Source organism: Coloeus monedula (assembly GCF_965178545.1).
Source record: "Coloeus monedula genome assembly, chromosome: 22".
NCBI classification, from domain to species: Eukaryota; Metazoa; Chordata; class Aves; order Passeriformes; family Corvidae; genus Coloeus; species Coloeus monedula.
This window is the reverse complement of record NC_138802.1, coordinates 1,191,710-1,330,849: the sequence shown is the minus strand read 5'-3', so window position 1 is coordinate 1,330,849 and position 139,140 is coordinate 1,191,710. Positions and strand designations below refer to the sequence as shown.

The 139,140-nt window shown below is 56.0% G+C and overlaps 3 protein-coding genes across 4 annotated transcripts; 1 reads left to right on the top strand and 2 right to left on the bottom strand.

The window, feature by feature from the left end:
* Window positions 1-3,760: 3,760 nt before the first annotated feature.
* Window positions 3,761-10,571, bottom strand: KLHL17 (kelch like family member 17; the record flags this gene model as incomplete). The annotated part of the gene is made up of 11 exons (XM_082295632.1): window positions 10,355-10,571; window positions 9,725-9,846; window positions 9,085-9,306; window positions 8,110-8,226; window positions 7,493-7,706; window positions 7,257-7,401; window positions 6,713-6,880; window positions 6,323-6,411; window positions 5,436-5,509; window positions 4,512-4,693; window positions 3,761-3,989 (listed from the first exon to the last, which is right to left on the bottom strand). The coding sequence occupies exons 1-11, from the start codon at window positions 10,563-10,565 to the stop codon at window positions 3,761-3,763; spliced, it is 1,773 nt and encodes a 590-aa protein (XP_082151758.1). The 5' UTR covers window positions 10,566-10,571.
* A 9,282-nt stretch (window positions 10,572-19,853) lies between these two features.
* On the top strand, window positions 19,854-48,899 carry NOC2L (NOC2 like nucleolar associated transcriptional repressor). Of its 2 annotated transcripts, none has more exons than XM_082295530.1 (19): window positions 19,854-19,885; window positions 19,962-20,132; window positions 20,566-20,734; window positions 21,657-21,776; window positions 22,331-22,448; window positions 22,792-22,882; window positions 23,317-23,395; window positions 24,916-25,026; window positions 26,027-26,140; window positions 26,746-26,934; window positions 28,984-29,123; window positions 32,351-32,462; window positions 36,642-36,755; window positions 36,952-37,053; window positions 41,086-41,229; window positions 43,240-43,353; window positions 46,253-46,388; window positions 47,441-47,581; window positions 48,170-48,899. In XM_082295530.1, the coding sequence occupies exons 1-19, from the start codon at window positions 19,866-19,868 to the stop codon at window positions 48,313-48,315; spliced, it is 2,331 nt and encodes a 776-aa protein (XP_082151656.1). In that variant the 5' UTR covers window positions 19,854-19,865; the 3' UTR covers window positions 48,316-48,899. The 2 variants fall into 2 exon arrangements, with proteins under 2 accessions (XP_082151656.1, XP_082151655.1); XM_082295529.1 differs by having other exon boundaries at window positions 20,563-20,734.
* A 1,475-nt stretch (window positions 48,900-50,374) lies between these two features.
* SAMD11 (sterile alpha motif domain containing 11) lies at window positions 50,375-134,314 on the bottom strand (the record flags this gene model as incomplete). The annotated part of the gene is made up of 14 exons (XM_082295514.1): window positions 50,375-50,611; window positions 52,166-52,276; window positions 53,676-53,800; window positions 58,065-58,774; window positions 58,971-59,049; window positions 59,401-59,516; window positions 67,274-67,424; window positions 71,603-71,767; window positions 77,940-78,032; window positions 91,286-91,410; window positions 104,996-105,046; window positions 110,633-110,811; window positions 132,116-132,207; window positions 133,519-134,314. 14 exons carry the CDS (start codon window positions 134,312-134,314, stop codon window positions 50,375-50,377), a joined length of 3,030 nt encoding a protein of 1,009 aa, XP_082151640.1.
* Between the last annotated feature and the right edge of the window lie 4,826 nt (window positions 134,315-139,140).

The window sequence follows — 139,140 nt, the reverse complement described above, 5'->3', positions numbered from 1 at the left end:
AAGGCTTTCAGAGCTCAGCAGTTATTTATAGAAGCCGGAGCAGAAGCAGGAGAGCAGCAGGAAAGGGGACACGAGGGGCTGCAGCCGGGCCAGGCATTCCGGCTCCCCCTCGGGCCCCAGGGCTGGTGCCAGGCAGCTCCCGCTGCTCCTTCCACCCCTGCACCCTGGAATGGGCTCAGTGCTCCCCTCTGTGGGCAGCAGCCCTGGCACCAGTTTGGGCAGCAGGATGGGCTCAGTGCTCCCCTCCGTGGGCAGCAGCCCTGGCACCAGTTTGGGCAGCAGGATGGGGCCAGCTCCGCACGTCCCCGGGCACAGGGGCGGCTGCGGGTGGCAGCTGGAGGGCAGGGCCAGGCTCCTCATCTGCTTCTCATTCCCACTGCAGGGAACGCACCAGGAGGCCTGGGGAGGCCAAACTGGGGTTTCGTGGCAGGAGAGGTGTAAATCAGCCTGGCTCTGAAGCCTCCGGAGCTGCTCCTTGGGCTTTTCCCAGGGGTGTCCAGCACCTGGGGCAGGGTGTCAGAGTGGGACACTGCCAGCACCAAATCCTCACTGGGAATACAAAGCCCCTTGTCCCCAGGACAGCTCCCCCACACCCACCAGGCACCCAACAGCCTCAGCTGAGCCTGGGGCTGGGACTGGGCAAAAAGGAGCGAGCCAGGGAAGGGAGAGGGAAGGAGGCACGAGGCAGGATCCGGTATCCAAGAAAACGTCTTTATTGTACACGTTGGCTTCTATTGCTTGTATCCCCTCCCCGGTCCCACGTAGTGCAAAAAATTCAGAGAAACAGAGTTCCACATAAATAAAGTCGGATAAGTTACAGAGAAATCAAAGTGACAACGCTCGGACGTGGATCTGGAGCAGGTGCACCCAGCAGGGAGGCCAAGGGAACCTCTGCCCCCCTCAGGGCAGGGGCTCCTGCTGGAGAAACACCCAGAGCCCGGAGCCCCCGGCTCAGGGCCACCCCTCTGCTGGGAATTCACACAAGGAATATCTTGGGTGAGACACCACGGACTAACACTGGCAGGGAAGCCACACAGAGTTGTTCTCCTCCCCTCAGACAGGGTTGCTACGCACAGACAGACAGACACAGACACACGTCCCCTCCGAGCTCTCCTCCTCCTCGGCAGGGGACGTGCAGCACCAGGAGCAATCCCACCCTGGCACCTGCCAGGGCAGATGCTGACACCTCGTGTCCACACAGTGTGGGTCAGGGGGCTCGGGACCCCCAGAAGGTGCTGGGGAATTGTTTTGCCCTTTCCTTCCTCCTCCCTCCGGCACGGGGAAGCAGTGAGCACCTGCATAGTTTGGGCAGCAGAGACGAGAGGCTCCCTGCTCCCCGGGTTTCCATGGATCAGGCTCAGTGGGATATTGCTCAGGACCCAGGCAGGGGGCACAGGAGTCACTCTGGCCCTTCCCTGCTCCTCAGGAGGCAGCACGGCATCACCCACGATTTGCAGCGTGACTGCTGAAGGTTCCGGTGGAGGCCGAGGGCTCGTGGCACCAAAGTTCTCCTCAGCTGCTGCATTTCTCACTTCCCTCAGGCTTTGCTCCCGAGGCACAGCCCTCCCCTTCACTCCACAGCAGCCCCAGCTGGAGCAGAGGCTGAGCCACTGCTCCAACACCTCATTCCCTGTTTGAAAGCAGCCCTGCTTCCTCCTCAGCAGTTCCTGCACTGCCCCTCCTCGCTGGGCTCCATCTCCCTTCATTCCTGACTCCTCCCGAGCTGCTCAGCACCTCGGGCCAAGCCCAGCACCAGCACCTTCCACCTCTCCATGGGGCTTTTGGGCTGATCCTCCTCCAAAAGGGACCTTGGAGCCAGGGACACCTTGACCTGAGCCCAGCAGGAGAGGGAAATCCTGATGTTGGCTACAGGAATGGGATGGGAAGGGTTGAGAGCTCGCTCAGGTGGAGGCACACAAACAAACCAGAGCAGACTTCACTGGTTTTGGAACAAAGCAGATTCCTCTGACCTTCCTGGGGCAGCCCACAGGGACCAGGAGACAAGTGCAGAGCCTGGACACTCTGCAGGCCAGGGAAATGGGAGAGCTGCTGAGCTGGGACAGGCTGGGACAGCGAGAAGGGGACAAAAAGAAGATTTAGAGCCTGTTCCAAAAGCCAGAAAGGCCTCCTCAGGCTGAGAAGCTCAGACTGTCCTTGGGGAGAGGCCGGAGGGGGAAGCAGGCCTGATTTTCAGAAGCTGCTGGGAATTCCAGGTGTCCAACACGAGGCACTGTGAGTGGGCTTGTGAAGGATGCCGGCGGGCTTGGAAAACCTGCAGGCACCTGTCCAGGGGAAATGAACTGCCAAGAAATGGGTCTGAAGTTGGGGGGTCCCTGTCTCACCTCAAACTCTTCACCCCCCCCAAAAAAAGGAGAAATCTCTCGCTACTTGAAAACTCAGGCCTGCAAGTACCACACGAGTGAAACCTGAACTCTGTGAGGGAGAACTGAGGAGTAGGGGGGGAAAAGGAGAAAGGAATGAGTTCCAAACAGCTGGGCCATATTTCCAATGCTACATTTGAACACGATTGAGGTACCAGTGGTTGAGTTGTTCCTCTGTAGTGTGGGGAACACCTGATCTGTGCCTCAGCTCACACCTCACACGCAGCACACCCTGAAAACACCACCCCACAGGGGCCCTGGCTCTAGGACAGGCCTTACAGTACTAATTTATCCAACCTTTAGTTCATTAAAGTGGTTGCTTGACTGGCAGGGAGTCGCTAATTGGAAACAGTCCCTCCCGTGCTGCTTTTGGCACCTCACACATGCACACACCCCACCCATCCAGAGAGAACACCTTGCAGGGCACAGGAATCATCTCCTCAACAAATGAGAAAAGGAACTGCATCCCTTCTGCTGCCTCGAGAGCAGAGGGGATGGGGAATACCAGGGCAGTGTAAAAAATAAAGGGACATGAAGTCATATTAGCGTCCAAATAAAAAAAGGCAAAAAAAATCAATACCCAAAAAAGTAACGCCAGGCAATCCTCCTCGTTCCGAAGGCTGGACTGCTCTTTGTCCAAGAACAGATTCCTTCCCACAAACCCAGAATCTGCTTTGCAGAGAGGGGAACAGCAAACAGGCCGGGCCGTTCCCAGGCTGAGCCAGGCCCACGTGCAGTCCCAGTCCCGGAGCCTGGCACAGCGACGGCAGCGATGCCACCAAGGTCCCCGCTCAGCTGGCATCTCAGCGGCTCAGGGAGCGCTGCAGGGGCCAGGATGCTGCGGCCAGCTTTGCCTCCGACCCTCCCCACCCCGCAGGGCTGCGCCTGGGCTGGGCTCCTTCCCTTGGTGTGTTTTAAGGCATCGATGAGACACCCTCGAGAGCCGGGGGGCGGCCCCGGAGTCTGTAACAGTGCAGGCTTGGCTGAGTTTGGCTACAGTGACATTCAGAGGAGCGGTGGTTGCACATTCGCCGTGACCCCCGGGGCCACCCCAGGGCCGGTGGTGCCCGGTGGCACGGCTGGAGCACGGCAATCCCAGAAGCGGCGATGGTTCGGGTTCCCCTGCCCAAAGGAGCCTTCAGGGGTGCTGGGATGAGTCTGGCCGGAGGGAGAACCCCCTCCACTCGTCCTCCAGGGAAGGGCCAGCCCTGGAAGCACATCTGCAGCTGCTGCAGGTGGCCCTGGTGACGCCGTGGGTGCCCCCAGAGTGGGGAGAGCCCCCCAGGAGGGCCGGGCTGGGGTTCCTGCTCCCCGCTCACAGCGACGCCGGCCGGGGGCCACCGCTGCGGCCCGGCGCTGAGGCACGGCCGGAGCCGGTGTCAAAGGCTCGTCGAGGACACCGAGAGGGTGGGCGAGGAGGGTGGGGGGAAGTTGAGGAGCTCCAGCACGGCCACCCCCACGCTGCTGCGGCGGGTGAACATGCAGGAGGCGGCCACCCACTTGTTGGTGCGGGGGTTGTACTTCTCGATGGAGTTCAGGCTGGAGCTGCCGTCGTTGCCCCCCACGGCATAAAGCCACCCGTCCATGGCCACCAGGTCGTGGGTGCTCCTGGAAGGACCGTGCAGAGACCACGGGGGTGAGGCTGGGAGGTGTGGGGGGAGCTCAGGCACTCCACCAAAGGAGTGCCCAGCCCCACAAACAGCCCGTGAAAATGAACTGCCGGGGCTCAAACGGGCAGAGTGCAGCACAGAGGCACAGATCTCCCCCTTTGCTCTGACACGCTCGTCCAAACCTCATCCAATACCAAACCCTATGAGCCCAAAATCCTCGGACTTGCAAGCCTGAAATCCTCCCACAGCCCAGCAGCAGCTCCGTGGGCTCAGCCAGATGAACCCCCTGGCTCTTTCTGGCCACAGCGAGTGCTGAGGATAAATCCCTCTGCAGAACATCTCTGCTGTGCCCTCCTGGCACACCCCCCAATCCCTCTCAGCACAGCAGGAGCGTGGTGAGCCAGCCACAAACCCTAAAACCCCTGATGTGTCTGTGTTTGATGGTTGGCAAGGCACAGCACGGTGAGATCCCCACCCCTGCTGCAGCAGCCGAGGCTCCAGAGGGGGCACAGCCCCTTACCTGCGGATGTTCATGGGGGCCACGCTCTCCCAGGTGTTGGATTTGGGGTTGTAGCGCTCCACGGAGTTAAGGCAACTGGTGCCATCATTGCCACCAGCCACGTAGAGCATCCCCTCGAGCACGGCCACGCCCGCGCTGCTGCGGCGGCTCAGCATGTTGGCAATGGGGGTCCAGGTGTTGATCTGGGGACAGGGAACCCATCAGCCGCTCCACAGGGCATTTCCCACACACCCCTGCCACATCGGGTCTGGGGGGTCAGTCCTGCTCTGACCACGCAGCTCCTGGTATAAAAACCCCTTTGGGAGGACCCCACTTCTTTTGTCCCCGCTCTCCCAAGTTCCCAGGAGGAATCTCCGCTGCCTGGCTCAGGAGAGCACAGCAGCAGCTGGCAGGAGCCATCCCAGGGGCGCAGAGATGCCCGTGCCAGGCCACCAGTTGTGTCCCAGCTGAATGCCAGCCCCGCCACGGGGGCTGAGCTGTATCTATTTCCAATCTGTGCGAGTGCAGCTGGGGCTTTGCAGCTCATGAAAGGCCTCCAGGACCTTCTCTTTGATCTTTCTGCAGACCTGGCTGGAGCAGAGCTGTGTGCCCCTGGGCACAGCGCATGTCCCCGGCCCACCACACTCCCTGCTCACCACACTGGGTGTGCAGCAGCTCAGCTGGGAGCTGGGAGCAGCTCAGGGCACGGACAGGATCCCTGCAGAACTCCAGGCAGTGGGGACAGAGGGTGCTCTGGTGCTGAAACCTCACAGAGACCTCTCACAGAGGAGCTTGGATCCTTTTTTGTGCTCAGGACTGCACCCTGGATGCTCTGTCCCTGCTGACACCCCCCCCATCTCACCGCCACACACGGTGGGTTAGGGCCTTACAGGCACCCCTAAAGAGGGGAGAAGCAGAAGGGGCACCCAGATCTCCTGTGTTTACCTGGGGCTCGTACTTCTCCACCGTGGCTAAGTGGGATGAGCTGTCGTAGCCCCCGACTGCATAGAGGTTGCCTTCTGCAAAGACACAGAGGCACAGGGATGAGCCACAGACACCTCCCTGCCCCGGCACTGCCTCCCACGATGCCACAGGTGCCACTCCCGAGGTGCCCACACCGGTGCAGGCTGAGCCTGCCCTGCCCCAGGCAGCTCCTCCCAGCAGGGCCAGCCCAGCTCCCTCCCCTTGCAGCAGGAGCGGTGTGAAACATTCAGCAGGCAGAGCTTCCCAGAGAGCTCCTTCTGCTGCTGCTCCTCGAGCTCCTCGTCACAGAGCTCCCCACCAGAGCCACGGGGTGTTTTCAGCAGAGGAGGCTGGAGCAGGGCAATGCCAGGATCGGCTGTGGCAGGCTCAGGAGGAGCTGGGGTTGGGGGGGAGGGAAGCTCTGAGTCAGCAGGGAGAGCTGAAGGCAGGGAGCAGGGCAGGGGACAGGCAGGGGGACACGGGGACAGGGCAGCTCCTGGGAAGGTGGGAAGCATCTCCAGGGAGGTGCAGCTCCTGCTGGGGTGAGCGTGGGGCTGGGATCATCACTGAAAGGACGGTCCTGCTTCCACAGTGAAGGACTCCTCAGGCTGTCCCTTCCTTTCCAGGGATGGTGATCACCCACAGCCAATCCCCTGCTCCAAAGCAGAAGGGAACAAGTTGGGGATCCCCTCAGGAGCTGCCTCCAGGCTGTGATGAACCCCAGCGACTGGGGAGGCTGAGAAGGGCAGAGGCAGGGAGCACCTCAGGATGTGGCAGAGGGGGCAGGAACTGGAGCAGAGCAGCAAAAGGACCCCCCAGCAGTGCAGAGAGCCTGCCCAGGAGCCCCCAGCCCCCGGGCCAGCACCCACCTAGCGTTGCCACGCGGACGTAGCGCCTCCGGGTGCTCATGGCGGCGATGGAAGTCCAGGTGCCCGTCAGGGGGTCGTACCTCTCCGCGCTGCAGCAGGCAGGGACACAGGGAGAAAAGGTGGGACACTGGAAAAGCCCAGGTCAGAGCTCTTGGACACGGGCCCGCAGAGGCAGCTCCAAGGAAATGTTGGGAATAGACAGGGGAAACGGGAGGGAGGAGCTGACACAGGCTGGGTTCTCTTGGGGCACAGGGCTACAAAGTGGGGGTTTTTCCCACTGGAAGGAGCAGTTGGGTTGCAAAACATCTGCTCGAGGGTCAGGAGCAGGGCTCCCAGCTCCCAGGACAGTGCAGGCAGGAGCAGGGAGGGCTGGAGCAAGGCAATCCCTACCTGTTGAGGCACGAGGCCCCATCGTAGCCCCCAGCAGCGTAGAGGAGCCCATGAAGGGCTGCCACACCCAAGCAGCTCCTCCTGGTGCCCATGGACACCTCAGGCTGCCAGGAATTGGTGACAGGGTCGTAGGACTCCACCGTGGCCAGGTCAGAGGTCCCATCGTAGCTGCAGGGAGAGAAGGGGAGAAGAGGCTGCTCAGAGGAGCTGGGGCTGCCCCATCCCTGAAGTGTCCAGGTTGGACCGGGCTTGGAGCAACCTGGGATGGTGGAAGGTGTCCCTGCCCATGGCAGGGGGTGGGACGAGATGAGCTTTAAGGTTCCAGCCCAAACCAGTCTGGGATTCTGAGGGGAAATGGGAAGGAAATGCCCCAGGTCAGGATGCAGCCACCACCAAACTGGGATCTGGAGAATTTGCCGCGCAGGGAAGAGGCTTTTCCGTGGCTACCCCAGACTCCAGCAGGCCCTGCTGGCTATCCCTGCTGCCAGAGCAGCCCCGTGCCCCCCTCCCCAGCTGCTCCCTGCCCCACCCCGTGGCCCCTTACCCGCCCACGGCGTAGAGCTTGTTCCCGATGGCCGCGACGCCCACGCGCGCCCTGCGCGTGGACATGGAGGCCACCATGTGCCAGCGGTCAGTGCGCGTGTCGTAGGCCTCGCAGTCGCCGTGGATGGCAAACAGGCTCCCTCCACCTGCTCGGGGAGGGCAAACAGAGCAAACATAGCCCAAAAAAACCCCGGGATGGGGCTGGGGTTTGGGATGGGGGGAGCGGCAGGGCCTTACCCACAGCGAAGAGCACGGTGCTGGCCCCCTCGCAGCGCCGCGGCCGCGTCCGGCTGTTGCTCAGGACCCCTCTCTGCTCGGGCATCAGGTGGTACTTGAGGGCCTCGATGAGCAGGTCCTTGCACTCCGAGTGGTGCCGCACCAGCAGCTCCGTGTCCACGTTGCTCATGAGGAAATCCCGGCTCAGCAGCGGCAGCCGCACGCACTTCATGAGCTGAGGGGACAGAGAGCAGGCCTTGGCACACGGGCACGGGGACAGGGCTCAACTGAAACGGGAGAGACTGAGCTTAGAGATCGGGGAGAAATTCTTTACTCAGAGGGTGCTGGGGCCCTGGCACAGGTTGCCCTGGGGTTGCCCCATCCCTGGAAGCGTCCAAGGCCAGGCTGGAGCAACCTGAGATAGTGGAAGGTGTCCCTGCCCATGGCAGGGGGTGGAATGGGATGGGATTTAAGGTCCCTTCCAACCCAGACTGGAAGTGGTAGGACAGGGACCTGCTGCTCCTGCCCTCTCCTGCAGCTTCCTCCAGCCGTGTGCCCACCCAGCCCAGGCACTCGGAGCTGGTGGGCAGGACCAGACCCCCTTTCCCAACACTCTCACCCCTTCCCAGCCCTCTCACCCTGGGCACGTGCTGTCTCCTGCTGTCCACGTCGTGTTTGACCCAGCTGAGCACAGCCCTGTACACCTCCTCCTCCGAGGGCACATTGAGGCTGTCACTGGAAATGAGGTCCAGCACCTGCAGGGCGGGGTGGGAGGGCAGTGCTGGTTGGTGTGGGCTGGGAGGAAAGGAGGCATTCCCAGCTGCCAGCCCAGCGGAACGGCAGTGCCAGAGGCAGAGCGCTGCCTCCTGGACATGCTGGGGGTTCCCAACAGCAACGGGGTGCCCCCAAAGCAGCTTTGTGGGGACACCTCTGACCATCCTCCCTGGCTCTGCCCCCGCTGCTGTGGCAGAGGCTGCTGCAATGCCTGACAATTCCAGTCACTGTCAGTGGGACTGGGGGATGACTCCGCTGGCATGTGTCCCTTCAACAGTTCCTGGGGCAGACCCAGGTGCCCTGGCTGCTCCCACAACTCTCCCCTCACCTGCCAGGGGCTGCAGAGGTGGAGCAGAGGGTATGGGTGCCCTGGGAATGGGTGAAGGGAGGTGTCTGACCCTGCTGAGGGATCACACAGGTCGGTGATGCAGAGCAGGGACTGGGAATTGCCAAGGCACAGCAGCTGAGCCAGGGGCCAGACTGGCACCACATGATGACCAGCAAGAAACATTAGCTGAGCTGATTTAAACATCCCAGCCACGTGCCCAGGACTTATTCCCTGGGCTGTGCTCCCAGAGCCAGGGCAGTGTGCTCCGAGCTCACGTGGCAAGCACCAAAATTAACCCGTCCTACCCTCCCATCCTTATTTCCTGTGGAATCCAGCCTGCTGACAGAGCTCTACCCACAGACTGAACAGAGTGGGGCCAAAGCCCAGAACCTGGGTCCAACCCCTGCCAAGCCCTGTCCCCTCCGTGCAGCTCCCTTGGGCTTCTCACTCACAGACAGAGCAGGAAAAGCTTTGCTGCACCCAGACTTCCACACTGCCTGCGGGGCCTCACCTGTTTAAGGGGCAGCAACATGAACTCCTCTGTCTTGGACACCTCCACGAAGTGCTGGAGGACGTACTTGTGGGCAGACTTGAGGAGGTCGCTGCACGAGTGGGTGTCAGCAAAGCCCCGGATGCCCAGGCAGTTGGAGGGGTCGAGCTGGCTGAGCAGGAACTTGCAGCAAGCATCCCGTACACCATTGAGCTGAAGCAGGCTGGCAGCAGGAAGAAGGGTCTGGCACAGTGGAAAAGAACGGGGGAAAAGGGAGTTTCCAGGGCAAGGGAACGATTTTCACCCTCGTCCCGCTGCGAGTCGTGAGCAGAGCAGGTTTAGTGAGCGCCTGCAGGCACGGAAGCACAGAAAGGACAGAGCACTCCTGGTTTCTGAGGTAAAGAAGGGCTGGGAAGGACACCTGTGACACCCCCCAGGGCCAGGAGGACGGCAGGTGCTTGGGAACGAATCTGGGAACTGCGCAGTGCTTTGAGGAGCCACCTCCAGGAAGGGAAGCAGCTGAACTCCCTGACCACTGCCAGACCCAGCTGCCACCACAGAAACAGCTGGCAGTGCTGAGCAGGAGAGAGGCGTCCCCAGGAGGCAAATCTGCTACAGAACAGCTTTGTGGAGAAGGGGGCCTGGGGGGAAAAGCTCCTACCTGCACATTCCCCTCTCCCACCACGATCTCAGCCGTGTAGGCGTACTGCACCAGCTGCTCCAGCGCCTGGGGGTCGATGTCGTGCAGCGTCACATGAGTCTGGCGGCTCTCACTCATCTCATCTGGGGCAAAGGACACCAAAAATGAGCAACAACCCCACAGCAGGGCTGCTTCCCCCCCAGGTGGATGCGTGGAATGAGCTGCATCCACCTCCACATCACAGCCCAGGGAGGTTTTCTGTCCAGCTCTGGGGAATGGGGGCCAGGACTGCAGGAGGGGGGACAGGATCCCTGTGCAGGGGGCTGTGGGCAAAGGAAATCAGGGAAGGGAGTGAAATGGAGGATTTAACCATGCACGGAACAAGTGGTTTGTTTCTGGAAGGTTTCCTGCCGAGCTCTAGGGACTGGGGGCCAGGACTGCAGGAGGGGGACACCAGGATCCTGTGCATGGGCAAAGGGGTTCGGGGAAGGGAGTGGAATGAGGAAAACTCCTGCTCCTGCCCACAGAAACGACACATGAAAGGGCAGAGCAGGGAGAACAGGGAGCAGGGCCCAAGCAGGAAGGGCTTGGGAGAGGGGAGGGCTGAGAGCAGGGCGAGCCTGTCCCTGGGGAAGAGAGGACTCTACTTGCTTGTGAACATGGCGTGGAAGTAGGGGCTGCACGATGCCAGCACCACCTTGTGGGCCTTGATCTCCTTGGTGGCCACGTGCAGGACGATGTCGCAGAGCAGCCCCCGCTGCCGCATGCGGTTCATGCACACGAAGGCGTCGTGGTAGTGGCGCTTGGAGTTGTGCGAGATGCTGTGCCCGTCGCGGTTCAGGAGCTGCACACCCCCCTCCATGGCTGCTGCGGGCAGGGAAGGGGGGTGGCCCTTCCCACCGCCTCTGGGATGGGGGAAAAGCACAGAGTTATCCAAGCAGGAGCTGCTGCAGCCCCTGGGTGATCCCTGGGGAGCCAGCCCTGCTCAAATACCCGGCGCTGGCAGCGACCCTGACAGCTCTGCCCAGGCCCTGCCCTGCCAGGGAAATGTCATTTGGTGCAAACAAAGAGGGGAAATTCAGGTTCAATATAGGGACGGGATTCATCCCCGTGAGGGTGGGGAGGCCCCGGAATGGATTTCCCAGAGCAGCTGCGGCTGCCCCTGCATCCCTGGAAGTGTCCCAGGCCAGGCTGGGTGGAGCTCAGAGCACCCTGGGACGGTGGAAGGCGTCCTTGCCCATGGAACCGGACGGCTTTTACAGCCCCTTGCAGCCCAAACCATTCTGTGATTCTAGGAAAACAAAACCTGCCTGATCAAGGACCATTTATTCACGCAGAGATCTCCTCCCCCGGTGCTGTTTGCATCCAGGCTGCTCACGCTGCTCGCAAAGGCCTTTGGCAGCACCCAGGAGCTGGGACAGCAAGGAGGGGGGCACTGAGCAGCAGGAGGAAGGAGGGGGAGGCAGCAGCAGGGAAAAACTGCTTGAATCAAAACCAAGCCTGCGAGCTGCCCCCGCATCCCCGCGGCGAGAGAATCCCCTCAGCCTCCTGCTCCTCGCACACCTCCACATCAGCCCTGCTGGGCCTAAAAATAGCAACCCAGCGCCCTGTGCCTGCTCAGCCACGAATGCAGCCAGAGATTCCCTTTTTGAAGAGTGGTTGTAGCACGTACGAGAGTCTGGGGGAGGAAAAAAGATGAATAAACATGTTTCCTGAGCGGGGAGAAGCCTGCAATGCCCTTTTCTATTTGCATCACCTCGAGTGCTACGAGATTCCTCCTGTCCCTGGCAGCGGGGAGGGCTCTGGGGCACACAGCAGAGGCAGTGCCTGCTGGTGCTTTCCAGCAGGGCCAGCAGGGTGCCACCGTGCCCTCAGCAGCAAAGGAGAGCCCGGGAGTGTGGTCTTATCCTCCCACATCCCAGTCTCGGAAGCTGCAGCATCCCCGGGACACCCCATCTCCTAATTCACATCTGCTGCATGAGGTGCCCACACAAGGGAGGTTTTTCATTATTAACATCCCCACCTGAGCTCCAGCAGGTCAGGGTTGGGGTTAGGATCAGGGTTAAGCTCCAGAGGTCTTTTCCCAGAGCTGCTTTAGGGCAGGGAGCCGACAGAGCTTCCCCACCTCTATCCCCATCCCAGCCGCAAGCCCAAGGGTTTTCCTGCTCGGCTCAGGCCGGTTTCTCTGTGTCATCCCTGCCAAGCACATTTGTCCCCATCAGTATTTCAGTCATGTCCCTGCTCCAGAGCTCTCTCCTCATCCCTCCAGGGGGCTGGGAATGAGGGACAGGAGCTCCTGGATCCGCAGCAGGGGCAGGGCCCGGCAGGGACAGCGCAGGACAGAGCGGGGGAAAGGTGGCTTTGCTTCTCCTGGGCAATTGGAGAGGAAGGGTTGGCACCCTGGGGGAGCCCCCAGAGGGCCCAGCAGGCTGGGGGTGCTGCTGGAGCCTTTGGGGGGACCACAAGCATTTCCAAAGAGTCCGAAGCGCTGAGCTCCCTCCCAGCCCTGCCACTCGCGTGGCCCTGGGCAAGTGACAAGGGTGACACTGTCCTCCCTCGCAGTGACCCCCACAGCCAGGAGGCAGAGCTCAGTGCCCTCTCCCTGAGGCCACCAGGGCTGGCACAGGGCTGTGCCACCCACCCTGAGTGATACCGCGGCTGTGACACAGCCCAGCAGGGAGCAGGACAAGAGGGAGGTGCCAGCCCAGCCACTGGGCTGCACGAGTGTCCCCAAACCAGGGGACAGTTCTGGCAGCCTGAGCCAGCTCTGCTTGGTGATTTTTGGCTGCAGCCTCCCTGAGGAGCGCTGGCATGGGGCTGGTGAAGCCTTGCAGTGGGTAAAGCCTCTTCAGCCCCACTGTCCCCTCCACCCCACAGTAACTTGTTCCCATCAGAGCTCTTCTGCTTTAACAGATCCAAACAAAACCAGTGTGGGAAAAGGGATGGAGCATCCCAATGCTGCTCCCCGCACCGAACTCCCCGCTTTGCTGGCAGCACTAAATATTCCTCACTTCCCTGCTGAAACTTTCATTCCCAGGAAATGAGGGTCTGTGGGATGTAATTAATGGGGAGCACTGCCTGGACCACAGGAGACAGTGGAGCAGTGTCCAGACTCAGAGGGGGAAGGAAGCACAAGCCCACCTCTGTGGGCAGCAGCAGCCGTGCACGTGGCCCCACGGGCTGGGACGGATGTGCTGCCTCCCTTGGAATAACTCTGAGGTTATGGCACAAAAAAAAAAAAAAAAAAAACCAACAAAAAAGGAGGCATTTGTTTGGCTCCTCTGCGCCAGAGCGTGGCCATGCATAACAGCTCTGTTAATTAATGCAAATGATCCCTGCCCAAAGGGAGGCCTGTCCTCGCCGCACAAAAAAACCATATTTTGCTGGGAGTGAAAAGAAGTGTGCTGAGCAATAAACAGGGAACAGAGGATCCTCCAGGGAGAAGTTCCGAGCCTGCCCTTTCCCCAGGAAGGCCCTGGAGAATGGCTTTTTGTTGACAGCCTGGATGGGGATTTTGTGTCTGGCGGGAGGGCTGGGAGGCAGCAGAGACACATCCTGTGCAGCTGCTCCGATGGTGGGGACAGGGGATGGGGGAACAGCCCCCTGCCCTCGGGCCTGACACGCAGTCAGGCGTAAATCCATCCCCTCCATGTGTCCCCATCCCTTTGTGCCACATCCCTGTGTGCCTCTCTCGCGGAGAATCAGCTGTTTGTGCACAGCTCTGCATCCCCCTCACGAGTGCTGCCTTTGGATAAGGCACAAAGCCTGAGCCCAAGAGTGTCACAGCAGCACAAAGCAGGTCTGGAAGGTGGCACCGTGGTGCCAGGTCCCCTTCCAGGGCTGGAGCCAGAGCAGTGCCCTCCAAAATGGCACAGCCGAAGTCGCCGTGGGATGGAGCAGAAGCTGGGATCCCTGGGGAGGGAGGGGATCACAGTGGAGCAGCATTTTCTTAATCAATAACCAAACGCCAGGGCTGTTTTCACAACCCACACCAGATCTGCACTGCCCTTACCCCTCAGAGCTGGCCATCCCAAATTATTCCTTCCTTCAGAGGGCCCATCACAAAATGCATTGCATCCCCACCTTCCCTGCTCCCTTCCCCACAACTGCCACAAGCAGGGAGGATGGGAACCGTCCAGCTGTGCGTGTCCAGGACCCAGATGCAAAGCAGGCACTAAACCCAGGCAGCTGTCCCCACCAGGATGTGTCACATCGGTGTCACTGACACAGGGAGAAAAGAAAACGCTCTGGGGCTCAGTCCCTTCCCAGGCCTTGCTCTGCCTGCACCCAGGGAGCTCAGACAGGCACTGGCAGCGTGCAGCAGCTCCCGCTCACGTCAGGTTCACTGCGTGCTCAGGCTGGCAGAGGCAGCGCTTGGAAGGAGGCAGAGGGAGGGAGCTGCCTCGGGAGCAGGGGGATGCGCTGCAGATCCTCAGAGCTCCACAGGGCTGAGCTTTCACCTGTGCACAGGTCAGGGCTCAGAACGTGGAGGGAAGGGTGGCAGCAAGGGAGCTGCTCCTCCTGGAACCAGCCCTGCCTTCAGGAGGGACACAGGAATTGGGGAGCTGGCAGTGCCAGGGAAGCTGGACCCCGTCTGCCAGCTCCCGATGGGCACGGGGGGGGTGTGAGCGCACACCAATGGGGTGAGGGGCAGCGACAATGAGCACAGCCCAGCCCTAAAAACCCCTGCAAACCTCCTCTCCTCTGCTCCCTCTGCCCCTGCCTTCCCTTGCCGAGCCGCTGCTGCTCCTGCAGCTGCCTGGAATGAGTCTGCTCGGAGGGAGGGAGCCTCGAGGCAGCGCAGGGCAGCGCAGACAGCGCTGAGTCTGCAGGACTGAGAATCCCCAGCTCCCAGGAGGGTTGGGGCTTTTTTTTTTTCCTTTTTTTTTTTTTTTTTTAATGAATTAGGCATAACTGACACGCACTGAATCCTCCTGTCTAGACATCTGCAGAGAAGTGACAAGCTGCCAGGGAGGATGTGGAGCCTCGGCAAGGGGGTGGGGAGGACAGGGAAAAGCTGTGCTCAGTTGCCAGCTCCAGGCACAGAGACACTGCTGGCTCCAGGCAAGGAGGGCACTCAGCACGCTGACCTCGGCAGAGCCCCGCAGCAGCTCCCTGGGTTGTCATCAGTGGGCTCTGGTGCACACACCAGGCTGGAGGTCTCTCCTAATTAAAGCCTCACTCCTCGTTACTCCTGGGGAGTTTTGTTTGGAAGCTCAAAGTCGCTCTCAGTCACCCCAAAAAGTGAGAGCAAGGAGCGGGAGGCAGAGGCTCGGTGCCCTGGGACATTCTCACACCTGGGAGGGGTGAAGGGCATCCCCACCTCGGTGCCCACAGCCTTCTCCTCACTTCCCACAGGCAGCAGCTCTTCCTTCAGACACCTCCAAACTCAGCTCCAAGCAGGACTCCATGGTTGAGGGATTCCGAGGCATCTGCGCCAACATTTGGGTCATTTTCAAGTAATTGGGTGTGAGGGTCAGGGCTGCAGGAGGTTTGGGGCTGCTGAATTCCCAGGTTAGGGAGAAACAAGGAATGGAAATGGATTCTTGCCTTGAGGTGCTCAGCGAAACCTGCAGGTCTCCAGCTGCGCTGGGGTCAGACTGCAGCTGCCACGCGCCAGCACAAAGCACGCCAAAATCTGAGCAACGTGAGCCCTCTGGCTCTGTCAGGGGCTGGAAATGTGGGTCATGTCCTGATTCCCCTTCCCAGTGTCCCCAGCAGCCACGGCAGAGGAGCCTCTGTCGCACCCAGCGCTGGTTTATGGCACAGGCAGTGCCAAACCCCGTCACACGCAGCAAGTGCCCTGCAGTGCCAGGGCTCAGGCTGCACTGCCCATCCCTGTGGAGCTCCTGCTCTCTCCTGTGACAGACAGCTCTGTCCCCAGCCCATTTTCCACACAGGGAAACACAAAGGGAGAGCGCTCAGGCCGTGGGAGGCAGCCTGGCCAGAGCACAGCCACATTCCTGGCTCCCAGACCTGCCCAGGAGCTCCCTCTCTGCAGCATCCTCGGTCCAAGGAGGGACTGCGCCCTTCACCTCTCTGCTGTGCCAGCTGCTGGTGGCTCCAGGTGACAGGGGGCCAGCTCAGAGTGGGTCACCACTGCCCAGCAATGCCCTGATGTCACAGGACAGTGACGGATTTGGGGAGACTCAGCAGGAGACACCACTTGGCTTCCAAAGGGAAGGGTAACTCCATCACACGAGGCAGGCAGCAGCAGGGGAAGCAGGAAAAAGCACTCGGGTCTGCTGGCTGCAAGCAGGCAAGAAGATCTTTTGCAGATGGACGGGACATGGAATAATTCTGCTGCCCCTCCAAACCAGGAGGTCACCAGCGGGCATCACCCAGCTCAGCCCTCCCACGGCACCCACACCGCGTTTAGGGGTGGTTCACAAAGCCTCCTCCGGCCCCCCTCTGCCAACACAGATCTGCACCTCCTGCTCTGAACAACCCCTGAGCTTCTGGAGCAGTGGGAAAGTCTTTCCAAGCCAGGAAACGAAAGAATTCGAGGGAATTCCAAAGAATTCTGCAGGGCACATCTTCTTGGCAAGCAGCAGCACAGGGCACATCCCTACAAACTGAGCTATGAGGAGCATGTGGCACCACGGCCTTGAGCTCGCTGGCACCCTGGGGGCCTGCCAACGCCAGCAGGTCCCAGACCCTGGGAATTGCAGCTGGAGGAGCTCAGATTCCTGTCCCTGAGGAGCCACATCCTTTAGGGATGGTTTGCAGCAGGCCAGGCAGAGCGGGTGAAGCCTCTCAAGCCTCCCAAGCCCAGCTTGCCCCGGCGTTGGAGGCAGCGCTCCAGCTCCTGAGGAGATCCAGGAGGCAGCACTGGGACTTCAGCGCGGCTGCTCGATTTTTGGAGCTGCTGAGCCTCAAATGCAGCAAAGGAAGGACCCAGAGCAGCCTCCCCAGCAGATCTTCAGCCTTCAGAGGACGCCTGCTTTGATTTCCACTCCATGCACAGAGAGCCGGGCTGGCTGAGGGAGCAGGGGCAGATGGCCGCTGTCTGTGCTGGCAGAACAAAGCCGTCCCACTGCCACCCCCACTGAGCTGACCTCGGCTGACAGGAAGCATCAGGGACCATCCCAGCTCCCCAAGATGCTCAGGAGCAGCTCCATTCGGATGCTGGGCTCCGAAGCCAAGAGAGCAGGTGCCCGTTACGCCTGCCAGCTCCTGGTGTGCTCTGAATTAGCTGCTCTTTGCTGTGATTCATTAATCACTCAGTGCTCAGGAAGGAAACTCAGATCTCTACACCCAACATCTCCCTGAGTCTTACTCACTGCTGTGCTGAATAAAGGATTTCCAGCAGATGTTCACGGGTCGGGAGAGAAGCTCAGGGTGCAGAGGGAAGGGATTGCAGAGAGGGGTTTGCTTGGCTGCAGGGATGAAAACCAGAAGGCCACTGGACACTGAAGGGTCAGTGAACCCCAAAACACTGAACCTGCGACAAAGCAGCACCTCTTGGTGCTAAAGGCACCCAGAAACATCCACGTGTTGCTGAATCACTCCAGGATCACCTCCAGCAGTGCAGAGCCCCCCGGAATAATGCTGTGGGACAGCAGGCATTGAAGTCAAAGGAGAGCTGGCATCCCGCACAGAGACCCAGCAAAGCAAGGCCACTGCCCCTGCAGGCTGGCACAGGAGCCGGGCTGGTGGCCCCCAGCGCAGGGACAGCCACCTTCTCCTTCCCTGCCGAGGTCCCAGGGCTGCCGGTCCCCGCAGAGGGAGGCATTTGCTCAGCCAGCAGAACCAGCCCAGCTGCCAGCCTGGCCTGAGCTCCCGGGACCAGCTCCAGCAGCAGCAGCAGCAGCGACGCTGTGGCTCAAGGAGAGCCCTCTGCCCTGACAGCCACTGCAGAGGCCACGGAAAAGCTGCATCCCGCGTCCCTCACAAGTTTCCAGAAAACCCGAGGCAGCGTTTCTCCCCGTGCCCTTCAGCTCGCCCAGCACCACCAGCCCCGAGCCCCCGTGTGCGGCACCGGGGGCAGGGGGCACGGCCGGGCCAGCCCCTCTCTGCGGCTTTTCCCTTTTCCAGCGGGATCTCCCCAGGACTTGGCAGAGGACGGGAGAGGAGGGCACAGGGATGCTGCCGGCCCCGGAGACGATGCCGCGGTGCAGAGAGCTGGGAAGGACATCGGCTGTTCCAAACCTCTGGAAATATTTGGAAACGACACCAGTTGTGCCAAAACCTTTGGAAACGGCGCCGGTGGTCCCCCCGGACGTGCTGCGTGCTACCCCAAAAGCAAACTTGGTCTCCGAGGAGGGATGCGCAGGAGCAGCGCCGGGAGTGATGGAGAGGCAGCTCCTTCAGGGGTCCCCCCATCACCCCCCGGTGACCCCTCCGGTGTGCCCCCATCCCCTTACCCCTCCGCTCCCCCTCCTCCCGCGGGTCTGAGCGCCCCGGCCCTGCCGGGAAGAGGCACAGGGGGAGAGAGAGAGGAGGAAGAAGAGGGAGAGGCAGAGGGAGACGGAGAGGAAGCGGAGAGGAGGTGCGGGCGGCAGGGCCGTGCCCCGGCGGTACTCACGGCTCCGGGGCGGCCACGGCCCAAGCCGGGGGATGCTGCGGGTGGCCACTACACCCGCGCCGCTACCTCCGGCCCCACGCCGGGGAGACGGGGCGGGCCGGGGGCGGGCAGGTGCGCGGCGGCGGCGGCGGCGGCGGCGGCGGCTCCTCCTCGAGCCGGGGCGGCCCCGCGGCTGCGGCTTCCTCCGTCACCCGGAATAACCCCGAGGCGCGGCACGGGAGGCGCGGCCCGGCCCCGCACGTGTGTCCGTGTGCGGGCCCAGCACCGAACCGAGCGGCACCGGCCCCGCTGCGGGCCCGGCACCGGCACCGGCACCGGGGGCGGGGCCACAGAGCGAGGGGCGGGGCCAAGCGGGAGAAAGGGGCGGGGCGAGCGGAACAGGCCACGCCCCCCGCGCTGCGCGCCGCACAAAGGCGGGGCGGGGTTGATGAGGGGGCGGGGTTAATGAGGGGGCGGGGTTAATGAGGGGGCGTGGTCGTGGTGTTGGGGGCGTGGCCTGAGTGGGGTGTCCCAAAAGCGTTGAGGTTGGAAAAGAGTTTTGGGGTTATGGAGTCCAAGGTGGGAGCTTGTCAGCAGCTCAGAGCACCGAGTGCCGTGTCCAGGCGTTCCTGGGGCACCTCCAGGGGTGGGAACTCCAAACCTCCCTGCGCAGCTCTTTCCATGGAGAAATTCCTCCTGATATCCCGCCTCAAACCACCCTTGACACAGCTCAGAACTCTGTCCTCTGGTCCTGTCGCTTGTTAGTTACGTGGGAGGAGAGCCCTGCTTTTCTACAGCCTCCTGGCAGGGGGTTGTGGGGAGCGAGAAGGTCCCCCCTGAACCTCCTTTTCTCCAGGCTCATCTCCCTGAGCTGCTCGTCACAGGACGTGTGCTGCAGACCCTTCTCCAGACACACCGCAGGACCCCGATGTCCAGCTGGTGGACACACCGCAGCACCCCGATGTCCAGCCAGTGGACACACCGCAGCACCCCGATGTCCAGCTGATGGACACACCGCAGCACCCCGATGTCCAGCTGATGGACACACTGCAGCCCCACAATGCTTTTCCAGTGGACACACCGCAGCACCCCCATGTCTAGCTAGTGGACACACTGCACCACCCCGATGTCCAGCTGATGGACACACCGCAGCACCCCCATGTCCAGCTGGTGGACACACCGCAGCCCCACAATGTTTTTCCGGTGAACACACTGCAGCCCCACAATGTCCAGCCAGTGCACACACTGCAGCACCCCAATGCCCTTCCAGTGGACACACTGCAGCACCCCGATGTCCAGCCAGTGGACACACCGCAGCACCCCGATGTCCTGAGCCGAGCGGCCCAGAACTGGACACAGCACTCGAGGCGCGGCCTCTCCAGGGCCGGGAACGGGGATAATCCCTCCCCTGTCCCTGTCCCTGCCCCTGTCCTTGCCCCTGGCCCTGCCCCTGGCCCTGCCCCTGGCCAGGAATGTCCAGCCCGCAGGGATCGGCCAGCGGGGCGGGGGCGTGGCCAAGGCAGGAGGGGGCGTGGCAAGCGATTTTGTGGGCGTGGCCGAGCATGGAAATGAGCCCACTTTGCATGAATGTGGGCGTGGCTTTCCCGCCGCGCCGCACGCCGGGAGCGGAAGCGGCGGCCGCGTGGCAGAGGCAACATGGCGGCCCCCGGCAGGAGGTGAGCGCCGCGCCGGGGCCGCCGCCGGGACGCGGGGATCAGCTTTCCCCTCACACGCTCCTTTCTTCCCTCGCAGGAAACTGGCGGAGCTGAGCCTGGACGAGTTTCTCGCTGCCGGCTCGGATTCGGAGAATGACGGCGGCTGGGAGGAGGAGGAGGAGAGCGGCGGGGCCCTCAACGGCGCTGCGAGGCGGCGGCGGCGGCCGAGCGGGAAGGCGGCGCAGGGGCTGCCGGCACGGCCGGGCAGGTGAGGGCTGGGCACGGCTTTGGAGGGGCTCAGACTGGACAAAAGGAGGCTCAGGGGGGACCTTGTGGCTCTGCACAAGTCCCTGACAGGAGGGGGCAGCCGGGGGGGTCGGGTTCTGCTCCCAGGGAACAGGGACAGGAGGAGAGGGAACGGCCTCAGGCTGGGCCAGGGGAGGCTCAGGGTGGGCAGCAGCAGGAATTTCCCCATGGAAAGGTGGTCAGGCATTGGAAGGGGCTGCTCAGGGAGATGGTGCAGTCCCCATCCCTGAAGCAGTTGAGAAACAAATTTGTGATGTTTTTTCCGGATGTTTTTATCTCTCCCGGTATAATCTGGTATCGTGCTGTCAAGATTTCATAGTCCTTGATGAAAAGTTGTTCTTTCAGCAGCAGCAGAAGTTTGAGCAGTGAATAAACACTTAATTCTTCCCCAGCAGGAAGAAGGGAAAGGCAGCTGAGCACAAAGATCAGCTCTCCAGGCTGAAGGACAGAGATCCCGAGTTTTATAAGTTTTTGGAGGAGAACGATCGCAAGCTGCTGGATTTTGATGCCTCGGACAGCTCTGAGGAGGAGGAGGCTCTGCACAGACCCCCCGACACACTCGAGGTGATGATGCCTTTTCCTGGTCTTAAAATCAAGAGGCACACACGGTTAGAAGGGGAAAAGGGATTTTACCTTGGTATTTATTTTAAGGATCCTTAGGTGCACACGTCCAGGTCATGTGCATCAAGATGCACCCCACCCAGTCTGTCTCTGTCTGTGTCTCTGTGTCTCCCAACATTGGGTATAACATTATAGGTGTTACTAATTAGCAGATCTATCAAAGATTCCCCAATGAGAGGCTGGAGTGAGCCCCCCTCCCCAAGGAACCTTCCCCTGGATGGTTCTATCTTGGTTTACAGGATGTGTTCTGGAGAGGACCTTGGGCTCTGGGGCACACTGATCCCTGGCTAGGAAGCTTCTAAAATGTTGAGTCTCTGAGCTTGACAAACAAGTCCAAGAATGTAGGGAAAAAAGCACTGGGAATACAGAAGTTGTAAAAAGGTATAACAGGGGTATAAAAGAAAAGGCAAAAGTCTTCATGGCATCAGAGGTACCAGGCCCTGCCTGGGAGTGCTGGGATCACTTGATTCCATGTGCAATATTTGTGTTCCAGTGCCAGCCCCCAGTCATGGAATGGTTTGGGTTGGAAGGGACTTTAAACCTCATCCAGTTCCAATCCCAACACCTCCCACTGTCCCAGGCTGCTCCAAGCCCCAATGTCCAGCCTGGCCTTGGACACTTGCAGGGATCCAGGGGCAGCCCCAGCTGCTCTGGGCACCCTGTGCCAGGGCCTGCCCACCCTCCCAGGGAGGAATTCCTTCCCAGTCTCCCACCTAAACCATTCCTGCTTTCAGCAGAGTGCTGGGAACAGCAGTAATAAAGTCAGCCCTGCCTGCCTCCCTCCTCATCAGCTGCCCAGCAAGGGAGCTGGGGCCAGGAAGGAGTTGTAGAAACCTTTCCTCAGTCCTCCTGCTGATTCCTCTAGGAAGCCAGTGATGAAGATGAAGACGATGAAGACGAAGAGCAAGAAAAAGTCAAAAGGAAGAAAGTTCCCTTCATCCACGTGAGCTTGAAAATGGTGGAAGAATGGAAGAAAGCTGCCCAGGTGAGCAGGGAGCTGGGGCAGAGAGCACTGGAGAGTTCTCCTCACTGCCTGTAAAAGGGCAGCTTGGGATTTGTTAATGTGTCCCAAAATCTGTGTCCTGTGCCCTCAGCAGGACTTTATCGTTTCTCTTGCCTGCAAGATTCAAGGACTTGCACTCCACAGGAGGGGGAAGCTGGAGAAACGTGGCTCAGAAGAGGCCAGAATGATCAAGTTTGCATTTTTCACCCTCTTGCTACGCCTTTGGCAGCTCCAGGAGCTTTCTTAGGCACGTTTTAAGCAGTGATGGGAGAGCTAAGGGGAATGAAGCTCGAGTTGGAAGTTGCTGGAAGGTGATGAATTCCTTCTCAAGCCTCAGCAACTAAAAGCCAGTTTTAGAGCAGGGGAATGAGTCTGTTCACCCTGTCCTGATGCTTTTCCTCCACCTTAGAGGATGGAGCTGTTCTCACCATCAAACTTCCAGTGAGTTCCAATACTCCTGTCCCAGTCGAGAGCTTCGGAGTTCCACAAGGTCCCTTGCTTCTTGTCCTCAGCGACCCCTTTTCTTCTTTCCCCAGAGGAATCTCACCCCAAAACTCTTCCATGAAATCACCCAAGCCTACAAGGCAGCTGTAGCCACCACCAGAGGAGACAGTGGTGGTGACCCCAGCAAGTTCCAGGTGTCTGACACAGCAGGTGAGGGAAGGGAAAGTTCGGGCTGTGGGAGGTGAGCACTGGGAGGAGTTAATTAACCCTTTCACTTGATTAAGTAGCTTACCTTGCTGTGCTGCTCTGTGCACTGGTTGTCTTTTCTCTTGAGGATTCTTGGTGCTGTTTGCCTGCAGAGGTGGCCCCTGTGCCTTCTAATCTTACATAAAACATTGCAGTATAAGGCAGGCTGGGGGGTCTAGAAGGAAATGCAGGAGTTGTGCCATGGAAATTACTGGCCTCAGTTCCTAGGGGACCTCTTTTCACATGAGGAAAACCAGGAATACATGCAAAATCACTCACAAAAGCTTTCCTGGCTTGTTTCACCCAGTGTTCAATGCCCTGGTGTCCTTCTGTATCCGGGACCTCTTCCACCACCTTCACAAGCTGCTGCTCCCCAAAGCCCCCAAGAACAAACTCAAGTAAGTCTGGGGGGATTTGAGACCTTTGGGGAAGCTGGTGGGGATTTTCAGAGCTGGCTTTGAGCCTGGGAAAGAGGTGCCAGCTCTTCCCAAACACTGATGATGCTCACAGGGTTCTTCTTTTCTTCCCCCAAATTGTGTCCTGTGTAGTGTCAAACTCCAGGCATTTGCAGAGGATGTGTGGCTTCAGGAAGGTCTGGAATTGCCTGGGCTTGCACTCAGGACACAGTTCAGGCACTGGAAATTGGTTTTGAGAGGAAGGGACCGACCTTTCTGCTGTGTCCCTGCAGTGTGTGACCCCAGATCATCCAGCAGTTCATGCTTTGCAGGCAGCTCTTGCTGCAAGGAATTGATCTCACTGCTCATTTTGCTGCTGAGATCTGATTGATTTGGGCTTTTTTTAAAAGCTAAACCCAACTCTTGCTCCTTTCCAGAATGGTTCTCCCTTCCACCAGCCCCCTCTGGGGAAAGCTGCGCCTGGACATCAAGGTGTATCTTGGCTGTACCATACAAGTAAGGAATATCATCATTTTCTGGCTGTGGGGTCAGGCTGTGCCTTGCTGGGCTCATTAGGATATTTTGGAGCGAGGCAGATGGGGTTTGCCCCTCTGAGGTTTGTGTTCATCGTTTCCCTGTCTTGTTTTAGAAGTATTTGGGCTAATTAAGAGTTTGGGTGCTTGGGCCAGAATGTGTAAGGCAGTGAAGAAGGGTTGAATTAACATTCCAGCAGCTCTCTCTGTTTTAATTTGTCTGGCAGATTAATATTTAATAGGCTATAAAGTGGTTTGCAGTCTGTGCTCCTGCATTCCGTATCATTAATTCATTCCTTGGTGCTGTGGTCTCTCCACTTGGGGTAAATACTGAGATGTTCTGCTGGTAACCTCACATGTGGCATCTCTGACTGTGATAATGTTCCATCCCATCCATCCAGAATTTCTGGTGTTTCAGAGACACTTTGTGGATTATTTCTGAAGGAAACTTCTGTCCCCACTTAATTGTTTTTGAGATGGCCTCGTTGTGCATGCCCAAATTAGAGCATCAAAACCAAGCCAGCACTGAAACTCTGATTCTCCAGCAGCTGAGGGAAGGGAGACTGGCAGAGACAGCCCAAGTGCTGCTGGCTCTCAGCTGGGAGCTGGCACAATGACTTAGCACAAAGAGCAGTTGGAGCAGGAGAGGTTTTTTTTTTTTCCCCCTCGAGCCGTGGTGCCTCTCTCCAGCAGCACAGGATTGCAGACAAGGAAGAGCTGGGAATGCAGTCCCTGGAAGCAATCCCTGCTCCTGGGCTGACTCCTGACAGCTCGTAGTGCTTCACCACAGTGGCTTTTCTGAACAAAATCTTCTCCTTCTGGTGTGAGAGGGACTTGGCAAAGTCTGCTCAGTCCAGAACCTTTGCAGAGCAAGGAAGAGGGTGAGGAGGCAAATTGAATGTGGATAAAATTCCTGTGCTGCTTCCAGCAGCTGGGGCTGCATCAGGCAGAACCTCTCAGAGCTCACCTGGAGCTCACCTTGTCTGCAGACTGGAAACTGGGGCTGGCTGCAGGGAACTGAGCTGAACAAGCTGCAGACACAAAGATCCTGGTTCTTCCCGTTTTGCCTGAGCCTTTCCTTGAGGCAGAGGTAACCTCTGCTCCCCAGAGCATTCCAGCTTCCCCCTCAGAAGCCCTGGAGAAATGCAGTGTGCCATCAGCTAGCTCAGGAGATGTTTCCTGGTGCAGACTGAGGGTGAATTTGGCCATTTGCAGTGAGGTGACCCTTTGGTCATGGTCACGTCACCTGTCAGGTGTCCCACACTGCAGATAAACTGATTTTGCAGCCTCCACAGGGGAGGTGCTGTGTGATGGCCCAGGGGCCATTAACCCTGCAGGTGCAGCAGCCTGAGCTCCCCTTTTCAGGATGAGGCACCTGCAGGGCAGCTCTTTCCCCTGCCCTGTGCCTGCTCCAGCTCTTGGGGTTTGTCTGAGCTCCTTCCTGACACAGAGGGAGAGCTGATGAGCCCTGCCTGCTAACTGGGCTTGGTTTGTTCTCCACAGCTGCTGTCGTGCCTGACAGAGGCCTCAGTGGGTGCAGCAGTGCTGCAGCACGTGAATTCCATAGTTCCATATTACCTGTCCTTCCCAAAGCAGTGCCGAGCCCTCCTCAAGGTAAGGGGACGTGCTGGGAGGTGCCTTTGGCATCTGAGGTGCTCTTTCCTCCCTTCAACTGAGCCTTTTGTGGTGTATGGGCTGGACCCCCTGGCAGTTCAGCCTCTGGAGTGTTCCCTTGCTTTGCCTTTGTTCCTGGAGACGATTCCTGCCCCTCTCCAGGTGCCACGGGGCGATGCCAGGCTGAGGTGAGTGGGTGGGTGGCTCTGTTTGTAGCTGCTGCTCCCCAGGGAGGTGTTTTGGGAAGCTGCTTCCTCCTCCCAGATGGAGGAATTGCTGCCAGGCCCTGGGAATGTCTGTGCTGCCTCTCCACGCGGGGAGCTGGGGGTGGAATATTTCTGTGGCAGCTCAGTCACAACTGCTGAGCAGTAACAGCAACACAGGAGGCGTGGAGGAGACACGGAGGGCAGCAGGGTGGCATCTGAATGGCAGCTGCAAGGCAGCTCTGGAAGGAGGCAGGGAAGCCTTTGGTGGTGGGGATGATTCATGGCATGGAGTGCAGGGAGGCTGGCACCCCTCACAGCTGAAGGTGGAGGAGCTGCAGGGGGTTCTGGAAGGCTTTTTCCAGGCCTGCAGTGAACCCTTCCTGTGCTGTGCAGTTCCTCAGTGCAGCTGAGGTGACTGGATTTGGGGGCACCAGGTGCTTCCTGACAGAGCCAGGTGAACCTGGGGCGATGGAGTCGCTCAGGAGAGTCCAAATGAGTGTTCAGGCACACAAATTGAAGTTATGTATTTTTTAGAGGTGCTGGTTTTGGACAGGTTCCTTTATTGATCGTGGAAACGTCAGCCTTGCCTGTTGTGTGGTGTCCCAGGGAGAGTGAGGACAGGAGGGCTGCCAGTGACTGACTCTGTGACAGCACACGCTGTCACCTCTGTGTCACCTCTGTGTCACCTGCCTCCTGGCTGCCTGTTTGCTGGGAAGGAGGGGGGTTCAGGCCTGTCTGTGGCCAGCAAGGAGCTCTTTGTCCCTTCACTCACCTGCCTTTCTGCTTTATCCCAGCAAACCATCGCTCTGTGGAGCACAGGGGAGGAGACAGTCAGGGTCCTGGCCTTCCTGGTGCTGAACAAGATCTGTCGGTACAAGAAGGAGGTTTACCTCAGCCCCCTGCTCAAGGTAAGCCTGGCCCTCGCTGTCATCTGCACCTTTTCTTCCTCATGGTGTGTGCAAATACCTCAAAGCCTTGAGCTGCAGGTGGAGCAGGTGCTGGAGCTGATGCTGGCAGCCTCCAGAAAACCAATCAGGGCAGAAATTCTGTCAGGTCAGGGTGATTCCTGCCTCCCACTTCTGCCCTTCCTGCTGGGGGCTCAGAGGCTGAGAGGGGGAGGTCTCTGGTATTTGATGAATATTTATCTCTCTGATTCCTGAGGGCCTTTCCTGAGTGCTGACATCCTCCTGAGCTGCTCTGACCTCCCAGCTGAGCTCCCAAGTGTATTTTGCTGTCCCAGTGGCACCTGAGCAGGAGAGCTGAGCCCAGCCATCCCCACGTGTGGCTCAGACCCTCCTGCAGCGTTGTCCTCTTGCTGACAAGCAGTGGTGGGCACATCTCCAAGCTGAACACACTCCTGTGCCCCTAGAGAAGGAGCAGGCTGGGTTATTCCTTTGTGTGACAAAAGCAGCACTTCAGCCCTGCTTTGAACACACCTGGGAGAGGCAGAAGAGTCCAGGAATGGTTTTTGCTCTGTTTTACATGGTGGCTTCTTGTCCTCTTCCCCTGGCAGCAAATGTACATTGCCTTTGTGAAGAACTCCAGGTTCACCTCTCCCAACGTGCTGCCCATGATCAACTTCATGCAGCGCACGCTGACCGAGATGTTCGCCTTGGACACGCACACCTCTTATCAGCACACCTTTATCTACATCCGCCAGCTGGCCATCCACCTGCGCAGCGCCATGACCGTCAGGAAGAAGGTGAGCACCTGGCCCTGCTGGGGAAGGAGTTTTCCCACCCTCCTTGGGGGAAATGTGTGGAGAGGAGGAGTTGCAGTCACCTTGTTCAGGCTGTGGCGGTGGCTGACCCGTTGCTGGGACTCCTGGGAGTTGTCTGTGCTAAAATTTCAGCCAGGAAGGAGAGAAAATGGAAGCTTGGGGGTGGCTAATTGTGGCCTCCCAGGACCTGAAAGGAGGCTGTGAGAAAGTCTCTGCCCAGCTATTTCCAAGGGCTGGGAGTGGCAGGATGAGGGGGAATGGATTCACACTGACGGAGAGGAGGTTTGGATTGGATCTTGGGAAGGAATTCTTCCTTCTGTGAGGCTGGGCAGGCCCTGGCACAGGTTGCCCAGAGAAGCTGTGGCTGCCCCTGGATCCCTGGAAGTGTCCCAGGCCAGGCTGGGTGGAGCTCTGAGCAGCCTGGGATGGTGGAAGGTGTCCCTGCCCATGGATGATCCCTTTGAACCCAAACCGTCCTGCCGGGTGGGAGTCGCTTTTCTCTCCCCACTTGCAAGAGTTTGTGGTGCACTTTCCATCTTGGACACCCTTCTCAGCTCTGAGGCTGCTGTTTGCAGCCTGTGTCACAGAACCTGAGGGTAAAGCAGCTTAGGAGCCACCCTGGGGTGTTGCATCTCCCCAGCAAAGTCCGTGCTGTTTAAAGGACTTAGGTGGACAAAGCAGCTCAGACCTTTGGGGAGCAGCCCTGGTTTCAGCCACCTCCAGTCTGACCTGGGAAATCTGAGTCAGATTGCTAATCCTGGATTTAGTCCTGTTTAGCAAAACAGACCCCACAGATTAATTGTTCAGCTGCCCCCAAGCAGGGTAGGATTGGTGCCCAGCTAAATCTCCTGGCTGGGCAGACATGGGGATAAATAAGCAGAGATAAATGAAGTCTGGGCTGCAGATCCCCTAATTGGATTGCAGTGGCTCCTTACACCCTCAGTTGTGGCCCAGACAAGGAGCAAATCCACTTGATTTCACAGCTGGGGAGGGCTGTGGAACTTGAGATGGGAATGGCACCACCGAAATGCCCAAATGCAGGCACTAAGCCTGTTTAGATGGAGCAGTGGATGGTGGTGGGAGGTGATTACCAGAGCAGATTGCTCGTCTGTTCCTGTGCAGGAGAAGCTCAGAAAAGCTTTTTGGTACATCTCAGTGACCTGGGGAGAGCTGGCAGAGCTCGGCCATGCCCAGCTGTGGCTTGGCTTTAAGTCCCTGCTGCAAGGTTTGGCCCAGTGACTGCAATTAAAGGATTCTGTCCCTGTCTCAGGACTTGTGCACCCTGCTTTTCCACGCAGAAGAGATGAGCTGGGCCTTGAAAGTCTGGAAAACCCCACAAGTGGGGGCTGAAGCACCTTGTGAGTGCTGACTCCTGTGTTTTGAAGGGGATACCGGCAGAACTTTTTGGGAAGGGTTTCCTTCAGGGACTCGTGCTCTAGCTGGGCTTTTATTGAATCTGGCACCAAGAGCTGCTGCAGCACCTGCCCAGAGTCTTGGAAACAATGTCCTGGCCTGGTGCAAGCCTTGGACCACTCCTGGCTGTGCTGCTGAGCCAGCCTGGAGTCCCTGCTGTCCCTGTGTCCCTGCTGGCACTGTCCCTGCTGGCCTGGTGCAGTGGTTTTGGTGGCAACCAGCAAGGCCAGAGCTGCAGGTTTGCTCTCTGCCCTGCTGCCTGTCACTTTGACCCTGCAGGTGTAAAGAATGAAGCTGTGCTGGGTGGTGTCGTTGCCAAAAGTGCTCCTTGCTCTGCCAGTGATCAGCTCAGCATTTCCTGGGCTTGGCCACATCCCAGTGTCTGTGTGAAGCTGGGAGCTCGTCCTTCTCAAAGCAGCCACTCTTGAGGAACACCAGGCTGGTTTTATTCCCTTCATTTCCTTCAGGCACTGACTGGTACCCAGTGAACTTCAATGGCAGCTCCAGTGTTGCTGTTCCTCCTGGGTAAAATGAGCCTGGAGAGGAAGCACAGTGAGCACCTCTCAAATGCCACGTTTTCAAGCTTCCACCTTTAATTTTTTTCCCCCTTTCCTGCAGGAGAACTTCCAGTCAGTCTATAACTGGCAGTACATCCACTGCCTGTACTTCTGGTGTCGAGTTCTCAGCACCATCCACCCCAGTGAGGTCATGGAGCCCCTGATCTACCCCTTGACACAGGTCATTATTGGCTGCATCAAGTGAGTAGAATTCTTAATTCTTTTTGCTCTGCTTCTGTTTACAAGGTTATTTTACTGTTCTGTGATTTGGATTTAACCCTCAACGGTCTCAAAGCTGCTTTTAATGGAAATTTTCCAGCCCCAGATGTGTGTGAGCACCTGTTTAGGTGGTGCCAAAGTTGTGGTGTGGGTTATTCTTTCCTCTTGGTGTAAGAAGAGTCTCAGTATGAATAACCTGGGCAGATTATCCTTGTAACTGCAAGGACAGTGATCTGCCTTGCTTCAGAAAATCCTCATCTCCAGCTCTGTAAATACATTTAGAAGCTGCATTTTTGGTGCCTGCTGGTTGGGATTTGAAGAAGTGGGACACAGTTGTTATTTTTGGGATGTCTGCTGAGAATTCCCTCCTCCCGTCATTGTGTGTGGATGAACTGTTTGTGCTCTGAGGTGGCTGTCCATAACGAGCCTTGAGGGAATTTTAGGATCTCTGGTGATCTCCCAAATCCTGTTAGCTCTGTTAACCAGAATCTCAGCTTTAAAACCTGGTCTGCAAAAACTCCCCAGTGGTGATGGAGATAAGCAGATTTAAACGATCAGATAAGAGGATGCAAACATCCCTCCTCCCATCCCCCACTGCTCCTGGGGAGCTTCAGTGGGCCTGGAGATGGATCCAGGGGGATGGATCCAGGGGGATGGATCCAGGGGGATGGATCCAGGCAGCTTCCTACCTGTCCAGGCAGATAAATCAGGGATCTGGGGCCAAGGAGAGGGGAGGTGGGGTGAGTCTCAGCTTGGCATGAGCTGCAGGTACCGACTGCCGAGGCTTTGGAGGTTTGGGATGACCTCATTGTGGCCTTCCAGGACCTGAAGGAGCTACAAGAACGATGGGGAGAGAGGATTTCCAAGGGATGGAGTGACAGGATGAGGGGGAATGGCTTCAAACTGAAAGAGGGTGGGTTCAGATGAGATACCAGGAAAAGATTCCTCCTCCTGAGGGTGGGGAGGCCTTGGAATGCGTTTCCCAGAGAAGCTGCCCCATCCCTGGCAGTGTCCAAGGCCAGGCTGGACACTGGGGCTTGGAGCACCCTGGGACAGTGGAAGGTGTCCCTGCCCATGGCAGGGGTGCAATTTGGGTGAGCTTTAAGTCCCTTCCAACCCAAACCATTCCAGGACTCTGAGATTCCAGGGCTGGGGAAGCAGAACCAGCTCCCAGCTGCATTCCTTGGCGAGCCAGGCCGGTGTCTGGGATATGAAGGAGGCAGGTTGGTGGATGTGGGGCTGCTGTGGGACAGGACTCTGCGTGACCTCTGCAGTCCCTTCTTTGCCCTGCTGCTGGTGTGCATCCCGAGGGATGGATGGGAGCAGAGCCCCGTTCCCGTGCCGGGAGGTGGCGCCTGGCCCCAGCACAAGGACGGTGTCCCCGTGTCCCCGGCACCTGCTGCGTCCTCCCCGGGTTCCTGCTGCTGATCCCCATGCTGGCATCTCTCCACGCTGCTGGTTGTTTTTAGCAGCAGGAGCTCCTGTTCTATCCCTTTTTTTTTTTTTCCACTTTTCCTGGCCTTGCGTGCTCGGGTGTGTGCCCCGCTCGCAGCCTGAGCTGTAACAGTGAGGCTGTTCCCTGGTGTGTGCTTAAAGGAGGAATTGTGGTGCCTGTGGTGTTCCAGCCTCTCAGCACGTGCAGGGAGGAAGGCAGGGACAGCCTGGGTGTCCCTGAGTGATGCCTTTTCCTGGTCTTAAAATCAAGAGGCACACACGGTTAGAAGGGGAAAAGGGATTTTACCTTGGTATTTATTTTTAAGGATCCTTAGGTGCACACGTCCAGGTCATGTGCATCGAGATGCACCCCACCCAGTCTGTCTCTGTCTGTGTCTCTGTGTCTCCCAACATTGGGTATAACATTCTAGGTGTTACTAATTAGCAGATCTATCAAAGATTCCCCAGTGAGAGGCTGGAGTGAGCCCCCCTCCCCAAGGAACCTTCCCCTGGATGGTTCTATCTTGGTTTACAGGATGTGTTCTGGAGAGGACCTTGGGCTCTGGGGCACACTGATCCCTGGCTAGGAAGCTTCTAAAATGTTGAGTCTCTGAGCTTGACAAACGAGTCCAAGAATGTAGGCAAAAAGCACTGAGAATACAGAAGTTGTAAAAAGGTATAACAGGGGTATAAAAGAAAAGGCAAAAGTCTTCATGGCATCATGAGCAGGGACCTGGCTGCCCTGGAGCAGGGGCTGATGCTGAGAGGAGTTTTCTCTGTCCTCTCTGGTCACCAGGGCTGTGACAGGATGAGCTGTACCAAGTCAAACCAAGCCTTGGTGCTGTTCCCAACCCCACAGCCTAGGAAGAGGACTGGGGCCATTCCAAGTGATAGAGGGGCACTGGGGACTCTGCTCTGAGGTGAAAGGAGTCTCTTTGGAGGGACTGGGCAGCTGCTCCCAGCTGTGTTTGGCATTCCCAGTGCATCCAGCCCCGGGATGTGGAGCAGGCTGTGGCATGGCCACGCACTCTGAAATGAATGGCCTTGGTTTACAGTAAATCCATACACTTAACAGCTTTATTCCTCGATCAATTAATTCCTGAGAATGGCTTTCGTCATCTCCAGAGGTGCCAGGGCAGGGGTGTGAAGCAGATTTATTTCTGTAATGGATCCAGTGATAATTATTTCACTATTTTGAGGGGGGATGCAGCTGATTTATGGTGCCTGGTCAAACATTTTTATTTTGTGGGCTCTCCTGGATTGCTCAGCAAGTCCTTTGGGGAGGGAGGGGTTCATTTATCAGCTTGGGTCTGTCATCTGTGAGCTGTGGTTTAAAAACATAAAAAATTTAATGCTGGAGGCTTCCATGACTTCGGGTACAGGTCATTGAGTGAGGGGCTTGAGAGTGGCACAGAAATGAGGTGTGGGGGGCTTTAGGTTGCTCTCCATTCTCCCTCTGCTCCTGGGGGAGCTAATCCTGCTCAGTCCCAGCCTGACAGGGAGCTGGCATCAGTGACAAACCTCAGCTGCACAGCTCTGGGAGCCCTTTCTCCCAGCAGAGCTGGAGAGCTGAGCTGTGGCAGGAGGAGTTTCTGTGTCAGTGTTACGGGTTTAACGCAGGGATTTTATTTCCAGCTATGGGGTGGCTTCAGCAGCTGTGCAGATTTCTTCAGCCGAGTAGGGGAGTGCTCTCCTGTGTCACTGAAGGCTGCAGGTGCAGTTCCTGTATAAACCTGGCCTAATAGAATCTGGTTTTATTTACTTTTCCTGCCCAGGCTGGTGCCAACGACTCGGTTCTACCCCCTGCGCATGCACTGCATCCGTGCCCTCACCCTGCTGGCCGAGAGCACCAGGACCTTCATCCCAGTGCTGCCCTTCATCCTCGAGGTTGGTTGGTCCCTGCTGGCACCTTTTCCCTGATAAACACCCTCACTGCACCACCAGCAGCTCCCAAGAGCTCCCACTTTGCTCACTCCCTAAAATCCCTGGCAAACAGCACCAGACTCGGTGAGAAAACAGGATTGAGCTTTCTCTGGGCTGTGAGTCGTACCTGAGCTCAGTGGGGTGTGGAAATGCATCCCCAGGGGCTTGAACTGGTGCACCTGGAGTAGGCAAAGGGGTTGCCAGAGAGATTCAGAGCCTCAGCCTGCTGCAGGAATTGCCCAAGCTCCATCCTGCTGATGTGGTCATCTCTTGGTGAAGGCAGAGTTGTTCCTGACTGCAGACAACGGGAAGTGGAAGAGAAAGAAAAAAACCTGAAAGAATTAAAAAAAAATAGTTAGGAAAGTATCTGTGAGGAATTGAGCTGGCATGGGGCTGGCCACTGAGGAGGAAGGACACACACTGCTGTGGTAAGTGCCTGACTCAGCCAGGCTCACTCCTAATCAAGTTCTGTTGAAGCAAAGGCTTTTGTGGTTTGGGGTTGCTGTAAAGGTCTCTTGCAGACCACATCCTCAGCCTGTGGAAAGTTTATGAACCTCCTGCTCCCTGGCCTGGGTGGCTTTGCCATTCCCCTGCTTCCTTCCTCTTGCTGCTGTGTGTTTGAAATCCTGCCAGCCAGATTTTGGGACAGAGGCATCTCCCCTCTGGGGTCGTGGTGCTCGGGGCAGGGAGGGTGAGGATTCTTTTTGCTTTTTAGAGCTGTCAGAGAGAAAACTCAGAGCCTTCCCCCATTTGCATTCTGGCCCTGGCACCTTGTCCCTAATCTGAGTGTCAGGCCCCAGCCAGGTGTTGTCACTCTGCCCCTGATTGTCCTCAGGTGTTCCCACCCTGCAACCTGATCTCCCTCAATTGTTCCCAGTCTGCCCACTCAGGTGTCCCCATTGTGTTCCTGATTGTCCTCAGGTGACCCCATTGTGTTCCTGATTGTCCTCAGGTGACCCCATTGTGTTCCTGATTGTCCTCAGGTGTTGCCCATTGTGTTCCTGATTGTCCTCAGGTGTCCCCATTGTGTTCCTGATTGTCCTCAGGTGTCCCCATTGTGTTCCTGATTGTCCTCAGGTGTCCCCATTGTGTTCCTGAGTGTCCTCAGGTGTCCCCATTGTGTTCCTGATTGTCCTCAGGTGGTGCCCATTGTGCCCCTGATTGTCCTCAGGTGGTGCCCATTGTGCCCCTGATTGTCCTCAGGTGTCCCCATTGTGTTCCTGATTGTCCTCAGCTGTGCCCATTGTGTTCCTGATTGTCCTCAGGTGGTGCCCATTGTGCCCCTGATTGTCCTCAGGTGTCCTCATTGTGTTCCTGATTGTCCTCAGGTGTCCCCATTGTGTTCCTGAGTGTCCTCAGGTGTTCCCACTCAGCACCCTGGGCTCCCTCAGGTGTTCCTGCCAAAACCTGTCTGAGCTGGAAGGATCTGGGCAGGGTGTTGGTACCGTGATTTGGGGCTGGGAGGTGGAATGAAGGGTCCCAGCATGGGATGTGCTCCATTTGTTAGGAAGGGGAAAAACTACTCTGTTCCAGCTGGATCCGAGGGCAGTGAAGGAGCAGCCGTGGAGTTTGTGACCCTGTTGTGTGCAGGTTTTGGAGAGGGCTCTGCAGGGTCTGCAGTGTGGGTTCTGTTGGAGCTGCCGGTGGAAGGAGTGACCATAACTCTGCATTTCCCTTCTGCACCGAGCAAACCCAGCCCTGGCTGCCTCTCAGCTCAGCCCCGTGGCTGCTGCTGCTCCAGGAGACACAAATTGAGGGTCGGTGCATTCCCAGAGGCACAGGAATTCCCCAGCTGCCAAGGGAAGGGAGAGCTGGCTGCCTGATGTATCCTGACAGGGGCTGCTGCCCCCCAGCATCCAGCCCTGCCCCCTCTCTGACTCTGCTTCCCAGCATGGAGCAAGAGCAGCAGCTTGCACGATTCCATCTTGGACCAGGAGAGGTGGCTTGGGAGAGAGTGCAGAGCAGGCAAGACTTTATTTTTGTCTTGCTGCTCTCCTTGAAGAGTCTGTGAGATCCCAGCCTTCCTTTCCTTCCTCCCTTCCTTCCCTCCCTGCAGTTACTGTGCCAGCAGGGCTGTGGGTAACCACGGTGGGGAGCTGCCCCAGCAGCCTCACCTTTGCTTTTCCTCCTTCTCCTCCCTCCACCAGTGTGCTGCAGCTCTGAAACTGCAGATGAGGTGAAGTGGGGAGCTGCTGGTGCAGCAGATCAGTGTCCTGCAGCACATGGAAAGTGAATGCAGCAGGTCTCACTTCAACACTAGGGGGGAAAAAAAACCACACAGAAACAAAAAATCCAAGAGATTCCCCAGCAATGTGATGTGGGGAGGTTGGAGCAGGTTGCCTGGATAGATAATGGAGGGTCAGTCCTCAGAGATACTCAGAATATTTGAGTGGATGGGGCTGAGGTACCTGCTGGAGGTGACTTGCAGGGCTCCCTTCCAGCCCCAGCAGAAAGTTGAGCAGCTGGGCTGAACTGGGCAGTAAAATGGGAGCAGTTTAATGAGATTTCCTCAGCCCTGCCCTCAGTGAGGGGGGGAGGGAGTGACAGAGCTGGGGGAAGCTGGCCCAGCAATGAGCCTGGCCCAGCTGGGAGCGGCTGTGGGGCTGCCAGCTCAGGATCACAGCAGAGCCAGGGGCTTTTCCCAGAGCCTGAGGGCAGGAAAAGGGGGAATGGATGAGGTGATGCAGTGGGGGTGCTGTGGTGCAAAGCTGCTTTGCACTCTGGCAGTGGGAACTGTGTATCCCAGCTCCCTTCCCGCTCCCCACGTGGAAATTGGGAGCTTGGCAGTGCCAAAAATCCCTCTCCTTCCTGCCTGTGCTGCCCCATCCTTCCCTCTGTCTGCCAGTGGTTATCCCTTCAGCCACACTGTTGGCTTGTGACTGTCCTGTGGCCCTCTGGTCCCTCATTATCCCCCTCCCACCCTGCCCCAGGATTCCTAGACATCAGTCACGCTCTCCCTCAGCCTGGCTGTCAGCCCTTCGATGGGAACCACACTTCCTGCCCTTCCCAAAGGCCTTGCCCAGCTCCCTGCCACCTCCTGGGCGACTTCCAAAGCCTCTGGCTTGCCTTCCCTGCCTGCCTGGAGGCGTGGGAGGATCTCAGGGAGCCCCGACGCCTTTAATGTGTCTGACCTGGGGAATCAATAGCTCTGTTTGGGCCAAAGAAATAACTGTGCATAACGAGGTTTATGGCATCGATTCCCCAGGCAAGGGCTCTTTGTTTGCACAAGCCCCCACGCTCATCCCTCCGTTCCAAATAACCTGGATTGACAAATAAAATGTCAGAAATCAATAACAGTCTCCGTGCTCCTGTGGCCTGGGGGCACTGCTGTGACCTGAGCAGCCTCCCCCTCCTGCTCCCCTCAGCCTGGAGCAGCCCCTGCACTGCATCCCCACCTTGCTGGGCTGCTGGGGGCTGGTGATGGATGTGCTGCTGCTGCACAGAGGGAAGAGAAATGATTTCCTGCTCGGGAGGGCGATTTCAAGGCGTTTGGGCACAGGCAGAGAGGAGCTGGGGCTGCTCTCGAGGTGCTCCAGGGTGGGGAGGGGGCAGGACACGCTCCTCACCCCTCTGTGGGTGTGCCAGGTGTGCAAATGTTACCAACTGGTGGCTTGGGTTTTGGTTAAATGAGCTCCTGTTGCCACTGCAGCCTCCCTCGACTGCCACGTGGGATCCTGTGGTGGGGATCTCTGGGAATCTGCCTCATACCCAGTGGTTTGGACAGGTCTCCCTGGGACAGTTATTTCAGTGACTGTGAATTTGGTGTAAGCACCATTTAGTCTTGCTTTGAAACCCTTCTCACCTCCAGGGACAGCTCCAAAACCCGCTCCAGCTTTGGGGTACAACCTCTGACTGTGAGAAGGGTGGGGCTGAGGAACAAACCTGAGTTTCTCATGCTCTTGCTTGGGTTGGTTTCCTCTTCACACCTCAGCACCTTTCACACCCAGGTCTCCACAGCTTCAGGTGTGGTCGGTGTTTGCTCCCTCCCTGTGTCCCTGGCTGGGATTTTTAGGAAAGCTGTGATCAGGAATTGGGGTTTCTGGATTGTCTTCTTGGCTCTGCCACCGCTGTATGCTCTTAGCTGAGTCTTTTGGTGGTTGCTTTGTGCTGGGATCACCTTAACACTCATTTTTTCTTTTCCAGGTTTTCCAGCAAGTGGATTTCAACAAGAAGCCAGGCCGGATGAGTTCCAAGCCCATCAACTTTGCCGTGATCCTGAAGCTCTCCAATGCCAACCTGCAGGAAAAGGCCTTCAGAGTAAGTGGGACCTCAGCCTCCAGCAGTGCCCGGGTTCCCTGTGACCAGCAGAGCACAAGGAATGTGCTCCATGTCCTGTCCCCAAAGGCTGGGGACACCTTTCCCAGCCTGGGAAATCCGTAGGGTTTGGTTGCTGTAGGAGATCTGTAGGGTTTAGGTCGTATCCAGTCGCTTGATTTGTGTTTCTCCTGCTCAGGATGGACTCATTGACCAGCTCTATGACCTGATGCTGGAGTATCTCCATGGCCAAGCCCACAGCATTGGCTTCCCAGAGCTGGTTCTCCCCACTGTCATCCAGGTAAGGGGCAGACACTTCTGGTGCCATGAACGTGCACAGAGTGGGATAAAGTCATTTAAACTAACAGTGAGCTCAGGGTCGCCTCAAAATGAGGGGAGAGCCATTTACCTTTCCTTTGTTTTAGTTTTTATTTGTGCTTTGGGGAGTTGTTGGGGGAGGAACAGAGGCACAGCACCTAATGAGGAGGCTGGAGGTAGGGGAGAGTGGCTCTGGAGTTTGCCACTCTGTTGGGAGCCAGAGTGGAGCAGAGGCTGCAGAACTGCTCCAGGATGGGGTTGGGATGGTGAGCTCAGGTGAGTTCTTGGCTCTTTGGAGCTGTCCCAGTTGCTGCAGGGTCTCAGAGCAGAACCTGTGCTCCGAGCCCCGGCTTTTCCTTGTCCTTGGCCTCCCGAGGTGCTCTCCACAAGATGGCAATCTTCCCTCCCAGTCTTCCCCAATCTTCCCTCCTCAGGCTCCTTCTCCCCAGGTCCCTGCACACGAGCCAGTGCAGTTCCTGTGTCCATCCCTCCTCCCTGGCGAGCCTGGTCAGTGCCCCACCACCCTCTGGGGGAAGAGCCTTTCCTGATACCCACCCTGACCCTCCCTGGTCCAGCTCCAGCCGTTCCCTGGCTCTGTCCTGGTGACAGGAGCAGAGGCTGGAGCTGCCCCTGGGGAGGAGCTGCAGACAGCTCTGCTCAGTGCTGGAATGTGTTCCCTCATTCCCAGCCCTCTGTTTAACTCAGGACTGGCTGCTGTCCCATCCTCCGTGGGGCCACGAACCTCTGCTTGTCCTGGTGTGTGCCACGAGCCCCTGCACACCTTGGGAAGCCTCTGGCTGCTGGGGGAGCATTGGCTGTGCCCCACAGGCTGTTTGGGAAGCAGAGCTCCGTGTCCCTGCCGGGGCTGGCATCTGCTGGGGCTGGCATCTGCCAGGCACACGGCTCTTGGCTGTGCCCCCAGCCTGGCACAGGGGCTGCCTTGGCTAATGGGAGCTGACAGCCCCTGTGTGTGCAGGCAGAGCAGCTCCTGGTGCTGTGCCTGTCCCTGCTCCCCCCTCTTGGCAGCACAGGGGCCCTGTGCTCTCAGCCAGCAGCTGTCGGAGCAGCGGAGCTGTCGGAGCCGATGTTTGGCTGGAATGAGGAGCGGCTGACGGCCCTGTGGCTTCCAAACACAGCCTGGGAGCAGCCTGGAATTCTGCAGAGGATTGATGCTCTCGGATTCCTGCTTGGCTGCCACTGCCCGCAGCCTTGTGGCGTCTGCTGGGCTGGGGGCTGGCGTTGGCTTCCCAAAATCTCCGGGCCTTCGGGAAGGCGTGTGGGGAGAGGCTTTTCTCCTGGAGCACTTCCAGCTGACTGCAGGGATCCATCTGTGCCGATCCCCCCTCCCTGGTGAGCTCACGCCTCTCCCAGCGCCGTGGCAGGGCTGTTCCAGCTGGCAGGGGCTGTGGCCCTCCTCCTCCTGCCACACTGGTCAGCGGCTCTGGGGGAAGCTGGGCTGAGCTTTCCAGCCTCGGCTTCCCAAGCTCCCTGCCTGGAAGGCAGGAAGCAGCCGGCAGATGAAAGGAGAGGAGAGCCAGTGGGGACGGGAGGCACTTCAAAGCTGCTGCTCCTGCCCCAGGGCTGACCCCGTGGTGGTCACTGCAGCAGGGGCTGGGAGGGAAGAGCCTTCTCCCTCCCCCAGACCCCTGGCAGGCAGCACAGAGCAGGAGTGGGAGGCTGGAGGGGAAAAGCTGGCACTGGTCAGGGGAGGCAGGAGGTGGCAGGAGCCAGGCTTGGCTTGCAGCAAGGCAGAAGGGCAGGAGGTGCTGCCCTGCCCTGCCCTGCCCTGCCCTGCCCTGCCCTGCCCTGCCCTGCCTTGCCCGCACCACTCCTGCTGCTGCCACCTCTGCCCCAGGGAAATTCCCTCTGCCCGCTCTGAGTGGGGGACTGGGCAGGGTTCGGGTTCCCTGCAGCACTTCCAGTAAGAGGAGCTGGGGTTTTGCCCTGTGGGCTCTGCTGGGAGAAACCTTTGGTGCTGCAGGCTGGCTGTGGGACAGAATCAATGCCAGGAATGATGGGGCTGGGGTGTGAGACCTTAATGCCACATCCACGCACACATCGGGGTTCTGGCTGCTTTCATTGTGCAGAGAGAGGATTGTTCCATTTGGCAGGGTAGGAAAAGGCACACACAGACCGTTTTTTCTTTCCCTTTCTGTCCTTTATCTTCTTTTACCTCCCTGGTTGTGTCCCTGCCTCTCCACACAGGGCTGAGATCTCATTAGGTTTCATTAATATCTGGCAGATAGAGGTGGGACCATGAGGGATTGCAAGGGTGGGAGACAGGAGGGGGAGAGCAGGAATGGAGCAGGGGCTGTGTGAGGGAACACAGAGCTCCAAACTGCGCTGATAGAGCCCGAGATTTTGCAGGATTTCTGGTGACACTTCTGCGAGGGAAGAAAAATGATAATGTGTGTGGCAGCGGATGGAATGGATCTGGGGCTGCAGCTGGGGGGATCAAGTGAGATAAATCGGATGACAAATGCATGTCTCAGTGGAGATAAATATGCAGCACCTATAAAAAATAAATATTTTAGGACGGGGGGGTGAGGGTGGGACAGGCTTCAGCAGCAGGAGAATAGTCGTGCTGATGGTTTCTTTGTGCTTTGGGGGAAGCAGGGAAGGTCTGTGTCCAAATTCCCATTTTTCTGAGCTGGTGCTGTGGTGGCAGCTGGGGTGTGCTGGAGGGAAGGGGACAAGGGAAGCCCCTGCTGCTCCTGAATGGGGAGATCCTGCAGCCAACACCCCTCAGAGAGCAGTGTCCTGGCAGGGAGGGGCTGGCTGGCACTGTCACCTCCTGACTAACAGGAACACCTCCCCACCTGGCATTTCAGATGGAGCTTGACAGGAGGGAAACATCTCCTTCCTTTGCCCAGCTCTGTCTTCGAGGCAGAACCTTGGAAGCCGTGGGTGGGGAAGGCAGCAATGGATTTGCTGCCTGGAAATCCTTTCTCTCCCTCCCAGTAGCATCTCCAGGTCCCGGGTGAGGGGAGGATTGCACCGTGGTTAACCATCCTCTCCTGCCTTATTGGGTCTCTTTCTCTAAATCAAATGTCTGTGCAGTGTTTGTGTGTGTGTGTGTGTGTGTGTGTTTATTTATGGCTCCAGCAAAGAGCTTGGCCTGCAGGATTTAGACAGCACTCCTGGAGCTGGGGAGAACTGTTAGCAGGCAGTGGAGCCCGCTGGAATTCAAGCCATGAATCAGCCTGGACACCCCCCATCCTTCTTTGTGTCCCCAAGAGCGTCCACTGGTGCCTCAGTTCTTGGTTTGGAGGTGTCACAGCAGGGTGGTGGTGCTGGAGAGCTTCATTTTGTCATTTTGGGTGTGGATTTGAGCCCTGGGAAGGTCGGGGGTGCCAGCTGGAGTTGGGTTGGTGCAGCCAGACCTGGAGCAAACCTCACCCCGCTGGCTCCATCCCAACCCTGGAGCAGCACCAGGTTTTCCCACTGAGCCAAAGCCCCTCATTCCCAGTCCACAGACTCCTTCACCCCAGTTTGAAATCTCTTCTCAACGCCTGCCTTCAGTCCTGGCCATCACTGCCACCCACAGCCCCTGTTTGGGGTATTCCCACCCCAATGGCAGCTGAGGTTCCACAGCCTTAACTCCTTCCCTCATTCCAGTCCTTGTCTGTGGCTCTGGCCATGGAGCATCCACACGTACCCACTGTTATTCCTGGGCTCCATGCAGCTCCACAATCCTCTTTTTTCTCTGCTGAGCAGGAGCCAGAGCAATTGTGAGTGCACTGGCAGTGGAGGCCCCCAGAGGAGCTCAGAGCTTTTCCTCCACTGATCCGTCTTTCCCAGTGTCAAAGAGCTGGTTTGGAGCAAAGTGCAGCTCTGTGCATCCTCCCAGCCCAGGCCTGACTGTGGGTGATAAATCCCACGGGAGTTTGGGCTGAGTTGAAGGGAACAGGCAGTGCTGTGGGTCTCTGAGGGTGGGAGATGCTTCTTCACCGAGGGGATGTTCATGGAAACCATCGCATTGCTTTCACTCTTCCTCTCCTTTTCCTCCTCCCAGCTGAAATCCTTCCTGAAGGAGTGCAAGGTTGCCAACTACTGCAAGCCCGTGCGGCAGCTGCTGGAGAAGGTGCAGGAGAACTCGGCCCACATCTGCAGCAGGCGGCAGCGAGCGGCCTTCGGCGTGGCCAGCACCGAGGCCGTGGTGAGCCCGCGGCTCCTCTGGCCACCTGGGCACTCAGGAGGCTCTGGGGACTGGGCTGGGCTGGCAGGGAGCAGGAGGAGCTGATGGAAAGGGGATGTGAGGTGGGGCAGATGTTGCCAAACGGCTGAGCTGGGGCTCCAGGGCGCTGCAGCCAAGAACCTCTGGAAAACAGCCCCTAAATCGTGTCCTGCTGCTGTTTCTGGTGCACACACGTGCATGGAAGGGCCTTGCCTCTGCTGGGAATTGCTTTCATCCTCCCATTCCTGGTAGTGCCCACTGTGCCTGGCATGATTTAGAGCAGGTGAGCTGTGGGTGTGAGATCTGAGAGGGACCCAGCGCTTCCCTGCCCGCTGAAAATCTGCCTGCAGCAGGGTGGTTGGTGGGTCCAGGCAGCCTCTGTGCCCACAGGGTTTATTGGAAGGCCTGCATTTCTGCACCCCTGGCAGCAGCTGCACCCCTTGGCAGCGAGCTGGGCCCCGAGGGCAGGGGCTGCAGGGATGGCTCGGGCTGGTTGGTGCCTGTCTGGAGCGAGGCACTGGGCTGGTTTGGGGGCATTTGTTGGGTTGTGTTTTTGTGGGCACTGCTGTGGCCGCCAGAGGCAGAGATCCCGAGCCCCCGGGCTCTCCCTGAGGCAGAGGAGCTGGGGAAGGTCTGCAGCTGAATAAAGAGGGGTTTCAACAACCCTGCCACTGGCTGTCCTTCCCAGCAGCTCTGGGGTAAGAACCTGAGGATTATTTTAACTTCTTGCTGCCTGCGTGTCTCCTGTGGTGGCTGAGCAGCAGGAATTTGGGAGCTGCCTCCTTTTGGGGCTCAGCTCCCCAGGAGCACCTGAGTTGAGATCTGCTGAAGAATATCTGAGCTGCTGCTGTGTTTTGTGGGCTCATGCAAAGCTTTCTGGGCTCTGTGGTGATGCAGGGAAACAGGTACAGCTCTGGGAGGGAGTTTTTAGCTAAAGGGATGTTTGCAGGTGGAGAATTAAGTTTAATCTGGCATCCCACCACCCCTTTTCAGGCCTTGGATGCCAAAAGATTGAAGGGTAAAAGGGTTTTTAACCACCTAATTTGCTTCCCCCCATTTAGGGTGTTTGCACCTCCTCGTTCCCTCTGCCTGGGCAGCAGAAATGGGCTCTGCACTCCCTCACTCTGCTCTCCCCAGGCTGGGCCCAGTCCAAGACCCTGCAGCAGTGTTTGTTTCAAAAATAAACACTTGGCTGCAGGACAGGAGAAAGGCACTCAGACAGCTCTGGGTGGTTCTCAGGGCCTGGAAGTGCTCAAGGGAGCTCTGCCTGAACTGAAACCAAGGGCTCAGCAGGTGATCAGAAACCTCCACTGGAGGGGCAGGGGACAGATTTTTGTCCTGCTGGATTCCCTGATCTGTCCCTTTCTGGTTCCTGCCTTCAGCTGTCATTTGAAGTGGTTTTTTTTCCCTTACAGCATCATCTGCCTTGACTCCTGTGTTGTCTTCTCCCTTCAGCTGGAGCAGAAGGGAACTCAGGGCTGGGATAGTAACAGCGGGTCCCAGAGGGCACTGAGCTCGTTTTGGGAGAGCCCCTTGTGGGTTCCCAGCAGCTCTGAGACTCAACACCTCTTCCAGCAGGCAGAAATTGGAATTTGGGAACTCACATTTCAGGCCACCATGCTGAGATAATTTGGGGGTCTGCCATGAGCTGAAGCATCCCATAAACCCCCAGAGATGCTCCTTTGTGGGGGCTTTGTGCTGTCCCTCGGTGCCTTTGGCACCCCAGGATTGCAGTTCCCAACTCTCCACTTCAGCTTTTGGCTCCCTCTGTTCTCCCTGCAGGGCTCAGGCATTGCCTGGCCTGAGGAGAGCTCTCAGTTCCCACCACTCCTGCCTCAGCAGCTGCTTAAATCCACCGAGTCCTTCTCCAGTGTGGCTGCCAATTGCTGCCCAGGAGTTGGGAAAATGTGGTTTGGGGAAGGATCTTCACCTTGTGCCTCCTATTGGAAAACTGCTTGGAAAACCTTGAAATGTGTGCCCCTCTCTCCCCAGGAGCAGTGGGAGAAGCAGGTGAAGGAGGAGGGGACGCCCCTGACCAAATACTACACCCAGTGGAAGAAGCTGAGGGAGAAGGAGATCCAGCTGGAAATCAGTGGCAAGGAAAGAGTGAGTACCAAACCCTGGATTTCTGGGCATCGTGGGACACCCAGGATGGTGTTGGGACTTTCTGTCTGGACATAAATGCCCAGGCTGTCGTTTCCCACATCTCCTGCCCCAGGAAATGCTCCTTGGCCACTCTGGGAGCTGCATCAGGAGTCTTGAGGGAGAACTGCTCATGCAGTGAGGGTGGCCAGGCCCAGGAACAGAGCTGGCTGGGGTCTGCAGCAGGGCAGGGCAGCAATCAAACAGTGCATCCCCAGGAGCAGGGCCCAGAGCTCAGGGAGGGACTGGGATTGCCCAGGGCAGCCCTGCAGAGGGCACAGACAGCAGAGAGTGCACAAAGCACGGGGCCTGTGCAGCCAGGGAATGGGGACAGGGGCTGGGGGACAGCACAGAGCGGGGCCGAGCTCCTGCCCTGAACTGGCCCTGCTGCTGGGATGGGACATTGATTGTCCTGCTGCTGGAGCAGCTCTCAGGACAGAGGGGCAGCTTTGGGGTTTGCTCTCAGGACAGAGGGAAAGATTTGGGGTTTGCTCTGGAGAGGGGCAGCTTTGGGGTTTGCTCTGGAGAGGGCCAGATTTGGGGTTTGCCCGCAGTACAGAGAGGCAGCTTTGGGGTTTGCTCTCAGTACAGAGGCAGGTTTGGGGTTTGCTCTCAGTACAGAGGCAAGTTTGGGGTTTGCTCTCAGTACAGAGGCAGCTTGGGGTTTGCTCTGGAGAGGGGCAGCTTTGGGGTTTGCTCTCAGTACAGAGCTTTGGGATTTGCTCTCCAAGAGGCTGCCTGGCAGCTCTGCTGGTGAATGGGGCTGTTGTGTGGCTCTGTGGGGACTGGTGGCTTAATGATGCAGCTTTGTGAGCCCCAGCAGGAGAGGGAACACCATGAGGCCCATTAGGGCTGGGAAAATCCATGTCCCATTAGCAGCCATTGGGGGGAAAAAAGGTAATAACAGGGGAAAAAAAAAAAAAACCCAGCCTGGCTGGGAGCTGCAGCTTGCCTTGTGTAACAGCTCTGACCCTTTCTGCTCGTTCCATTTGCTTTTCCCATGGTTTTTAATGGGATCTGGACTAATCAGCTCGGGGAGACTCGGTAGATGGGAAGCCTCTAGCTGGGGATTAAAAGGCTGGCCCCCGAATTAGCTAATTAGTGCTTGTGTGTGATGAACACAGGGTCTGTGGGCTGTGTCAGTACAGGGCTCAGCCCTTTGCTTTGGGGTCACTCCACAGCAGGTTTGGGGTTTATTTTGAGGTGCCCATCCTGAGGATCCCGTGGGGTCTCAGAAGGGTGGGGGTGGCACAGCTCATCCAGCACCAGCTCCTGTTTGCTGTGCTCAGGCTGTGCTGATTTCCAAAACCGCCTGTGGAAATGGGGATTTTTCCTGGGAAACGTAGAAGCCCAGCCCCCCTGCTGCCAGGACAGGAGCCTGTCCTGTTCCCCAGAAATGATGGGAATTATGGAAAACGTTTTCACCCCCCTGCTCACCCCGTGGTGGGGCTGGAGCAGAACCAGGCTGTGGCTGCCCCATCCCTGGAACTGCTCAAGGCCAAGTCCCTGCCCATGGAACTGGAGAAGGTTTAGGGTCCCTTCCTACCCACACCATTCTGGCATCCTATAACCCAGCCTTGGATGGGGTCAGCTGAGGGCAGCAGCCTGGCATTGCTTCTGACCACTGCCCCGGCTGCATTTGGCTTCCCAAATCTCTTCCCTGGCATCTCTGGGCTGGTTTTTCCAGCCAGCCCTGTGCTGCTCCCTTCACACACCTTCCCAGCGGGGCTGGGAGGAGCAGAGGCCTCTCAGTGTGGCAGAAGGAGCAGGGGGGGGGAGGATGATGACTTCAAATGAGCCCCTGCAAATGGTGCTGGGTGATTTGCTCCCTCTGCCCTTCCCTGCCTGGTGCTGCAGGTGATTGCTGGGAAGTGCTCAGCTCCAGGATCAATATGGCCCAGCTGGGGACCATAATCCCGGAACAGGCTGGGAGAAATTGCTGGAATTGGCCGCGGGAGCAAATGCACAGCTCCATCTCCTGCTCCTCATCCCCATCCTGCGTCTGCTGGGAGCTGCCTCTCCACACAGCCTGTTCCTGGCTGCTGCTGCACGGGGAGGGTGGCTGTGGTCAGACAGGAGAGCGTTCCGGGGTGCTCTGAGGGGTGGCAGGGACAGCAGATGAGTTATGACCCGCGGGCTGAGTGTTTCCAAGCCAGCCCTAATGTATGCTAATGCCTGAGTGCTTCCCAGGAGGGGTGTGCAGCCAGGCAGGGCAGGGCAGCTGATGCTCAGAGAGCACTTGGGATTTCATTTGCATTCTGATTATCTTTGCCCTGCTGGCCTGAGCCCTTGCAAGTAAATCCTCGCCCTAATTCCCCTCCGGAGAGGTGTAAAGAGCACTGAGGTGGTGTCAATTGAGAGGACTTAATGGCATTGATATTGGCTGCCTGCTCCGGGGGCTCCTGGCCCATTGATCTCCATCAGGGCAGAGATGCAGACAGACCTTGAGCATCCTCAGCACCTGAAATCCCGAAATCTGCACCCAAAACCAGAGAGGGGCTCGGGGAACTGCTGCTGCAGACATGCCCAGCACAGTCTGGCTTGCCTGGCTGTCACTGCAGGGCTCCCACAGCCGGCCCCTCGCTGACACCCTGCATCCTTATCCCTGCTGAGGCACCAGCAGTGGATGTTCCATTAGCAAAAGCAGTTTATTAGGGGAAGATCAAGGGAGCAGCAGAGCTCTGTGTGCCTCACCCACCCCTGTGACCCCTCACAAACCTGTGGCTGCCCCAGCTGGCAGCAGACAGACCCAGCTGCTCTGGGCAGGCTGGGCAGAGCCCAGTTCCTGGCTTTAAACACAGCTTGTGACATTGGGAAGGACAGATGAGGGCTGTTCTTACTGCTGGGTTTGTTTTCTTTCTAGCTTGAAGACTTGAACTTCCCAGAAATCAAGCGCAGGAAGCAGGATGAGAGAAAGGAGGAGGATAAGAAGGAATTCAAGGATCTCTTCGAGCTGGACAGTGACTCTGAGGAGGAGAATGGAGGCTTCTCTGTGAAAGGTGCAGGGCTGGGGCTGGGCTTGCCTTCTCCTTGTCCACAATTCCATTTTCTTGTCCACAATTCCATGTGGTGGGGGTCAGTCTGGCCCTGCCCTTGAGGGGGTTTCATGCTGGTCATGTTGGGTTCAAAAGAGTCACTGACAAGGAGGGAGAGCACAGGATGAAGTGGCACTGAAGGTGTTTGGGAGGCTTTTGTCCCTCTCTCCCTCTCCTGCCTTTTAAAGCCTCAGACTTGTGTTTCTTTTCCTGGGCATGACCCACACTCTCTCCTGCCCTTGGCACCTTCCTTCTGTCACCCACAAGGTCAGAGCCCAAAGCCCAGGGGCTGTCACCAGCACGGGGATCTTTGATCCTGTCCTTGCTGCACTTCTGATTGATTTGTTTTATCCTGACTGACGTTCCAAGCGTTCCCAACAAGGAAAACCTGGCGAGCAGGGGCTGCTGTCACCTGGGCTGTGACCACGAGAGGGCCACAGTAAATTCTGGAACCTGCCTGGGAACTTCACAGAGTTTGGGGACAAACCTGGGCATTCCTTCTGTGATTTGGAATGTTTGGGATGTCCCAGGTGTGGCTCCAAGGGGAGAGGAAGGGAAGGGAGTCTGCAGTCACTTCTTGGCGCTCCTGGTGCGGGTGGAGCTGGGAGCTGCCTGCCCATCCCAGCAGGATCACACCCCAGCACCCTCCCAGGGCAGCAGGGAAGGTGGGGATGCAGAGAATTCCATCACAGCAGGATGAGCTTTCCCCTGGAATGGGAAATACTTGTCAGGCAGGAAAAAATCCCTGGCTGGGATCTCTGCAAGGGCTGAAGAGGGGAGGGAATCCAGTTTGGGAAGCCCTGAGCAGGAAAAACCCAGCAGCTGGGGAGGTACCTGCACTCCTGTGTGTTCCAGCTGGCTCTGGGGCAGGAAAGGAAGGCTGGGAGTTATGAATGGCTCAGGAGGAGGTGCTGGGCTTTGTGACAAACGAGGAGAACTCTCCCCTTCAGTGTGTTTGGCACTCCTGAGCTCTCTGCCCTTGGCGTGTTCCACTCACACACTGAAACCTCCTCCAGGGAAAGGCAGGGCCGGGCAGGCCTCAGATGAGAGCTCAGAAGCCAGCAGCAAGGAGTTTGGGGAGGAGGACGACGATGAAGAAGGAAATTACGAAGTCGAGGAGGACGAGGAAGAATTGGAAGAGGACAGCGAGTCAGAGGGTGAGTGGGGAAGGGGATCCTTTGAGCTGAGGGGGTCAGGAGGGGCTTCACCCACCCTGGAGGGGAGACCTGGCGGCTCTGAGGTGCAGAGAGCAAAGGGTTAAGGTGTTCCCAGGCTCTCCCAGCCCCTTTCATCTCTTCTCACTCAGACTCCTCCAGCCCAGCCCAGCCCGGTGGGGTTCAGGAGCCTTCCCTGGGGCACACAGGCCTTGCTGGAGGCTCCCTGCAGGTGCCACTCAGGGGGTGCCTCAGCTTTCATCTGAGCCCTACAGGGGCACAGGGGGCACAGGGTCACCCTTTCCTTGCTGCTGGCAGGAGGGCCCTGCATTCCCTGGGGTTTCTGCAGTGGGGAATGTGTGCCCAGACCCTGCTCCAGGCACTGCCCAGCTCGTGCCCCCCACTCTCCCTTCATGTTCCAGCCTCAGCTGGGGCCGTTTGGGCTCCCCCAGGCACCTCAGGCCGCTGCCGTGCCCGTCCCTGCGGGGCTCTCCGGACAATTAATGAGTGGCTGGCATTAATTAGTAGCGAGCTGCCATGACTGTGCCCTGGAAGGGAGGCAGGGTTATTGACACCTCTCCTTTCCCGCAGAGGAGGGCAGGGAAGCAGCCCAGGATTCCCAGGAAGGGCGGCACAGGAGGAGCTGCCCCCGGGGGCTGTCCCGCTCCGACCTGGAGCAGCTGGCACGGGGCAGGGACGACGTCGTGCAGGACCTGGAGTTCTCTGACGAGGACTGAGCACCCCCAGCAGCCTGAGCCCTCTCCCAGCACACCTGCAGCACCTGCAGCTGCTGCCAGAGCCAGGGACACAGGTGGGAGCAGCCCCAGGTGCCACCTCGGTGACACAACTTGGACTTTTCACCTCGACTTGGACTTTGCCAGCTTTTTCCACCAGTTCTGGTTTTGGTACCAATAAAACTGTGGCCAACTCAAGGCCAGTAAAAGCTGCTCAGCAGAGGGGGGAAAAAGCCCTCATTAAAATCTGCTGCTTTCAATAGCACCGGGTTCACTTCCAGCTCCTGCTGAGTGAGCTGAGCAAGGGCAGGACGAGGTTCTTGTCCTCTGTGTCCCACCACCCACCCCATCACCCCACATTTAGCTCTGGGGCCCTCAACAAACCATTCCTGGTGCCCAGCAGGCCTTAAGGACTGCACAGAGAGTTTTGGAGCTTCCATGGAAGCCTTGAACAGTTCAAGCTGGCCTCTAAGTGTGCTGCAGAAGGAAACTTTAAATTAAAGTTCCTTGGGTTGGGGAGGTTGTGCAGCCATGAAGGAATAAGGAAAAGCCAAACAAGTAATGTAGGAAACACTGCCCAGGTGAGGACTGCACCACCCTAACTGGAAAGAAAAGATTATCACTTTGTAGAAGATTTGAACTTACCTGTTCTTCCCAAAGAGAAGGGAATTCCCTTTTGCTTCTGGCTCTAACTTAGCTGGGCAAGGTGCTGGCTGCCTTCTGTGCACCCATGGAAAGGAAGGACAGAGACTGCTTGGGTAAAGCCAGGTACCTTTTGTAAATTAAGTGTTTTTCTTTTTTATTTAAATTGATTGCTGGAAAGCATTTTTATCGTGATGTGATGGCTAATGAATTTTTTTTTTCCTTTTTTTACAATATAAAGAAGCTAAAGTACCACCAAAGCTATTCTGTAAGAAAAACGGCAGCACGTGCAACGTTTAAACAAAAACAAACCCAAAAAAAAAAGGGGTGGGGAGAGAGAGAGAGAGAGAGAGAGAAAAGTACCACATGTGATTGTTGTTCACAACTGTACAAGTCACAGGAGGTCACCCCCAGGAGTTCCCAGCTCATTCACAGTAGTAAAAACTCTGCCCATTGTTTTCAGCCTGACCCCCCAATCCCTCCCCTGCTCCCGGGGCTCTGGGCGGGCCCAGGGCTCTGTCTCGTGTCCACAGCACCCAGAATGTGCAACTACATCCACCTCTGGAACAAGGCTTTAACATAAAACCAGCCCGGGCGAGGCCCCCGGCTGCAGGAGCGAGGGGGGCAGGGACCCCTCCTCCCCCGAGCTTCACTGCTGCTGCTGCTCCTGGAAACCAAACATCCCACGGAAAAAGCCACCTCTGCAGGGCTGGAGCACGGCCACAGTCCCTGCTGCTGGGTGCTGCCAGGCCCCTGTGCCAGGGCAGGGTGGCTCTGTACCATCCGCACAAAGTAAACATGGACGGGAACTTGCCTTTTTTTTTTTTTTTTTTTTTTGTCTTTTTATCCTTTTTGTCTGTCTTTGGTATTGTTTTCAAAGTTGCTAGAGATGCATAGACACCTGAATGAGGAACTGAGCCCAGTTTCCAGGGAGGAGGAGAGGTCTGGGAGGGTGGCTGGGGTGGGTGTGGATGGGGTTTTTTTGCTCGAAGTACCGATGGGAGAAGCAGAGCCCCTTCCCTTCCCTGTGGAGTCACACCCAGGAGTTCCTGAAGGCAGAGAACAGCCTGTCCATGGTCCCTGTGCAGGGCTCTCCAGCTCCAGTGGAGTGTGGAAGGGAACGGGAATGCTGCCTCCATCCTCCAGCATCCTTCTCTTCACTTGGCGTCGTCCCAGGACAACATCTTTGGATAATTTTCCTTCCTTCCCTTTTTTTTTTTTTTTTCCTTTTTTTGACAGTTCTAAAATCTTCTGTGTGGTTCTTTTGTTTTGATTTTTTCCCCAAAAAAAAAAAAAAAAAAAAAAGCAAATGCATCCAAAAAAAAACGAAAAAAAACCTCCCTTTCCTCCCGTGCCGGGCGCTGCTGCAGGGGAGGCTCCGCCGCCCCTTCCTCCTGGCGTTCCCTGGATCTGCCGCAGTTTAGGACGGAGGTTTGGTGGTGTCGCTGAGCAGGGACGGGTTCCCGTTCTCCTGCTTGGGGGAGCCCCGGCTGGGCGGGACGGCGCTGCCGAAGGGCGAGGCCACGCTGCCGGTGGAGGCCGGGCGGAGCTCGCCCGGGGCCAGCTCCCGCTCCGGGGGCCGCAGCCCCGGTGGCTGCAGCGGCAGCGCCACCGGGAAGCCGGCCATGCACAGCACCCGGCCCAGCCTCTTGGCCACCTGCGGAGGAAGCGGGAGAAAAGAGCCGTGGGATAAAGGCAGGAGGAGGGGGGATGTGAGCAAAGGAGCGGCATTGTGCGGAATCCTCGGACAGAAAAGGTTCTCCAGAGAAGCCCCATCCCTGGGAGTGTCCAAAGCCAGCCTGGACGCAGTTTGGAGCACCCTGGTCCTGTGTCCATGGCTGGAGGTGGAACTGGATGAGGTTCAGGTCCCTCCCAGCCCAATCCATTCTATGATTTTGTGGTCACAGCACTGGAACGAAGCAATCCCATCCCCAATGCTCCCGACAACCAGACCAGGGGAGGTTTCCTCCTCCCTTTTCCTCAGGGACTCTGTCCCCCAGTCCTGGGCACTGCTGGAGCCCCCAGGTCTGCCCTGGATCCCCCTGTCCCAGCTCCAGGGACACCCCAGGTGAGGGGGCTGCTCACCCTGCCCCTTTTATCCACAGACACTTCCACAGGACTCTGCTCTCCCTCTGCCGCTGGCACAGCACTCCCTGGCCACTTTGGAACAGCAGGAATTGCTCTTAAAAAGGCCACGGCAAGGGAGGGAAAATAAAACTCCTGCTGGAGGGAGCCTGGCCCTCTCTCCCTGCAGCAGCTCCTGCCTCCCAGCATGGGCCAAAGGCCCCTCAGCCTCCCAGCACCTCCACAGCTGCTTCCCATTTGAGCTTAACCAAAACCAGGGCTGCTGCTGGACCCAGACAAGTGGGACATTATTCAGGGAGCAGCATCAGGGCTCTGCTCCCGCCCCCACCAACCCCCAGCCCTGCCTTATTACAGAACTTTAAACACCATTGATTAAATTGAAGGAATTTTTCGTGTTCCAGCCTGTATCTCACGTTCCCCCCACCCCAAGCCCCATCTCTGAGCTGCTCAGGGCTCTCTGTTTTTGAAGAAACATAAAGAGTTTTATTTCCTCCTGAATTGACCCACGGGGAACAATTGCCCACAGAACCTTTTTATGAGCCCCCTCATAAACAGGGAGGGCTGCAGGGAAAGCAGTAAAGTCACTCTTGTTGTTCCAACACAACACGAGCAGCGTAGAGCCCGTGGGCTTGGGGACCTGTGCCAGAGAGGGACGTGCAGCAACAGCCACAGCTCCTGCCAGGACACAATTCCCGAGGGAACACAGCACAGCCTGGCCTTTACATCGCCAGGAGAGATTTCCCGAGCACTCAGTGGGGAAAGAATCGAGCAGAGAGTTCTGGGTTTGAGTCCCACTGAGGGGAACTGGAACGGAACTGCTGTGGCTGGAACCAGCCCATTTTAGGAGTTCCCCACTGCACCCCTGTTCTTCCCTCCCACCACTGATCCTGGGCTATTTATTTCTGCCCCTGGGCACTGCATTCTGTCAGTGGTTTCTCCCTGAAACAGCTGTGGCTGGTTTCAGGTGAGGCTATGGAACATTTTCAAGGACAGATCAAGCATTCTTGAAAGAGAATTGCAGAAAAATTATTGCTTAATAAATACTGTTGGATAAACCACGTTTCTGAACAGCCCCAGGGACAGCTGTAAATGGTGGCACTTGCTCCGAGAGAGGAGATTTTCCTACCTGTGACCTGATCTTCAGGGCAGGGCCCAGCTTGAGCCCCATGTTGTTCAGTAAGTGCTCTTCTGTCAGCAGGGGCAGGGTCTCCCCATCGATGGCCTGCTCTCGGAATACCTGAGGGGACACACGCAGGGCCAGGCTCAGTGACACACCTGAGCCACCTGTCCTGCCCTGGCGCAGCAGGGCACCATGGAAAAGGTGAATGCAAAAACCCTCAGCCCTTATTTATCCACCAGGGGTGTTCCCAGTCCTGTATCTACAGCCAGGAGCCAGCCGGGAAAAGGAGACACACGTGGGAATGGGAATTGGGGCTGGATGCTCCCCCACAGGATCTGGGGGCTGCTCCTGCCCCCTCCCCGTGCTGGCTCACACTCAGTGCTGTCACCACCAACCACGATGGGAGGGAGGGTTAAATCCACCCCCATGGCTCCTTTTCCAGCAGGAATTCCCACAGCCTGGAGCCAGCCCTTTGGAGAGTGGCAGCGGCTGCTGGAGCCAAATGGATTTTTATTGCTGGACTCCTCCAGCGAGGCTGCCCAGGGCCGCAGCACGAGCTGCTGCTCTCTGACCCAGCACAGCTCCCTACACCAAATCCTTCCCCTTCCTCTGCAGCCAGTGTGGCCAGGAGCCAAAACCCTCCCTGTGCTCAGCACTAACACACTCCACAGAAAGCCTGAACTTGGGAAAAGCGGCCTCTGGGGTGTCAGAGACAGAGCTGAACACGGGCCAGGCCAGGGCAACTTTTAGTTGTGCTGAAGTTCCCTGGCCTGCCTGAGCTGTGGTTCTGGATGCAGAGCATTCCAGGGAACCTTGCAGGGCTTTCCTGGTTCTGGATGCAGAGCATTCCAGGGAACCTTGCAGGGCTTTCCTGGCAGGAGCAGGAGCTGAGCAGTGCCAGACCTCCCCGGCAGCTGTGGGTTTGGAGCAGGGAACAGGCAGAGCACTGGCATTTTCACACAGTAAAAAACCCTGTTAAACCCCCAGGCAGGGCCTGGAAACCCTCATTCCCTAAAGCCACAGAGCCCCACACGACTGAGCAGGGCCAGGCCACACCAAGGCTGTCTGCAGCAGCTCCATCACCCCAAAAGTGCCTGGGATGCACTGGGAAGAGGGAAGCTCTGTCCCACTGCTGATTCCTGCCCCACTGGAGCACCAGGATGGCGTGGAAGGAGGTGGGAATGGGTGATCCTGCTGCAAAGGGGTTGTGCTAATGATTCCTGCACATTTCAGAAGCTTCCAAGCACTTCCAGTGGTCAATCCCCAGTGCAACCTGAGCTCAGGCTCAGCCCTAACCTTGCCCCCAATTCCATCCTCTCCTGCTGAACTCCCTCCTCATTTCTGTCCAAGACTCATCCCACACCTTTCCTGGCAGCAAGTTCAGCAATCCACGAGGAAAACACCCGAAAAGGCCCTGCAGGGCTCTGAGCTGCCCCTTCCAGGAGGGACAAGCCCAGCTGGGAGGGAGGGAGGGAATGGGATTCCTCCCATGACATCCTGGGGCTGTGGGATTTACCTGAGTGTACTCAGTGCAGCCTGACAAGTTGGACACGAAGCTGCAAACGTCCTCCACCGTCCATTTGCTGATGTCTTCCAGCGCAGGGCTCTCCTCCCCATCCAGAAACAGACCTCCCATGGTGCCTGGATTGTTCGGAGTCGGGGGGGGGGGGGGTGGGAAGGAGGGGAGGAGAAAGGAACATAAATCATTAAAATCCCACACGGACAACAACCAGCCTGCAATCTGAATATTTTTCTCTAGCCACACATTCATCTTTAATGACCTGTCAATTAAAGCACTGGGCAGGGTCAATTCATAGGCCTCTTCCTCCTGGAGGTCCCCAGCTCGGGAAGGGGGGCAGGGGAAGGAAAAATCCGAGCTAATGCATTTCATGTGTTTAATGTTCTTCAGCTGCGGGGGAAGCAGGGGGAGGGGAGGGGAGAGGAGCAGAGCCTGGAGGAGTTTCTCCACACACACCACAGAGCGGAAAACTCTGCCTGCCTTGTGGGCTCCTCTCCCAGCCCCGCTCCCTCCGACGTGCTCGGAATGACAATGGGGACCGGGAACCGCTGGGGAGCTGTTGCTCCTTCCGAGGGGTCATTTTCCATCCTGCCCAGCCTCAAACACCCCCAGGACGGGGCTGGCTGTGCCCTCACAGCCGGGTGTGTGACGGGCGATGCTGTCCCTGCCAGCCCTGACGCTCCAGGGCCGGTGGGGCTGGGATGGAGCCGCTGTCAGCCCCGAAATGCAACAGCAGCTGCGGCCCCAGCCCTGTCACACGCCAAGGTGATGGCTCCGAGGGGCTGCGGGAGCCCCCCCGGCCCTGCAGCAGCGGGGCCTGACAGGACACTCGGAGAAATCCCAACGGGAGCCAAGGAGGAGAGGGAGAGGCACAGGGAGTGACAAAGGAGACAGGAACAGCAGCCGGGTAACTCGGACCTGCTGTGGAGGAAAGGGAGAGCACAGAAAAAATCAAATTCCAGAAAACACCACTTTAGGGTGGGGGAAAGCCATTATTAACCCCTGGAACTCCCTGCTGTGGGGTGTTTAGACCAGGAGAACACAAGGACATTCAAAGGGATGAGAACATGCAGGATTCTTGGGCAGGGAAAGAGTTTATGAGGAGTATGAGCTGTTCTGCTCAGGGCAGGGAGAATGGAATTGCCAAGAGGAAAATATTTCTCCCATGGGGTCTGTCTTGACAAAATTATCTGTCCTGTGGGCTTGGGGCTTTTCCCTGGTGGATCTGATGGATATAACCCTCGCTCCTGCCCACAGCAGCTGGGACAGCACTTCCCCACTGAATGGCAAGGGAAAAATGGCAAAAACAAAACCACGGTGGGGAGCACAGGCCCAGAGGCCAGGGAGCAGCCAATTCCCTGGGGAATAGCCCAGGTCTGAGGGAACAGGCAGGGAAAAGAGCAGAGCCACACAGCAGGGCCCCAGGCACTCCCTGCAAAGCCTCCAGCACGGGCAGAGAGCAGGAAAACTCGGGATCTGCACAGGAAGTTACCGTGCCAATGGGATGCCCGACACCAGCAGAGCCTGCACGGGAAGCAGGCAGAGGCTCTGCCATCATTTCCACACATTTCCCCTCCCATCTTCCTGCTCCCTGCCCGGCTTCTCCCTGGATGTCCCTGCACCCCCTCCTCTTGGGCAGGTGACAGCTCTGGCTGCTCATCCGCACCCACAGCTCCCTGCACAGCTCCAGGCATCCCAGGAGCAACTCCAGGCAGCCCAGGAGCAGCTCCTGGAGAGGGGCCACGGGGAGCAGCCCCGGCTCCAGACCTCGGGATGAGTCCGTGTCCCAGCCGGAGCGAGCCCAGGAGCGGCAGCCCCAGAACCGGCTGCACCCCCCAGTTCCGAGCTCCCCGGAGCAGAGGGGCTCCTGCCCGTCCTCCTGCGCCTCCTTGGGAGGATAAAACCCCGTCCGCCCCCTGCCCGAGGCTGCACCCCCCTCCCCTGCTCTGGCAGCCCGGACAATGAGAACAAATAGGTGCCAAGTGGCTGCAGGGGACACACCTTCGATCCCAATAATGACCTGTCAGCGACTGCTGGGGCTGCGAGGAGCCACAAAGGGCAGCAGCCATTCCCTGCCAGGCCTGCTCTGTCTGGCTCCGTGATAAATGATGGTCCGGGAGGCTGGTAATGGATTAGGGAGCGTTTCACCAGCTGGGGCCCGGCGTGCGGGGACTGAAAGGAATCCATCGTCCCGTCCCGGGCGAGGACAGGTGTCCCCAGCACAGCCCTCGCCACCCAGCCACGATCCATTTATAATTCCCCTCCCTGCTCCTGGTATCCAGCTGCTCCAGAAGGAGAAGCCAAAGGCTGGAGGGGCCATGGCGAGCAGAGCTGCTGGCCCTGCCGGCGAGGGAACGCAGACCCGGGCTGCGGCAGGAGCGGCTCTGCAGCACGGGCACGGCCCGGCTTGTGCTCCTGGCAGCACAGGGGACAGCTCAGGTGCCAGCTGGGACACAATGCACCCCCCTGGCAGCCAGCCCGCCTCTGGCTTTCATCCGCTGTGCCCCCCTTCCCCGTGCACCCCTTCCCTCCCCCGGCGAGGGCTGGGGTCAGGAGCAGCACAAGGCTGGCGTTAATTGCTCTCCAGACTACAGATCAATAGAAGGATTTTAGCCTCCTGCACACTCCATCCTTCACCTTTTCCAAAGGACGGGGCTGCGGGAGGGCGGTGGGAGGAGGAGGAGGGAGTGAGGCTGCTGAAACCTTGAGGAGATGAGGTCATCGAGCCACAGCCCCAGAAGGCAGCTCAGGGAATCGACCCGGCCCGGCTGCCTCATCGATAACGCCCCCCGGCAGGGATGGAGCAGCTCCTGCCTCCAGAGCAGCCTCCCTGCGCTGGCACAACCAACTCAAACTTCGGAGCGTTCTCAGCCAGGTGCTTCTCCCCTCTCCTCTCCTCCCTACAGCTCTTCCACTCGCTCACCTGCCTTGGCTGGGTGGGTATTTTAGAATCCCAGACTCCAGGAACATCCCCTCCCTCCTGAGAGAGCAGTCCCTGTGCAAAAAGGGGGTACAGGAATTGTCTGGCATGGGGGGGGGAGAGGCGGGTGCAGCTCTGCCTGCCTGCCCTCAGGTGGTTTGTGTTCCCCAGACCCACAGTACACATTTTTCACTCACCCCAGGATGGCTGCAGCCCTTGGATCGATACAACCCTCAATATTTCAGCTCTGAACTCCCAGCTCCCCACTCAAGCCCTGGTGCTGCATCCTACCCGAGTCCCTGTCCTCCCAGGGCTTTCCAGGTGGGAGGATCCGAGCCCAGCGGGGCCCAGACCCGCGGGCAGGCAGGGAGAGCAGCCCCAGCCCTGTGTGAAACCAGCCAGAAGCCAAAGAGCCCTCAGGAAAAGTCCTCCAGCCCCGGCACAGGCTGCACAAACCAGGAGAGGCGGGCAGGGAAACCCAGCCCGGAGCTGTGCCGAGGCCTCGGGATGTGCTGGTGATATAAATCCAAAGTGATAATAATAAATGGGCTATTACAGCAACTCACACATGGCTGGGGGAGGGAGGAGGGAGGGAGGGGAGCCAGCCCCAGCCCAGGCCTCCCTGCAGAGCTTCTCACGAGCCACGAGCACCACGGAGCTGAGCCTGTCCCTCTTTAATGGCAGGGAGGAAAAGGCTCCTGCGAGGAAGCCTCGGCAGCCCAAGGCAGCAGGAATATTTATCATCCTGGCCACCTGCCTGTCACTGAAAAATCGCTTCCTCCTTCCTGGCTGGGAGGCAGCTCTAATGAGGGATGGGCAGCCGTGCTCACAGGCAGCTCCTCGCGGGGAGAACAGGCACAGCGACAGCACAGCCCCCCTTCTGCCTCCCCCCTGCCAGGGGGTCCTGCCTCCTGCTAATTGCTCTGCCACGTAATTAGCTGGGGCAGATCTGGGCTCTTGGCTGGGCAGGTGGGGCTCCCTGGGTCTGAGACCCCATTTGTGCCACCGGTACCCACTGCTCCTGCAGTGAGAACAGAGAGCTGGCAGTGACCTCCCTGCCTACCCGTCCCATCCAGCCCAGCTCTCCCAGTGCCTGTGACACTGAGAGGTGCACCACAGGCCAGGCAAAGAGCCCAGCTGCCTCTGCCCTGGAAGAGCAGCACGTGGGAACCAGCTTGGAAAAGCCCTCCAAGGTCATCGAGTCCAACCTTTGACCAATGCCCACCTTGTCCCCAGCCCAGAGCACTGAGTGCCACACCCATCCTTCCCTTGGACACCTCCAGGGCTGGTGACACCACCACCTCCCCAGGCAGCCCTTCCAATGCCTGACCACCCTTCCCATGCAGAAATTCTTCCTCTCGAAACAAGGAAGAGAAGCTGACAAAGCAACCACAACCACCCTGTGGAACGGGCACGGGGGAAAGCCCCACCTCCACCCCACCACCCCCAGCCGCCCCCAGCCTCACCTGCATGGAAGTAGGGGCTCATGGTGTAGGGGAATCCGAAGGGCAGCGGCTGGGGCGCCGGGAGGGAGGCTGGGGGGAGGTATTTCACCTCGGCCTTGTTGATGCCGGGCCCGAGCAGGTGGCTGGGGGACTCCGCGCTCGAGGAGCTGCAGGGGACGCTGGGGGCCGCGGCCGCCTCGCTCAGCTCCTTGGCCCCCTCGCACGCCTTGCCCGTGCCGTCCTTGCACTCCTTGAGCTCCGCTCCCGAGCCGCCCTCGGCCTTCAGCCCCTCGGCCTTGTCCTCGCCGACCTCGGCGTCGCTCTCCGAGTCCTTCATCTCCTCATCGTTACAGTCCTGGGCCCCGTCCCGCGCGCGTGGCTCCGCGGGCTCCCGCGCCTCCCCGGGGCCCTGCGGCTCCGCGCGGGGCTGCGAGGATTTGCGGCCTCCCCCGGCCCGCCGGGGCTGCTCCTTGGGTGGGGTGGCGGCGCCGGGGCCGCCGGGGGTGAGGGACAGCAGCGGGGCGTTGTTGTGCCGCAGCACCAGCATGGCGTTGCGCCGGGACAGCTCGTCGCGCAGCGCGTGGCCCTCGGGGACGTCGTGCACGCTGCGCAGCGCGGGGTGGTCCGGGGGCAGCCCCGGGTGCAGGCTCAGGGGGTCTCCGGCCAGCAGCCTCTGGCGGTGCAGGTTCTCCAGCTCCTTCTGGCGGATGAGCTCGGCCGACATCTCCAGCCTGCGTCGGGAGAGGGAGTTTGGGTGGGGGGGTCTGGAGGAACGCGCTCCCCCCAGGAGCGAGGGGTCAGCTCCACGCCTGCACAGCCTTTGCACAGGTCTCACTCGGACACTGCGGTGCCTTCTGGGCCCATTTCACCCAACACACCCCTCCACGTGGTGCCACCAGGACGAACCCAGCCCCTTTTCACTCTTACCTGGCCAGGTTTTGCTTCCGTAGCATCTCCTGCTGCCGTGCGAACATCTCCGCCTGTGCTGGCTGCAGGAACCCGTAACCTGGGGCAGGGAGAACAGCACTGGGGGTTATTCATCCCAGCACTGACCCTTGGCTGCCTCAGGGCCAGCTCCCCAGAGGGGCAACTGAGGGAAAAAGGGCACCTGAGCGCTGCCTTTCTGTTCCAGAGCCCAGCTACTCCTCACTGCCACAGCAGCGTGGCCACAACACAGGGCCAGGAAGGCCAAGAGCAGCCAAGGAGCTCCTTTTGCTGCAGAACCAGGGTGAAGTTGGCACAGCAGTCATGGGGAGACACAGAAAATGTGTCCAGGCTGCTTGGCTGAAGGGCAGATTGTCACAGGCTGCACCTCTGCCCTGCCCTGGCTGCCCACAAGCGTCACCCCAGCACTCACCTGGCGTCTGGCACAGCGCCGACGGCACCCCGAGGAAGGGAGGCCTCAGGTGGGGCCCCAGGGCGATGTGGGGAGCGTTCTGGGGTGACAGCAGAGGCGGTGGGTGGGATATCTCCCTGCAGCAATCAGAAAATAAAGCCATGTTGAAAACCTGGAGGCTGCAAAGGGCCCTGGCTCAGGAACAACATCTTGGCTGCAGATGAGCTGCATCCTGACCCAGAGGCTGTTCTCTGCCTGCTCACCCACATGCAGAGCTTCTAAAATGGAGAGAAAAAACCAAAAGCAGCAGAACCAAAGGGGAAGAAAGCAGCCAGGACTCCACAGGTCCCACACATTCCCCACCTTTGCTTCTGTGGCCTTTCAGCTGGGCTGTCCAAAGGGATTTTCCCTGCCCATGGCAGGTTAAAGGGGGCAGCTGAACATGCTGCATCTGCCCCTCCCCTTATCACATTTGGGTTTCTACCTCGACCACCTCACAGCTGATAAAGAATTCTGTGCTTGGGGAGCTGGAGAGCGGTTTGGGAAGATCTGAAGGCATCACTGGCTTGCCTTGCAAAAAATCCCTGTCCTAGCTGGGCTAAGGGATGATCTTTAATTCTGGAGAGAAAAGCTGGAAGTGAGGCAGAAGAAGACACAGACAGGAGAGGGATGTGAGCAGGGCAGAATGGGTAGAGCAGATGCCAGGGGGTGGGAAAGCTGGGAGAGGCAGGATTGGGTGGTGGAAAGGGGACAGTGCCTGGAAAAGAGGCAGGGAGCACTTGCTGGCAGCAGGAGGGAAGGCAAAAAAAAAAAAAAAAAAAAAAAAAAGGAAGGGAATAAGAGCCAAGGTCTCTTCCATTAGTCAAATCTGCCCTGGGAGCCTGCAAGCAAATCTGCTTTCCGGCTGCACGTCTCTTAATTCCTTTTGATGGCCACTTACAACATTATTACCTTCATCAGGGCATCCAGAGGCAGAGCCAAGTGCGGGGCCGTTTATTTTCATTTTCCAGTATCTCCCTGGAAAATCTGCTCCGGGAGAGACTGGAGGGCAAGGGAGAGGGAGCCAGAAGGTGCCTGAGACTTTGCCACAAACCCACCCCGTGCGCAACCACCGCGGTGGGGGGATAACGGGAGCATCCCGGCCGTCCATGCCCCCATCCCGCACAGCCCATGGAAAGCCAGACAGGGACTCTCAGGGGATGAGCTGGGCAAGGCCAGACCTTCCCAGCGCAGCTTTACCCGCATTCCCTGCAGCAGCCACTACAAAACCACTGACCCGCCTGAGCCTCCCCTCCGAAATTCCTCCTCTCCCCTACGCCGTGCCCATCCCGCCCATCCCCCGCGGCCGTCTCCCGGCTCTCCTTTCCCTCCTCCCCGGCTGCCCTGGCTCTCCTCTAAACTAATTGCGGAGCCGGCGGTGTCTGGAGGCGCGGCGCGGATCGATGGGCGCTGTTGAAATGTTAATGCCGCCCGTGCGCCGCGCCGCGCTCCGCTGGCAGCTCCAATTAATCTCAGGTAACGCCGCGCTCGACCTTCGGCTCCGAGCCGGGGCAGCAGCCAAGCGATGCTTATGTAATTACACCGTGAAGTGTGTAATCACCTGCCCTAATCCCCGAGGCCTCACAATTAGCCGGGGCCGCGGTCGCCGGGCTGCCAAGTGCTGCTGCCACCCGCGCCGGCCCGCGGATGAATAAGGGACAATTAAAGCGGCGTGACGGGGGCTCCGAGGTGTCCGCTCGATCGTAATTAGCTGTAATCATGGGGAGACGAGCCTGGCAGACGTGCTGGTCGTTTTATAAGAAGCAATTTAGGAAATCAAGTCGCTGTTAACCATCGCGTGGCCGGGCCCTCCCCGCCTTGGGAATGTGCTTCCTCAGGAGCTCCGGGTTGCCCGTGGAGAGCTCAAAAACAAAGGAGCTCCTTGATTGACGCCAGTCTGTGCCCAGGAAGGAGAGTGCTGGATGGGGATCAGGGCCGGGCGCTGGAAAAGGAAGGGTTCTCCCTTCGGTGGCAGCCCAGCGCTCATCAGAGGTTGTTTTTAGGCTTTCATGTTGTGCTACGGGGCATGACTTTGATCCCTAAGGAATGCACATCTGCTCCAGACTCTGCAGTTCATTCCCTCGGAGCTTCCCTGCCTTCCTGGGCCTGCTCTGGGTGCCTGGCTGGGGAATGGGATGTAGCAAAAGGACAAAGCTCCTGGACCCGATCCCATGAGCACGGCAGCCTGGAAAGCAGCTGCAGGTGGCTGGAAGAGGGGCTGGATGGGCCACATCAGTCCCACACACTCCACCACACGCTGGGGACGAGCCCCAAGGTTTGGGAAATCCGGGAACACGCACTGACACACGCTGTCACCGTGCCTGCCTGGCACAGCGGGACACAGAGACCCCTCAGCTCCCCCAAACACCCACACACGGCTGCTGGTGCGGCCAGGAGCAGCCCAAGGTCCCTCACACGGCACTGTCACACCCTGGGGTCAGAGCAGGGAGGCTGCAGATGACCAAAACAGCCCAAAAAGGCTGCAAATAGCCAAACCCAGAGGTCACTGCACCTCTCCTGCTCAGCACCAGTCCCAGCAGCAGAGACCTTAGAAAGCAGGCAGGCATGCTCATAAATATTTAGGGCAGAGGGGATTTTCCTGCCTGCAGGGAGCCTGATGCTGCCCAGCTTCTGCTCCAGAGCCCTGGGGAACCCCTCAGCTGCGTGGCCACGAGGGACAGATCCTCTGTGCCACCCCAACAGACCCATCCTCCTGGGCACAGAACCTGTCGGAGCCTGCCCTGCTCCCTGCCAGCCCATCTGCCCCGTCCTTGGCACGGGGAGCTGGCACAGGAGGGAGGCAGCAGCACCAGGTCGTGCCCTGGCACGGGGCTGGGCAGCCCTCCCAGCCAGCCAACTGCTTCCCAGCCAGCTTGGAAAGAACTGGCACCCCCCGAGGAAAAACCCCCGAGACCTTAACAAAGGCTGCTGTGTTTTTAACAGCTGTGCACCAAACACCGACCCCTGCACCCTCTCCCAGCCTTGAATCCCCCATGAAGTTCCTTCCTCCTCTTCCTCCACAGCCCAGAGTCAGAATTACAGTCCCCTACTCTGAGGAGGTGAATTTAGCCCCCGGCAATTACATCTGATAAGCCTTGTCCTTACCTTGCAGAGAGCAATTCTGTGTTGCTGCACATTCCTCCCCCAGCCCCCTTTTCCTCTTCCCCCCCTAAAATGCCAGCTGGAGGCTTGTGAGCAGGGTATTAGGGGATTTGCACTGCACGCTGCTAAATTTGATATGTCCTTTAACAGGAGACAAATGGTTCACAAGGCTTAAAAAGTATCGACTTTTCTTTAACAATAAGCACTAATGGCCTTCAAATAATCAATATTTAAAGTCATTATGGGGTTACACATTATACTGTTAAAGCCAAGCCTTTCACTTTAACCCCATCATATCCTCCCAAGTCCCGAGCAGAGCTCCCCCCGGCTCAATCCGAGCTCCCAGGGAAGGCTCGGAGCACAGGCTGTGACTGGAGATGTGAGAGGGTCAGGAAATGCAGATTGAAACCGGCAAGGCATGGAAATAAATTTAGAACGGATGGAAGAAGAGGGGGGGGGGGGGAAAGAATGCATGAAAGCTCTGCTTTCTTCTGCTCTGCATTTGATAGGAAGAGACACTTTAAACCCGAGGTAACAGGCAGGAGGCACAGAGCTCCTCGCTGCTCTGCCATCCCCAGACACTGCCAGGAAGGGAGAATAAATAAAATCAAAGGCCTTGCTAAAAATGGTGTTTGGGATTTCCAGGCAGGAAAAGAACATGTGCTGGCACTGCCCTCCCAGGGCAGCAGCGAGGCCTGGCCACAGAGAGGGGCTGGTTTGTGCTGCCCCTCAAAATCCAAACTGGTGCTGAAACCAAACTGGTTAAATCAGGTCAGGCTCTTTGGCCTTTGCTCTGCAGAACATTCAGCCAGCTGGGATGTGGGGAGGGATCCTGCCAGGGCAAAAATCAGAAGATCAGAGCGTTCAGAGAGGAGTGGGGGACTCAGGGCTGGGGTGGGTAAGAGCAGGAGAGAGATGGTGCCCAGAGAGGGCAGGAGATGTGCCCAAGGAGCCAGCAGGGAAAAGGAAAACCTCCCCAAAGCAGGGGGAGGAATTAGGTGGTGGAAGAACAAACCGTAGCAACAGCAGATGGGAAGACGGGAATCCAAAAATGCTGCCTGGGTATTTTGGGCACATCTCTGCTCAGAGAAAGCCTCTGGCTGGTGCACGGTGTCTGTCAGCTCCTGCAGGGGAGGCAGCGGGGGCCTCTCGCGCACTCGGTGGCTCCCACCCCCAGCTCACTCCTGCCGAGGGGCTGGGCTTCCTGGGACCCCAGGATGGGGGTGCTGATGGCAGCTCAGGCTGGCAGCGTTCCGTGTCCCCTGGCATTCCCTGCCGCCTTCCCCCGGATCCTGGGACATGAACTGTGCCCCCACTGCTTCTTCAGGCCCCTGAGTGCTTGTACCCAACACCTGCCCTGTCTGTGGCCATGCTCTGCCTTCTGCCCCCGAGAGAGGGGCAGGTCCCCCCAGACCCTGCCACACACTGCAGGCACCAGAACGAGCTCCCAGCAACTCCCAGCACTAAACTGGAGCATCACATCCAACCAGGAAGCTTCACCCCACTGCCCACAGAGTCCAGCAGCTCACCCAGCCCTGCCCCAGCTCCTCTCCAACCCCTTCTGTGTGCAGGGCATGGAAGATTTTCCCTCAAGAGGAAATTTTCCCCAGGCTCCACACAGAGAGAAGCAGGGATGAGCACCTCGGGGAGGAACATGCCAGCCTAAAGGACCCAGCGGAACCATTGCCAACAAATCTTGGAGACAGCACCCAAGGAGCAGGATCCAAGCAGCTCTGCGGGGTACAGCCACCTGCCAGCTCTGCAGGAGAGGCAGCAGTTTGGGGATGGGAAGAGCTCCAGGCTGGAGTAGTTACAGTGGCACCTTTCAGCTGTACCCCTTCCTCATCCAAGTCTTTTTATAACACTGAACTCAACCATCTTCCCAAACAAACCACCAGGCCCTGGCACTCCAGCATCCAAGCTGAATCCATCTTGAAAGGATCTAGGGAACCAAAACCAGGAAAGCAAATGAATTCTCCAGCCTGTGGCTTGAGTCTGCTTTTGGCAAGATGTCTCAGTGTCACTGACTCCTTCCAAGAGATGGAGAAGGGAGCAAAGAGGTCAAGGGACCACTATGCCACTATCAGGACCTTGGTCCAAGAAAATCCATATCCACGTGTTTGTGTGTCTCATTCCCACAAAGCCAAACCTCCCAGCCTGTTTCTGACCAGCAAAGATGTAAAAATTAATGAATGAAAAATGTCTGAGCACACCCACCCACCTTCCCAAGTGTCCCCCAGCTCAGCCCCTTCACACCTGGGCAGCGGAAAACTGCGGGCACAGCTCCCATTGCCAGGCACGTTCTCTGCATCGCTGCCTCTGCAGAAACACCAGCACTGCCCTGACCAATGCAACTGGGTCACCAGTGGGGGTTTCCCCCTCTTGCTTTGCCAGCTGAAGGGCTGAAGTCACCGATTATTCCTGCCCACAAAGCTGAGAGCTCACCTGAGCCGCACAGATCTCCCGGTAGGACGTGGAAATGGAATTTTAACACCGCGCCAAGCAGCTCTCATGCCCCTGCACTGTGGTTATTACCTCTGCTCCTGGGAAAGGAGACACCATAAATCCACCTATGTTTGCTGGGAATGTGAGGCAGCTTCCTCCAGTGCCTCCTCCCCTGCCAGTGCCCACCGGGACCCTTGGGAATTTCTGTTCCTGCAGGACAAAGGTGCACGAGGCTGCTCTGATTTACCCCCTTGACAAGGGCCACAGCACTAAGTACAAACCCGAGGCTAACAGGGAATGCAGGGGAGGAATTACCCCCCACAAAACTTTACTGCTCTACAACCCATGGCCACGGCTTCTCCTGGCATTCCAGAAACAGCTGTGGTGCTCCGGAGGAACAGCTGGCACAGGCCAGCTCCAACCAGGCCACTTCTGAGAGGGAGCAGAGGGACACCCCTCGGCGGTGCTCAGGGGGCTGCAGACCTCTGGGGAGAAATACTGGTCCTGTGGACTGATCCCAGCCTGGTTTGGGTTGGAAGTGACCTAAAAACCACCTAGTTCCACCCCTTGCCATGGGCAGGGACACCTTCCACGGTCCCAGGTTGCTCAGAGTCCCATCCACCTGGCCTTGGACACTTGCAGGGATGGGACAGCCACAGACTCACGATGTCAAGCCATGACTGTGGGGCACAGTTCCCACTGCCCAGCAGGATTCCCCGGCTCTGCTAACACGGATTATCACCCCTGAGAGCCTGGCCAACTCAATCAAGATGAGCAGCAGTGGTTTGGTCCAAGAGCCATCTCCCAGTCTTCAGTCCCTGTCCCCTGACCCAGCCAGCAACTTCCCTCCGCTCTTCCCAAACCATGGAACGTTTCCTGGCCTGGCCCAGCTCCATCCCCCCAGCACCTGCCCGCCAGTGGCAAACACCTCTGGGTTTGATCTGGATCTCCCCACTCTCAGTCTGCCCCTCCTGTGAGCAGCCTCCACCCTTCCGTGGATGCTTTTCCAGGCAGCCCTGGGGCTGGCCTGGCTCCTCTCCAGCCCACACAGCGCTGGGGAAGCGTTCCTGAGAGCGGCTGCACGGAGGCTCCTCCATCCCTGCATTCCTCCCTCCCAGGTCTGCTGCGACCCGCACGGAGCGGGCGGATTTACGGGGCGGGTTAGCCAAAGTACGCGCTGTGGGAGAGAGGTTCCAGGGCTGCCCAGCCCCTCCTCAGTGCAAAGGTATTGGTGGGAGAGAAGGAAAACCAGACGGCATCTCCAAGGCTCTAAATGGGGGGAAAGGCTCTGGACTCAACCCATCCATACACACCCTACAGAGCTGACAGGGCAGCCTGCTCCGCCCCCATCCCGACACAAAAGCCAAAAGAAGTGTAAATAGCAGAGCCTTTCAGTGCTCATCCCATGATACCCAAAGCTTTTGCATCCCCACGGCCCTCTCCCATCCCGCTATCCCTGTCAGGAACGCACGCAGCTTTAATTTAATTTCCCTCTGAAGTTCTTGATTGCAGAGGGAATGGCTCGTGGCACAGAGCAAGATAAATGAGCTAGAATTTCCTGGGGGCGGGGGGATATCGGCTTTCCAGCACTCCTAGCAGTGGGAAAGGCAAGCTGAGGCTCTTTTCCCTAACAAAGAAAACTTCTTCTCTTTCCGTTCCATCTCAGAGCATTTCTTCTCTCTCGTTATCTGGGGATGCTACGAAATGCAAACTTAAAACACCTTAACTTGCTCTGTGCCCAAGAGCAGGTGAGAGCGGCATCTGCTCTGGATACCCAGCACAGGTTTGGGATCATTCCAGCCTGGCAGTCGCTCCCCTGGATGTGGATGTGCACAGGCACAGATCCCCCCCTTTCCACACAGACACCCCGGAGTGTGGCAGGAGCACCCCCAGCACCCCTGAACCTGCACAGCCCCCAGAGGAGACGGTCACACCTCGCCCAGGCAAACCAGCTCTGCCCACCCCGGGCACTGCTGCCCTCTCCCATGGAATCACACAACCCTTAAGGTTGGAAAAGCCCTCTAAAACCACCGAGTCCAACCATTACCCTGACAGCGCCGTGGTCACCACCAAACCACGTCCCCAATGCCACATTCACACGCTTTTTGAACGCTTCCAGGCACGGTGACACCCCCACTCCCCTGGCCAGCCCATCGCAATGCCTGACCCAGTCGCTCTCCCCCTCCCACAGCCCACACCACCCGTGCCACCGCTCCAGCCCGGCCCGAGGGTGCCCCGGTGCGAGCCCCCCGCCCCTGCCCAAACCCCGCCCCGGGGCGGGCGAGCGGGCCCGGCCGTGCCTCGGTACCTGTCGGGGAAGTGGCTGTCCCTGTGCTGGGGGAGGCCCTGCTTCCTGCGCTGGCTGGACGAGTTGCTGGCCGAGGGGATGTGCGCTTCCATCGCGCCCGGGGTCCGCGCCGCCGCCGCCGCCGCCACCTCCTGCCGCGCCCGCAGCAGATCTGGGGACAGCGGAGGGAAGGGATGAGGAGCTGCTGCTGCTGCTGCCCGGCACCGCGCCCGCACCCCCCAGCCCCGGCCCCGCTCGGACACACGGACAGACGGACACACGGACACACGGACAGACGGAGGCACCCCCGCCCCGCTCCCGCCCGCCGCCGCTCCCCGGGGCCGCTCCGGGGCTGCTCGCGGCTCCCCGCGGGCGACAGCGCTGCCCCGGGGCTGCTCCCGGCCGTGCCCGCAGCCCCCGGGCGACAGCGGCTCCGCTGTCCCCCCCCCTTCCCCTGGCCACCCCCGCGGCTCGGGGCGGCTCTCGGGCGCCGGGGCGGCGGCGGAGCCCGGCGGGGAGCGGCGGCCCCGGCACTCACCCGGCCGAGCGGCTCCGGGCGCGATCCGCCCCCGCCGCCCAGGGAGTTTGGCAGCGGAGGAAATTGTGCAACTACGGCAGGGGGGTGGATTTGCTCTTTAATTGCCTTCCTGCCGGAGGGAGGGAGGGAAGGAGGGAGGGAAGGAGCGGAAAAAAAGGGAGGGAAGGATGGAAGGAGGGATGGATGGATGCGAGGAGAGCAGAAGGAGAGGGAGGCATTCCCCAAACTCCCTCTCCCGGTCGGTCCCGAGCGGAGCCGCCCTGGCACCTGCCCCGGTCCCGCCGTGTCCCCTCCGCCCCCGCCGAGCTTCTCGGGGCCCTGCCCTGGACCCCCGTCGGGGGCTCTGCAGGGCTGCACCTGCCTGGCACAGCAAGGACAGGGAAGGGCTGGGCCCGGAGCAGCTGAGGATGGGGTACAGCAAGGGGCCCCTGCTCCCGGCCTTAGGCACGGCGCTGCCAGGACACAGCCACAGGTCAGAAGGAAACGCACCCCCTCATTCACCCTGCACTGCGCTGGCACCTGTGACCTGTGTCACCCCAGCCGTGACACCTGGGCAGTGGCACCTGGGCAGTGGCACCTGGGCAGTCCCTTCGGGGCGGTCAGTGCAGACCGGCTGCCCACACAGTGCCCTGGGATGGACAGAGCAGGCAAGGCCGGACCCCACCTCATGCACAGCCAAGGAGGGGAGGTGATGCAGGTACAGCCCGTGTGCCACTTCCCACTCAGGGAACAACAAGTGCCATGGACACCTGTGCCAGGCACGCTGAGGCCTTTCCAGGGAGCTGCTCTCTCCCAGTTAAGCATGAGGAGTCCCTCAGTCCCCGAATCTGTATGAAATCCCCACACACAGAGCTCACATCCCACCCCAGAGCCTCTGCTGCCGTTCATGTGGTGCACAGGAAACATCCCCACAGAGGAAACCTCCCTCACCCTGCACCAACCTGCCAAAGGAAACCAAAACACAGCTGGGGAGAGGAGCAGAGGCAGATTTATCTCAGGCAGCATCACACCTCGAACACTGACCCTGCACAGCCCTCACATCCAGAAGCACATCCACCTCTTCCCACAGCTGATCTGTAAAGCCACATTCCTGTAGGAGCATTGCACAACCCTGTAGGTGCCACGCCTCCCAACTCCTTGTCTCCCTTTTCCCACCAGGCTCCTTTCCCTCGCTTCTGGGAATCCCAGCCACCCCTGTCCCTGCTGGCACCAAGATGTGCCCAGCCCAGCCTGAGCTCCATCAATCACAGCATCAAACACTCTGGTGATGGTCAGGGCTGAAGCCCTGAGGTGGGGTGAGAACATTCCCACAGCTGCTGTTTCTGCTGGCAGGAAGGGGGACAGTGGTGCCCAAATTTCTGGCCACATTCCTTCCCCTGTCCCCACGCCCCCAGCCGAGGGGACAAACACTAAAATGACAATTCTGAACTGCACAAGCCCGTGAGAAACAGCCGAACACCATCAGATCACAGAAAAAGCCCAGAGAATTCACCGAGCCAGGGAGACCGTGCACCTCCAATGTTTATAAATTAATTATCTGAAAAACCCAGGTCACTCCTGATTGCCACGGCGGCTGTAATTTAGAAGCCTGGCGTGCAGCCAGCTCCAGGAGCCGCATTGATCCTGAATGACCGCAACAACCCCCGCACACACCCCCTCTCCTCTCCCCTTCCCCCTCCTCCCCTCCCCTGCGCCCCTTCCCTGCTGCCCAGACCCCCCCGAGGATCTGTTATTTACAATCCTGCACTCTGACAGTTGGGAAATCAGATTGATTGACAGTGGGACGCTGGCGGATGGAGGTTCCAGGCACGGAGACAGACTGAATTCAGAATGTGGGATGAATGCCACTGGGAGAACGGGGGCGGAGGAGGGGGGGCTGAAAAGCAATTAAAAAAAAAAGATTTCTAAATTATTAACATTTTTTAAATTATTAATGTTATTGGTGCCTCCATGTGAGCCCGCAGATAAACTGCGCTTTGTACTGGCACTAATAATTTATAGCCCAACCAGAGCCCTGTGGTGTGGAGACAATCCAAAAATACACCAAGTTTTGTCTTGTCAGTGTTCCCCGAGCGAGTCTGGCTGTGCAGGCGCCTCCTCCCCCCCTGCCCACCCCAAAACCCCAGCGTGACCCCCCCCAACAAATGCTGATGAGACAATTTAATCATCATCATAAAAACACGTCAAGCTCTCAATGCAATGAGCTGTTCTCGTTATTTGGGGGGAAGGGGTGATCCCAGCTGTCCCCCAGCACACCCTGGTGGGATGGACACGTCCCTGTGCCCAGCAGCCACCCAGGGCCAGTGTCTGTCCCAGTGCTGCTCACACCCCACGTTCTGTGCTGTGTCCGAGCTCTGCTGGGCTCCCCACGGGCTGCACAGCCCCCACGTCACGGCTGAGCACTCAGCACGTTCCTGCCTGCGGGTGCCACCCCTTTGTCACACCCTGTCCCTCCCTCTGCGCGTGTTCCCGCACGTCCCTGTACCACCCTAGCCCTGTGGCACACGGCTCTGCCCCTCAGCCATGAGCTGAGTTTGCAGGAGCTCTGCGATGCCTGGCACAGCCCAGCACCACCCAGAGCTGGTGCCACGCTCCCCACGGGGGCTGGGGCAGGTTTGTGCCGGGCCTTTGCTGATAAGCAAATCCTTCCTCCACAGCAATCGCCTTCCTGCCCCCAGAGAAGCCAATCAAATCAAACAGAGTGGAAAAGAAGACAGCCTCTTCATTAACCTAACAAGGAGCCCTGGGGATTTACACTCGAGACCAGAGATTCTCCTCCAGCTCTCGCTGGATGCTCCGCTGAGGCTGCTGGTGCTCCTGCCCTGCCTCAGCCGGGCTGGGATGTGCCAGCCCTGCACACCTCGGGCAGCGAGCAGCAGAGGGACAGATCCTTGCACGGCTCTGCCCTTCAGTGACACTCCAGCCTTCTGGAACAGCACCACCTCTGCCACGTCCCTGGCTTGTGCCTGATCCAGCTGAGTTATTTCACTCCCATGCAGGAGAGGACTCAGGACAGGGCACAGCTTTGCTTGGCATCAAACTGGGCCAGTGCCAGCAGGTTCTGCTCACCCGAGGGCAGCTGGAGTGGGTGAGGAGCCCGTACCTGTGCAGGGATGCTCGTGGATCCTGCATCCAAGTGGATCCAAGGTGATCCCGCAACCGCCTGGTGCCCCCTTTAGGCACAGCCCAGGACGTGCTGGATCCAGCCAGCTCCCTCCAAAACCCTGGGAAAACCTTCCAGCAACCCCTCAATCCGTGTGGGACTCACCAAATCCCAGGACTGCAGGACCTCCAGACACTGCTCCAGCCCCAGGAGAAGGCAGCAACATCATCTCACCATTCCCATCCCTATATGTCAGGACTGTCTGGCACTGCCTCCATCTCATCCCCTTGGCTCCACACCACAACCCAAATCTCTTACTCCAGAGATTCCCAATACTCAGATGGACACAAACTCTTGAAACAAGGGAAGAGAAGGACCCCCCTCACCTCCCCTGCAAAACACAGAGCACTGCTGCTGCTGCATTCCGGGAAGGAAAAGCACATCCCCCTGGATGGCTGCAGAAGGAATCAGCATTTAACAGATGGCCAAGGGAAGATTCCTCCACAGAGATGGACAAAGGCCCCACAGGACCCCCTTCAGCAGGGTACACCACACCACGTGTACCCACGGCACAACAAACAGCCAGCACTGCAGCCCACCAAGCCCTCAGCACACACGGGGCTCAGGGACATCTCCCAGCCTCATCCCAAACGAGCCAAGGGCTCAGGGACATCTCCCAGCCCCATCCCACGTGGAAGCAGAGCCCTACCTCCGTGGCTGGGCACTGCCATGCTGTTGGCCAGCTGGTAGAGCCGCTGCTGCTGCTGCTCCTCGAAGGTGCCGTGCTCGTTCAGGGCTGACATCATGCGCCTGTAGTGCTCCTCCGGGGTCATCTGTGTCACCGCCTCCTCCAGCAGAGGCGTGTGCGAGTTTTCTGAGGAGCACAAAGATTTGGTCTTTTTTTTTTTTTTCAGAGAGAAATACAGTGGAAAATCGAGGTAAGTACAGGGACAGCACAAAAATAGAGAGGAACAGGGGTAAAGGGACATTAGCACCAATTCCCACAGCTCTCTGTTGTCCCCACTGGGCCTGACGTACCCAGCTGCCACATCAGCTGTCCTTGTGCTCGAGATGTACCATCAAATGTGGTCAAGACCACCTGCAACCTACTAAATCTCCATATTTACGTACAGGAAAGTCCACAGCACACAAAAACCCTCACCAACCTTTTTTTTTCCTTCCCCCTGAAGCACCAAGCACTGCATTGCAACAACACAAGATCGCCTGCAAGCTCTGTACCCTCAAAGGGGACAGGGAGGATGGAAGAGTTCACCGAGTTCTCAGCCCTTCATCTTCGGGGATGTGAGTTCTTTGTTCAGCTCATACCTGACCAGACAGGCACCTCTTTCCCCCACCTTTCTGAGCACTCAAAGGACACCACAAAGTGAGAGATGTTCGAGCAATGCTGACACGCACCCAAGGGACAGTGCTGACATCCACCTGCCCAGCTCTCAGAGGGGACATCTCGGGAGCAGGTCGTTTCCCATCTGTACCTGAGGCCATCCAAATCAGCCCCTCCCTCTCCACGTTCCCGGAATGACTGCAGATCCCGGGAGGGAGGTGCTCTGGGGAAAGCCCTGCCTGCTCCGGGGGCAGGAGGGATCCCAGTCTGGCAGTCAGGGAGAGAAAACCACAGGGGTTTTGTGTTTACTGTAAGCACAGCTCACAGTAATTACTGCTCTCCGCCTTGGCTGCTCCAACACTATTTTATCTTGGATCTTTCCCACAGGCAAAGCCTTTTCATTACTCAGAGAGGAACTCCCAGGCACGCTCTGAGCAGGCAGAGGGGAAGGGCGCAGCAGGACGGGCTCCCCCCACGCCGCAGCCAGGGACCACCGTGATGCCCGGCGAGTGGCAGGGCCACCCTCCCGTGTGCCCCGGATTCCTGCTGCTCCTCCAGCCTCCTGCTGTCGCTGGCAGAGCCCCTGGGGGAGCAGGGCAGGTGCTGCTGCTGCAGGGCTGGCACTCGGCACCAGCGCCGTGGCCGATGCACGGGCACTGGAAATGCTGCTGGGAGGGGCCGTGGGTCTGTGCCACAGGTGAGAGAAGGGCTCCTATCAGGAAAGGTGAGTCAGGGGCAGACAGAAACAGCCCAGGAGACAGAGTGGCTGTGAAACGAGGCCCTGCCACAGCAGCTCAGGGACTGGCGCTGCCTTTGTCTGACACCCAAGCCACGGCACAGCCCGGCACAGGGGCTCGGGCTTTGGGGGGATGCAGCTTTCACGGGCTGTAACGAAGCCACCCTCTCCCCAAAACACAGGGGGGAAACATCACCATCACCATCATCACAATAATAATAACAACAGTAATAAAATATAAAAATAAGTAATAATGAATAATGATAATAACAATGATAATTCTAATGATTGATTATGATAAGAACAACAATAATAATAATAGAGTCTGAGCTGCACAGCATTTCAATACCGAAGGGTGGCATCCCTGGCTCCCAAGGCCAGTGCAAAAGGGAAATGATTGCAGCTCAGGCCAGCCCTCAGCACAGCACTGTCTGTCCCTGCAGCCTCAGCTCGGTGCCCCAGTGACACACATCTGCACCCCGGCCCCGCTGGCTCCCTGGGCACATCCCGGCTTCACGGGCTGCTCCCGACCCCGCTGGGATGAGGAGCTGGGTTCCCACACTGTCCTGGGTCCCCCACCCCAAAAACCAGACCCCAAAGGCAGGAGCTGCTCTGGAAACAACTGTGCTGTGCCTGCTCCCTCAATCCCACCCCAAACCTGCAAGACAGCCATGGAAGCAGCAGGGGAGGGAGGAGAGGACAGAATTCCCTTCCAGGTCTCCTTCCCACCAGGGAGGATTCCCTCCTCTTCCTCCTCCACCCCGCCACCTCCCCCAGGGATGCAGAAGCTCACGGTTTCAGTTCCTCCTGATGCTCTTACCCAAAGGTCTAAGGAGCAAAGCCACAGACCTGATTTAGAAAAACACTGATTTTTTTTTTTCCCCCACAGCTGTGTCATTAGAGCAAAAAAGGGAGGGGGGGAGGGGATTTAATAACACTTAATTACCATAAACTCTATCGGATCAGCCGCAGAGCAGATTTCAGGTGCAAGGAGGGGAGGGAGAATGGGGGTGGCGAGGGGAGGCTAAGAGGAAGGAGGAATCCAGGGAAAGGCTGGATTTCCATGCTTAAAACTTGGAAGATTTCACATGACTCAGCCGGCAGTAATTCCAGCTTTGCTGGAGCTTTGCTGTCTGCTTTTGTCATTACCAGGGGTAATGCGGGAGACTGATCTCGCCAAATCTCCTGCAGCCACTAGGTGTGAAATGGACTCTGGCACAGCCCCCGGGAGGCAGAACCAAGCCAGGCATCTGCTGGGCCCTCTGCAGACCCAGCACATCCCCTGTGCACCCCAGCCCAGGGGAGCCCAGCTCTCCCAGCTTCCACCCCTCTGCCAGGGTCCTGCCAGCACAGCCACGGGAGCTCAGGTTCTGCACAGACCCAAGGACATTTCACTGCTGCACAGCCTCTCCACAACATTTGCCAAGGCTCATCCTCCCCAGGCAACGCCACACAGGACAGGAGCACCCAGCCTGTCCATCCCCCCCCTCCTGTCCTACAAGAAACCCGTGGCAGGCCAAGGCTCCCTTTCTTCAACCCCAGTCAGAGCTCAAGGAACCTGCAGCAAACCCATCTCACCCCAGACCCAAGGCTGGGGCTTGGTCAGCAGCTTTCAGGTTTTCTCTTGCCTGTGCCCACTCCCCCATGTTCAGCAGCCTGGGTTTGGGGGGCAGTGGTGCTGTCAGCAAGAACGGGGCCAAACCTCATTTCTTCCCTCGGCCTAATTGGACAGCTGCCAAAGCCACCAGCATATGGATGTCCCCCCCAAAGGAGAGGGACAGACGGACAGAGGCTGGATCTGACTTACTCAGCTGCAGTCCAGCTCCAGTTCTGGGCTCCTTCGTTAACCAGAGACCAGAGAGATTTTGTTTTGGTTTAGAAGGTGCACAATAGCACAGAAAGCAGGATGGCAGCAGGAGCAGCCTGTGAGCCCATCCAGCCCCCAGGGGGTGAGCCCAGTGTCCTTCCCTACGTGTGTTTGCCAGCACTTCATCCAGCCTGCTTTCCAGCCTCCCCAAGGCTCCTACCAGACGCGCTTTTCAGCAGCTCAAGCGGGAACCGAAACGCTCTTCCCCATTTTCCCTTTCCGCCATCCTCCAGCCGCATTTCAGTCTCCAGGCAGTGGGGAAGGAGACCTCCAGCCACGCAGGAGCGAGGGTTTCACCGGGGAATTGTGTCCCCCGTGCCCTGCCAGCACAGCCTTGGCTCCGAGGCGCTCCCGTTTCCACAGGAGACCGGGAGCGTTCTGCTCTGTTTGACAGCGGCAGCGCGGCCCCGTTTCCTCCGAGACACGGCTCCCTTTTGATCTCTGGAGCGAGCTCTGCGGAGGGGGCAGGGAAGGGAAGGAGGCTGCTTCCCTCTGGAAGGGTTTCCAGCCCTACAGGTGTTTTTTCGCTCAGCTCAGGAGCGGCAGTGATTTCCTTGGCCGCCTCTGCTCCCCTCGCCCCATCAGGAGCGGCCACGGCAGCGCGAGCTGAGCCACGGGGTCACTGCTCCTCTTCCAAGGCTCTTCCAGAGCCAGCCCAGCTGTGCCTGAGCCAGAGCTGCTCCCAGGGTCAGCGTGGGATGGAGAGGGGCAGATCCTGCCTGGAGCCCATCACCATCCCTGGGATGCAGGAGGTGAAGGAGCAGCACCTGCACGAGGCACGGGAGCACCAGGCTGCAGGGAAAGGGTCCCAGGAGATGCTGCAGCCCCGGCTCCTCCAGCAAGACAGCAAGGGGCTGATGGGATCCTGAATTCCAACCAGTCCCTGCTTCCCTTCCCATTCCTGAACTGCACTCTGGGTGCCAGCCAAAGCCCCACACTGTCCAGCACTGCCTCACAGCAGCAGCTCCCAAATCCCAGGTGAGTGAGTATCCATCAGGGGCCATCCCGTTTGGGAAGGGTTTGCCACACAAGGTGGGTCCTTCTGTTTCCAGGCAGAGCTGGGAACACAGGGACCGTGTTTTCCCTGTGGCATCCACGCCACAGGAGTGCTGCTGGCTCACAGCAGGATGGGAGTGCTCAGCCTGAGGGGGGTTAGGACACAAACCTTGGGTGCAGCCCCTTTTCACCCCGGGGTGGGGAGATAAAAGCCCCAAAGCACAGCAATCTCAGCCCCTCGCTGTTCCAATTCCAGCATCAGCACAGCCTGGGCTAAAATTCCTGCACAGCTCTGGAGAGAACAGGGGCTCCCCCAGGGTCTAACAAAAACCACTGGGAGATCAGCAAGAGGCCCAGCTCTGAATTTCCATTCTGTCTCACCTCAAAGTGGGAGTAGAAAACAAAACTTTGCTTTATTCAGGGCTTCCTGGGAACTCCTCTGTTAAAAAGTTGGGGGAATCCCTGCAACTTTGGGATCCAAGGAGCAGGATTTAGATCCTGAGTGCTTCCTGCAAAGCCAAGGGCTCCTCACCCTGCCCTCAGCCTGCAAAAAGGGTGGGAAGGCCCAAGGAAAGGAACAGAACAAGATCACTTGACCCTGATGCTCCCATGGCAAAAACATCCATCTGTGCCAGCTCAGGCACTTTTTGAGGACAAATCCAAAGGCAATCCCTTGGTTTCACATGGCTTGGTTGAAGTTCAGCCCCTTCCCAGCCAGCCCACACAGATTCTGTTCCCTGGACTCAGCTCCCGAGCACAAACTTGGAATTACAAGGGGCACAACCTCAGCAGGAAGAGCAAAATAGAAAATGTGTCCCAGGAGCCTCGCATCTGATGGAACCAATCTGTTTATGAACCTGTGGAAGCATCATCTGGAACTCACCTGCACAGCCAGCAGAAACATTCCAGGGATAACAGGAATAGAGCAGATGGGGGGAAAAAATCAAGGAAAACAGATAAAGAGGAGCAGTTTAGAGGATTCCCAGTAAAATCTGAGGCACTTCTGCTGTTCCAGAAGAGTTAACAGGCAGGAGAGAGTTACATCAGAGAGGATTTGGTATTTTCCATAGTGACACCAGCACTCAACATCCTCTCCGAGAATTCTGCCTTCAGATCATCATCTGGGCACAAGGAGGGAAGGAACAGGAAGATTCTGAGAGATCAGGCTGCAGGAGAGGTCCCCACAACGGATCTTTATAAAGCAGAATATGAAGTACGTGGATTGAGAAGGCCTCAGGACAAACTGCTGCAAGAAGTGCCCTCTGAGATTCCCTGGATGGTTTATTGGGAATCCACCCCTGGAGGAGTCTCAGCTGGACTCCAAACCCAGGGAGCAGGATCCAGCTTCACACAGCTGCTCTGCTTTGGGTTTTTTAATGGCCAGAGAGTGCAGGTTTAGGCACAGGGATGGAGGTGGGTATTACTGACAGCTAATTAGTCTGATATTAACTACAAAGCCTTTAAGTAAACGGCCTGCAAAACCTCATTTACTCAACCTGGAGACAAACTCATTAACTGCAGGCTCCATTACCCATCCCACTCTGCCAGTCGTAAAGAAAGTTTAAAAATCACGTTTATAGGAAAGAACTGGAAGGCAAATCAAGAGATAAAAAACCCAAAAAACAACAACAAACCAAACCCTAAATAGAGAAACCTTCTGCAGATTCCATCTCTATAGGAACGCTGCCATAAATGCATAAGAGAAAACTCAGCAGCCCCATTCTCCCTGACAGGCTCCTTTTTTCCCTTTAAAGGAGCAGATGCCAGCACGATCAGCCTGTGTGTACCTTTTATATTAAACATGCAATCAAGACATTCTGCCTGAAAAAGTAGGAACACCCCTAAAATCCACCTCAAAGGCTGCAGCCTGCTTTTTTATAATCATCAAGCAATTACTGTAATTAAGAGGCAATCCCCTTTCTCGCCCTGCAAGGCTCCCTCCGAGGAGATAAAGGAAAAACAGAGCCCTGGTCGCCTCCTCCTGCACCCCCAGTGCCAGACACAGCTCCCACCCCACAGCCCTCCCTCCTTAATTTCAATTAAGTTCCACTCACGGGAAAGGAGAAGAAAGGGAAGGGGGTGGGGGAGGGAGAAGCAGCACTTACCCTTTGGGGACTCACTTCGGGCTTTCTTGCTCTCTAAAGGACACTCACTGCTGCTGTTGGGAGAACATACTCTTCTCTTGCCTAAAATTTCATCTAGGAGAGAGATGAGAAAGCTGAGTGTCAGAGAAGGCTGCACTTTCCTCTGTGCAGGAGCGACCAGAGAGACTTTGGTATTTTGCTGCTCTCTCTCTCTCTCTCACACACACACACACACACAGAGATATTACAAGCAGAGAGAGAAAAAAATGAAAGTAAGAAAAATCATCATCTTGAGAGCCTTGATCTGCTTTCCTAATCACGCAGCCCAAAAGCACATAATGACTATTCATACACTGATCAATGCAACGTTTTCAAGCCATAAATTCTGAATCCAGTTGATTTCCTTACTGAGTTTCATCATTTGCTCTGGTGCCTTTTGTCCCCCCGGTGTTTCCACTCCTTTCATGCCCTGATGCAAAGCAACTGGGGGAGAGGAAGGGGAGGAAAAAAACAACACAGGAAAAAAAAAAAAGCACAACAGATCTCTGAATCTTCCTACCACAGTATCTCTGTCTCTCTCTCTCTGTCTCTCTCTCTCTGTCTCTCCCCCTCCCTCCCCCCTCCTCCTTCAAAACCTCAAGGTCCTCAGCAATCTTCCCCCTCTGGATTGCACGGAAACACTCAAGCCTTTTGCATTACTGCAGCCCTCCAAACCAACACCAAATCTCTAATACACAATTACAGCATCCCCGAGCAGATTTCGAATCAATATCCTCCCCTAATAACGCTGGGGAAACTGAAAGCATGATGGTGCATATGGGCAGGAAGGAAGAGCCTGTTTGTCACTGCAAGCATCAAATTCTCATCTATCAAGGGCTTGTTAAAGATGCAGCACCTTAAAAGAACGAAAAAATTTTTTAAAAAATCTCCCAAATAAGCAGCGTATCTGAGTGAGAACGGATTGGATTTGCCTGTGAGCCCCAGCACAGCCAGGCTGCTGCAATCTGCCCGAAACGTGGGGGTTAAGGAAGGTTACAAACCCCCTCGGTCCTACTTATAACAACAACAACATTATCGCTGTTCCAGGGGACATTTCCAGCCAAGCAACTGTCCCCTGCACTCAGGATCACTCCCCATCACTTGGAATGCAGCTGAGCAGCCCAGGTTGCTGCCGTGGCAGGGATTTATCAGGGGATCAGAGCACAGGGCTGAGCAGAGCAGCCCCAGCAGGTGCCTCTGCCCAAGGAGCAATCCGGCAGCTCTGCGAAGTTCCAAGTGGCATTTCAAGGCTTTGAAGAGCCCAAGCTGCCTCCAAACTCAGCTTGCCACGACCCTGTCACCAAATCCCTCAGCAAAACTGGCACTCGGAGACGATGCAGAGGCTTGTGACCGTGCAGAACCCAAAGCCAAGGAAACACAGCAAAACAGAGGGAATTGGGAAGAGCCAGGGAAGGACAGGAGCACTGGTGACAGCGCTGGAGCTCTCTCAGCACTTCACATCCCAGGTGCCGAGTCAGCCTGTCCACACAATCGGCATTTTCTCACTCCTCCTGCCTCAGTTTACCCCTTACATAACTCGTCCACAGCCACTCTCAGCTTCCCAAGCTCGCAGGTACCTGGCCAGGGAGCACAACCAGAGCCAGCAGCTCCCTCCCCCTGGAATGCTCCATCCTTCATGCTGATTTTCCTGGAAACGTTACCCTGATACTGCAAACCCTCAGTGCTGGAGGCCAAGATCATATATCCTGCTCCTCCTCAGGACTGCTCTCAGCCAGGATTTGTGGCTTTGGAACAACACAAGTCCCATTGCTCCGCTCGCCCCTCCCAGCCCGGGCAGGAGGCAGCAGAGCCCAGCAGGGCTGGAGGCAGAGGAGTCTCCATGGAAAAGAACTGGTGACAGAAGCACGGGGTCCATGTGACAGCAGTTGGAATGCGAGCAGTGAAGATTCCTTGGTTTCACAGCTCTGCCAAGGCACCTCGTTCCCCCATCCCTGCTTCCCTCCCGCTGTTCCTCTCCCACCCCCGGGCCCATCTGCCGGCAGACGCTCGCTCCGGCTCGCGCCGGGCCCTGCTATTCCCAGCTATTCCCAGCCATTCCCAGCCATTCCCACGCACGTCAGCAGCCCCATCTCCTCCCAGCTGGCTGCACCGGGGCAGGGCAAGACCAGGATCACGCAGGAACTCTGAACTGACACCAGCCCGCTCCGACCCGTGCTCCACCAGCCCCCGAGCCCCACAGGTGAGCAGCCAGGTGTGACATCAGCCCCTGGGAGAGGGGTCCAGATTCCACACAGTCCAGATTCCCTCCAGAGGGATGCCACAGTTACCCCCAGGGTGATCCTCCCGGCATCTCAGGTTCACCTCGTCCCACAGCACCAAATCCCACGTGCTGACTCTGGGTTTGGGCTGCCCCCGGCAGTTTTTCAGTGACATCACAGAATCAAACACTTCCTCTTTTTTATTCATTTCCTCAGTTAAGGCAAAGCCCTGCAGTGTGGCAGAGATGCCTCTGGCCCCAGAAGTGTGGGGACTAAATGCACAAGAGATAGAGTAAGCAAGGAAAGGGAATAAAGATCAGCATAAAGATCATCACAGAGACGTAACGACCCACCCCAAATGTACCGAGTCGGGAGCAGAGCACAGGACTGAACTCAGATTTTCTGAGTCCCAGCCCAGGGCTTTAAGAAGTCAAAGCCCATCTTTGCTTCCTGAGCTGCAAGCAGAGAGAGGCAGGTCCCACCTGCTTTAGTAACTCAGTGAACTCCCAGCTGCCAGGGTACAACCTCAGCGAGGTGTTTGTGCTCCAGCACCCATCCTCTCCTCCTCAGTCCTGTGCACAGCTCTGCCACCCCACTGCCACCTGCCCAGCCCTTCCACAGCACCCTGCACTTCCAGTCCAGCCCTGGATCTCCACCATCCAACCCCTCTCTGCCCTGACACAAAGAGCAGGACACCGAGATGGGAGCAGCCACAGTCCATCCCCTCCTGACTTTGCAGCACCAGCAGCAGCAAAACCAAATATGTTTTGCAAATGAGCTGGCAGAGCAGCTCCTGGATGTCTCAGCACCCTCCCAGACACAGGTTGTGCATTTAGTGCCTTGCTGCTCATCGACCACAAAGCCCCAAGACAGATTTTGCTCAGCCCATGCACCTGCAAAAGACAACATCCACCTGAAAGTATGGGGAGCGATGGCTGGGGTTTTGTTCTCCAAATCCCTGCTTTTGCCTCCTCTCTCCTGCCTTCTTACAGAGTGTTGCAGTTGAAAGGAAGCCCAATCAGGGCAGTTTTTAATATTACTGCTGAAAATGAAAGACATTATCAGTGGAACTGTAGGGTTATGAAGCCAGGCCAGGCAGTATCACCAGGAAGGGGGGCTGGGGGAAGCCCCAGGCAAACTGATCACCCACTGCCACCAGTGCAGCACAGCCCTGAGCACAAACCCCCTCACCCAGGTCCCCACACAGGTCCCCAGATCCCACATCACATCCCAGGCTCATGCTGGCCTGGCAAGGCAGCACAGGAAGCGACCCAGAGGGAGGATTTGGGGACAAAGTGGAACATTTTCCCCAAAGCTGTAGAAATCAGAGTGGACTTTTTCCTCCCCTCTTTTGTGGGAAGCCCAGCACTCACCTGCTGCACTCCTGCAGTGGGGCATGGAGACAGGGCTGGGAAGCAGCTGGAGCAGGACAGCACTTCTGTCCCCAGCACAGGGATCACCCCAGGCTTTGCAGCAGCAGGAGAAAGGATGTGGGCACGGCCCCATAAACCAGCTGGTGTGGCAGCCAGGCTGGGGGGGTTATTTTGTCTCCTGCCCTGCTCTAATCCTCAGCCTCCCTGCACTCAGCAGAGCTGCCTGGCTTAAGAGTCATCCTCACCAACACATCTAAGAACCCCAAGCCTCCTGATCAGCTTTGAGGAGAGGACTTGGGAGCCTAAGTCTGGGGAGATTAGAAAACCTATCCCTAGGCTTCCCCAAAGACAGAGGGGCTTTATCCCCACCCTCCACAGGGAATCTGCACCAAGGACACTCATGGTGAGAGCTGAGCACAGGGGTCACCTGGAGAAGGGAGATTAATGAGCTGCTCACAAGGTTTTTGCCCTCCCAGCGTTGCTGAATGGGCTACAAAGGGCCCCAGTTTCGGCTGAGGGACTGCACCAAACTCTCCTGCACTAAACTCTCCTGCACTGTGCTCCTGCTCCAGCACAATGGGAAGAGATTGAGACCTATCTCACGCTCCCCATGCACAGCACTGAGCCTGCTCTGAAAGCTTCTTGGACCACAAAGTCCCGAGTAAACAGAGAACGGAGCCAACTTCCACGGGAAACCACCCAGGCTCGGCCAGCCAACATCCAGCGAGACCAGAGCCCCTCTTCCACCTCCTTTCCTATTATTTTAAGAGAGGGAAAACATCCTTGCTCTTAACTCCAGCCCTGAGGATGACAATCCCCACTGGCCACTCTGAGATGTCTTGGCAGCATCTTCCCCTTTTCCTTTGGCACAGACAGGCTCCCACCAGAGGAGCTGCTCCGCTCAGCCGAGCCTGGAGCTCCATCCTGGCCGCTCCTCCTGTCCCTGTGTCCAACACAGCAGGTTTGGGGACATCCTGGGGACTCCTTCTCCCAGCCACAGGCTTCTGTGAGCAGCTGCCCCAGCTTGCTGGAGCTCAGCAGGCCCAGAGCTGCTCCCAACAAAGGCTGGTGGGAGAGGGGGATCCATCAGCACCAGCCCTCACCAGCAGGAATCCACAGAACAAAGGCAGAGGGAAGCACAAGGTCATGGGAGTAACGGGCCATAATTTAACTGAGGGCAACAAGAATGGGGAAAAAAAAAATTATTGGGGAAGCTGGGGGCAGGGAAGCAGTCAGCTTCTGGGATTTGGGATCCTGGAACAATACCAGAGCAGGGCAGCTCCCAGGGCAGGGAAAGCTCCAGCAAGGAAGGAGGGGACAGGGAATACTGCTGGGTCTCTGCATGGGGAATGCCAAAGCAGCTGCAAAATAAAGGCAGCATCCCCCTCCCAGCAGGCCAGGTAATGGTGTCTGGGACGTGGCAGGAGCAGGCTCCAGCCCCAGTGACTGCCCCGGGTTATCTCGCTGCTCCTGCTGTCCCCACACCTTTATCTGTCTGCTGGTGTCACTCAGATTCCGACGGGGAGCGCTCCCGTGCAGGAGCAGCCTGACAGCACAGACAGCAGGGCAGGGGGGCACTGCTGGCTCAGGACTGTCCCCAGCACAGCCCGGGGTGTCTGTGAACCCTCCCCAAGCATCACCCTTTGAGCTCCCTGGGACAAGGGACTCCGGGCAACAAAGAAAAACAGGAAACAAAGGGGAGGGAGGGATGGGACACAGGAATGGGCTCTCACTGCCAAGCAAGGAGGATGCACCATGGAATAACCAGAGTTCTCTCTTTTCCCTCACTTTTAGAGGCCTTTGGCTCAGCCTGGCTGTGCAGTCACTGCTCTCAGCAGCAGAGGAGGGCTCCAGCAAGAGCCAGTGCCCATCACCACTCTGATCCCAGTGCATGTCACAGCAGCACCACAAAGGCTGGCTCGGTGTCACCGACCCTTCCCCGGCTGCCAGTTAACCACAGCACACGGGAAGAAGGGGGCTGAGCAGGATTCCCAGCAGATAACACACCAACCAGCCTTTCCTGGGCACGGGAAGCAGCCTGGATCCCCTTCCTCAGCTCCACAGGACCATCTGCCTCTCCTCCCACCATCCACAGTATCCTGCTGCTTCCCACCTCCTCACGCTCCATCTCCCCAGCTGGAGCAAGGCACCTGAAAGGAATGGCCAATATTTCAGATCCCAAGGAATGAAACAGAGGGAGGTGCAGGAGATGCTGGAGCCATCCTGCTGCCTGCCTGGAACGAGGCTGTTTATTAGGGAAGGTGCTCCAACATCCCTCTGGCTCCCAGGTTCCTACAAAATTCATTTTTACAGCATGCACCAAAGCCACGGAAAGGTGGTAAATATTCATAGTATGAAAAACGCTCATGGAAAGGATATACTGCACTTAAGAGAGAGATCTGAATTAATTTTATATGCTGCAGAGAGGCTTTTTAGCAATCACAAACTTGTGAATCCCAACTTTCTTACAGAAAAGATTTAAAGAATGCAGCTGGGAGAGTGGGCTGGAAGTCCAGGCCTTGTGGAGACTCATTTTCCTGCCTGGAAAGGAGCAGGTTCCAGTGGGTGACGCAGGAGAAGGGGGAAGTTTGGTAAATCAGGGACCTGAGCACAGTTCCAACAAACAGGTTATGAACTCCCCATCCCTGGCAGTGCCCAAGGTCAGGCTGGACACTGGGGCTTGGAGCAGCCTGGGACAGTGGGAGGTGTCCCTGCCATGGCAGGGGTGGCACTGGATGGGCTTTAAGGTCCCTTCCCACCCAAACCAGTCCGGGATTCTGTGACCACAAACCTCTTGGGCAAAGCTTGATTGGCCCCAATTTCTCCCTCTGTGCTAAAAAGCCGTGAGAGCTGGCACCACTCCCCTGGCACAGAGACTCCTCAGGCCTGGGGAATGCCACCTGTCACCCAGGGAGGCAGGGACAGCACCCCTGTCCCTCTGCTGGCTCCGGGGTGCTCAGAAGCCTGCGGTTCCCTCCAGCACCCAGCAGAGCTGCTCCTTCCCAAGGCTCCCAGCGTTTCCTCAGCACAGGGAAGGCCGAGGGCAGCGATTTCCAGCAGAGCTGCTGGTGGTGCTGTACCCCCTTAGCACCATTTAAATGTCCAATTGCACTCATTCAGCCCCTGAAAAAAACGCTGCTCCTCCAGCCCGTGACAGCTTTGACAGCCAGACTCCTTAATTCCTTTTTCTTATTCCCTTAATCTGTCATCTTTATCAGGCTGGGGAAGTGCCAGGCAGCAAGCAGGAGCCCCGGCCCCGATCAATCTCCACATTACAGCTGACAGAATGGTGCTAATAACTTATTGATCTCATGTTTGCCAAGCCCCAGTGGGGCTGAAAGGCTCCCATTGATTGGCTTGAGGGAAGGAGCCTCTCAGCTGAGAGCCAAGCGGAAAACCTTCAAATTGTCTTCTTCCCAGGAGCTGGGAGAGGGAGGGAGTGGGGAAGGGAAGGCAGGGACCAGGACAAGGAACTGAAGAGGAGGAGAAATGGGAAGGAAGAAGGATGTGTGTGTCTGTGAGATGGGGATTAGGAATGGAAAAGGAAGTGGGGGGGGAAAGGGTTTGAGAAGAAAGAAAAGCGGGGAGGAGGGGAAAGAGCAGGAAAGGGGAAAAAAGCAAAGGGAAGAAAAGGAACTGGGAACAGCAAGATTGTGCAGAGCTGAAAAAGGAATGAAATAGGCAGCTGACCCTCTTCTTGCTCACAGCAAATCATTAATAAAATCCTTCCCAGGCCCAGCCCTCCATCCTTAAACAACTCTTCCCAGGTCTGCTCACGTCTGGCACAAAGCACTGCCCACTGCCCGTGCAGGGGTGAAGCCACGAGCTGTACCTGGGGACATCCCCGTTCCCCACGGTGACAGAGCTGCAACTGAACCCTGGGGAATCCCCACCCAGCTCCTCGATTTGCACCGAGAGGCCAAGAACCACCAGAGATGCTGAACAGAGGGAAAGCAGCTGTGAGCTCTTTCCTGAGCCCCTGTGGGGACCCCCGGGCTCACCCCGATGAGCAGGGACAGCAGGAGGGAGAATAAACAAAGCAGCAATGACCTCTCACAAACCAGAGTAACAGCTCTGTCCTCTTTCCCATTCAGCCTGGATCAGCCCCGGGGCACACGAGCTGGGGCAGGGCTGAGCTGGCAGGAATTCAAGCCAAGGCAGTGCCAGGGTCACTCACACACTGCCCCGGGGCTCTCAATGCCCAGGGCTCTTTTCCTGGTGGATTTCTCTCAAGTGCATCCATCCCAAAGCCTGGGGCAACATTTCCATGGACACAGACAGGTCCCTGCACCCCTGTCCCTTCAGCAGGACTTGTCCCTGCCTGTCACCTGTGACCCACTGGGCACTCCTGGCAGCCTGGCAGGAGCAGGGGGCACAGCAGCAGCTCCGAGCCTGCTCCTCCCCTAGGACAGGGGCTCTGCCAGCTGTGCCCGGGTGCCAGCCAGCAGCCAGGGAGGACAAGGCAGAGGCCACGTTCCTGGATGTCTGTACAGAACACCAGGGAGGTGTCACGGCACCAGGGATCTGCTGGCAGCTCTTCCCCAGCTGCCTGGAAAGGCACCTGGCAAAGGAGGTGGAGGCAGGGGGCAGGGAGAGGTTATTTTTGGAAGCAGGATGATCAGGCTCTTCCCAGGGCTGCAGGGAAGGCAGCAGGAGGAGCAGGAGTCAGTGTTTGCTGGAGTTCTGAAGCTGCTGCATGTGCTGGCCGTGGGTTTGGTGGATCCAGCCCCAGGGAGGGACAGACTCTTCGTCCCCACCAGGCACGGAGGGGGCTGGCTCAGACCCCTGCCCAGCTTGGCCTCGATGATCTTTGAGGTCTTTTCCAACCTTAACTGAGCTCCAACAACAGGGCCCTAAACTGCCTCGGCTCCTTGTCCTCCAGCAGTGACAGCCAAGAATAAAACCTGAACACTCCCAGCAGCAAAATCCCCTGCACTGACCTGTGCTGGCACAGCCAAAAGAAATGCTTCCATGTTGGCTTTTCCCAATTTTCCTTTACTTCCCAAGACCTCTGCTTGTGCTACAAAAGCCTGTTGGTTACCTCCCACTCCTGCAAGGCTCCAGGAGACATAAAAATGAATTTAAATAGAGCACAGAGAGGGGACAGTGCTCCAGCTCCAGGCCCAGAGGACGAAGAGCAGTGACAGAGCCTCGACCCTCACGTTGCCAAGGTAAACAATTGTCCTTCACGGGAAAACACGTCAACAACAGGGCCTGGGCTTCCAGCTCCTGGATGCCCATTTGGTGCTGATTTTCTGCTCAATTTAAGGCAGCAGTCCAATAAAGGCTGCTGCTTTTTTTCCCCGTTGTTTGGCTTAGTTAAATGAAAACATGTCTGCAGCCCGGCTCATTATCCCGCGCCCCCAGAGCAGCCGTTCGCTGGGATCCTGTCTCTAACCATTAGCTGCAACATCCTTGATCCCAATTCTTCTCCAGCCCCAATATTAACTCCTCCTTAGCATATGAAAGCTCTGGGTCTCAGTGCAAAGCCAAACGAGGTCACTGCAAGGCCTCCACGGCCATGGCAGGGACACAGAATCCAGGGCTAGGCCCACAGAGAGTGAAATAATTCCATGTGGTCAGCTGTGGATCCACATTGGGAGGTACAAGCACTGCCTTGTGAATAAAAACCCCAAATTCTTCAATTTGAGTATCTTTACAGTCCAAAAATTCCTCCTTCTCCCTTGTTTAGTCAACAGGGCACCATGTGGAAGGATGAGACAAGGGGGTGAATACAGAACAAATAAGCTCACAGGGAAAAATCGCAGTTCCTGGTGCTTTTTGGGAGGTCTGGGTGAACTCTGCTCTTCCAGGGCTGCAAAAGCACCAGGAATGAATGGCCTCTAAGGGAGCAGGGCTCCTGAAAAGTGGGGACACAGGTGTCACATTGTCGCCATGCCGTGGCATTCCCACAGGAATCACTGCAGGTGAAGATGCGCCGAGGACACCCCTGCTCTGGGGCCAAGGCCCTCAGGGTTTGTCATTCCCATCACACTGACCAAAAACCCCTGGGAAAAGGCTCTCTGGGAGCTCTGCCCCACTGGAAAGCTGCCCTGCTGCTGCTTCCCACACCACAGCCAAGGGAACCTCAGGCCCGAATATTTTATGCAGAACTGCAGGGATTTGGTCCCTGCTGGGGCAGGACCTGAGGCTCTGCCATGTCTCCACTCTGTGCCCTCTCAGAGCATCTCCAGCCACCAAACCAACTCCCTGCAGGCACCAGGGGCAGAAGGAAGAGAGGGAAGAGCTACCCACCTTCCTCTAGCATGAGGGAGCCTGAATCCTCCACTTCTATCCATGCAAATAGTCCTACTGCAACTGGAAACTCATGAAATCTGGCACTGCAGAACAGAGGGTGTTTGAGGAGAGAAAGAGGAGAAATTAACAGGATTTTTTTGCAGGAGAGGAATGAATTAGAGCCTCGGGACCAGGACTCTGGTGCGAAACGCTGGTTCAGGCCCTAAAGCAGCGTGCAAAGCACACACACCCAGGGGGAAGGCACTTCTGAGACCCTCTGGGGCTGCTCCATCCTCCCCACCCCAGACCCCGAGAAAAGGGGCAGAGGAGCCTGCTCCTGCTGGCAGCCACACCAGGGCTGCTGGGAGGGCTCCAAAGCCCTGTTTGATGAGCAAACCCCCAGCTCTGCTCTGCCAGGCAGCCCTGGCCCTGCTCAGCCCTCTGTGGGTGTCTCTGTCAGGGTTCAAGCTCCTTGTGCCATCCTCCCCTCTCCAGGGGAGCCCCTCGAGGTGCCAGGCAGGGCCCTGGTGCTGCCTCCCCTTTACCTGAGCTGCTGCAAGTGACTTTTGTCCCCTCCTCAGGCTCCTGCCTGCCCTCCCAGCCTGCTCCCCCCAGCACCAGGGACACTTCTCCACCTCTGCAGATGTCCCTAAGCCCCTTCCCAAACCTCAGCTGCCCCCACACGCTCCTAAGGAAGCAGAGACCCCATTCCACACACCTTTCCTCTCTTCCTTCCCTCCCAAACTCAGCATGACTGCAGTTTAATTAGCACCCAGGAGAGATCTCAGCCCTCCCCACTGCAGAACTGCCTGGGGAGGAGGGGCCAGCAGGAAATCGTCTGCAGCTGAGGAGAGACCAGTCATGGTTTGTAGGGAAGCTGTCCTGGTGCCTTTGGAATCACCAAAGCTGCTTTTCCAGGTGGCTTCTCCCGGTTCCCTGTGCAGGCTGGCAGTCCCAAGGGGCTGGCTCACCACTCTTCCCAGCACAGGGAGCTAACCTCACCCCCAGCAGCCCCAGGCAGCCCTGGCTCCAGCCCTCCCCACCTTCCAGAAGCCAGCAAAGCCCCAGAAGTACACACAATTCTTTGTCATTAGTTGCAGCCCCTTTCTGCATTTCAAAGACCACTCAAGGCGCAGCAACACTGCTGATTTTCCAGTTCATGCTGTTCGAAACTCCAGCACTGCTGTAACCACAAGTCAAGGAATTCCCTCACAGAATTAATCACAAACCAGCCAACCCTGCCAGCCTCAGCCTTTTTGCTGCCCCCATGAGCTGGCAATAAGCAAATCTCTTCCATTTGTGCTGTCCTTGTTCCCAGGGCTCTGCTGAACCTCAGGCACAGGTGAGTCCTGTTCCAGCAGCACTCCGGGCTCAGTGGGGAGCACAGGAGCCTCCAGAGAGCTCCTTCCCTCCTCACTGGGCTCAACTTCAGCCCTAAACCAGCAACAGAAACTTCCAGCAGCAGATCCCAGCGGCCTGTGAGAGCCCTGCAGCTCCCAGCCAGGAGTGATGTGGGGCTTCTTGACCCTGATGGCAGCAGCAGCATTTATTCAGCATTGTTTATCTGCAGGTGCCTTTTTGAGGGGGAGATTCTCATAACCCAGTGCACAGAATTGTTCTCCAGGGCAGACAGCTGGGGGCAAGGTTCTTCTCCCCTTATCCCTGGAACAAAATGGTTTAAACAACAACCAGTCCTGCAGACTAACCCAGTACCACCTCTGAAAAGTCTGTCTGGAGCAATTCCTGATTACCCTGCTCCCCTCCCAGCCCTGCCAGCAAAAACAGCCCCAGCAGTGCTCAGCCCCAAAGCCCAGAGTGGAACTGTCCCTCCCCCTGTCCCTTCAGACACCTCCCCTCCACATCTGACTCTTTTAAACCCAATCACCTCTTGCTCAACACCCCAAACCTGTCGTGTCCTCAGGAGCTTTGTCACTGGCTTGGTGGCCTCTTGTGCCCATGAGCCTCTTCTTTTTCACTCATGGAATATTTCATAGGGTCCTTAAGGTTGGAAAAGACCTCCAAGATCACCCAGCCCCACCATTAACCCAGCACCACTAACCCATGTCCCCAGGTGCCACATCCACACGTTACCTGAACGCCTCCGGGGTGGTGACTCCACCACTGTCCTGGGCAGCCTCCTCCAAAGCTTTCCCTCAGAAATTCTTCCTAACACTGAACCCAAACCTCCCCTGGCACAGCTGGAGGCCATTTCTTAATTTAAGAAACAAACCAGAGCACCTCAAACACCAACTCTAACCGACAGGAACTAGAGCTTCTACATCTCATCTTTTCTTCTGATGGGAACAAGGAGATCCCTTTGCATCTCTGGAATGCCACAGGTCTCAAAGAATTCCAGCAATGCTGATCAAGCCCAGCAGTTTCTCTGCAAAGCAAACAATATTGAAACCCTTTCTGCCATCCAGGGTCAGCTGAGCCACATGGACCCGAGCAGGGTCATAGGGAAAAATGGATCTGTGGCCAGTTTGGCTTTTGGAGCTGTGCAGGGCAAGGGGCTTTGGAAAATTGTTAATGATGAGACTGGAGATTCAGCTGTGAAAGCAAAGTCTGGCAGCTGGCCATGGCTGATGTACAGGCACCACAAACCCCTCCTGTGCATATGTGGGACTGAAGATGTTATTTAAGTTTTCACCTTCCAAAGACATTCCCAAAGGGTGTCAGGTGTAGTGTCCCCTCTGGATCCGGGGTTCATTTACACACTCAGCAGAATGACTGACAAAAAAAAGCCTGGACAAATCCACAAGCAGACAGATTTTCAGAAAAGGCCTAAATTAGCACAGAGGGAGATCCAGCTCTGATTTGGAAGGACAGGGATCACTCAGTATAAAAACTGACAGAAATCCCAGATTTTCCTCAACTTTTATTTATAATGGAAGGACCCTGCAATCAACAAGCAGATCTTGTTTTATTTATTCCAGAGCCTTACTTGTTGACTTCTGCACATTTGCCACCAGCCCATCCCTCCCCACACTCCCTTCCTGACACCCAGGGGGTCCCTGGGCAGGATCCCCCAGGAACATTTCTGTTTTCACACTGTGGAGCTGAAACCAGGGGAACAACCCCAAACCAGCCAGGTAGCACTAGAAACCCAAACAATTCCACTCCCAGAGGAGCTGGCAGGCCCAGCAGCAGTGTGGGGAACCTCTGATTAATGAAATTACAAATCAAATCATGCTCTCTGCAAGGCCTTTCTGCTTCACGTGGCACCAGCCCTGGGGACATTTCCCGCCTGTGCTGGCGCAAGCTCCTTTAACACAGACCACTGGATGTGAGAACAACACAGGGCTGGGACCTCCAAAGGGCTTCAGCATCACCATGAAATCCTTTCCACGTCCAACTTTAGCCAGAATATTAAAAACCTTCCTATAGCTCAAGTGTAGCACAAACAGAAAAAACAACAGGAAAATGAACGGCCGGGGGAGCGGAAGGGAGAGGAGGGAAAACACAACCCCAGGGCAGCAGGAGGTGCCCCAGCCCTCACCTGCTGCTGCCAGCCCCACGTCCAGGCTGTTCCTCTTGAACTCGCAGCGGCTCTGGGTCTCTGGCATAACGAGCTGGCGGCTCTGGTGCAGGTTGGAGATGATGGTGGAGAGGTCGCTGTCGCGGCTGCAGCAGAGCACAAAAGCCCCACGTTAACGAAATCCCATCTGCCCCCCCCCCAGAACTGATTTTCCCCCCTGTGAGCACATCTGGGAGAGGCTTTTGTGTGCTCCAGCCTCGCTGGATTGCAGCAGAGGTCCCCCCTCCCTCCCTCCCTCCCACCCACGGGGTGCCTCCGTAACCTCTCCTCGGTTTTGGGGAGTGCAGAGCCCTTCCCAAGCTTCCCTCTCATTTCCCATCAAGGTCCCTGCAGCTGCCAGAGCTGCTGATTCCAGCCCTGCCAGATATAACTTGCGTGGGCCAGGACTCACATCTAGGATGGAAAAACTGAAAGTATAGGAATTGGCAGATCTGCTCCAGAATTAATAGGAAACTTGAACTGAAATAACTGATAGTTTTCTATCAGTTGCCACCCCTTCTATTCTTAAAAACCTAAGTTTTTCCATTCCATCACTGCTGGGACAAAAGGCTTTGAGATTTGATTGAATAATAGTTTTTCTCTTTAGAGAGAAACCCACCACAAGCCCGGACAGCAGCGTTACTCAGAGCTGAGGGGACAGATTGATTTACAAAACCCATTTTCAACTCTCCCCTCCAACAGATCCTGAAACAATGCTCTTCCTTCTGGGAAAAGAGACTGTGTTAGAGCAATTCAGCATTATTTTGCCTGTTCTCCTTGCATCACATTGCTGCTAACTAGGCTGCTTAAGTCCTTTCTTTCTATTTTTTTTTCCTTCTATGGAGAGGGAGAACACAAAAACCAATTCACTGTAGCAGACACTGCAGCTCAGATATCTCATCGAATGCTTTTGCTGGTGAACCACTCTCCAGTTGCAAAGTATTTCCCAATAAATGATCTACAAAGAGTGAGGAAGGAAGAACAAGGTAGAACCCATGGCAGGAGCTGGCAGTGCTGGAACATCTCCCTTCTGTTTGTTTGCCCGAGATGCTGAACTCCCCATCCTCCCAGCACCAGGGGCTCGCCCCGAGCTAACCGGGGCTATTCCTCCTCCTGCCCTCTCTCTAAAGGGAAGATGACAGCCAGGAGAGCCAGAGACACTTGGGGAAAAGGACACAAATTAGCGATATTGCCCTCCCTGCCCTACCGCAGCTCCCTCCCGTGCCAAAGCCCCCGGTGCCAGCACAGCTCCCACCCACCGGGGTGTCCTCACCTGGGCCCGGCAGGGCAGCCCGGAGGGTGCATTATCTGCAGAATTACCGGGCAATGATCTGCCTTAAATATCCCCCCGCTCCCCCACTGCTGCTCCCCCCGCTCCCGGAGCAGATCCCGGTGCTCCCAGCGCCCATCCCCGGGGCTGCAGCGGGGGCTAATCTGTGTCTAGCTCGCTGCTAATCTGATAAGTTCAGAACAGAAAGTCTTTAGGTACTTCCAGCGGGCGTCTGGCTCCAGCTTTTCACGGGAGGCAGCAGACACAAACAGCCCCGCGATTCCCCCCGGGATCCCCCATCCCTCAGGGGGATCAGCAGGGGAAGGGATGCTCGGATCCCAAAGCCTCTGAGCACCCATCGCATCTCCCCCCCTAAAGCACCTCAGAGTGCTCCTTATGCAAGCACGAGGCTCATTACTTAAGCAAGCCCACAGGTGAGTGGGAAGCCCATTTCTCCTGTGCCAAGCAGTTTTGGGTCTTATCCTCTTTTAGCTGCCACCTTTAAGATGCATTATGCAAATATTTTGGTGTCTTAAGTCATTTATGGGATTAATGTGAAGTGATTATCAGTTCTTTTTAATCATGCCAATCAATAAGTGGCTGTCAGGGACAGAGGACAAATGCAGATAAACGCTGCCATCAGCACGAGGCCCGGAAAGGGCGGAGGAGAGGAGCCAGGAGAGCAGGGAGTGGGAAGAGAAAAATGGGATAATTACATCTTTGCATCTGCACAGTGCCCTGCATCCCAATCGAGCCCAGAGCAGTGCTGGTGTGTAAACACATTCAGCTACGAGGAGGGATTGTTTTATCCACCAGGAAAATGCAACTCCCTCTCTCTGGAGCGGCTCCTCAAAACTCAGAGAGTGCAGAACACCGGGGTATATCCAGTGAAAACAGAACCCAGGAGATCTCCACGGAAGGCAGGAGCACCACACCAGAAGTGGTGTTTTCCTTCCCCCAAAATCTTGGGCTTTCAGGAGATTTTCCATGGGTTTAGAATTAAAATCATCGTGCTCACAAAGGTGCATCAGCAAGTCCCAGCTCCACAGAGGAGCAGACAGCACACAGGGCACACTCCAGGCTCTGAACTGCACTCCGTTTACCCACGGAATCAGGCAGAATCCCAGGAAAACACGACTTTGCTGGAAAGCAAACCGAACCCCAAAGTGACACTGAGAGGAAAGGGAAGATCTGAGATAAGGCAAACAGGCTGAGACAGCTTTTAACACATCCAACTCTCCCCAGGAGCTGCTCCTTTTGCCTTGGCCCAGGAGCTTTGGAGCAGAGGCTGCTGTGGTGTCCTGGGCTTGTTCTACACCCGGCACAAGGAGAGGTGGGACAGAGCTGGGGCTAAGCCTTGGTAGGAGAAAAGGGAATGAATGGTAACCAGAAGGTTTTGTGAAAAATTAGGATCTCTTTGTGCATAGCTGAAGGATTTCAGCATTTTTTTGAACTGCCCCAGCAAAGGCAACTCCAGCAGCTGCAGTCACAGCCCAGTCCCTGCACGGGCTCTAACACAGGACACCCCTGCCTGAGGCTCAGGCTCAGGTAATTCCTACAAGAGACCCCTCTGAACGTGCACTGAGCAAAGCCCAACCAACTGCTCTCATCCCAGGGCCACTTAACAGAGGTGAACTCGGGAGTCTCAGCTCTCCAGGTACTGCCCCAGCTCTCGGTGCTTCGGCTGGGAAGAATTTCTGCAATTCTCAGAGCTCCCCTCTTTGTGCACACTGCCCACCACACCTGCAGCACTGCAGCTGCATCCCCAGCCCTGGATTTGGTGCTGGTCCAGCAAACAGGACAAAGGACACTGCACTGCCACAGGCTCAGGGAGGTGCAACTGGATCATCTTTAAGGTCCCTTCCAACCCAGCCACTCCACAGTTCTTCACTCCCACCTGTCAGCTGTGGAATTTTATTCCCACCTCCTGTAAAAGAGGCCCTGTCCAGCATTTATCCAAGGCCACCTCACAGGGAATCTCTGCCTGAATATCCAGCTTGTGGGACCTCCTGCAAGATCCAGGATGTCCCTCTGGGGATCCCAACAAAGCCCAGTTCCTGCAGGACCTGGAAGGAGCCACATGGAGGGGGTTGGAGAGGGCTGGTCCTGCCCATGCAGAGAATTCCCTCTGGTGTGCACAGGGCAGAAACTCCCTCCAGGAGCTCCCCTGCAGCCCCAGCAGGGCCCTGCCCGGTGCTGAGCTGGGCCTGAGCCCTGCTGGTGCCCTGGTGCAGCCCAGCCCTGCCTCGGGCACTCCCAAGCTGATTAAAGTCTGAGCCCTGCCACTGCCACAATATTGTATCCTAAAAACCGGATTAGGGAAGGGGGCTCGAGGGAGATCCAGAGCTCCTGAAAGGTCAGGGAGGAGACAAAGAGCCTCCTGGAGGGCTGCAGGTTGCCATGGCAACGCCCAGTTTGGGAATTCAGGGTCTGGGGACCTGCAGGAACACAGGTGGGACTCCAGCTGTGGGAGAACACGATCTGAGCATGGATGGAGGGAGGGAGGGAGGGATGGATGGAGGGAGGGATGGATGGAGGGATGGATGGATGGAGGGAGGGATGGAGGGAGGGATGGATGGATGGATGGAGGGAGGGATGGATGGATGGATGGAGGGATGGAGGGATGGATGGATGGATGGATGGATGGATGGATGGAGGGATGGATGGATGGAGGGAGGGAGGGAGGGATGGACTCCTGACCTTACCCAGGATTCCAGAGGGCACATGGCTGGTGAGCCATATCCAGATTTCCTTTCCAGCTGGGAAGTGACTCCCTGTTCCTGACAGCCTCCCAGGACCTTTCTTCTGGGATCTGGCTCCCACCCCTGCCTGGCCAGGCTGAGGCACCAGGCACACAGCAATCCCTGGGCCTGATTTCTGGGAACACTCCTCTCTTCTGGAGCAGCACCTGCACCGTGAGCCTCTGACTGGCCACAACTGAAGCCAGCAGCTCCAGGGCTCCTTCTGATCGCCTCTTGTGCCCTGTCCCTGTGCTGGACCCTCACTCAATCCCTCTTCTCCATCCCAGTCCCTCACAGCTGCTGGCAGCATCTCCCAGCCCGTTCCGAGCCAGCACTCTGGGATGCAGTGACTTCAGGAGGGGATGGGACAAACTGGGGCAGCCTCCAGGCCCTTGGCCCCTTTGGCTCCTGGCCCATGAGCCAGGGTGGGCACAGAGGTGCTGACAGATGTCCCCGAGGGTCACACACCACCCCCAGACCCAGCAGAGGTGGCAGCTCCCAGCTCAGCCAGACCCAGACTGGGAGCAATGCCTTTAAATGTGTTTCATTTACAGACATTAGCAGCAACTGCATCTTTAACGAGGAGAAGGATGAGCAGACTAATGGCTGGAGACAATTAACCAACACATAAATCAGTGTCGGGGCTCTGCAGCGAGCGCAGGCAGCCCGGCGCCCGCGGGCCCTGGTGGCTCTGCCCGGCGCTGCTCAGAGTGACTGCGAGGAGCAGAGGGGGAGGCAGGGGGGAGAGAGACTTTCTGCTCGAAATTTAAATAATTTTCAATAGTGGCTGCCTTTCAGTTTGCTGCAGCTCTCCCTCTCCGCAGTGAGGAGGCAGCGGAGCAGTAACCTCACTCCAAATGTCCCATCCCTGCCAGGGGTGAGCCTGAAGGGGCCTCCCGGACATCTCCCACCCTGCTGGCAGCCGGGGTTTGCTCTGCTCCTGCTCAGAGCCACAAGGTCACTCACAGAAACCTCCCAGTGCCTGGTACCAGGCAGGAAAAGTGCAGTCCCTGTGCAGAGGAGGAGTTTCACCCACGCTGCAGCTCCTCTCAGCAGCACCCACAGGAGCTGCTCCAGTGTTAGGATATTTGTGTCAGTTTGGAGCTCAAGCTGTCATTTTTCTGCTCCAGACCTCCCTGGGATGTCAGGGACACAGCTCTGGGCTGCTGCTGCTCCTTGGGGATGCACAGGGAGAGGGCACCAGACACCAGAGCCCACCTGGTCCTGCAGCCACCGAGCTCCAGAGAGAGCTGGGATAAAACCAGAGGGAGTCCTATTCCCAACAGACACAAAATTCCACAGATCCAGAAGCGGCAAGAGAGATGAGGGAATGGGGAATGAGTCCAGCACCACACAGACTGGGCAGCTCTTTTCCTAATACTTAACCAAATCAAAGGAAAGCTGGGGAAACGCAGGCAAAAAATCTCCGAAGGGATGCAAAGGAGGAGATTGGAAGAGAAAAGAGACTCAGGAAGTAAAACAGGGAGGAAATAAAATGGAAAAGTATTTCTTTTAAAATACATTTCACCGTCTCTCCATCCCCTTAACGATCACCCAGTAAGTGCAGGGATTACATTAAATTTTACTGATCAATACAGCGGCCATAAAACTGTCCCGACCCTCTGCCCCTCCCTCCAATAAAGAAAGAAAAAATCCAATATGCAAAAGGAGGAATGTCAGGGCTTGCAGGGGAGAAGACACGAGGGCAGTGATCAGGCCAGGGCAGGGAGAGCTGCCTGGCTGGACCCAGGGCTGGTTCCAGGATGTGTTTCAGTGGCACCCCTGGCTCAGGTGACAGGTTCACATCATTCACTCTGCAGTGCTTTCCCCCCCAAACCCTCTGCTCCCACCCTGCCTGGCCAGGCTGGTGAACCAGGAATGACAGAGAAGCTCCAAGGAGATGAGAAACCATCACCAGAAGCTGCAGAAACACCAGGGACTGTCCCTCCTCTGTTGATCTCAGCAGCACAAAAGGCCAAATTTCTGTGTCAGGAGCAGTGTCCCAGCCAGAGTCACTGGCTGCTGGAGGAAACGGCCTCAAGTTGCACCAAGGGAGGTTTAGACTGGGTATTAGGAAACATTTCCTACCCAAAACAAAGGAATAATGCCCTGAACAGGCTGCCCAGGGCAGTGCTGGAGTCCTGGCCCTGCAGGGATTCAGGGTTTGGGGACATGGGGCAGTTGTGGCCTTGGCAGGGCTGGGGCAGGGTTGGATTTCATGACCTTGGAGGGCTTTTCCAGCCTGAAGGAGCCAGGATTCAGCCACAAGGAGAGGTGGCTCAGGGCTGCCCAAAGTGGAGCACACGCCCAGGGATGGGGGATGTAAATCAGTCAGGGACTGGAGAGAGAATAATGAGCTTTTTATGGAAGCCATTAAAGGGAGAGCCCAGATTGGTCCATAAACGCTGTTGCATCATTACAGCCCTGAGAAACAACCTTATGTAACAGCACAACCGTGGGACGGCGGGGCTGGTGCAACACAGGCACTCCGAGGTGCTCAGATTTCCTAGTTAGCATTTTCTAAAAAACTAATAACTGATTTCTAAAGAAACATCAGCACTCCAGTCCAGCCCCTGGGAAAAAACACCTCTGTTGGTAAATGTGGGGGTTGTACAAGCACCTGGAAGAGCTGCAAGAGCAATTCCTGCTGCAGCCCCCACATAAAATGCCACCACTATCTCAGCTTTTCCCTTAACCTGCAGTGTCCAGCCTCCGTGGGCCATTTAATCACGGACTCATTGATTTTTAAGCCCCAGAAGGGACTGCTCTGTCTCCCTGCTCTGACCTCCTGCACAGAACCTGTCAGAAAATCAGCCCCTGGTGCTCCCAGCTAATGGTGGCAGCTCAGAGTGGAAAAAATGTGTGAATTGTGCCTCTGCTCAGCAGGGACAGAGACCCTTCCATCCCAACCCTGACCATGCCCAATCCAGTGTTCTGGGAATAAAATAATGTTTATGAATCCTCTCAGCTTCTTCCTTACTAGAACACAAAGCTTCCTGAGAAAATGGGAACAAAACCCATTTCACAAGCTCTGACTCTCTCTCACACACACAGAGCACCAAACCAGTGGAGGATTAACCACCCCCCAGCCCAGCAGAGCCCAGAGTCACCCCGGGTAAGAAATTCTGTGGAATAACTTTTCCCTGAGCGTGCCTGGCTGTGCCCTGGCGTGGCCGCTGAGTGCTGGAGGTCCCTGGGCAGCCAGGCAAGGTCAGTGTCCCTGACCCCCAGCAGTAAAGCCAGGGTGACTGAGTCAGCAGGAAAGGCGGGGATGTGGATCAGGGAAAGCTGGGAAAGCCGCAGCTCAACCCCAGCGTCCCCTCCTCCCTCTGCTTATCACCTTGCACAGAGCTCCGAACCTGCAGCATCCCCCGATCGTGACCTAAAGCTGGGCACGGCAGGATTGGGGTCAAGGATTTGCAGGCTCAGGTGACGGGGAAGGTGTGGGGGGGAGCAGCAGGGGCTGTCCCCGCTGCACAGCAGCAGCGTGACCCCGGGCCAGCGCTGTCACCTCTCCTGGCAGCGCTGTCACCTCTCCTGGCAGCGCTGTCACCTCTCCTGGCAGCGCTGCCACCTCTGCCACGGCCGGGCTCGCCGCCCCGGGAAGGGCTGGGTGCAGCAGCAGGGATGCGCAGCTCTGAGCAGCACCGGGGCTGTGCCTCCTGCCCCAGCCTCTCCCCATCCCTCTGCCCCCAGCCAGGAGCTCCAGGGCAGCCTCTGACCCTCACTTCGTGAGCTGCAGCAGGGAACTCCCCCGGCGCTCCTGCTGCTCCCTCTCCACGCTTCCCAAACTCATCCCAGCTCCTCTGTTTGCTGCACGATCCTGGAGCACACGCCGAGCTGGGACTGAGGTTTGTGCCTAGCGATGATTCGGACTGTCCCTGGCACCAGGAACCCAGCCTGGGACCTGCTGGAGCTCCTGGAAATTCCCCCTGCCACAGGAGTGAGCTGCTCCCATGGGAATTTCTCTAGACAGAAGCATGATTTCCAGCAGGCAAAGCTCAGGGAAAGCTGCCCCTCACTCCGTGGCCACCTCTGGTTTTATTTTTATTGCTCAGCCTTTTGGGTAACTTCTGAAACTTCACCGTTGGTAAAAAACCCTTTCGGTCACTCTCTGTCCCTCTCAGACATGAGTTTGACAGACAACAACTCACCAGCATCCTGCCTCTGCCCCTCGGGTACCTCCACCTCCTGAGGAGATGTCACCCACCAGACACAGGAAAAAGGGAGAGAAAGAGGGAAATGAGGGGAAGGAAAAGAGGAGGGAAGGGTAAACAAGTTTTCCCAACTGGAGGGAGCAGAGAGGCCTGAAAATCCCAACCCTACCCGTGGGCAGCACAGCCCTAAATCTCCCTGCAGACTGAGCCTGAAAAAACAAATTAATCATCCTGCAATGTCCTGAGCAAAATGCCCATAAAATTTCATTAATGCTCATGACAGTTCATAAAAATGATCAGTAGGGCTGGCAACTCCAAAATAAGGTGGAAATAAGTATGAAGATGTTTTTACTGTAAGCCTGCTTTGTCATTCAGCTCAGCAAGCTCATAAATAAAAAAAAGATGGAATTACACCACCCGGAGAGATGGGGAGGAGAGAGATCCCTGAAGTTTTGGACTTGTCAGGGACACACAAACAGATGTTTTGCTCAGGCAGCAAAAGGAATGTGTGGCTGACACAGCTGCTGGGCCTGATGGAGATGAGGGCTCTTTAAATACCCCAAATTCCCCTCATTTTCTCCACTCATCAAGCCGCCTGCTTTGAGCTGATGAAATATTAAAATCCTCGGCTGAGCAGCTTTGATTGGGGCTGGGGCAGCAGGGGAGACCCCGAGCAGAGGGAAAGGAGGATCCACAGGAGTCCCTCACATCATCGAGGTGTTCAGGACACGTCCAAATCACTCCAACCCCACAGAAGGGTGTGAGGGGGGAGCTCAGAAAACCTCCAGCTCCAGGACCACGCCCTTGAAGCTTGGGATCCAGAAGCAGGTGGATGTGATTCCTTCTTTGATGACTGTATGGACTAAAAGCTATCAGGAATCCTTCCCAAGGCTGCACCCAAGCCTGTTTGTGTCTCAGCAACACACAGAGGCCTTGAGACGCTCAGTTTATCCCAAATCCTTTAGGATACCCTACACAAGGTCCATGAGACCCCTCTCCTCTGGGGATAAACATGGCCAGAATTACACTTAATAAACTTTCCCCCTTTTCTTGTAGGTATCTAACAGCTTTTCTCAGCTTTATTTGAAATATAATTTGAGCTTTAAATGAAAGTTATCAGCTGCCCATTCCCCTTTACCATTTGAATCTCTGCTAGTCCATAAATGGTCTCCTCTCCCTACCCCACCCCTGCAGCCAAACAAATCTTCCTGGGAATGAATGCAAGAGCACAAAGTGCTGCTAATGAAATGATGATGACATAATTAAATCAGATTAAGTAACACTTTTCAGCACTCCACATTTTCTCCTTGTTTGGCCTTATCCCTACAGGAAAAGGAGAAGCCACTCAGGTACCTCTGCTGTGCCTGATTCCTTCAAACCCAGGATGAGGGTTAAAGTGCTTCCCTGAGCAGCCCATTCCCCAAACCCAGAGCAGAAATCTCTGGATGGGCTGAATGCAGCCTGATGCTGAATAAATGCCCTCCCCATACCAGGCTGACACATCCATGGTGTCTCACTGGAGACTTTTAGAGCTTTCCATAGAGTCAAGAACCAGCTTTAATCATCCCCCAGAGTCCCCAGGAGTTCTGGGAACAGCTCTGCAGGTCACACACAGTCGGGATCTCCCCAGTCTCCTCCGCCCTGAATTTATTTATCTGATGGGCAAAACCCACCTCGTTCAGCTCAACATCAGCTCTTCCAGCTGGGACCATGAGAGGAATGGGGACTGCCAGAGGGTGAGGGCAGATCCCCATTTGGGGACACTCTGGTCCCTGTGCCACTGCCTGGGTTCCCTGCTGTAGCTCCAAGGCTCTCCTCTGACAAAGCCCAGCTCTGGCAGCAGCACCTGCTGAAGGCTGAGGCTGCTCAGGGGTCACATTCAGCCTCCAGCTGCTAAAAACTTCCTCCGACCCTTCAGCTGCTTCAGCTCTCGGAGATTAGAAGGCAAAAGCTTACTAGGAAAAAAAAAAAAAAAAAAAAAGCCAGCCCCAAAGGCATCCCCTATCAATCCTGAAAGGGCAGGGCAGAGCAGCAGGGTGCTGTGGCACTCGAGAACGTCACCTGTGTGGCACAGCAGAGCTCTCTGCTGACTCAGGAGCAGCCTTGACACCTTCACAAACAGCTGCTTTTCAATCCTCCCCTGCTGTCCTTTCCTCTCCCGGGGTGTCTTTCCAAAGGAAGGAGCTCAATCACTGATTTCCCCTTTTGTTTGCTTCTCCCATCTCATTTCCCAGGTATTCTGCATCTCCTCAGTCCCCTCAGCCTGACTTGTGTTCTTTTTCCTCCTGCCTCCCCTGTTCCATTCCCGCTTAAATCCATTTCCTAAGGGCTGCAGCTACACCAGACCCACCCAGCCTGCACATCCAACACTCCACTTTGAGCACGGCTGCTTAAACCCAGTTCTGGCTGAGGGAGAGTTTGTGCCTGGCTTAAATCACGGCCCAAAAAGGGCATTTTATTCAGATTTAACCACACGTGTCCACATGCACAGGGACACACAGGCTCTTGGCCAAATGTCTCCTGTCTAAACCACATCCCAACCCCGTGGGGTCCAACTGGGAATGCTGGTTCAGTACCTTGGAAATCTCTGTTTAACCTCTGGCTGTTAAATGCATTTTATTTGCTCTGGGCAAATGCTGCCTTTGTTTTCCTTCCCTCTCCTTATGCAGCCTTCACGTGGGATATACCTGGGTACAGCATTCCCTGGCAGGCCCAGGCAGCTTGGAGTGTCCCCTCCAGAGGCTTTTTGTCCCTCTGGCAGTGAAGGGACTCTCCCCCACCCTCCTGCCTCCTCTCTGTCCGTGTTTTACTGCAGTGCAGGACTCTGGGGGCAGAAATCCTGCCTGGGATGTCCTGCAGAACTCACTCCTGTGCTCAATGTCCCGATGTGCCTCAGTTCTCTGCCCTGCTCTTTGTCTTTGCACAGCTTTAATCAAATCAAACCCACCTCCCTTTCCTGCCAGCCCCTCTTTAACCAGGGCAGCAGCAAACAGCCCTGGAAATGGGGATGGCTTCACTGCAATGAGGGTGTCCTGAAATTCCCAGAGCTATCCCACCCTGAGCTGCACCAGGACGAGGCAGTAACACACCCTGGCCTCGTATCTGCTGCTCACTCCCCTCCCTGCAGCTCCCTCAAGACATCAGGTGGCAACAAAGGGAAGGAAAATCCTTTTCCTGCCCACAACTCCTCTTTATTGCCCGGTTTATCTCCATGAGATGCCTCCCCTCATCAGGGTGATCCTGCCTGGGTGCTGAGAGGGGCAGAGACCAGCTCTGAACCTTTGTGTTTCAAAACTGGACAGGCTTAGCTTGAAATAAAAGCAGAGCATCACTCACTGATCACATTTCAGCCAATTATTCCAGGCACAGTGAGTCCATACGAGAGAGTTCAACCTTAAACAGGAAATTCTGGAGGAAAACGAGCTGTAAACATAAACCCAAACCTGTACCGACTTCAAAGCTTAAAAGGGAAAGGAGCAAAGCACCTGGCAAGGCACAGAGAGATCCCAATCTCCCTTCCAGGACAATTGCCTGATCCTCAGTCTCTGGTTCTTTGTCTAGGCAATGATTTGTCCCCAATTAAATGGCTTTTTATCCAGGGCAGTGCCTCCAGCAATCCTGAGGTGGCTGAATCCAATGGATCCAGGTAGCCTCTGACAACTTGAAAGGAAGATCAAAGACAAACTGGTGGCAAAGGGGGAGGGAAATTCAGGGGGCAGCTGCCAGCCCTGCCTGATTTCAGGTTCTGTGGTGGCTTTGTGCACCCTGGGGCATCTCAGGGATCTCCTGCCACAGTCTGGGGATGACCCACGAAATTCCCCCTGCTCAGCCGTGCAGGGCACTGATAAAAAAGGTCAGCTCAACCTTTCTGCCAGCCCATGGTAGATTTGAGATCTGTTTTACAGGGCTGTGTGGCAATCTGGGCCCCTCAAATATGTAAAATCTTCTTCTGTACTGCCATATAATCACAAAATCCTTCTTTTGCCACACAACATAACAGGTTTTTTCCTTCTAAATGGGCTGGATGGGCAACTTTTGACAGCTGGACTCATCAGGAAAAGCAAAACTTCTGTTCCCAAGGGGAATTACTGAGGTTCCTTCCAGGACAGAGCTAAACTGAAGGGAACAGCCAAGTTGAGGAAGCCCAGGAAATGCATTTGCCATAAAAATCAGACCATTATTTTATTCTGTGCATTGCAAGTTCAGAATTATTCTTTTTAAGATGGGGATTTTAATTTCCAAAGGTGCTGGCACCCTCAGCTGCCATTGTGCAGAATCATTGCTCACAGGGCCATTAATTAAGGCACTGTCAGCACTTCCATCCCAAACCTCTGCCTTTTAGGAGTTTATAACTCAGCCATAAAACTCTGCTCTGGGCTGATATTTATCATGAAAGGGTCTGCCTGGAAGGAATCCATCCTTTTGTATTTGAGAATCCCAAAAGCTTCGAGCAGCAGACCAGGGGTTTTATTCTAAGGGCTGCCTTTCAAAAACCTGGTTTTATGGGTGCTGGCTGAGCTGGGCCTGCTGCACCACCCACTGTGGGGTGGGGTTTGTGCTCTTAACGCTGGAGAATTCACAAATCATGGCAGTTGATGGTTCAGAGCCACAGTCTGTGCTTAGGGAAATACCAGAGAATTCCTCTGCGCTCACTGGTCCCTGCTGGAGCGTGAGTCCACAGGGATTTCCCACCTCCACTGCCATGGCCAAGGTTTATTGACACTCCAGTGCTCAGTGAAAGACATGGACATGGCCCTCTGCTCCAGCAGCAGTAGCATTTTCCCTTTTCCATCTCGAACCAAGCAGGTTCTGACTGGGCTGCTCTGTGCCAGCAGATCCCACGGAGCAGATCCCAAATTCCAGAGCGTGGATGGAGCACTCACAGACCCTCACTCTGCACTGCTCTGCCCTCATCTGCCTCCTCCTGGTCTCTGCTTTCTCCTCCCTGAGAGGCTTCACAGCTGCTCAGGTTTATTGTTCTCATTCTAGAAAAGGAGCCGTTTTCTACAGCTCAAGGGCTGCATCCCGATCTGGCAGTCCAGGATGAAAGAGACCTTTCCAAATCCCAGTTTTTAGCACAAGTTTCTGCAGCTGGATTTTTAAAGGATTAGAAGAGTTTGTGAGTGCTGGCAGCACGTGGAGATAATGCACCAAGCCCAGGGTATCACCTGAACCAGAGGCCACAGGGGAATATTCATGTTTGCAACAATGAGCTTCAATTTATGAATTCCCACCTTCAATTTATGAATTCCCACCTTCTCAGGACCAGAGTGAACACACCAAAACTGGGCTTTCTTTACAAGTCTCATCAATTCTCTCTTCCAGTGTAAAAGGGACTGTTTACCCCCCAACTCCCCCAAAATGAAAACAAAAGAGAGGGTGTGTGGGAAGGGGAGAAGGAGGAACAAAGGGAGGAAGGAAAACCCCCCAGCACTGACAGCAACATTCATTCCCATCCTCCAGCATCCAGTAACAAAGCAGAAACTCTCAGCCTACCATACAGAGAGGTGCCCCAAAATGGTACCTGCAAGAGGTCTCTCGGAAGGAGATGTTTAAATCCCAGTGGGTGTGAATCCTGTCAACAAACAAAAGAGAGGTCAATGGCACAGGCTCAGCGCTCATCTCCTGCCCCTCAAACCCTGCTTCCCCCTGGGGACCCCCACAGCCCCTCAGCCCCAATTCCTGCCTTGTCCAGCCCCACTTGGAGCTCTGAGTCCACAGCAGGACCCAGGAGCTGCTCAGCACTGAGAGATCCTTTCCTTGTTCCATCCTGGCCCTCTCCTGCTGCATCCTGACCCTCTCCTGCTCCATCCTGACCCTCTCCTGCTCCATCCTGACCCTCTCCTGCAGCATCCAGACCCTCTCCTGCTGCATCCTGACCCTCTCCTGCCGCATCCAGACCCTCTCCTGCTCCATCCAGACCCTCTCCTGCCGCATCCAGACCCTCTCCTGCTCCATCCAGACCCTCTCCTGCTGCATCCTGACCCTCTCCTGCTGCACCCCCTCTCCCTGAGCGCTGCAGGGGCTGCAGGGTGCTGTCTCAGCTCCCAGGCCCCGTGCAGAGGAGGCAGAACCCCCAAACGTGTCTGCACCGTGTTCCCTCCCCAGCTGGAAATAAATTATCAGCAATTTCCCACCTCAGAAATTAACTTGGCGTGTTCTGTCACTCTGCCTGTGACAGGCAGGAGTAGCAGGCTGGGATGAACAATATCCTAAATTAAGGCAGAGCAGCTGGGGGGGGTTGGGGTTTTGATGGGTTTTTTTCTCCCCTCAGCCCCAGACAGCCTCCCCAGCACCCCAGGGGTGAGGCAGTGCTTGACCTCTGTGCTGGGTGTCCCCTCTGGAGCTCTGCTGTCCCCAGCTCAGGGAGGGCTGTGCCCAGGCCGTGTCCCTGTGTCACTGTGATGGATGACAGCCCCAGCCCCCGAGAGCAGCCTGGCAGCAGGGCTGTGTCCTCACACAAACCCCCTCCAGGGCTGCCAGTGCCTGCCAGGGACCCTCTGCTGGCTGTGCTGGCTCCTGGCTGGGGCTCACATCAGCTCCTGCAGGTGCAGGTCCCCGAAAGGCTGCAGAGATCAGAAAGCCAAAGGCACTTCTGCACGTCTGGAGCAGCCCCTCCTGCCCTGCCCTCGGCAGGAAAAGCAGCTGTGGCTGCAGAGCAGGAGGAGCCTCATCCCAAACCTGCTGGAGTGAGAGAGAACCTGTGCTCTGGTGGGCAGGGGCTGTGAACTGTGCCAGGAAACAGCACCAGCTCTGACCCACAGCTGCCCCTTCCTACTCCCACTGAATCACAAGGTCAGCTCTTTCTATGGGGGGAGAAGGTCTGAACCTCCCCATTTTCCAGCACAGGCAAAGGAAAAGAGAAGAGAAGAGAGAACAGAGAGGAGAGAAGAGAGAACAGAGAGGAGAGAAGAGAGAGGAGAGAGGAGAGAGGAGAGAAGAGAATATTGCCAAGGTTGTGCCCACGTGCTCTGGTTCAGCTGCCTGCCCTGCAGGGACAGAGCTGGTGAAGGTGAATTAAGGATTTCTCTTCAACCAGCACCAGGACCCCATGGCACTCAGCGTGCCCTGGAACACAGGACACAAACAGGGCAATCCCAGGGCTGCAGGGCACGTGTCCTGGCAGGTGCCACTCTCCGGATGCCCGGCTGGGTGGACAGAGCTGGATCCTCTCTCCTCCCTGCTCTTCCCAGTTATCCCTGCCTCAGCTTCCACACTCTCCCTGTATCCACGTCAGCACCCAGAAGGCTGAGCAGGGAGGGAACAGGGATTCAGGGAATCTCATCCATGGTTCCTGGAAGGACAACCTGACAATTGCAGCAGGAGACTGGCACTTGGGGCATCTGGGTTGGTCTCCAGTACGGAATTGCTGCTGCAAGGGTCAGGCCCAAGGAGATGGGCAGAGCTGCCAAGAGCACTTGTGGGGCAGGAGCTCGTTTCCTTCCCTTCTTACACTTCACCTTTTCTGCTCTCTCACATCTCCTTCCTGGGCAAGAAGGGATTTCTCGCTGTGTGTGATATTTTACCCTGCAGCATCCCTGGGAAGGGAGTGGCCGTTTCCCCCCTCCCTTCCCCTCAAATCCAAGTCCCCATTAGGTCAATGACACCTTCCCAGCACTCTGAGCAGGTGTTTGAGCTTTACTCTCAGCCACACCTTCCCACGTTGCTGGGGGCTTGGACAAAGCTGCTCCTGACCCACCCTGTTCTATCTCAGATGCTGTTACTGCACTTCTCTTCTTTCCCTCCCCTCCCACACCAATGGAAGAGGCCACTCTTTAAAACAGGAATTAAATGCATGAACCCACAAGATAATGCTGGGCTTAAATCCAGCAGCATGTGAGGATCTTGCTGGTAAAGCTGAGCCTTCCTACCTGGCTCCCCTGGCTTTTATCTGCCCGGAGGTTCCTGGGATAACATCACGGAGATCCTGACAGGCAGTTTGCACCTGGGGGTGGAAAAGCTCCCAGGCTGAGGTAATGCATTTATCAGGGCTGGGTGGAATCTCCCTGTGAGGGGAAGGAAGTTAAAGCTTCCCAAACTACTGCAGAGGGATGGAATTTGTAGAGTCTAATTTAGAATTACAGAATCATTAGGCTTGGAAAAGCCCTCTAAGCTCATCCAGTCCAACTTTTAATCCACCACGTTCACCACTAAACTGTGTCCACAAGTGCCACATCCATGTGTTCCTTGAGCACTTCCAGGGATGGTGACTCCACCACTTCCCTTGTTTGGTGTCTGGGATAATCCAGAGGGCAATAACAAAAGCCAAGACTGGCCAAAATTTTACTTCAGCTTGTTGGGGACAGGCAGCTTGGTCAATAGTCTGTGAGAAAAGAAAAAGGCTTCCTGAAGGCAAAGTTTCTGCCTGAATTCTGCTCCATGCTCACTGCACCAGTGCAGCTCTGCCGGTATTACTGTGACTGAAAGAACTGCACAGGTGGCACTGACACAGAAATGCCCAATACTGACGCCATCCTTCTCCCCAAACAGCAAAAACGATGCTCACAGCCAGAGAAACAGAGAAGCAGAGAGTCAGGACAGCTTAACCAGACCTGGGAGTTCAGCAACACAACTGCTGCTTGTAGGCAGCGCTGCAAAGGAGCAGGATTTCCAGGAAGCTGGAATCTGAGAGAAAGGAAAAGGATTTTCCTCCAGCACCGTCCCAACAACCTCCAGAGCTGAGTGCTGCAGTCTCCCAGCACAGGGACACTTCAGGAAGGAGCTGGGATCAGCTGGCATGAGCTGAATGCTCTGGCTCAGGTGGGAGCAGCGGGTCCCTGCCCCTTCCCAGGGCTGCAGGAACAGGACAGGGAAGGTTCTCTCTGCCTCACATCTCCTCTGAAGGCCACGGGCAATGCCCAGCATCACAGAGGAACCTGCTGTCCAAGGCTGAGCTGAGGGACCAGCCAGCAAATTTCCAACTCCTGTTCTAATCCCCAGAGTCTTTCCTCCTCCAGTGCCCAGCCCTCAGAGCAGCAGGAAACCTCCCTTGTGCCAGCAGTGGAAGGAAACACCACAAATGGAATTGGGAACAGGAGAAAAAGGAAGAGGCCAAGTGCTGAAAGCAGTGATGCAGGTGCTCATAGTGCCTGTGCAGGGGGCACGTCCAGGGCAGCAGGAGGAAAGCACAGGTTTGCTGAGGCCTGGCCTTGTTTTCCCATCCCAGTTTAACCTATTTCTGCTCTCAGTGGGGGCCAGCAAAGCCCTGGCCCCTGGGGGAGGACACAACAGGTGAATTAGGGCAGCAGCAGATGGGGCACAGTCCCTGCCGGGCCCAGCTGTCGTGTCTGGGCTGCGGCGCCTTTGTGCTGCTGCTGTCCCCAGAGCCACCCCGGCCACCAGGGCCAGCACGAGGGGGGCAGGCTGCTCCCCACTATGGCTCTGGAGAAGCTGGAGTGCCCAGTCTCCCCCTCTTTGCAACAGGGGGGCTGGGGGACCCCTGTCCAAGGGACAAAATGTTTGGGAGTGCTGGGGGTGGGAGCAGTAGATGGTCCCTGCCTGGGCACTGAGCACTGAATTCCTCTTTCTTCCCTTATTGCTGCACTCACAGGAATCCTGCCTGCTCCATTTGCCCCACAGTTCCAGCTTTCCCCCCACACTGCAGCAGAGCTCCCAGGAGAAGGAAAAGAACAACTGTACAAAAGCAGTGAGAGTCTAACCCAGCCGGGAAGAACGCTGCTCTCCTCCAAGGAAATAAAGCTTAACCAAGAGACCTCCAGACAAACTGATGGAGAGCTGGGGGATCATTGCCTAAGGACTGCCAAACATTTTTCCTTCATTTCCTAATAAACAAAGCAAAGCAATTACAGTAATTAAAGATTTAAGATAAGAGCACTTTATATTTGGGGGGCCCAGCATTATCAATTATGGAGTTATCATGCTGCTCTCCCTCCTAATGAGACAATCTAGCACTGTAATTTCGCAGCATTAAAAGCATAATTAAAGGGGGCAGGAGAAGCGGGCAGTTCACCAGAACTGATTAGGAGGGTTCCCTGTGCTCTGTGGCCCCGAGCACGGGCACAGCCCAGATCCATTCCCCAAACACCTTTCCATTTCCAGCAGATAACCCTGGAACACGGCTCCTGGACAGCTGCAATGATAAACCCAGGCTTTAATTACAGGAGGGTTTTATGGGAAGAGCTGGTTGCTCTTTTGTCTCCCTGCTCCAAGCCCTCAGCTGCTGAGGGTACCAGCATCTGTCGGAGGTAAGGGGGAAAAGCTGATCTACTCCCAGGCAAGGAACACATAAAACACCAGGAAAGCAATTACAGGCCTTCAGTTCCCTCTTCTCTGTTTTTATAGGGCTTGTCTCAGGATCTGAGCCCCGGAATGCATCAGAGGGAGATGACAACCGAGATGAGGTGCAAGGATCTGCACGGGAGGCTGAGGCACGGTGCCTTTAGGGGTTTATTTTCCTGGAGTTACAGATTTTCTGCAAGTCCTGGTTTTTCAGCGGAGTGAGAGAACCCAGAATTTTGCAGCTGAATATTGTGGGCACTGAGGCCTCACAGGAGAGGCCAGGTCAGTTACCAGGACCTAACTCAAGACAATCCTTTCTCCTCTTCCTCTAAGTCTGCGGAATTCCAGGATGAATGTTTATGGCACTGGGAAAAACAGGATCAAAATCAAGCAGTTACTCCTCCCTCCTGCAACTCCATCACTTCTCCCTCACTCCTAGAGGCTCTCAGGATGCTCTGTAATCAAACACAGGACCCCACACCTTGCTGCTACCCCTTCCTAAACTCTGCTCCCCAACACTCAATTCCCCTCAATTTAAATGACACCAGAATTTGAGCACAACTGAAAGCAGAAGGCAGGATTTGGGGCCCCCACACCTCTGTGGATAAGCCCACAGACGATTCCTTGGTTGTGCAGCTCCTTGGCCACAAAGACACAGAGCCCTGGGCAGGGAGTGAGGCACAACTGACAATGTGCAAATCCAGACCCTTCAGTGCAAACTCAAGGCCACACAGAGCCTCACTCACTCCCAACACGAGTAAGTGAAAATACCCCCCCCAGCTGCCCTTTGTGAGCTGAACTGTGGCATTTGCAGGGTGGTTTCAGCCCCTGGGGGTGACTCCCTGGGGCAGCACTGCCTCCCCAAGGCTCTGCCCAGCTTCTGTGTCTTTGCCCCCACACTCCAGCACGGACAGGGCAGTACCTTCTTTTCATGATACTGATGTGCAGATCCTCCTCCTGCTTCACTTCGGGGTGCTGACCATTGCTCTTGTCGCTCTCCTCGCTGTCCTCACTGTGTGAGAAAATCGAGCTCAGCTCTTTCTTGGGGATCCTGGTGGGGGGCAGGGGGATCGTCCTCTTCTCTGCCAGGCGGCCCCGGTTCTGCGATGGGTTGGGATGGGGAGAGGGAAAGAGAAGACAACAAGAATTTGGTGAGGAATCTCGGACCCAAGGAGCTCCTCTCCGAAGCTGTCAGTCCCTGCAGGGCCCACACTTTGCCCTGTTCATTCACTCTGCAAAGGACTTTCCAGCAGAGGCACTTCTGTATCCAACTCTTCCACTTCTACCCAAGCCATGCACTTCCAGCCTCTCCTACCCTTTCACTCCCAGCCTGCATCTCATCCACACCAAAAGGAAGGAGGTGGCAGCAGAATCAGGCACCAGTCTCCATCTCCAGAGTATTTCCTACCAAATATCTGCACATCACCATTCAATTAAAGCTCTGCCAGTAGCCCAGGGAAGTCATGACCCAGATGACCCAGGGCTGTAAAGGGACACCTGCCTGTGCCAGCCAGCAGCAGGCTCCTGTGACACCAGGGAACACACTGGAAACCAGGCAGGCTGCAGTGCCACTGCCCCACAGAATCTGTAATTTTAGCCAACAAAACCATGATACTGGGAAGGGAACCCCAGAAAGGGGTGCACGTCCTCTGGACGAGGAGAAAGGTGTGTGAAACAGGGCCAAAAAATGCACAGGAACACTTAAATAATAACAGCTTCTCTGAAAAAAATTGATCTCCACTTTCCAGATAAAGCTGGCAAAAGGCAGAAGTCCTGGGAAAGCCAGTCAGGCTCTCTGCAGGGGAGGAACACTGATAGAAGAGCCCATGTTTTTTTAATTAAACAAATTAAGAACTTTACACAAATACCAAACAAAAACTTGTTTACCTCTGTCTATAAATTCCAGTTGTGGTCATTAAGGGCAGCCCTAATCGCTGTGATAACGAGCTAAACCCATCTGGAAGGCATCACCCCAAGGAGCCACACTGGCTTTTCCCACTGAGCTGCAGGTCCCAGCCAAGCACAGCTGGCTGTGAGCAGCAGCACCCAGGGGAGAGGAGAGCAGTGGGCCAAGAAGGGCACAAAAATGGGAAAATGTGGGGAAAACCATGCACTTTATGAACTCTGCATCTCCTGCCTTCAAATGCTTTTTGCGTTCAAGGTGTTTTTCCAGTCCTGCCCCTCTCCTGCTCTGTGCAGACAGAAAATGTGCCCCAAGTACAGCCTCTGCCCAAAGCCACCTCAGGAACAGAAGCAAACTCAGCCAAAAGGGGAGAAGTTCCAGGGCTATTCCTTGTAAATCCCAGAATTCCATCCCCAGCAATGCAATTTTAGAAGTCCTGTTTGCGCTGTATTTTTACCCTCAGATTTGGGGCGTTTTATTTCTTTATTTCCTACATCCCTCTGTCCCCAGAAAATTCAAATAGACTGAGCCAATCAATTTTGCCTTTTATACTCATCTATAGCCCGTTTGGAATCAATTGCACTTCCCTAATCTGTTTAGAGGAATCCACCAGCAGATACACATCACTTTCAAATTAAGCACAAAGGTAGCCAGAAGCCTGGCCCAGAACATCCTCCAAAATCAATTGTTTTGCCATTGATTTGGAAGGGCTCTGGTCCAAGCTGCAAACACACAAACCTCTCCAGAACACGCCCAGGACGTCCCCAGTGAGGAGCTTCTCTCCAGACACCCCTGGGGGGGAACAGCCAGGCAGGGCAGGTGTTGATACAGAATTATGGCCCAGGAAGCCTCCAACAACCCCAATCAACACCAGAGAGGAGCCAAAGGTGTTTCCCAACACTGATTCAGCTCAGGAAACCTCTTGGAGGTTGCACCCTCCTCTCCCAACACAAGGATTTCCCCAGCCCTTGGATGGGGAGCAGAACATCCCTTTTCCTCCCTTTAATTGGTGTAACCAAACATCTCTGCAATTCTCCAAAGCCTCTGCGAGGGCTGAGTGTTGAGGGCACTGCAGAACAGCCTCGTGTTCGAGGGCTCCCCTCCCTTCATACATTGTTAAAGATTAATTTTGTGGGTTATGGCTCCAGCTAACGAAGCACAGCTGGAGCTGGAGTCAATAACCCTCCATTCCCCCGACAACTCAGCCCCGCTCCTGCGTCAGCCCGGCCCTCCCTGCTCCACCCTCCCAGGGTTTTTTGACACCATTAATTGCTTTCATTGCCTCTCAAAAGTATTGTCAGGGTGGGGGGTGGCTTTGTTTCTAAAAAATCACAGACAGGAATATTTCCTTTCCCCGGGAAAAATCAGATGGGTACCAGTGCCAGTTACCCGAGTCCAGAGATGCAGCTGCAATTAAAAAAAAAAAAACAAAACAACAAGAACTTGGGAACAGCAGCAGGTTCTGGGAGTGGAGAAGTCTGGAAGCCTGATCCTTCTGCCATGCAAGGAGCATCAGAAAGATGGAGAACACTGGGGATATTTCTTCCTTTTTGGAGAGATGGGGGGAAATTCCGCTCTGTGTGGCTGAGTAGGGTCAGCAGAGTTACAAAATCAAATCCTCCTCCCCCCACCCATCCAGCCCCTCCTGGCTCTCCCCTGGAGCCACGTCCTCCCAGCCAAGAATCCCAAAATCCAAGGAGTTGCATAAGAGCCCTGGGAGAGCTCGCAGATGGAATGAGGGGCGGAGAGCTCGGGGCTTGGGGGAGACACAGGAAGGGAGGGGAGGGAAGGTTTCCTGCCCTGGGAGCTGCTGCAGCAGGGTCAGAACAGCTGAACGCCCTGGTGTGACACCGAGAGGCAGCCAGGGAAGGGAAGAGCCCTCGCTGGGAGAGTCCCTGGTGAGCCTTTAATTGATCCCAGCCATGGAAAGGCCGAGAGCTCCGAGGGCTGCGAGGAAAAGCAAAAGAATGCACATGAAAGCAAAGCTTTGGCCAGTCCCTGTGAAACCCTGGACAGCTGATCCTGGCGGGAAGTGACCCAAGCAGATGAGCAGGTGCAGTCCCTGTGGACACCGGGCAGCCAGGCCAGGGCCAGAAAAAAGGCACAGAAATGCAAATGCCCCGAGAACTGGCTCACACGTAGAAATATCAAAGCTGTTTGCAAGATGATTCACGTGCCTGTGATTCAACCCTCAAAAATAATTACTACTGGATAAAAAACCTGCAGAAGAAACCAGCCCATGCATCCCTTCTACATATGTAAAGCTGGGAAATACAGGGAGCAGGCAGGGAATGCTGGGGGGAGGTAAGAGGGGAGGTTTGTGAGCTGCTGGGAGCGGGAGGATTCTAAATCTCTTCCATATGTGAAGGAAATCCTCAAGCCCAGACAGCATTTTCTCTCTCTTTTTATTGATAATAAAGATAGGGAAAAGGAAAGGGGGAGGTTCGGAGAGCCTGGGATATTTTTCTTTTGCTTTTCCAAATAATAAACCTGGTGGAATGGCTTTAATTAGGGAAATTACACAGCAGTGGGGACCACACATCCCCCTGTAGAATAACTGGCAGAGTTTGCATTTACCTTCAGCTGTGATTAGTGTAAACACCTCGGAGAGGGTCAGGTTGCCTTCCAAGATAATCCTGCCCTGTCCCCTGGGCCTTCATTAGCCCTTCCAGCCCAGTGTGCTCCCAGCCCCACTGTTCCAGTAGCAAATCCAGCCCAGGCACAGCTCTGCTGCCCTGAGCTCACCAGAATCTGCATCCAAGCAGAGGTCACAGGCAGGAGAAGGTGGCCAGGCTCTCATCCCACCTCCCAGCCCAGTGCTCAGCAATGAACAGAGCTCCCGAGGTGTCCCTTCCCCTGCTCCTGCCAGCCACAGCCACAGCCACAGCCACAGCCCAGCCAGCTGGCCACTTGCAGGTTTATCATCCACCATCTCCTCCCAGTGACACCAGATATTCCAAACCACAACTTCCCTGAGTAATCCCAAGCAGCTCCCTCGACCTCCTCGTGCTCCGGCTCCTGCTGTAAAAGCCACCACCAGCACGTTCCCTGCCTTCCTTCTACCTGTCCCTCCATCCTCTTTAGAGGGTTCATCCTGGTTGTGCTGGAAGCTCTTTGGGGCAGAAGATGACGTGCGGAGGCTGAGGCTGCACAGGGAAATTGGGTCCTGCTATAATTGAAGAAAATATGGAAGTTTTAACCCAAAAGAAAGTTGCCCAGAAGGGAAGCTGCAGCTCTTCCCATCAATATTAACAATGTGATTTTGTGAAGCCCTAAAGAAACAGATGAACAAGATCTGTGAACAGAAGGGAACATTTCCCATTTAGAATCTCTCAGTAAGTTAAAAAGCCCAAAGGATGACTTGTTAATAGAGCGAGAGCTACGCTTTTCTGGGAAAAGCCAATTGGAATTTCCAGTCTTTGAAGGGAAGTAGGTCTAAGATAGAAAATCTATCAGGCCTTTGGAGCTCCCTGTTTTCAAAAACTCTTTGGAAGAAGGCTGAAAAGTGTCCTGCTCTTTGTTTTCTGTGTCTGTTTCCACATCAAATGACTTTGTCCCTTTCAGCCTGAGGTTGCAAAGAAGGAAGCAGAGATGTGAAGCCAGGTCCTCAGGCAATGTAAGTCAGTTCTGATGGAGCAAAAGTCAACTTACACCAGCTGAGTGTGGAACACTGTTGCTGTCTCCTAAACAAAGGCAAAACTTACAGATTTTTCTCTTTTTTCTTTCCTTGCCTGCTCCTCCTCTCTGGTGAAGAGACAAGGAGCAAAAAGGCGTGGATGCTTTCAGACATTTCCCCTTCTCTTCCCACACCTCACTGCTGCACCTCTGGAGCGGCAGAAAAACAAGAGAGAGAGCAGAGTAATGGTCCAGCACTGCCCAGGTGTCAGTGCCTCCCTCCAAAGGCTCATCACTTCACATCCAACAGACTCCAGAGAATCTGAAACCCTTCCCCAATAGGAACCTGACTTCTGCTCTTCTTCCTCTCTGGAGACACACCCTTAACGCACTTGAGATCCTTGGGATTTCCACGCAGCCCAAAGGAGATGGGCCCAGGCCTCGCTGCAGCCTTTTTGTTCTTTTCTCTAAGTCTTCACTGTCACAGAGAGCAACTCTCACAGAGATCAAACAGAATCGTTGAGTTCCTCCCCACATCCACAGTTCTGCTGGAACAGAAACCATCCCCTCCCCACAGCACCTTCCTCACTATCACACACAGAATGATGTAAAACCACCAAAAAAGGCTATTTGCCCCTCTCCCCCTTTCCCTGGTACCTCTCCCCTGATGGGCTGTACCCTTTTCTGCAGTTTCACTCCTTTTCTCGAGCCTGGTGTCCCATCCCACGTCCCTCCCACCCCACATTCCCTATGCAAACCTCAGCCTCCATCCCTGCTCTGCGATTTGCCTGCCACACCTGGGGGATTTCCCAGCAAATTGTATTACTTTATTTGGTCAATTGGCCTACAAATTGATTTTCCTGTACAAATAATGAACATTTATGGTTATTTTCCCCATAGACTGCTTTATTTCACGTGTAACAAAGACTGATTTCCTGCAGGTTTCGAGACCTGAGCATATGAGCTGCAGTTACTGTGACCCCTGGCTGATGGATGGCAAAGGGCTCCAAGCACAACTGGAGGGTTTTGGGTTTTTTATTTTTACCCTGACTACAGAGAGAGGTGGCAGCTGGAAGCAAATGTCGGTACCAGACTGAGGAATTCTACAGAATAATGGGAATAAATTGGTTTAGAAGAGACTCAGTCCTGGGATCAGGCAGCCACAAGGCCAGGCAAATAATGCAGGTGAAGGAGCTGGCACAGAGGCCAGGGCTGGTGTCCCAGGCAGGGCTGGCAGCATCCCCTGCTCGTCACAGCTTTTGGGGACACCCTGCAGGGCCTTTCTGTCATCTTCTGTTATTTTGGAGGGAAGAGGAGGAGGAGTCAGGGAGGCTTCCAGGGAAGCAGCTGGGATGAGGTGCCCTGGCGTGATTTGTGAGCAGGGACTGCAGGATTGCTCTGCCCTGGCCTCCGGGGAGGCAGAGCCACAGCAGCAGCTCCACACACACATTTCATCCCCACTAATGAGGGAAGGACTTTGGAGACAGAGCCTGGAGCGAGTTTGGAAGGTCAGTCCCGCAGGTGTGGGGACCACGGGGCTGGAGAAGGACACCCAGCGCAGTGACTCTGGTTTGTCTGTCTGCAGGGGGGGCTACCAGCCCGAGGGCTGGGGGCGATGCTTAATTTAATTCCTCTCCATGGCTGAGCCAGGAGGGACGGAGGCCTCAGAGAGGCAGAGCCAGGGAGGTTTCTCAGGTGAATCTGATTGGGGGTGGCCACAGAAGAGAAAGTCAATTAGTCCGGCTGCCTGCAGCTCCCCAGCCCCCGCCCTCGGGGGGGGGGGGGGAGGGCTCGGCCCGTGAAGTCTGACTTCAAATCCAATAAAAAATTAACTGCTTCTGAACAACTGCTCGACATGCCTCCTTAGAGTGCTACTACGTGCTCCCAGCTGCAGCACGGAGTGAATTAACGAACGGGGAGAGAGGCTGAGAGTGCCAGCCTGAGGAGCTCCGAATTGCTGCCCCGCTGGGGGATCCCCTCGGCCGGGGGATCCCTCGCTTGTTCCTGGCTAAGGACAGAGCTGCCTTCAGCCCGTGGAGATGCCCAGAGCCCCGGGAAGGTGGCTCACACCTCAGGGCCCTCATCCTGCCTGGCCCCAGCACAACCCTGCCTGCTCTCAGGTGTGTCCTGCCGGCACTGGGGTCACTCCCAGCACCAGAACCACAGGTCCCTGGCACACTGTGTGCACCAACAAACCCAAAGGATAACCCCTGCAGTCCCAGAAACACCAGGAACACACAGCCAGCAGGCTCAGCACGTTGGGAGCACCAGCCCGTGACCACACGATTTACAACATTTGTGTTTATAAATAACGCTGGGAAATGAACGACCAACACACACAGTGGCTTCCCAACGAGCACGGGATGATGCAGGGAGTGTTGGGAGTTGTATGTTTTGAAGGTGAACACAAAGAGAATATTAAAAAAATAATAATAATACAAGAGAGGTAAATAATTCATCAAAAGAATGAAAAACAAGAAGCTGGAAGGGGAAAAAGAAAAACAGCAATGCCAGAGGGAAGAGTTTTCTGAGAAGGTGAAGAGAACCTAATCTCACCTGGGAGTGAAAACCCAGAACCAAAGTTAATTGCAGTAAAACAGGGGGAAGTTTTAAAGGTGAAACGATTTATCAGGAAATGGTGTCTCCCCTGTCAGGCGCTGAGGAATCTCCCCAGGGTGGGAAGCAGAGCTGGGACCGCGGGGCCGGGGGTGGCTTCCAGCAGCACTGACACCATGGACAGAGACTCCCACCCGCGGCACAGCAGCACGAAGCCGCTCTCACCTGCAGCACCGGCCTGCAGGAATTCCAGCAGCTCCTTCCACCCAGAGCCCCCAGCCCTCGGTCTGTTGTACGCACACCCACAGTAACACAACGTGCCCACAACTGTTTGTTGTGAGTCTTGGAGGTTTCCTTCAATTTTTAAAACAAAACTGCTGCAGAGAAGGGGCTGGATTTGGACGTTTGCTGAGGGCCATTCTGCAGCTGCCATTCCCTGCTTTAAATCATAGCACATCTGCAAAAAACCCAACTAAAACCCACACAGTTTTCAGTGGGAACACCTTGGGTTTCTCCTGCACGAGTAATCCCCTCCAGGCTGGGGCTCCTTCCCGTGCTGGAATGACGCTGAGCCAGGCTTGGAAAGCCCCTGGATGGGCGTTCTCCTGGATAACTGCAGGTAAAACACACCTGTGCCGAGCTCCCGAGGAGGGGAGCCGGGGCCGTGGCTGGCACTGCTCCCCTTCCATGCTGACGTGCTGCACAGCAAACTGCAGGCCCAAGTTATTATTTACTTGCTGATTTTCTGGGCCTGTTAAAACAAAAAGCCCAGCCAAGCACAAGCTCTGCCAATTACACTGTGCCAATCCTAATCCCCCCCCTGCAGCTCCAGCAGACACAGACTCCTCGGAGGCCTCCTGATCCTCTTGTGCTCTGCTAAGCAGCTCTGGGTCACCCCGGGAGCATCGGCACTGGGGGAGGCTGGGAAAGGGAAAGTGAAATCCCACCCTGAGCACGTTTTCCGTCGCATCTCCCTCCTGCAGGAGTCACCGCTTCCAGTTCACAGCTTTGGTTTTCCCTGCAGACACCCAGTCCCGAGGTGATGGTGCCCACACCTGCTTGAAAGGGCATGGAGAGATCCTGCTCCAGGAATTCCTGTCCCCAGCTCAGGGGAGCCCTGCCATGGACAGATCCTGCTCCAGGAATCTTTCTCTGGATTTCCCTCACTCCAGCTCAAAGCAAAAGCAAAATCCAAATGTCAGAGCACAGCACAACATCCCCTGAACTCCACAGTGTAATCCCTACACAGGCAAAACCCAACTCAAACCCAGCACAGACCCACATTCTGATGGAGAAACAGCCAAAATAAGGGTTAAATCAAACTAGGGTCAAACTCTTACACCCATTAGTTCTGGAGACAACGAGATCAGGTCTGAGACAGCTCCTGAGAAGTAAATGCCCTATTAAAATAAACAGGGATCAGATGGACAAATCCCTGCAGATGCTTCCAGAGGCTCAGCTGGATCTCCCTGTGCGCTGTGCTGGGGCAGGTGAGCCATCCCCAAACACAGCAAGAGCAAAGCAACACCAGGCACTCCAAGAGGCAGAGGCCTGGCTTTGTTTGGACACTGGGTGCCAGCTGCAACTCCAGAAAAATCCCCTCTGAAATCACATTTAGAGTCGGGAAGGTAAACAAAAGACAAGAGTAGCATTTAAAAATACAAGTTAAACGAATAATAACTGTGGATTCTTTCACAAAGACTGCCAAGGTGGAATTTAGGAGGAAAGAAATTCGGCCCCCTTGGGAGGCCACTGATTGTTGGCTGATCCCTGTGGCTTCCCGGGTGTTATTTACCGAGCCCAGGAGGGCAGCTGGGACAGGGATAAGGGAGGGAGATTAGGGGAGCTGCACCTCCCCGGGAGGAGGGATCCCACACAGGAGCCCTGGCTGCCGGGCAGATCTCCCTGCTGGCACCACTGCTGCCTTTCTCACCCTGGGAATGCGCTTTTGGAACCAGGAATGTGCACTGGGAGCTCCTGAGCTGCTGCCTCTCACCTGCTGTCACAGCACAGCGGCTCCCGGAGAGGGAGAGCTCTGAAGGAAAGGGTTGGGGCCACCTGAGCTGCTGAACCTCCAGCCCCTGGTGCCTCCCCTTTCCCCCTCCTTCTTCTTCCCAGACAAACTTGGTACAATTCTCTGCACTGTTAACCCAGGAAGGCTCCAAGTCAGGCTCCTGAGGCTTTTTCCTCGCTGAATTTTCCGTCTGGAATGACTCCCACACATGGTGGGTAATCCATGAGGTGAAGCCAGGGATGACTGAGATGGGCCAGAAAGGCAGCTTTGAATTTGACTGCATTTTTAATTAACTGCATGGCACTTACAAGCCAACGACAGGCTCGTGTTCTATAAATGTGAAGTAATTAAATAAAAAAGCACAAGCTAAAGAATAGTTTTGTATGTGCCATGCATAGTCAAATATTCAAATAATGAGTGTGATATTAATAAAATGTATCAAAGTTCACCTTAATATAAAACAGATTTGCTGGGCTGTACGTAGGGTACAGCTGGGCCTTACAAGGGTGGCAAAAGCAATAAAAAGAAAAAACAAAATCTCTTTGGAGGGAAGCAGCCACCATCGTGTTTGTGGCCCTGTGACATGAGGGGAACCCCATTTCCAGCTCTTTTCCCAGAAGATTACAAGGGATCATTTCCTCTCTTCATGCCCCTCTTCTCCCTCACCTCTTCCATGTTTAAACCAGGGGTTTTCACACTGAGGGAGGATAATGCAGCACCCAGAGTGGTCCCTGTGGGCAAGAACAGCCCAGCCCTGCTCACACTGAATTCCAAGAGCAGCCAAAAAGCCCCAAAAGCACCTCCTGAAATGCCAGCCTGCCCCCAGCCCTGCTGATGTCACGCCTCCTCTCCAGCTCTAATTACCAGGATTCTCTGATCAAGGTGGAATTATTTGCTGATCAAGGCTGTTATTGATCGGAAGCCGCCGGCCCTGCTGGGATCAGAGTGAGTGGCAGAGCAGCCCCCGACAGATTAAACACTGCCAGAACATCCAGGGAGGCTCAGAGGGAAGAGTCTCTCTCCCTGCACATCCCTCAGCATATGGCAGCTTTCACAGCTCGGGGAGACCGAGATGCTCCGTGCCAGGCAGGGCTCACACTCCCAGCCCTCGGTGCCAGCAGCGCTGGGGAGGCTCCTCCGAGCAGAGAACTCCGCTGGGGAGGGAGGGAGCAGGGCAGGAGGGCAGGAGGGCATCTCCTGATGGAAATAATCAGGGTTCAGAGGCTCCACGCTCCTCTTCTGTGCACACAGCCCTGCACTGACACCTCAGAGCAAACACCAAGGGAGGCTGAGGCTGTTCCAGGAGCCGCAGCCCTGACAGGACATGCTGGGATCACAGCTTGGTACAACGCAAACCCACCTCGCCTCGGCATCTGGGAGCCCTGACTGAGGGACCAGGAGAAAACAAGAGCAGACAGACAGACAGGAGGGAGGGCTGGAGCAGCAGCGAGATGGGGAAGGCTTGGCTCTCCCAAGGCAGCCCCAGAGCCTTTTTTTGGGAGCCTGGCACAGCTTTCCATCACCCAAAGGCACAGCTCGGGCTGCGGAGCGGCACGGAGCACGAGGGGAGGCTGGAGGGACAGCACCACTCCCTTCCCAGAGCCCAAAGCAGCTCCAGCTCAGCCCCACGCCGGCTTTGCCATCATCCCAGCTCTGAACAGGAGGGGGAAGGCAGAAATCCCACTGGAGACACAAAGCAGATCCCAAGGAGTGACAGGCTTTGGGACATTTCATCAGCACAGCATCAGGGGAAGGGTCTTTGTAGTGGGGAAGGCCTGTCCTTCCCCACCCATCAGGAAGATTTTAATCTTCAATAACTGCATGTGTGATTTTAATCATGCCTTCATTCACTGGAGAACTGCAGCCTGGCTTACTGAGGACAGGAGGTAAGAGTGGCTTCAGCCCGTTGTTAGATGGCTATGACAGAACCATCAGAAATAAGGCAAAAATAAAAATATTCAGTACATCTTTTGTTTCTGCACTGGGAAGAAAAGCCAGCTCTGGCATGGCATGGACATGTAACACTTTTCACTCCAGCAGTGAATTAGGAGGTGTCCAAACAGAAACTTCCAAAGTGATACCGGTTTAAATCAGCAGATTTGGGTAAGTTGCTCTAAAAGGCTTTTGGGATACTTATCCAGGGAAGTTCTTGAGACACTTCACTCAGATTTTTAATGAGCCTCAGAACAATGAGGAAATACAAGGTAAATGGGAAAACACAGCACTGTGACTGTATTTTAAAAAGCTTAAGCAGAATAATCCAAGTAATTTTATAACCCCCAGGAGAAATAATGAAATAGAGGAAACCGAACAAGTAATAATAAATTAACAGAGGGTGATATAATTTATGCAAATTAAAGCTTGTTAATGGAAAAGATGTTAAACCAATATATCTTTTTTTTTGCTGAGACAATAGTGCCAGCATAATGTGCTTGGATTTCTGCGAGGTATTTGCTCTGACACCACACAACTTTCTGAATGTGGAATTAGAGCCCTGCAAGGGAGAATTCTGCCTGCCTGAATCCTCCAAACAACCTGGGCTGGGGAAGGTGTCCCTGAATGAGATTCGAGGGCTTTGAAGTCTCTTCCAACCCAAACCACTCCAGAATTCCATGATCCTAAAAATGAGCAACTTGTTCTGTTCTCCTGCTGGTGAGGGTGGGATTATTCCCAGTGCAGAGCAATTTGCTCTGAACCCACCACTCACACCCATTTCTCAGCCTCCTCTGCCCTTCCCTCTCTCTCACTTTGCTGCATCTCAGTATTTCCTTATGATACGGGGGAAAAAATGAGTTTTCACTCTTGTTTCCAGAGCTTGCCATGAAAAGCAGTCCAGGGGGTTGGAGGAGTCCCACCACAACACCAAAATTACTCTCAAGATGGAAGTTTTTCAGCTAAAGGAAAAGCACAGCAACTTAGGGCACATAATTTCAAATATCCTTTAAACACACTTTTTGCAGATTCTACAGTGATTTAAAGACAACAGCAGACACATCAAAGGCAGAACTAAATCCTCCCAAAGCAAGGATGATTTTTGCCCTCTGCACACACCAGGGGACAGAAATGCTCCCCAGCCTCACGGAATTACTCTTAACTGAACTTATGCCTGAGAAATCCATCACAGCAAGGTGAGACTTCAAAAAAAAAACCCCAGATCCACATTGCTGATACAAACAAGTCCAGATCCAGACCTGCACGAGCAGCTCTTGAATTTCAAGCCAAAGATGTTTTAAGAAATCCCGCTGTTAATGCAGGGATTAGAAAATGAATTAGATTTTAATTCAGAATTAAAAGCATTCTGCTGAGGAGCAGCCAGGCTGCTCCTGCCCTGCGGTGACACCACGAACTGTCCATTGGGCCTGCACCACCCTCAGCAGGGGTGTTTGGAGCTGCACCACCCAAAAAAAAAAAAATCTATCTGAATAAATCAACCCTCTGCTCTGCAAGGGCCAACACAGCCTGAGAAGAAACAGGGCTGCTTGAGGGCCAGAACACCCCAAATTTTCCATGCTCTGCTGGGTGCCCTCTGGTGCACAGCGGATTTTGATGCAAGCCCTGCCAGTCTGAAGATGAAAAGGAAGTCAGCAGAGTTAAACCGAGGTAAATCTTGGCTGATTGTGATCAAAGTCCACCCTGCACTCACGTTTTAACCCACACTCACTTTAGATGTGAACATGATGTTATCGGTCCCACTGCAGCTGAGCAGGAACATGCCAGGCATGGATGAGGTGCCAAGAGTTTTGGGCATGGAACACACAAGGAACAAAAAACTTCCCAGCCATTCATAACATATTTTTATGTGTTTTCATTTTCTTTCTTTAACTCTAAAACATTATAATACTTAACACTAATGGTGTGCAATGTTTAAGTAACCCCAGTGTTGTAAATTCCAGTGCATTGAATCATCCCTGAAGAGCCTTGCAGTGCCTTCCTTTGCAAGGGCACTTTAGGGTTAAGTGGGTGAATCACAAGGGGGAAATAAAAGAGGAATTGATATCATAGTCCCCTCTGGGAGAGGAGAAAAAATAAAATTAAAAAAGGCAGGTCTGTGTGGTTCACTCCGTGCCACAGAAAAAGAGATCTCAAGAAACACAGCTGTGACGAACAGTGGGGAAAGTTATTGATCTAAAAGAATTCATTTTTATTATAAGGGCTGGTACTTTTACTTATTTAATAAAGGTCTGGCGTCAAATCACTGTGAATTTCAGGATTATCTAATTCCATCTAATCTCATTCAATCACTGATGCTCCAGACTGTAGCAGAAAGGAATGTTTGCCCTTTCCTGTCTTCAGGGGCCATCTCTGGTTGCCCTGGCAACACAGCAAAAGCAGCTCCCTCAGCCAGTACCACCTATCACATCCATCTCTGGATAAAAGGCAGGGATGGGGTTACAGGGGAGGTTTTGCAATTTGATGGGCAGAGATAGGCAGGGAGAGGCAGAGCAGCAGCTGCCCCTGGGGTGGGATCCACTCCTAACCCGAGTGAGCACAGCCCCAGAGCTCTGATAAACACCAGCTCTGGGGTAGGACACTCCAGGCAGGGAACTCTGGCTCTTCAAAGGGAACAGGGAAGTTTCCTACCAAGGAGCTGTGGTGATTAAGAGGCCCAAGTGAACCGAAGTCGTTTAAAATCCCAGAGCTGCTTCTGAAAGCGCCTGAAGCAATCCCGGCACTGAACTGGGCACCAGCTCCAAGCAAACACAACTTTGCTGCAGTTCTGTCGTCAGAAATATTTCAGCTTCTGTATTTCCTGTCCTGTGGCTCTTCCATCACCAAAAGCTCTCCATTTTTCCAGCTTCCCAATTCTCTGGAATTCCCATTCTCAGCCACAGGGACAACTTCCCTGGCTGGTGCCGGTGGATGTCACCCCAAGGTGACACTGCCTCCACTGACCTGGCTGCTTGGTGAATGCTGCTGCAGGTTCCCTTGCAGCTGGAGATGTAGATGATTAAAGAACCTGCTCTGCAGAGGGATTGAAGCTGTCTTGACATCTGAAAATGAGGGATTTGATGCGCAGCGATATTTCTGTGAAGCTAATCAAAGAACAGGGCAAACTTGGGCTTGATGGGCTTCCCAGATCCTGTGGCTTTGTATCCATGTGCAAAATGAAGTAAAAGCTACAATTTTCCCATGGACTAGAGGCAAAATAAATGAGCAAGAACCTTTCAGTGCTTGGGAATTCCCTTCATTCATCCTTCCTCATCCTCAGACACTGTTACAAGAAAATCCCTTATCAGATTCTATTTCTGACCCAGGGGGATGTGTAATTTCCTCTCTGTCCTCGCTGGTTTTGCTAAAATAAGAGCCAAGAACAACAGGAAGGAAATGCAGAGCTCCAGCAGAGCAGGGGGTGTGGACAGAGGCACCTCCACTCCACAGCAGGCTGAGAGCACAGCAGAGGTGCTCTGGTTTATTTGCAAACTGCACCTGATTCCTGCAGCATTAATGAACTCTTCAGGAGAGTCTTTCCTTGCCCTCAGCTGGAAAACACAAGTTTGGGACAGAGGGCCCTGTAATGAGTTCTCCAGTGACATCTGCCAGGAGTGAGGGAGGTGAGCATGTCCTAACAGCAAGAAAAAGCCCTGAAATGGTGAGAATGGTGAATTCTTCAGCTGAGAAAGTGAAGATGATGCATTTCGATAGAGAAGGAAGAAGGGAGGGAAGAGGGCATCATAAGACATTTTCTAGATAAAGGAAACAGACTGGGCATAGGAGAAACAGGGCAAGACAATGCAGAAGGGGGAAGGGGAGAAGGAAAAACAAACAAACCAACCCCACAAAAGCAAACAAACAGGAGAGGAAAAAAAAAAATATAGCGCAAACAGCGTGATTTTACAAGCGTAATATTTTTGTCAAGCAATAATTAAATAAAAACAGAGGGGATCTCTTTTCCAAAGTCCAGGGCCCATCATAAAATCCCTGACTGGTTTGGCTTGGAAGGAACCTTAAATTCCACCCCCTGCCATGGGCAGGGACACCTTCCACTATCCCAGGCTGCTCCAAGCCCCGTCCAACCTGACCCTGGACACCTCCAGTAGGTTTCCAGTAGGACCCTGTTCTCTGCTCTCCCTGTCCCATAACTGAACCAGAACAAGCATTCTGAAAAGTTCATCATCCCTGCAGACACCTGAACTGGTTGATAGTTTTAAATTAACAAAGTTTATGGGGGAGTTCATTGTGCTCTTGGTCACCCTTTGCCTTTCAGCTCCCAGTTCACTGAAGGCATTTGCCACCAGGCTCCAAACGAGCACCGCTCCCTTTGAGTGAGGCCAGCGAGTTTGGACACAGAGCAGTGCAAATTAAAGCCAGGTGTCTGTGCCCTGAAGCACCACAGACAGCCCTAAGCAGTTTAATGACATCTCTAAATAATTTTGACAGCAAAATTACTTCTCCTGTGTCACCTTTACACTGCCCTTGACACGGCGCTAACGAGATGATGTTGCTTCCCCTGCTTCTCTACATTTATTTGTCTTTCTTCCCAGGCTTCACTTTCTTTTCCTCAGAGCAGGAGAATTCTGGCACCAGTCACCAGAGCTGGCTGCAGCTGCCCATTTCCTGGGTCAGACCTGCCCCCAGAGGGGCTGAGGGCTCAGAAATTGCCTCTCCCTACAGCAGAGCCCAGGACACTTCAGGGAATCAAGCCCGTGCCGATGTCTGTGGGATAAGGAACCCCCTCTGCAGCCTTAGAGCATCCCAGGAGAAGATCTGCTCCTCCAGGCAGAGCCCTCACACACACCAAGCTCAGCAGAAATTTTCCTTCCCTCTCTCCCAGGCAGGGTTACACTGGCCTGGTTTCCACAAGCACTGACCTCACACACGGATCCTCCTCTGTCCTTCCATCACACGAGACCTTTCCCTTCCATTGTCTCCTCACTGCTCCCTGGAAGAGCAGAAATCTTCACCCCAGTTCCTGCACGAGGGGAAACCTCCCCCCTTGGAGCTCCTTAAAGCCCCTTGTAAGATAAAATTATTTTCCTAAGCCACAGCTGCTTCTACATCTCTGCTGTTCACTCACAAGCCTGCAATCCAATTAATATTTTCCTTTCCAGAGGGTATTTAATAATCCACAAAATTAAATCCTTCAGCATTGTTCTGGCACTCTCAGTGCCATTGATCTGGGTTTGTTTTGCCTCTGTGCAGAACAATAACTGCTCCTTTTATGGGTGCAGCACCCACCCTCCAGCCCCCTGACGGGGGCAGCTGCTGCCGGGTGCAGGAGCAGTTTGGACCATCAGGAATAACTTCACTGCACAGCACATTTCAGAGCACCTCTCCCAGACACACTGATTCCCATTTCCAGCTGTTTTCTCCTGAAAATCCCCTCTTGGAAGCGCTCTGTGACCCCAAAGCAGTGGATTTTAGGGACCCTTTTGTGAAAGCAGCAGCACAGAGGTTCCCACTGCCCTCAGAGCAGGAGCCCCTGTGAGCTGGACCCAAACTCAGCGCCCCTGCCCAGCACTGGGTGGGCTCTGTGAGTCCCTCAGCCCATTTCAGACCAGGATTCACCACATCTCCAGTTTCTCCATAAAGCTGAGATCTGACAGAGTTTGAATAAACTTCTGTTAAGAATTCAAGTTGGACTTGCAAGACCACAGTGCAACCACAGGCTGAAATCCACCTGGGCCAAGTCCTTTAAAAAACAAAACAGAACCCAAAAAACTCCCACGAATAAACAAAAAAAGCCCATCCAACTCCAAAACCTCCAACAAACACTAACCTGAACTAAAATGTGCTGGATTAAAAGCAACAAGCCAAATCAGCATGAAACCACAAATAAAAATCAACAGACTGTGCCAAAGACCTTGGCGGGATTTGGAGGTTTATAAGTCTGCTTTACAGAGGGGCTTTTTCCACATTCATAAGGCAGCCCCGAGGGACACAAAGGCAAAGTTATGAAAACAGTCCCTGCACATAAACCCCAACATTCTCCAGCTCCCATCCCTAAGCCCACAGCAGCTCAGAAAGGACCCTAAATCTAATCTATTCAGTTAACAGTGAAATTTCAGAATTAATCCTGCCTCTGCAGGCAGCCAAGTAAATTCTCCAGCACGCAAAGTCCTCTTTCCATAGGAGAGCTCTCCTGGAAGACTCGTGCCTGGTGTGGGAGATTCTGCTTTTGGTCAAAGCCCCTGAATTTGGATCCCACCACACTCAGTAGCCCCGGGATCTCCCTCCCTTGCCCGTGTGCTGTTCTGCTCCTGGCTCTCCAGGGAAACTGTGGAGCAGCCAGGAGGGGAACACTGGGGAAGGACAGAGAGTGGAGCTGCAGCCAGAGCCAACCCATGAGTGACACAAAGCCACTCTCTGGGGTGACACAGAGCTGCTTCCACCCCTGCACCCAAAACAGGGACCAGGAGAATGCTCAGAAACCTCAGGGCTAAACAACAGACTTTGCTCATTACTGGCATTTTTGAAGTTAGCAGATAGTTCCTCTTTCCATCCCTGACAAAGTCTTGGACTGACGCCTGAACCTCAGGGCAGCAAAGGAAAACAACAACCATGATGACGAAAAGCAAAAAGCAGCAAATAAAAAATCACATATAAATCAACCCAAGAGCAAAACATGGCCCCAGCAGGCAAATTAATTCCCATTGTCAGTGCCCCAGTTTGCACAGCCACCCTGTGTCTCTGCCTGTGATGGAGGAGATGGGGCAAACCCCAAACATCATTTATTGCACTTTTTGTTTTGTTTTGTTTGAATGTGGCCACGTCACAACAGCTTCGGGGAAATGCATCTTTCCTTCTCTACCTGTGCCCCAAACCCTGAAGTCTCAACGAGGGCCACTTTTCAAACAGACACCCTGTCCAAGAAATGATGGGAAAAGAGGATGAGGAGCAGCCAATCTCCAGCCCTAACTCCCTTTCAGAGGCAGCACTACGAGAATGGAAAACACAGCAAAGGTCACACTCCGTCTGATAAGGGAAACAATCAAGTGTCTCATAAGGAATGTCCTTCCACTGTTATTCTGGATGTGTGATGCTGGACTCCAGAAATCTAAGGTCTTTTCCTTCATCAGTAAGGATTTCAGGGCTGTAAAAGCCCCCTGCCCCTTCCAAGAGCAGCCCTGGCTGCGGGCTGAAAGCAGAGATGGAGAGAATGGTGCTGTTTGCAGCACTGAGGGAAGTTCGATGGGGCAGAGGAAACCCTGGAGGGAATGGGTTTCACCAGAACAGACTGGAATCCATCCAGGGCTCCAAACAACATGAACTGTGCCTGCCCAAAACTGACAAGTACAAATTTGGGGGAAAGAGCCCTGTTCACATCTGGCAGCTCACTCTGTGAAGGTTTGGCGACTGAAGGGAGCCGTGCCATTTCTCCTGTCCAGACGGCAAAAACCTCAGTGAGGGCACAAAGCCCAGGGGCAGACCCCGCTTCCCCGTGGCTGCGCCCGCACCCGGGCCCTGGGAAGGCCGCTCAGCCCTTCCCGTATCCCAGCACGCAGGGGATGGATGATGGATGGATGGATGGATGGATGGATGGATGGATGGATGGATGGAGGGATGGATGGATGAATGGATGGATGGATGGATGGATGGATGGATGGATGGATGGATGGATGGATGGATGGACGGATGCGCTCCGCATCCCGCACCGCCCCATTCCCGGGGTCCGCCCTGCATCCCGTGCGGCTGGGAGCGACCGTGCGACCCGGAGGGACCCCCCGCATCCCCCCGGCTGCCCCCGCTGATGGATGCACGGATGGACGGATGGATGGACGGATGGATGGACGGCCGCCGGCGCGGGGGCGGCCCGGGGGAGGAGGCGCCGGCGGGGCCGCTCCCCCCGAGCCGCGCAGGAAACCGGCGGTCGGTGGCGGAGCGGGGCCCGGCGCCGGCCCCGTCTGCAGCTGCAGCAAACGAGCTGCGCCGGGCGGCGGGGGGCGGGCGCCGAGCCCCGGCCCCCCCGGGCCACGGGCGGGGGACGCGGCGCCAGCGGCGGCCGGGGGGCACCGGGGGGGCCGGAGGGGCCGGGGCTCGGAGCCCTGCGGGGAGCGGCTCAGGCCGGCCCGGGGGGGGAGCCGTGCCCGGCTCGGCTCCGGCGGCGCTGCCAGCCCGGGGGCCGCGGCTCGCTGCAATTTCCTCTCCAGACCGACCCCTCCTCCCTCCCCCCCGACCGCGAGAGGGACCCGGGCAGGGGCTCGGAGCCGGCGGTGCCGCCGGGCTGCACGGGCTGGCGGGGCCCGCACGGGACGGCACCGTCCCCGCAGCGAGAGCCGGGCTGTGCTGCCTGGGCGGAGATGCGGACGCCGAAAGGCGGCTGCCTTGCCCCCTTCCAGAGGCAGTGCTTGAGTTTTCCTGGCCTATTCCCGCTGTCCAGGGACTGATTTCGGAGCAGTGCAACCAGCTGCAGGCAGGATGGGCTCCCCATCTCCATACCCCCACCGGGCATTCCAAGTCTATCATCTGCACTATAAAATAAACAGCATTTCTGCTTTTGAGGAGAATCAGCCCTTGGATCTCAGCGGTGCTCGAATGGGTGATCACGAAATGAGGAAAGATAAACCATGCCCGATTCCTAATCCTCCTCCTTGTGTGACTGTTCTGGATGTGCAGTGCGTGCATGCTACCACAAAGCACTGCCTAAAGACTTCAGGTTCAAAATGTGGAACTGTCCTTTGGTCAGAGATGTGCTCTAATTACAGCACAGAAAGTGCAGGGAGCATTGAGAAACAGTTCTGATACAAGTCCTCACTGGACTCTGGCCTTGCTGTGCAATTCTGACATCCAAACCCCCTTTCCCAGGTGGGGAAGCAGTGGGAGGCAAGTCCAGAAAGATATATTTCTCCTTTCCCAAAACTGCACCAACCTCTTTTTTCCTCTATCTGAACTTTCCAAAGTCAGTTCTCAAAGCCTGTACCAGACACTGGGTTCATGCAGAGCTGTCTTCCCATCTGGAAATGCACCTACCCCTGCACAACTCCTAAAAATGCTGCTTCTAGAAAATTGTATTATGACCTTTTGGCTACTGCTAACCCAGAAAATGTCCAGCAGACAGTGTCCCCTGGCCAGGCACTTCTCCACATCCCCACAGTGGCAGCACATCTCCGTCCTTGGCAGATTTTTGGCTCCGACCCACTCAATTGGCAACTAAAGCACAGGCAAAACTCGCAGCTGGAGAAAGCTGCTCACACCACATCACACTTTGCCCCACAAACTCGAGGACTGGGAAGAGCCAGGTTTCAAATGCCAGGGCAATGATGGGCAGCACTGCTGTTGGGTGGCTGCTGCCACACCACACAGGCAAGACATCTTCCCATTAATTTCTGGAACTGTTGGTTATTGCTCTGAGCCCCTTCCCATGGGAATGTGGATATTTGTAACACAGCCATGCATGCACAGAGACACCACACAGGAAGGACTGGAACTCCCAGCTCTGTCATTCCAGGTGCTAAAGATGCTGCATGTGAACACAGACTGTCCACTCGAGCCCAAGCAAGCAACAAAATCAAAAATGGTTGATTTCCAGTGGATAAAAGTACATAAATTTCCAGCCGTATCTGTTTCCACAGTGCTACTGGCAATGCTTTAAGTCACTGTTGTTCTTTCAGACCAAGAGCTGCTTTAGTTCCCCAAACCAACAGCTCTGGCCTCCCAGTTAGATGTTATTGTACTTCATGGTTATTTTTACACACGATGAACTGTTTTAAGGCCTTACTTTACTAGGATTTCAGTCGCCTTTTATTTATAGCATCAACATCTTTTCCACGAAAATGTTGATGAGAGATTTTTCCAAGTCTCAGGATAAAAGCAAGACAGCAGAATACACAAGGAACCCAAAAGTTGGGAAGATCTCTAAAAGCCATAACTGATCTATGATATGAATGATGCTCAAGTTGTAAGCATTTAACATGAGTTGTTCCTCTAACCGAATTCACTGATGGTTTGTAAACTGTGGCTGCTCTGACTCTAACACGTGGGTGCAATTACATTTCCCTTTTGCTTTATTTAGCCACTTTCACACCTCTGCACAATACACAGAAATGAAGGGGTGGGAATACCGAAGAGGCTCCTGTATGATTTGTCTCTGCACACACAGAGCTCCCCCTGAAAACCAAAAAATCACACCGAGTGCTGCTTCCTTTAGGTCAAACACTGCTCTTCCCGTCTGCTCTGCTTCCAAGCGCCTCTGCTCACCTCTAACAGACTGCTGGAACCCTCACACTGCAGGCAGGGCAATGGCAGCCTCGATGACCCTCAGACATCACGGCTCCATGACCACAGAAGCAAAGGGATTTTTTTTTTTTTTTTTTAAGGGAAGGAGGCAGAGGAGAGGGAAGATGTCTTAACTAAAGCACATAGTTTAACAATAATCTTACCACTGGAGACGAAATTCGACACCCAGGGCAATCACAGATTGGAGGATGTACCTGTAAGATTCCTTTGGACATAAGAGTCTTCAAACTTTTCCCTATATGCAGAGAAGAAGAAAAAGCAGAAGAAGAAGAAAAAGAATCAGCACGTTTATAAAAGGAAAGTATTTCGGGAAGGGGGGAGGGGGAGGCACGCGTCTGCTCCCATATAAACAGCCCTCCCCTTGCCTGCCTACCAGCACCCATCCCCGCCTGCCCCTGCAGCCAACTTTCTCCCCCGCAGGTCCCCGCGGAGGCGAGGCCGGCACAGCCCTCGCAGCCCTGCCCGGGCTCGGTGCCGGCGCTGCCGCAGCCCGGGGGAGCCGCGGCCGGAGGCGCTCCCGCAGCCCCGCGGGCTCCGCGCTGCCCCCGCACCGGGCACGGCCCCGGGCCCCTCCCGCTGCTCCTCCGTCCGCTGCGCCTCGCTCCTCCTGACTCACCCCAGAGGAACTGAGGCTTCCCGAAGGCAGCAGGAGCCCAGTAATAAAAGAAACGGGCGCGATGCGCGACGCGGCGACAATTAGCGCGGCCCCGAAGCGCTGCCCCCGCTCTCTGGCGATCAATAACCGAGGCGAGGTGTCAGTCACCTCCTAATCGCTCCTCGGCCCCCCGGGCTGACACCTCCAGCTCTCAGCTCATTACGTGCCGCACGGGCTCGGCTCTGCCCGCCCGCCCCCGCCGCTCCCCCCGGCCCCGCCGGGCCCCGCTCTCCACCTGCCGCCCGCAGCAGCAGCTCCGCCGCGGAGCCGCGACTGCGGCGCCGGCTCGGGCGGGGAGGGGAGGGAGGCAGGGCAGGCGCCCGTCAGCAGCCGCCGGCGCCGCGGAGGTCCCGCACCACCCAGCTGCGAGGGGAACACCCCCTCCGCCCCGCCCGCCGCCCCGCCGGTGCCTGGCCGGGCCGCGCTGCCGCTCCCCGCGGCGCCGGCTCCGCCACCGCCACCGCCGGCGGCTCTCAGGGGCGGCGGGCGACCATCCCCGCGGGGCCGGAGCGAGCCGAGCCCCGGAGCCCGCACCCCGCCACCCGCCCGGTGTTCAAACCTCCGCCCGCGCCAAATGAAACTTCTCTCCAGCGGAGAGGAGAGCCCCCAATTCCCCCCCTCCCCAAAAACCCTCCCCAAAGGCAACCGTTCCCAAATCGCTCGGAAAACTTCGGCGGTACCGGGGCGCGGGGAGCCGGCAGAGAGGGGCCGGGGGTGCGCGGGGGAGGGGGGCACGGCCGCGGGGGTCGGGACTCGGCTCTCCCCGCGAACGCTCATAGGCGCTGAGCTCCCCCGCGGATGCCGCTGCCCGAGCACGGGGGCGAGAGGGAGGATGCTGAGGAGGAGCGGGGCGGCGCGGGGACCCCGGCACACGGCGAGCGCTGCCTTTACCTTTGTGCCTGATGCTGCGCTTCCAGTCCTTGGCCGTCTCTCTGCCGCTGACAAACTGGAACTCGTTGGGGGTGAGCCACTCTCCCCGGTACCGGATAGAGGGTCCTTTGCTCCCTTGGCACAACTTATTGATGTAGAGCAGCGCCTTGTTCTCCCCGCACTCCACCTCGATGCAAGGCTCTCCGTTGTCAAAGAAGGGCTGGAAATCCGGGATGGAGGAAAACCTCTCCAGCATCAGGTCCTCGGGGAGGTGGTGGGGGTGGTGCGGGTGGTGCGGGTGGGGGTGGTGGGTCTCGTGGAAGCCCAGGTACGCGCGGTGGGCAAAGATCTGGTCGTAAGCCGGCGGGTGCGGGGTGACCACCGGAATGGCAGCGGCGGCCAGAGGCGCGAGGTAGTCAGGTAAGGTTTCCATGGGCTGGTTAAAAGCTGCCAGGGCCATCTCTTCCCTGTCAAGTCGCTCCTTCTTGATAGCAGGCATGGTGCCGCCGCTCTCCCCGTGCGCCCTCGTCTCTCCAAAGCACAGTGGCTCTAATGTCTCCGGTTCAACTTGCCCTCGCTCTGGCTGGAGTTTGGATGAAATGCGCCAGCAGCAGCAGCAGCAGCAGCACAAGCACCTTTGGCGCTCGGGTGCCGGAGGTGGCTGGTATCCCCCGGAGCAGCCCGCTAACAAATCTCCTGGGCTGGCTCCCCAGCAGAGCTGTCTGGGATCCCTCTCCCACGGAGAGGCTAATGTACCGTAGACCCGGGAGCTGCTGTGTGGCTCGCAGATCTGCCCCTCCGGACTAATACCTGACATCTCGGAGAGGTCTCTGCTGCCGTAGACATTATTTTGGTTTAAGGAAAAAAAAAAAAAAAAAAAAAAAGCTTATTGATTCCCCGAGATCAACCCACCTTCTCGCCAGGCTGGAGGGTTCCCCGCCGCCCACCCAGCCCCCTTTCACCCTGCCCCCCTGCTTCCTTTAAACTGACACCTGGTTTATTTATTTATATGCAGTAATTAAAATTAAACGCTGCGCCCCCGCCGCCGCTCCGCGACCCCTCCCCGCCCCGCCGGCGCCCGCCGGGAGGACGGAGCCCCGGCCGGTGCCGGCTCTCCGCGCTCTGCCCGCGGGGCTCCAGACACCCGGGCGGCGGCGAACTTTCCCCGGGGCCGCCCACCTTCACCTGCGCGGTGCAGACTCGCCCCGCTCCCACCGAAGCCTTTATGATCCCCGCCAGTTGGTTTTTAATTCCCACTCCTGCGCGAAATTTTAGAAACGCGGGGTTACGTTCCATATCCCTCTGTATATATACATATAAATATAAATGCAGCTACACACGCACAGGCACACAGACATCTACAGAGCCATCCCCGCCAGCTCTGCGCTCCCCACGCCGCTGCCCGCAGCCCCCGAACGCCGCGCCGGGCTGGGCCGGGCCCCCGAGTCGGGACAGACACGTATTGATCTGTGCTCAGAAGTCACCGCACAGTTCGGAGACTCAGACCAAACAAGATTTCCCTCCGCCGCCGCCGCCGCCGCTTCTCTAACTTGGCCCATTTAAACAGCGGAGGCGCTGGGAAGCGCCGCGCCGGCGGCGGCGAGGGGGTGAGCGACGGACGGCGGGGCCAGCGCCGGCTGCCGCCAGCCCGGGAGGGGCCCGGGGGGATCCGGGGCTGCCCCGGCCCCGCGGGGACACGGCCGAGCTCCGCTGCTGCCCAGCCCTCTGCACCCCCGTGCAGGATGCTTGCTCTCCCTGGCAGCTGTGACCTGGCTCCAGCCTTCCCTTTTCCATGCAGGGATGGGATGGATGGATGGATGGATGGATGGATGGATGGATGGATGGATGGATGGATGGATGGATGGATGGATGGATGGATGGAAGGAACAAGACTTAGGAGACACGGGGTAAATTTGTTTTCCGTCACAAGCTGTGGCAGACACGGCACGAGGTCCGTGTGGAACTGCCCCGAGAGGACCCCGCGGCCCAAAATGAAGTTGTGTGGTTGTTACAGGGATGTGTCACCTCAACAAGATGGAGTTCCCTGCCTTTGGATGCTAAAGTGGGATCGACTGGGCTGGAAGAATCCAGCCTATGAGGGAAATAAAAATAAATTATCCCCCTAAACGCAGGACAAGAAACGTGGCCCATGAGTCTTTATCAGGTGGCAGAACAGTGAGAGTTGTGTGAGCTCTGCCTCAGAGCTCCAGGGCACACCGAAGTTCCCAGCTCTGTCCCAAGCTGTGTCCCCTGACTTGCCTTCTTCCAGGGTGAGGTGATGGCAGATTGACCTTGCCTTCCAGACAGCAAGAAGTGGATTTGCTGTGTGACAACAGCCACCGGCAGAGCTGGCAGTGTCATTTCTGAGCAATAACTTCCCCTGCCACTTCTCAGTTTTCTCTTGGCGCTGCCTGACCACGATCCTTGTTTCTTGCTATTTTATTCCCTAGAAACTCCAGCGCTGGGATCCATCTTTGCTTCTGGCTCTAATGAAGGAGGCAGATCCACATACCCATCAAACCCTCTCATTTAGGCTTTCAGGCTTAGGCTCTTATTCTTAATGCTTCTGATTGCTCAAGATGACAGGGGAAAAATCACTTTCTATTATCACCTAATGAACCAAGGAAAATGCTTGGAAGAGGCTGTGGGAGACACAGACATTTCTGTGGCAGTCAGAGGCTTCTGGATGGAAGGCAGGTGAGGGGCTGTGTGGTGAGAAGAGCTCACTCTTAGCTCCCAGAAACCTTCATTCCTGGCACATCCAACTGCACTGGGCTCTGCAGAGCCTTGGGATCTTCTTCAGGCTTCCCGTGACTCTGTCTTCTTTGGAACTTGACTTCCTGGGCCTGATTTCTTTTCACTTTTTACAGGGGAGTGGGGATTTTTTCTCAAACCTTCCTTCTTTCACAGCCATCAGGGTTATTATTCTTCCACCTCCGTTCCTAATGGCAACTCCACCTCTAAGTGCAGGGAGAGCTTGGCCACAGCCTTCTTCAAAGGCTCCGTGTTTCCTCCAGGAGAGGTCACAGGAGAGCAGGACAGGAGTGGCCCGGATCCTCCAGGAACCTTTCTCACACAGGGAAGATGTTCTGGCAGAACTCAGTGAAGTTTGGGGGGTGCGAGAGGCACAGATTGAGACCGATCCCAGCAGCCTCTTACAAGCACTGAAGTCCCTAACGAGTCCTGCCTGTAACGAAGGACAAGAGCTCTGTGTGTGTGTCTGAGTTCAGCAGCAGAGTCTGGAGTTGTTCAGCTCCAGTCTCTTTAATAGCAGAGCTTTTGGGATTAGTGTAAACAGATTCACCACTGGCGAGCAGATCAGAGAGCACTACGCAAATCCGTGCACATGTGGTTAGAGGGAGAGCCAGGTACGCTTTGCAAATTCCACACGGAGGAATTGGAACAGGTTTCCCAGTCTGGGGGCAGGAATCTCCGTGGCTTTTTGTTGTGTGTTTCCAGGGTGCTGGCAAAGTGAAAGCATGATTCTTAATTTGCTCACAGAGGCACTACCACAGCAAACAGAGTAAATAGTGATCATTTTTCAACATTCAGTTCTCCACCTCTGGGATACATCACGTTGGATTGTAACAAAACCTTTCTCTCAGGTCAAATGTGTCAACAACTGCAAAGAGTTACCTGTGCCAGAAAGTGTTTTCTAAGTGGAGATAATGCTGCAAGCACAGGTCTGAAACTTAAGAGAGAAAGATTTTCCTCCACATTCTATCACCAGTTTAATGAACAAATTACTTACCCTGGATATTTTTCCACTATTCAACCCATAAAAGAAGGGAAAGCTTCCTAACTGTAATTTATTTACATGTGTTTCAGCAAACCTCTGAGTTTCTAACTGAGATCAAAGGTCCTTTGAGCTGCTGCAGATGCAGGCCCTGCCCCTTTACAGGAAAGACAGGTTGAGGCTGGGAGGAGAGAGAAACCTGTCAGATGACCAACCTGAGCTCAGAAAGGGATCCAGGGCTTCTGTCTCTGCGGGATCCAGCACAGATGCCATCCATCCGTGCTGCCTCTGGCACCACTCTGCCTCTGCCTCATCCAAGCTAAATGAAGACCCAGCATTCTGGAAGCACAGCTGCCCCTGCAGCTCTGGCCTTGCTGACCTTGTCTGCAGCAGGAGCTCCTCCCAGTCAAGGACTGACTCTGCCAGCAAGCTCCTGTCCTGCACAGCACAAGAGTTTAAACAACAGGCCAGGGCTTTCAACAACTGGGGCAGTGTCCAGTGAATCGTGTTCCCCCCAAAGATGTTGGGGTGTTCAGCCTCTTAAGGCTGCAGGTTAACGGCTCCCCTCCCCACTTCTCCAGCTTTCCCCAGAATTCCCTGACACTCGCACATTTCCAGGGAGGAATAAACCAATCCGCTCCCTACCAAGTCACTGCCCCCACCAAAGGACAGGGGAGGAGACCGAAGAGCCACACCAGCAGCCCCTGAGCCAGCCAGAGCCATTCCTCAGCCTCTCCCACAGTCTCGGGGACACCAGGGCTGTGCCATAGCCAGCATTCCCTGCTTTTTGTCCTTTATTCCCTGCCGGGTGCAGCCCAGCTCTGTGCTCCGTGTGAGCAGCCGGAGTCAGGCTCAGCGGGATGGGGATTGGAGTAAGAGTAGCCTCGGGCCAGACTGCTTCATTAGCAGAGATATTCTGACAGCCCAGCACACAGGGAGGGCACAGGGGTGTTCAGGGGAGGGAGGCTGGGAAGGAGGACACTGGAAAGGGCTTTGCCTCTGAAAAATGCTTTCCCAGGAACTGCTGGGTTGTTCCCCTTTTAATCCCACTGCTACAGAGCACCGCCTTTTATCAGAGAGGAAATGGAGCACCGTGGAACTCGGAGCCTTTCTGCCTTTCTGGGAAGTGGTGTCATGGTGCCCTGGGCTCACACACCAACCAGAGCTGCAAGCTGCGTGCACCCCTCTCTAATGAAGGTGTTCTGTCTGCTTCCAGAGCAGCCTGGGACAAGTGGTTTAAGAAACTCTCTCCTTACCCAACCATTTTCACAAAATGCCTCTCTCAAACCCCCTTCCTCTCTCCTCAGAGGTTATTTATTGCTCACTCCGTGTGAAAGACTTGAGATACCAGTGTTGTAAGGCATCCACCAGATTCTCCTTTTTCCTAAAACCTTTATTCCTCTCTGCCCACTGCTAAGAAAAACTCACTGCATCAGGAGATGCTGAACTGATGCTCACATTGGGTTTGTCCAAAGCCTGGCTGTGTCCCAACACCCTTTCCTACTCCACTTCCCCAACTTCCTGCCTGCCTTCCCTCCTACAATCATAGCAACAGAAAAAGGACCCACTGAAGAACTGACTGTCCAAGAATATGTGTCTGGCTGGAATCCATTGCCAGGTTACAACAATGAGAAATTAGTGACCATTGAAAAGCAGATAACATGAGGTGTGTCCTCCTGGCATCAAACAGGGCCATAAAAAATAAGCCTTGGGTGTCTCCCGTAATTCACAGATGAACACAAACACCTGTGCACAGAGCAGCTTTTTTGGGTGAGAGAGATGAGCCTTGTTAAGGAATCTTTTGGAGGCGATGTGCTAGAAGAGTCTGGTGTAATCAAGGTGTGACTGCTTTTAATACACACTAGGAAGATCAAATTAAAGGCTTGGTAGAACCTGTCTTGACCAAT

What these genes read in the sequence shown, in the direction of transcription:
- NOC2L (XM_082295529.1), top strand. Translation starts at nt 19,866, where the DNA reads ATGGCGGCCCCCGGCAGGAG. An exon ending in GCCCCCAAGAACAAACTCAA is followed by an intron (nt 22,883 to 23,316) that starts GTAAGTCTGGGG and finishes GCTCCTTTCCAG; the next exon opens with AATGGTTCTCCCTTCCACCA. An exon ending in TGCTGCCCTTCATCCTCGAG is followed by an intron (nt 32,463 to 36,641) that starts GTTGGTTGGTCC and finishes TTTCTTTTCCAG; the next exon opens with GTTTTCCAGCAAGTGGATTT.